Raw genomic sequence first — 144,179 nt, 5'->3', positions numbered from 1 at the left:
ATCTCTGGATTGCTCCCTGTGGCACGTGTTAGTGAGGCTGGGAACAGGGAGTTAGTGCAGCTGAACACATGGCTAAAGAACTGGTGCAGGAGGGAGGGTTTCAGATTCATGGATAACTGGAAAGTCTTCCAGAGAGGAGGGGACCTCTACAAGAAGGACGGGTTACACCTGAACTGGAGGGGCACCAACATCCTGGCTGGAAGGTTTGCTAGTATGGTTCAGGTGTAAACTAATGTGTCAGGGGGGTGGGAATCAGAACAATAGGTCAGCAAGTGTAGAGACTGGGGTCAAGCATGGGGCCAAGGCAAGGCTACCTAAGAGGAAGAGCAATCTCAGGGAGGTTGAACTCAGTGGGCCTGGAGGTCTGGAGTGCATCTGCTTCAATGCAAGGAGCGTAACGAGCAAGACAGATGAACTTAGAGCCTTAATACATGCGTAGAACTTGGATGTGGTTGCAGTGACGGAGACGTGGTTAAAAAAGTAACAAGACTGGCAGCTGAATATTCTGGGGTATAAGTGTTCTAGGTGAGACATAGGAGGGGCTAGAAGAGGTGGGGTAGTAGCAGTACTGGTTAGGGAGCATATTACAACGGACAGAGGGTGGACAGTTTGGAAGGATCATGTAACAAGACACAGTGGGTAGCGCTGAGAAATAGGAAGGGCGCAGTCACTTTGCTGGAGATATACTACGGGCCTCCTAACAGCCCACGGGAAGTTGAAGAATGGATATGTAAGGAGATCCTGGACAGGTGTAGAAAAAATAGGGTTGTTATAGTGGGAGACTTTAATTTCCCTCATATAGACTGGAAATCCCTTAGGGCTAGGGGTCCAGATGGGGAGGAATTTGTAAAATGTGTCCAGGAAGGTTTTTTGGAACAATATGTTGCTAGCCCTACTGGAAAGGGAGCTATACTGGACCTAGTACTGGGAAATGAGCCCGGGTAGATCATCGAAGTTTCAGTGGGGAACATGTGGCAAACAGTGACCCCACTTCTGTAAATTTTCAGATAGTCATGGAAAAGGATAAGTGTTGTCCTATGGGTAAGGTGCTGAATTGGGGAAAGGCTAACTACAGCCAAATTAAGCAGGATTTGGTGACCGTTGACTGGGAGAGGCTGTTCGAGGGTAAATCCACATCTGGCACGTGGGAGTCTTTTAAGGAGCAGTTGATAGGAGTGCGCGGCAGGCATGTGCCTGTAAAAAGGATGGATTGGAAAGGTAGGATTCGAGAGCCATGGATAACCAGAGAAACTGTGAGGCTAATCAAAAATAAAGAGGTATACGTAAGATCCAGGTAGCTAAAAACAGATGAAGCACTGGAGGAACACAGAGAAAGTAGAAAAGAACTCAAACAGGGAGTTAGAAGGGCAAAAAGGGGTTATGAAATGTCCTTGGCAGACAGGATTAAGGAGAATGTCAAGCATTTTATACATACGTTAGGAACAAGAGGGTTGTCCGAGAAAGAATTGGACCTCTCAAGAACAAAGAAAGGGAATTATGCTTAGAACCCAAGGAAGTAGGTGAGATCCTGAATGAATACTTTGTATCAGTATTCACAAAGGAGAGGGACATGTTGATTGGAAGTCTCTCAGAGGGATGTGTAGACCCGTTAGAACAAATCACAATTGCAAGGAAAGCAGTGTTAGGTGTTTTAGGAAGCATTAAGGTAGACAAATCCCCAGGACCAGATGGCATCTGCCCTAGATTACTGAGAGAGTCAAGAGATGAAATTGCTGGGCCTCTAACAGAAATCTTTGTTTCTTCATTGGACACAGGTAAGGTCCCAGAGGATTGGAGGATAGCAAATGTGGTCCCATTATTTAAGAAGGGTAGCAAGGATAACCTGGGTAATTATAGGCCAGTGAGCTTGACAGGTGTGGTAGGGAAATTGTTGGAGAAGATTCTTAGAAATAGGATCTATACGCATTTAGAACAGAATAGTCTCATTAGCGATAGACAACATAGTTTTGTAAGAGGGAGGTCATGCCTCACAAATTTGGTTGAGTTTTTTGAGGAGGTGACAAAAATGATTGGCAAGGGAAAGGCCGTGGATGTCGTCTGCATGGATTTTAGTAAAGCGTTTGATAAAGTCCCTCATGAGGGGCTAGTGCAAAAGGTTAAATTACACGCGATCAAGGGTGAATTAGCTAGATGGATTCAGAACAGGCTTGGCCATAGAAGACAGAGGGTAGCAGTGAAGGGGTCTTTTTCTGATTGGAGGTCTGTGACTAGTGGTGTTCCACAGGGCTCTGTACTGAGACCTCTGCTGTTTGTGATATACATAAATGATTTGGAAGATGATGTAGCTGGTCTGATTAGTAAGTTTGCGGACGATACAAAGATTGCTGGAGTTGCGGATAGATCGGAGAATACAGCAGGATATAGATAGGCTGGAAAATTGGGTGGAGAATTGGCAGACGGAATTTAATCCGGATAAATGCAAAGTAATGCATTTTGGTAGACCTAATATAGGGGGAGCTATACAATAAATGGCAGAACCATCAGGAGTATAGACACTGAGGGACCTGGGTGTGCAGCACAGGTGGAGAGGGTGGTGAAGCATATGGCATGCTTGCCTTTATTGGATGGGGCGTAGAATATAAAAACTGGCATATGATGTTGCAGTTATATAGAACGTTGGTTAGGCCACATTTGGAATACTGCGTCCAGTTCTGGTTGCCACACTACCAGAAGGATGTGGAGGCTTTGGAGAGAGTGCAGAAAAGGTTTACCAGGAAGTTGCCTGGTATGGAGGGTCTTAGCAATGAGGTGAGATTGAGTAAACTAGGATTGTTCTCCCTGGAAAGACGGACGTTGAGGGACAACCTGATAGAAGTTTATAAAACTTTAAAGGGCATAGATAGGGTGAATAGTTGGAAGCTTTTCCCCGGGTCGGAAATGACAAACACAAGGGGTCACAAGTTCAAAGTAAGGGAGGGGGGGCGGCGAGGTTCAGTGCTGATATGTGGGGGACGTATTTTACACAAAGCGTGGTGGGGGCCTGGAATGCACTACCAAGCAAAGTGGTTGAGGCAGACATGCTAGGATCATTTAAGACTTATCTAGATAGCCACATGAACAGACTGGGAATAGAGGGATACAAGCAGATGGTCCCGTTAGGAACACATGATCGGTGCAGGCTTGGAGGGCCGAAGGGCCTGTTCTGTTCCTGTGCTGTATTGTTCTTTGTGTTTGATGGCCAGTGCAGACACGATGAGCCAAAGGGACTCTTCTTGTGCTGCACACACTGTGGCTCTAACTAGTTGTATCCTCTGGACTCAAAGGCCTGAATAAGTGTTTCAACAGCAGCAGAGCTGAAACAGGGCAAAGTCACTCAATTAGAGAGGTGAAAATAGGCAGATATGAGTTTGGAAGCTCTTCTTGGGATCAAATCAGATACCAAGATTGCAAATAGACTGATGCTGGCAGGGAGTGGGATCGAGCTGGTAGTTAGGGAACAGAGTTTGGAGCAGGTTCTGAAAACAATAGTTTCAGTCTGACCTGTAATATAACTGGAGGAAATTTCTGCTCATCCAGTACTTGATGTCAGAGAAACAGTCCAATAATTTAATAACAATGGATGATTTGAGAGAGGTGATAGTGAGGTCAAGGTAGATGTTGTCAGTGTACACGTGGAAATAATGCTGTGTCTTCAGATGATGTTGCCAATAGATGAGAAATAGAGGGCCAGATCCTTAGGGAGCACCAGAGCTGACGATGCAAGAGCAGTGAGAGAAGTCATTGAAAGTGATACTCCTGTTCTGATTAGACAGATAGGAATGGGAGTATATGAGCATCAGTCCATCCAGCTGGATGGCAGTGGAGGATGGTGAGGCCACCCTTGTCAAAAGCTGCAGACAGGCTGAGAAAGACAAGTTTACCCAAGTCACAAGTCACTTAGGACGTCATTTGTTACTTTGATGTGAGCTGTTTCAATAGTGTGGCAGGGATGGAAAACAGGTTGGAGGGATAGAGGCTGGGACTTTCTGGCTGTTCATGCTGGCAGGAATTTCTGGTCCCACCAACACTGCATCGCCATCACGGAACGGGGAAGTGTCAGTGGAAAATCCCATTGACAGTGGATGGACTAGAAGATCCTGCCATGAGCAGACCGCATGCTGCTTCCTGTCATGGAAAAGGTGCCACAGAGGGCCAGAAAATCCCTGCCAGAATTCTGGGGAAAATGGATATGGATTTGAGAGACAAAAGCATGTTCAAGGATGGTTAGAGTTGAGACAATAGTTTGCAAGGACATTGGGATCAAGGGTGTTTTTTTTTTGAGGAGAGGATGATGTTGGCAGATTTAAACAACACCTAAAGATCGAGAACTATTTCCACATATGGCGAATGATAATGGGAGCCAGGAGGGGATTATAGAATCCTTTACAGTGCAGAAAGAGGCCATTCGGCCCATTGAGCCTACGCCAACAACAAACCCATCCAGGCCCTACCCCGATAACTCCACGTATTTACCCAGCTAAACCCCCTGAGGAAGGGACAGTTTAGTGTGGCCAATCCACATATTGTGTACATCTTTGGAGCGTGAGAGGAAACCAGAGCAAACCCACACAGACGCAGGAAGAGTGTGCGAAGTCCATACAGTGACCCAAAACTGGAATTGAACCCGAGTCCTTGGCATTGTGAGGCAGCAGTGCTAACCCAATGCCACTGTGCCACCACCTAGGATGGTGGATGATCATTGGTTTATTGGGAATTAGATAGAGGGAGCAGGAAGTGGGGTCGCATGGACAGGATTATATGTATTCACAATTATGGAAAGAAATAAGACAACTGATAAAAAAGGAACACAAATGTGATTAACCCAGGAAGTCCCAAGACCATCTTATGGATTTCCATCGGTCAAGACTTCAGTTTATACTTAAGGTTGATGTACTTGAGGAAATCAGCTGTGTGCCATAAAATTGCTGGGAAAATGGCCAAACTACAGGAAGATCAAGCTAAATCCAGCAATCTTACACAAGTTGTGGTTTTTCTGTGTTACTTTCCAGTTAAGAGTTCTGACAGATTGTGATAAAATTGGTATTTGACTCAGAATCACAGAATGGTCACAGCATAACCAGAGGCCATTTGGTCTACTGTGTTTGTGCCAACTCTGCTAAGGAGCAATTTACCTAATGCCACTTCCCCGCCTTTTCCCCATAGCCCGTCAGTTCCACATTTTCAAATGATAATCCAATCCGCTTTTGAATGCCTCGATTGAACCTGCCTCCATCACACTCTCGAGAGCAGCGCATTTCAGAATTTTAACCACCCTCTGTGTGAAAATGATTTTCCTCACGTTTCCACTGCTTCTTTTGCTGGTGACTTTAAATCTGGACCCTTTTTGTTTATGATCCTTCCACCAATGGTAACAGGTTTCGCCCATCCCCTCCCTCACCCTGTCTACTTTGTCGAGACTCCTTGGCCAGATCTTACCATTTCACCCTGCCGGTTAATGGGCGGGGTGAGCTAGTGAGATCGCACAAGAGCTGAAAAATCAGGTTCGCATCCGATTTCCTGCCCCTCACGAGCTTACCGGCACCAGATACCAGCAGGAGCAGCCTGATTGTAAGATTTAAATTCAATTCAAATTTAAATAATAATACAAGACAGTCCAGGACACAATATTCCTGGCTCACTTGCCCCTGTGGCCTCACCGGTGAAAGTCCTCACCAGCCAGGATCATATATGGTTCCCATCAAAGGGTACCATACGTGAAGGCCTCACTGGTGGGATCAGAGGCCATTGAGGCTCCTCCCAGGAGATCGGGGACAGGAGGTGCCCTTTGGCTAATGACAGTGCCAGCCTGGCACCCTGGCAATGCCAGTCTGTCCCACTGTCAGTGCCCTCAGGGATGGGCCAGTCGGGGGGAGGGGGGGGGGGGCTGCGGCTGGAATATTGTGCGCTGTGCAACCACAATCAGGGAGGGAATGCTGCACACTCTGCAACCGGCAATCAGCCGATCCATATGCCGGGGGAGGGGATTAGCTGCGGAGCCCTCCCCCAGTAGAGAGATGGGGGGATGATCCATGTGGAGATAGGTAGATGGGGAGCGGGGGGGAGGGCATCGGTTGTGGAGGGCAACAATAGCGGGGAGTGGGGGGAGGCGATCGGCCGCGATGGTCAGCAGTAGCTGGGGGAGGCAGTGGCTGACAGATCTGTGTTCACAGAACACAGAGATCTGAGCATACACAATGGCACCCTCTGCTACAACCTGCTGGCTTTCGGTGTGCATAGGCCCCGCCCCTTCCCTACTAGTAGGAACCAGATCTTGCATTATTTTTTCACAGTGAGGTAAGATTCAATTTTTTATTCTTCCAAAAAACAGCATAATTCTCTCCCATTTTCATGCTTGTTCAGCACTTAGAATTTTTTTGGTAAGATCTCAACCCACTTTTCCCCCTCCTTACGATTTTGTGTACCCCTATAAAGTCTCTTCTTTCTCTTCTCCAAGGACAATAATCTCAAACTTTCCAATCTATCTACATACCTGAGGTATCCTTACTTACTGGGAGATGGTGGCAAAGTGATAATACCACTGGACTAATAATCCAAAAGTGCATGTCAATGCACTGGGGATAACGGATCAAATCCCACCATGGCAGCTGGTAGCGTTTAAATTTGTTGAAAAATAATCTGGCAATCAAAAGCTAGACTCAATAATGGTAATCATGATCCTATTTTCGATTGTTGTAAAAACCCAAGTGGTTCACTTTTGGGAAGTAAATCTGCCATTCTTACCTAGCCTGGTTTATCTGTGACAGTGTGGTTGACTCTTAACTCAGTTGAAGGCACTTAATGATAGGCAGCAAATGCGGGCCTTGCCAGTGATACCCACAGCCCATCAAAGAAATTTTAAAATCCACATACTTATCCCTGGTCTCATCAACTTGGATTGGAAGGAGAACATATACTGAATTTTAACAGCAGGAGTCATGCAGGTGGGGAACAGGAAGCCATCAGACCATGTTGTAGTGTGAAGCCCCTGAGAGTTTAACTCTGGTCTTATCTGCATGGGTCTCGTTGGTTTCCTAGTGGGAATCATCAGCAGTGCATCAGTATATCAATGGTGTAATAGATGTTACTTTTTATCAGATGTTAGTACCTACATCCCGTTCCCTTTACATCATCAGTGACAAAGACAAATGCTTTCCCTTTCCAAAAAAATGACATTTTTCATGGTGAAGGATGTGAGGGGAGGAGGAGGGAGAGGTGCACATTCTCAAGCATTTGGGATTGGGGCAGAGGGGCACTGAAGGATGCTATATAATCAGAGAGTACTGGGAAAGCAGTCATGGAATTGGGGACTCCAGAAATGGTAAGGTGATGAGAAAGATCCTGGAGTGCACCAGGACTTAGAAAGGGCTTTCGCGAAATCACGAGTTGTTGGGAATTTAGTGGGTGGGGAGGTGAGGGAGGGGCTGGAACCTGGTCTAGAACCTTGTAATGGAGACCAGGCCTCAATCTCTTTCTGACCTCTTTTGAGCTATCTGGTCCCAACCTGCCGTATGTTTCCAGATGCTTCCAATTACAATTACAGAAATAAAACGTACATTGGGACAATGAAATAGAAAAGCATGTCCAGATCCAAATCTTTCACCCTGCAACTCAACCTTGGACTTGGCTGCCAATAACTCTCTTGTCCACAGATGTTGCATCAGCTTTCAGAGAGTTTTTGCCCATTTGTGCAAGCCTATTACCCTCCCTGTCACCGCCCAGCTGCCTTGTAAATAGACCTTTTGATTTCTGCACATTTTGAAATAATGATTTCTGATATTATGCAGGTACGATGCAACATTTGAAAATGTGTAACAAACAGAATCAGAAACACAGTCAAGGAACAGACAACCCCGAATCTGAGGACTGCATCAGCGGCCGCTATCATTTAGGCAGCACTTCCCCACTAGACATTTATTCAGTCTGCAACAAGAAAGATGAGCTGTGCTTAGAAACTGAAACCATCAGCTCAGCTTCAGAAACATCACAGGTACGCAATGTCAGGGCTTAATGCAATGATAACTTCTTCAATATCAAAAGTTGATATATTTTCTGAAGCTCTTGTTTATTTTTTATCTCACATTACTAATTCATCTGTCAGCAACTTACAGAAAAGAATGGTGCTATATTATTATAAAACAAAATTCAGAGTACAACTGCTGCTTAGTACATATGATGGACTCAGTTATTATGGGGTGGGGGGGTGGTGGGGGAGGGGAGGAGATGAGAAAGGCGTGAGTGAGCTTGGTAATAGATGGTGAACCGAGTCAGGTGGGAAACATGGATGCCTAGGTGATCTTAATGTCTAGATTGAATTCTGTTAATCTGAGAGTCGTCCCCTTCCTGCTCTGGCCATTTCTTTAAACATCACAAAATCAGAGCCACTCCAACAGCCTCATATAATCTCCAATCCCTTTTACAGATCAAAGCCAAAAACCTCTTTCACCCTTTCTATGAGTTATCAGGAGACTGGTCCCTTTGAGAAGCTGATGGTTAAACATTATGTTGAAGTGGAAATTTTCCTGCTCCTTGACTGTGATAGTAAGACTCAACAATAGTAATTCCGACAAAATAACTAATCTTTATTTACGAAAGACTGCACGCAGTATTGGCAAAAATTTGAGTTTGGAGAGCAGTCGTTACAACTTGCTAATTCCTTCTCAAGTCCACGCTTACATAAAGAATCAGTTCAGTATTTATACATAATCATTATCAGTTTGCGTGACCAGAGCTTATTCAGGAATTTGATCAATGGTAACATCATAAGCGATGTCATAAATAATGGTACAACTTGCTGACCTCCTAGAATTCTTTGCTGACCTTGTAGAACTCTTCGTCTCATTATTCATACCTTTACCTTGTCCTTTTGATAGAACAAAAGAAGGCCGATGACTTCGTCATCTCTGACCTTAGTTTGTCTCACTCATACAGCCCTAGATCATGTGAAGTCAGCCTTATCAGGCCTTACAGAGGTTAGGCACAGCTTGACTTTCTCTGGTCTTATTCATGTCTTAAGTTATGTGGAGTCAGTCTTATCAAGTCTTACAGGAGTCTGGCATTTTGGAATAACTTGGTCAGCTTTCCTTATTTTGTACCAAATACTTGACCAATTTTCCCATCATACGACTACTTCATTCGTACAACTTCACAATCAGTCCAGTCTTGCATGGGAAGTGAAGGGGTGTTCACAATGCACACCACTATTAACATGCAAATCCACAGGCAAATTCTAGGAGGGGTGGGAAAGTGACTTGTGTGAGTAGCAAACCTCCGGAGTTTGTTGGTTAATTTCTGCACAACTCAAATTACATCTCGCCCTTAACCGTCCCTTCATTCTTAAGAATGTCAGTTGTCCATTAAGCTCACCATAATGTTAAGTATCTTTCTAATGATGTGATCATTGTTAATGACTGACAGTCACTCTCTCTGGTCAGATATTGAACACTTAAGTTGTGGAGTCTCGTTCACTCAGGCTCTGAATTGTTCTTAGAGATCTTAGAAATATTACATTTAATTGTTTTAATTCTTTTCCTCATTTCCTTTCTGTTTCTCTGCTTTCTCTCTCGCTTCAATCTTTCATTACCTCTATTCCACTTTGGGTACCTGATCTGACTCTAATTCTTCTTCAATTCCTTTCTCAATTCTAAAATCTCATCAAAGGGAGACATCATGGGTCCTGCCATTTATCAAGGCTCCCGCAGGCATGCTTCCCTTGCCATGCCATTATCAACTCACATTTTCAGCAAGTCACAAGACTGAGCTGAAGATTGAGAAGAAAAGTTTAACTAACGGGGACACCATGAGATGTTCTCTTGCTTTCAGTAGGATGTAGTGCAATATATCCTTCCTACATATCATTCAACCTGTTGGCCACAATTTTATACGCCTCCCTCAGCCCCAACCAGGGATTATAAAATAGCATGACCAGATTCCCTGTGGGATCTCACCCTACCCAATAGATCCCAGAGGTGATTTTACAATTGGGTAGACAGGATTTTGGACAGAAAACCCATCCATGCCCCAAATAAGGCCTTTAAGTGGCCAAGGTCCTTTTCCCAAGCAGCATCAATTTTTAGGCTGGTGGTTGCTTGATGATTGGGGTGGGTAACAGCACAGGTTCTCACCTTCAGTTTTGAGTGGGAAGGGGGGAAGTCCCCTTCAAACTGGGGACACCCTCCCCTCATGGACCAGAGAGCTCCAACCCTCTCTTCCAAACCCCTCCCCCCCACCTTTCAAGGATCCTGAACTTGCCAACTCACAGACTACAATCAGTAAGAATAGGCAACAACACATCCTCCACGATCATCCTCAACACTGGTGCCCCATAAGGCTGTGTTCTCAGCCCCTACTGTACTTCGTATACACCTATGACTGTGGCCGAATTCCCCTCCACTTCAATTTTCAAGTTTGCTGATGACACCACCATCGTGGGTCGGATCTGAAACAATGATAAGACAGAGTACAGGAATGAGGTGGTGAACTGGTGCAACAACAAGAGTCTCTTCGTCAATGTCATCAAAATGAAGGAGATTGTCATCAACTTCAGGAAACGTAAAGGAGAACATGCCCCTGTCTACATCAACGGGGAAGGACCCCACACACCCCAGACATTCTCTCTTCCATCTTCTTCCTTCGGGAAAAAGATATAAAAGTCTGAGGTCTGAGTACCAACTGACTCAAAAACAGTTTCTTCCCTGCTGTTGTCAGACTTTTAAATGGACTTATCTTGCTTTCTCTACACCTTAGCTATAACTGTAACACTACATTGTGCACTCTCTTGTTTCCTTCTCTATGAATGGTATGTTTTGTCTATATAGCACGCAAGAAACAATACTTTTCACTGCATGTTAATACATGTGACAGTAATAAATCAAATCAAATCAAAACCCGGCCAATGCAAGATCATCTCTCCCACACAATCCACCAGGGCGGACCCTTCCCTCCCCTTCTGAGACTCCTGGTACTTACCAGAACTGCGGTTCCTGGGGCTTGGTCTTGGCATGGCAATGCAGTGCTGTATCCAGATGGACTGGAGAAGTGTCGGCAATCTGATAGAAGTCCTGCCTGCTGCCAATCAATGCTCATTTAAACCTGAAATGGCAGTGGGTTTGACAAGTACTTGCCATCCTGAAACTCCAGGCACTGAAACATTCTTCTTTTTGTTTCATACAATATTTGAGTTGGGTTTTGTCTGCAATTATAAATGACTTAAAACTCGTGCAAATCCTCCCAGAAATGTCAAGTGCTAATGATACTCAGTTCTGTAGGATTGCTAGTTTGAATGATTTTCACAGTATTGTACAGATTTAGACAGCTCTTAGGCTGAGTGTAAAATTAGGTGTAACTTAGTCAGAGAAACAAATCGAAAACAGAATCCTCCCAAAAAAACAATACATTCCATTCTGTGTCCTTCTAAATGAACTTCTATTCGATGTGCCAACCCCTCGCAACCTAGTTTGGTGGAGAAAGTTTTCTGTTAAAGACCTAACATCCGCACAATGGGAAACTTGTACGTAGGACATCTCAGCCCCACATTTCAATACAGAATCACAGAATGCTACAGTTCAGAAGAGGCCATTCAACCCATTAAGTCTGCATCGACGCATGAAAGGCTCTGACCTACCTACCTAATGATGTGGAGATGACGGCATTGGACTGGGGTAAAAACAGAAAGAAGTCTCACAACACCAACTTAAAGTCCAACAGGTTTGTTTGTAGCAAATGCCACAAGCTTTCGGAACACGCTGTCCCTTTGTCAGGTGGGTGGGAGTTCTGATCACAAACAGGGCACAAAGACATACAAATTCAATTTACAATAATAATGATTGGAATGTGAATCTTTACAGCTAATCAATTTTAAAGGTACAGACAATGTGAGCGGAGAGAGCATGAAGTACAAGTTAAAAGGATGTGTATTGTTTCCAGACAGGAAAGTTAGTGAGATTTGACATGAACCCAAGATCCCAGTTGAGGTCATCCTCGTGTGCGGAACTTGGGTATCAGTCTCTGCTCAGCGACTCTGCGCAGCCATGTGTCGTGAAGACCACCTTGGAAAATACTTACCCGAAGATCAGAGGCTGAATGCCCGTGACCGCTGAAGTGTTCCCCAGCAGGAAGGGAACAGTCTTGTGTGGTGATTGTCAAGCGGTGTTCATTCATCCATTGTCGTAGGGTATGCATGGTCTCCCCAATGTACCAAGCTTTCCCGCAGCGTATCAGGCAGACAACGTTAGCCGAGTTGCAAGAGTATGTACCGTGGATGGTGTTCTCACATGAGATGATGGCATCCGTGTCGATGATCGGGCACGTCTTACAGAGGTTGCTGTAGCAGGGTTGTGTGGTGTCGTGGTCACTATTCTCCAAGGCGGTCTTCACGACACGCGACAGCGCAGAGTCACTGAGCAGATAGCCAAGTTCCGCAAACATGAGGTCGGCCTCAACAGGGATCTTGGGTTCATGTCACACTATTTGTAACCCGCACAACTTACCTGAACGTGCAAAATCTCACTCATTGTCCTGTCTGTAAACAATACACATCCTTTTAACCTGTGCTTAATGCTCTCTCCACTCACGTTGTCTGTACCTTGAAGATTTGATTAGCTGTAAAGACTCACATTCCAATATTATTCATATAAATTCAATTTGTGTCTTTGTGCCCTGTTTGTGAACAGAACAACCACCCACCTGACAAAGGGACAGCCTGTTCTGAAAACTAGTGGTATTTGCTACAAATAAACCTATTGGGCTTCAAGCTGGTGTTGTGAGACTTCTTTCTGTTTCTACCTACCTAATCCCAACACTTGACCTTGAATGTTATAGCTTTTGATACATTAATGAATCTCCTCCTTTTGATCTGGAACATCTTCAGTGCTGACTGAAACCATACATGGTGAATAATCGGTCCATTCAGATTATATTTTGTATTCTGCGTCAGTCTTGGGAAGTGAAAAATTGTTCTCATTTGTGTGGCAAGTTTATTTCTGGGATTTTGACTGCAGTGGAATTCATTAGGTACTCCAAAGTCTTACTTAATTATCTTTTTGAGGTTAATCTCTTTCTGTTTAACTTTCAATTCAGAACAATGTGAATGATACCAACGATGCTGAAAGGGATGAAACAATTTGCAACGCCAGTTACTGTGGTAAGGACAGATTAACGGACTTTAAGAAAATTAACTTACTGCAATCCCAGCAGAGATTATTTTTAAATTGAGGTATTTTAGATTATTAAATGATTTTATGGAATGGACGTGAGTAACTAGACGAACATGTAGGTCTTTAGCAGGTTAGTAACAGGACTTTGTAGAAATTTATTCACACCTGAGTATGTACATGTGGAGTGTTTGGGACAAATTGCATTGATGCAGATATTCAAAATGTTATTTTGTTATGAGAAATATAACTTGGTTTTTGATTGAAAAATTTTTATTACAGGAGGCTAGAGTTGTGATGAGTTGTTTGAGGATATTACAGAGGACCAAAAGTCTGTGGGGTTGGGCATGTGTGGTTCAGAACAGGCCAGAAATATGGGTTACCCAGAAGTTCTACTGAATTGAACATGGAACCTTGGTTTGAACTTCATTTCTCCATTTCCTATCCAGCAGCCAACCGGATTGAAAAGTGGAACACCGGTTGGGTGGAAAGGCAAATGTTGGAAGGCCAGAGCTGGATGGTGGGGCTGTGTGAGAAGGAAGTTGGGAAAAGTGGTTTGAAGAGATTGCAGATCACGGTGGAGGGGGAAGTTATTTAGTTGGGGAGGAGCTTCAGGATGCAAGTAAATTGGATTGTAGTTAGGGAAGAGAGAAGCAGGTTTGCATGGAGAGCTGAAGTGGGAAGCCCTCCTGCTCCTCCTGGCCATAAGCAGTGCTGGAAACCCATATAGCTAGGGCATCCAGCTGTCCCCATCACCGCTCAACTGCTAGGTTTCCCAAACTCTGGGAAACTGGGTCCAGCTGCTAATTTGAAACAGTTGAGACATGCAGCCTTATTAATATTCTTAAATAACAGATTTGCCCCTCAAGAGTTAGTTGTCCAGCCCTAACTTGCCTTCGCTAAAACTGAACATGAACACATTTGAGTTGGATTTCGGGTTTTTGAAATTTTAACCTACACCTGCCTCCCTTCTGCATGTTGAGGAGCTGAAACTTTCTTTGCTTCCACCAGCCCCCATCCAAGTGTAGTTTACATTCCAAAACAAAAACTCAATACAAAATATGGACAATATTTATAGGAAGGATATGGCAGCTTTGGAGAGAATGCAGAAGAGGTTTACCAGGATGCTGCCTGGATTAGAGGCTATGAACTATAAGGAGAAGCTGGATAAACTAGGGTTGTTTTCTCTGGAGCAGTGGAGGCTGAGGGGAGACCTGATAGAAGTCCATAAAATTAGGAGAAATAGATAAGGTTGACAGCCAGAAAGTTGAAATGTCTAATACTAGGGGGCACACATTTAAGGTGAGAGGGGGAAAGTTCAAAGGAAATGTGACGGGCCAGTTTTTTTATGATGTGGAGATGGACTAGGGAAAACACAATAAGAAGTCTCACAACATCAGGTTAAAGTCCAACAGGTTTATTTGGTAGCAAAAGCTACTAGCTTTCGGAGCGCTGCTCCTTCCAACCATTATTTTGTAAATTGAGTTTGTGTCTTTATATGTTTGTATGTTTGTATATTTGTCTTTATATGTTTGTGAACAGAACTCCCACTTTCCTAACGTAGGATCAGCGCTCCAAAAGCTAGTGGTTTTTACTACCAAATAAACCTGTTGGACTTTAACCTGGTGTTGTGAGACTTCTTACAGAGTGGTAATTGTCTGGAAAGAGCTGCAATGAGTGGTGGTGCAGGCAGATTCGATAGTGGCATTTAAGGAGCTTTTAGATAAGCACATAAAAATGCAAGGAATAGAGAGATATCCACGAAGGGCAGGCAGAGGAGATTAGTTTAATTTGGTGTTATGTTCAGCATAACCTCATGGACCAAAGGATCTGTGCCTGTGCTGTACTATTCTATGTTCTAGGAAATATACAAAATCATTCTTTCTGTCCTGATCCTTAGATACCAGTATTGACAAATCTGTCCCTAAGGAAGATACCTTGAATAAGAAGACAGCTATTAAGTGTGAAGATGAGGTTAGATGAAAGTACTTTGTTACTAATAAGTACAAGTTGTTCTTTCCTCCCCAAAGGTTTGCTTTATAACAAATTGTTTATTTTAATGATGAGGATGTCATTCTGATTTATCAATCAAAGGAGCTGTTAATAAAGTATACAGTGATAGTTCTATCAGTTTGCATCAAGCTTCTTGTCCGCCATGTAAAATGAATCTGCTCCTTTCTTTAGTGACTGATCCGTCAAGTAACTCAATATATAATTTAAAATTTTTCTAGTGTTGTTTACAACCAGTGCAGATTTTCCATGACTTCTGTGGGGCTGTTATTTGGCTTTTGTGTCCAGTAAGGTTAACACCCCTGTCTAGCCTTCCTGGATCAGGTCTGTTCTCCAACTACCAACTCCTGGAGGTCATGATTGACCAGAAACTTAACTGGATCAGCCATATTACATACTGTGACTACAACAGTAAGTCAGATGGTGGGGATTGTACAGCAAGTAACTCACCTCCTGACCCACCAAAGCCAGACCCATTGTTCACAGGGCAAAAGTCAGAAGTGTGATAGAGTACTCTCCACGTGCTTGATAAGTGCAGCAACACTCAAGAAGATGGACACCATCCAGGACAAAGAAACCTGATAATTGACACCCATCAACCAGGTTAAATATTAACTCCCTCCACCATTGATGCACAGTGCAGCAGTTTATATCATCTATAAGATGTATTAAAGAAACTCAGCAAGTCTTCTCTGATAGCACTTCTGAAAGCCACAACTCTACCACCTAGAAGGACAAGGGTAATAGGTACAAAAGAACACAACCACCTTCAAGTTCCTTTCCAAGCATCCTAATCTGGAACTATATCATCGCGCCTTCACTTACACTGAGTCAAAATCCCGGAACTCCCTTCTTAATGAACCTCCATCACACGGGCTACAGCAGTTCAAGAAAACAGCTCATCTCACCTTTCCAAGGGCAATAAATGCTGGCCCAACCAGCAAAGCCAATTCCCATGCAAGGATAAATAAAGTACTAAACTCAGCAAGCTCCCAGCGTATCATATGTCCTACAGCAGAAGTTTAGACAGAAGGCATTTCTTAGTGGTAAATTAATTACATCACAAATTATTGTCACAAATGAAACAGCAGTATTGTTGAAACTCCAATTTATGGATGCATCATTGGTCAAAGTATTTTTGGAAGAATGAGGAGTGCCCTACATAGTGAGTTAACAAAATATTGGTGTTATTGAATGTAAGGTTTTATAAGATGGTTATGTTTTAAACAGTCTCCTTTAATACAAGGTTAAATTGAATAATGGAGAGAGGGATGTGACTTCCTACTAGTTCAGCCCAGAGATAAGCAGGAATTTGCAGCAGTGAGTGGCCGTGGGGTGCACGACAAGTGCAAATCTGGAAGCACCTGCTGGATCAAGGTCCCCACGCTGGTTGCCAAACTTCCCGTGTTGGCTTCAGTGCACTTGCACGTTAGAATCAAGACATCAGGCAGAACATGGAGGGACACCTTCATCAAGTGATCTACTCTTGATAAGTGACTATCGAATCTTTCTGCCTGATGCCTGCCACTGCATCACCACCAGGGAGCTGGCAACTGCTTCCAGAGGCTCATTAGCCAGCTGAGGCTGAGGAGGTGGCTGGTCTCCAGCGGCCTTCTGAGTGCTGAAGACCTGGGCTGTCCCTGCCCCAACTGTTGTGGTGACATGTCTATTAGGTATCCTTCAGAAAGTGACCCAGAATCTAACCTTGAACTACACCTCACTGAGGTGTGTGTCTCTGCACTGGTGAGTACTATTACTGTTTCTCCTGAGCCCCTCATTCTCAAATGTACTCTGGGGACTTGCAGAGCTGCTGGGCTGGCTGGCTAGCTGCTTGCGGTCTGCTGGTACCTGCAAAACAAACAAAGGAACAGTATTAATGGAGGAGCTAAAGGTAATTCAGAGTATATTGCACTGAATTGCAGAATTGGGTGAAGTGATGGGATGGTGCAGAAGCCAAGCACTGCGTCACCAGAGGAATGATCATGGTCCTCACCAGCGAGCTCTGCAGCAGTCTCCACAAACTCAGTGAAGCTGACCCCCAGTCCGGGCTCAAAGAAAGAGATTTGATCAGAGGGAATGGAGCAGAGATGTGTGGTGAGCCTGACCCAGAAGGAACAGAGGTTGGAGTGTGGGCATCAAAACAGATGCGATGGTGGTGATGTCAAAGTCTTGTTAAGAGAGTGATACGTGTCCCCCACTAATGGATGTGTGAGATCTGCGAAGAGAGTTACTGTCTATCATGCTGAGAGTTTGGTAGTTGGGGTAGCTGAGAGATGACTGAACCACTTGCTGCATTGGATGGTGCTTTGTGGGTGGGTGACAGCCACGCTGATCTCCTGATCTACAATCTCCCAGGCTGGAGAGTAAGGTTGGTGTGTTTCTTTGAGCCATCCCTGGGGTAGAAGACATGTTGATGGCCTCAGATTCCCCAAATGATGGTCTGGCAGGGAAAGCCAGTGCTGACTTTTCTGGTGGCTGCAAACCTTTTCCCTCTGGGTTTTGGATACCCTGCATGGTCTGCTGAAGACAGATGGGCCGGAGAGAGTGGTATGAGTGTGCTGGACTGGAGTTTAAATATGATGCTGGGACCTTTGAACCTATCATCTTCTGGCTCTGAGGGCAACTTGCCTGTGCATAATTAATGAGATTCCAAGTGCTGAATCCCATTATTATAATGTGCTGGACAAGCACTGGATCTAATTATCACCATAGTCTCAAAATGGTGAGACTATATTAAATTGCCTCCTCAAATGTGCCATGTTAAAAATCCGTTAAATCATGTGCTGTGGCTGTACCTTTATTTATTTCCTTGATTCATTCATGGGGACGTGGGTGTCACTGGCAAGGCCAGAATCTGTTGACCATCTAATTGCATTTGAACTGAGCATAGAAACATAGAAAATAGGAACAGCAGGAGCCTGCTGTGCCATTCATCACGATCATGGCTGATTGTCCAACTCAATAGCCTAATCTTGCTTTCTCCCAATAACCTTTGACCCCACTCACCCCAAGTGTCATATCTAGCCCCCTTCTGAATACATTCAATGTTTTGACACCAACTGCTTCCTGTGGTAATGAATTCCACAGACTCACCACTCTTTGGGTGAAGAAGCCTTTCAGCTTCTGAAGCAGCATCCTAAATGATGTACCCTGAACCCTCAGACTGTGGCTCCGAATCCTCAGACTGAATGGCTTACTAGGTTATTTCAGAGGGTATTTAAAAATCAGCCACATTGCTAAATCCTGCTGTAAAGACAGCAGATTTCCTTCCCTAAAGGACATAAAAAACCCCAGAGTGGTTTTGTTGATGATTAAGTTTCATGGTCACTATTACTGAGACTATGCATTAGTGGAAGGAGTGAATGTTTAAACTGGTGGATATGGTGCCAATCAAATGGGTTGCTTTGTCCTGGACTGTGCAGAGCTTCTTGAGTATTGTGGAAGCTGCACTTATTCAAGGAAGTGCAGAGTATTCTATTGTACTCCTGACTGGTGCCTTGTAGATAGATGGTGGGCAGCTTTGAAGAGTCAGGAGGTGAGTTCCTTTCAGCAGAATTCCCAGCCTATAACCTGCTCTTGTAGCCATAGTATTTATATGACTGTTCCAGGTCAGTTTCTGGTCAATGGTAACCCTAGGATGTTGATAGTGGGGAATTCAGCGATGACAATGCCATTGAATGTCAAGGGGAGTTGGTTAGATTCCCTCTTGTTGGTGATGGTCATTGCCTAAATATTTGTGGCACAAATGTTGCTTGCCAATTATCTGAATGTTGTTCAGGTCTTGCTGCGTATAGACCTAGACTATTTCAGTGTCTGAGGAGTTGTGGATGGTACTGAACAGCCCCACAGTTGACCTTATAACAGAGCTGGGAAAGGGCATTGATGAAGCAGCTGAAGATGATACGACCTAGGACACTCTCCTGAGGAAATCACCAGTGCATGTATGTGAGATGCTTCTGTCAATTCTGGAGGATAAAGAATAATTCAACATTTACCTTCAGTGGGTCCCTAGTTCCAGTATTATACTAATTGAGACAATCCTATACAGTCCTGGCCTTTCGTTCCAATCATCAGAGAACCCCAAATCCTATATTAAAAGGGACTTATCACAGGATATGGCAAACACTTCAGACACTCAACAGTATAGGCCCCTTTCAAAATCGAGCCAGGCCCAGGACAGAACCATTTTGAGGTTGTTACTGTCTGTTAAACCCCAGACAGCTGATTGTAAGATTTCTCCTTTTCCAGTGAAAGAACTCCTGATCGGGATAACAGGTTAGTGATCTATTCCCTGGTTCCTATCTATACTTCTGAAAGGCCAAAAGACTGAAGGGTGACCTGATAAAGATCCTTAAGGTTATGGAAGTGTTTACAGGATAGACATGGAGATGGTTTTTGCACTTTGGGTAAAGAATTCCCTCTTTGATGTTACCCACGATTGTGGGTATTTTCTCCTAGTTAAGACCAATAGCATTGGGGCATTTAAGGGGGAGCTAGATGAGAATGTGAGGATGAAAGGAATAGAAGGATATGTTATGGAAATGACGATGAGGGTGGGGAGTCTCACATGAGGCATTAACACTGGCTAGGAAGCTTAGCAACACAGAATGCAAATGCTTTACAATTTTTTCATACAAGATCACCTCAGTGCTTCAGTTTTCCCATCGTTGCTGTGGGACATAACTGGGTTCCGCCAGACAACTGCACATTGACAGAGTTGAGGGATTGCTGGCCCCTTGCAAACACTTACCAGCTTTTTCAAAAAAAATGAAGCTTCAATGCAGTCTCAGCACACCACCTTCAAAATATTTATTGGAGAATGGCTTATATTATGTTGGAGGGCCTGCTAAAATGAAAAGCAGCAGCAAAAATAGTAAAAGGATCTTCCAGCAATAATTACTTTGTTTAGTATCACCACGTGAATCCATATGCCTCTGTTTCTGTTTAGCTCATAAACACGAATAGTTGGCACAGATTGATCCAATTCCTCTTCTTGTCTTATACCAAATTCACTTCACAAAGTCAAGTTCTCCTACCTACTGTCACCATCTACTAAAGAAATATCGGGCTAAAAGTCAATACCTAGGGAAAATGGGCATGGCAATTGTGATGTCTGATTAGCCTTGTCTTGTTGTTCCACTATACTCCAGCTTTGTCCCGCCTACACATTTTCATGATTTCTGCATAGACGGTGCTGAATGTGCTGTTGAACGGCTGCATACCTTAGCACGGGGGCTAAGTTTGTGTGAGGCTAGCACCACTTAAAGTTAGTCTACATTATTAAAAGCCAGCCTGCATCTCGAGGAGGGACGGTGCAATTTGGTTAAAGCATGTTTTGGAACAGTGTGCAATAGAGAGACTTTGCAGGAAGAAGGGTGAATCATGGCCCTAACAGGTGAGAGAGAAATCCCCAAGCTATCTAACACCTGACTGGAGACTTTGGTAATGGAGTTGGAGAGGAGAGAGTCTGATCTCTCCACAGGGGACCAGGATATTCTTCAGGCAAACTTTACAGAAGTAATGGGACTAGATAGCCAGGAGTCAAGCCCTAAGGACCATGATGCAGTTCCACAAAATGGTTAGTGACCTCACACGTGTAATCAAGATTAGTGAATGCATCTTCAAACACCACATCTTAGCAACTGCATCACTAGCCCCAGTCACTGCTTGCACCCATGTCACTCACTTACCAACAATCTCTGTCAATCATGACATATCTCACATTAATAACAGATCTCACACCCACACTTCTTAGCTCATGCAGTGCCAGCTATTCAATTATGGCAGCCAAAGCGACCACACTCACTGACACATTTTTACTTCTCTTGCAGAACAAGTTGGTGTCTTATAAGAACATAAGAAATAGGAGCAGGAGTAGGCCATCTAGCCCTTCGAGCCTGCCCCGCCATTCAATAAGATCATGGCTGATCTGTCGTGGCTCAGTTCCACCTTCCCGCCCTCTCCCCATAACCCTTAATCCCCTCTCTTATCAAATCAGACACAGAAACAACTAATTAGCAGATGACTGATGGTATCTTCATGCAACATCCTCTTTCTCATAAACCACTTTCTCCTTAAACTTGGGACCCTGAGAGAAGGAGACTTTCTATCCCAGAAATCTAGTAACACTTTGCAGAGCAATCTACATCCCAGCTCCAAGGTTCTCAGTTCATAGAATGGTAGAATTCCTACATTCAGAAGAGGCCATTCAGCCCATCAGGTCTGCACCAATTCTCTGACAGCATATCTTACCCAGATCCTCTTCACTGCCCTATCCTTGTAACCCCACACGTTTACTATTGTTAATCCATCTAACCTACACATCCTGGGACACCAAGGGGCAATTCAGCATGGCCAAACCATCTAACCAGCACATCTTTGGACTGTGGGAGGAAACTGGAGCACCCAGAGGAAACCCATGCATGGGGAGAATGTGCAAGCTCCACATAGACAGTCACGCAAGCCCAGAATCAAACCCAGGTCCTTGGAGCTGTGAGGCAGCAGTGCTAACCATTATGCCACTAAGCCACCTATTGGTAAATGGAAATGTTAAAATCAAGCAATGAGTTATGGACAGAAACGGGATGAATTTAAACAGCCCTTATTTCTCCTCTCACTACCTGCTTGTAAACAGAAAAGTGTTTGTGATTTCCTTCTTTATAAGAGATGGTTGTTTAAATATGGATATAAAATTAAAGTGTTTTAATTAAAAAAAAGAGGTGGTGTATTTTCCCCGATCCATAACTTTGGAGTGTTGTAATCGAGTATGAGTCAATTGCACAGCAAAGATCAAATAAAAGGCTTGATTACACACACACACACAATTTACGGGAAAGGGGTTTTGCAAAGTCCACCCTTCTTGCACTCCCGCAATATAGGAAGGATAAGGGAAAGAAAGAGGTACAGGGTCCGACCAGAATAAAAATACAAGTTATGGTTTTACAAAAGTACAGAATCAAAACTCTAATGGAGTTTTTCTTCAAAGGATACATTGGTTGACTGTCACAGGACAATATGTTTTTCCCAATGTGAGACTTCCAAAAGAGAAGAAGGAACGTAAAGTTGAATTAGGCTTGAAAGCACCAGTTGCAATGTTTCCAGACGGGGTGGGAAGGGTGGGCAGGCAAAAGAGGGCCTGAGAGAAGCTAGAGCCTCGAGTCTCAGAGGATGGTGAGTGAGGGTGTGGGTGAGCGAATGGGTGAGGGCAAAGGCATGAGTGAGGGTATGGGTGAAGGAGTGTTTGTGAGAGTGGATGCTCCTACTAAAAACGACAAAAAGGTAAGACTTGGAAGTATTTATTGAATAACAGAACTTTATTAGAATAAGTATATACTTAAAAGACGTAAAAACATCTTTTAAGTTTATTTTTATATGTTTGTATATTGCACAATAATCTTTTTTTTGGTTCCTTCAGTATTCTTCAGAAGGCAAAAGAGTTCCATGGCTGGAAACGTTTAGGGAACCTTGTTCAAGTAGTTCACAATATAGATGAGGGCCGGGCAAATGTATCTGGACAGAGTAACTTTTGCTGCTGACCTGTTTGATGGTAAAATGGTAGACAAACAGTAACTCCAGGCTGTTTGCCTGGAGTTACTGTTTGGAGGTCATACTGAAGTTGAAGATAAAGTCCAACAAGTTTATTAATTAAAGGAATTTAGACAGTTCACGTTTCAGTCCTGTGTCTGTGTGCTGTCAGATTAACTAACGAGGCCCCTGATTGAAACCCATTGTGTTTGGGAGCAGGTATTAATGAGGCCATTAACATCACATTAGATATTAGAAGTAACAAAGTTGCCTTTGTCCTTAGAGTCACAATGTCTCTGGTAGCCAGAACTCTTCTTTAGAAAAAGCAAAGCAGCTTTGAGCACCTCCAGAAAGAGACATTGGAGCTTACTTTTTTAAAGATAATGAGACTCTGCTAGTTTGCCTAAAGGTTAGAAATTTCTTTAGCATGAGTCGAATTATAATTTGTACAGGGTTGACATAGGTATGTATTTATTTTCCTTCCTGTCTTAACTGGGACAAATGTGTAAAGCTTGTGTATTCTCTGGGTATGACTGGTGACAAAACAATATTATTTTGTAAACAGTTGCAATATATTACTGGACTATTTCATACAAGGACTGATCAGTGAGTTCCTGCAGAAGAGTTATTTGAATTGAAACATTAATTCTGTTTTCTGCTTTGCAGATACTGCGAGATCTGCAAAATTTGTCCACACTTTGTTTTTATTAAGGACTATTTAATGTTTGGCTCTCGTATTGGGATGTGAGATTTAGAATTAGGATGTGGTGGGTAACTGCAAAAAAAGAATTTTACTGAAGACCAATGAAAGGGTAGTGAGAAGAGACATCTTTGAACTAAGAGTTCCAAATATACTGGTGAATTTATTAATAAAGATATTGTTATGAAGATACATAAATATTAATGTCATTGACTGGACATACTATATTTTTCTGAAAATAACACACATTGCTCAGCCAAGGACACTGGCCTACAGTAGCTACTATGCTTTTGTGAAGGACAAACTATTTTATAAGCCCCGATTGAAACCAGAGAAGTCACATGATCCAGCTCTTGGATGAAACAACAGCCTTTCCCTTTCACTTTCTTCTGAAACCTCTCTCAAAGCAGAACTGTTTCTGGTTGGGGGGGCGGTGGGGGGGGGAAACCCACCAGAAGGCCTGATTGCTACAGACCAAGAGCGCTTCAAGACAAATTCCGAATCAACAAGCCACAACTGCAGACTGACTGCTCAGATGTGGAAAACAATCCTTTATCTGTAAACAAGCCTCTGGATAATCCGTAGATTTATTTTTCCCAACCTGATACTTGGCCAAGTTTTTTGAGATCTGGTATTCAGCAGATTTTTTTTTGTTGTTGCATTCTTGTGAGGGGAATTTTTTTTATCATTAGTGGGTGGTTGACATATTGTTCATTTTAAACCTTTGGTTGATTTCTGCATCTTAACCAGAGTGAGTTTCAATAATAAAACTAACTCTACTTGTTGAAGTAAGGAATCTGGTGAGCTTATTTCTTGCACCAAGCTATACACAGTTGGATGTCTAATGAATCGTCAATATCACCTCCCCTTTAAACTCAAACCATTATAATCAACTTAGAGGTGGGATAAAGAGAGAAGTCAAGTCTTCCCCTGCTAACCTGGTCAGAACAATAAGCTAAGTGAGCCCGTCTCTCAGTTGTCCAGAAACTTACAAAGTAAATCAGGTCCATTATTGACATTTTACAGGTTGTGAATGCACACAAGCATATCCTGGGAGAGAGCAATGACTATTCAGAAGATTACCTTCAAACGCAAGCTACTACAACATGTAAACAGGACCAGGTGAGATTGCACACTTCCTTTGTTCGAAAGGAAGATATTTTATACTAAAAGTAGTTTATGCTTTACAGGAAAATTGTGATAAATTTGAAGATGTTAACGGCTGTAATATGTATTAAAATAATCTCACTTTCACATCTATACTTTTAATATATTTATATACAGTGTCTATTGTAAAATCCAGGATGTAAAGCACCCTGGTGTATAACCATCTTTTAATTGTAAGTTTAGATAAAATATTTTTGCCACATGCGCAAGTCAACTTAATAAAAATTTTCTGTTTATAATAAAATGCCTGCGGTGTAGCATACTTTATTCTCAGCTTCACTTGCCACATGGCACTAGTTGTTCTATCTTCGTCTTTGTTTCTTTTCTGACTTTCTATCCTTTCTACTCTGGTTGCTCTCTGACCTTTCCTTCTGCTTCTGAGATTGTTTTGTGCACAGATAATACTGCAGGAACAAACGTCCACAGGAACAAATTTGCCCAATGCCAGATAAGGATTTGGTCCACTACTTTGTTTCATTCATATCCAGGCTGTTTCCCAGATTGAACTGAAATAGCTCTAAACTATGACACAACCCCATTGTTAATTTCAAAAATATAGCAATCAAAAAACATTACAGCACAGGAGCAGGCCCTCCAAGCCTGCACCGATCATGCTGCCTGTGTGAACTAAAACCCCTTACCCTCCCGGGGACCATATCCTTCTATTCCCATCCTATTAATGTATTTGTCCAGATGCCCCTTCAAAGACATTATCGTATCTGCTTCTATTACCTCCCCCGGCAGAGAGTTCTAGGCACCCAACACCCTCTGTAAAAAAAAACTTGCCTCTGTAAAACTCTGTTTAAAAAAAAATCTTCTTTGAACCTTGCCCCTTGAACTTTAAAGCTATGCCCCCTAGGAATTGACTCTTCCACCCTGGGAAAAAGCTTCTGTATCCACTTTGTCCATGCCCCTCATAATCTTGTGGACTGCTATCAGGTCACTCCTCAACCCCCGTCAGTCCAGTGAGAACAAACCAAATTTCTTCAACATCTCCTCATAGCTAATGCCCTCCATACCAGGCAACATCCTGGTAAATCTTTTCTGTACCCTCTACAAAGCCTCCACATCCTTCTGGTAGTCTGGTGACCAGAATTGAATACTTATTCCAAGTGGGGCCTAACTAAGGTTCTATAAAGCGGCAACATGACTTGCCGATTTTTAAACTCGGTGCCCCAGCCGATGAAGACCACTTTCAGTGAGCTGTGTACCTGTACACCCAGATCTCTCTGCTTACCAATACTCTTAAAGGGTTTTGCCATTTACTGTATATTTCCCATCTGTATTACACCTTCCAAGTCACAGCCCTCCATTCAGAAACGCACCCTTCCATTGCTACCCTCTGTCTTCTGTGGCCGAGCCAGCTCTGTATAGAGGGGCATATTTTCTCATCGTTATTAATGTTGTCAGAACAAGGATAAAGTTAAGGTTACATCATTTTACTCATCTTTGTTTTTATTTTGTTGAAATAAATAGTAGCCCAAGCTTTTATCATCTTTCCTGTAACACTGAAAATAATGCAGTTTAATTCTGCAACAAAATTTTGTGGACTGTTGAGCTTTTCCTAATTCTTTGAATGATATTCTGAAACATTGCATCAATTATTAGTAATACTAAATGACCATAATACATCTTCCACTGTACAGTTAATTTTCAGAAAAATATATAACTGGAATCCATTGCATTAAATTTTCAGGCAATGAAATCAAAGTATAAACGAGGGAAATCGCCTGAGGATTTTAAATTGCTTGCATCAGAAAATACAAGGCTCCACACATGTGTGAATGAACTCCAATACAAGGTACTCAGTATTGTAAGGATTATATTAATATTTAATTCTACATTCTCATTTTTTCCTTCAGCACTAACGTGTGCCAATCTTAGATTTATTTGAGCTTGTATCAAAATGCACCTCCTAGAGAACCGAAGTGTTGGATTACAATTTCTTTGTATTCTTCCTTGGGGTTAATTATTCTCCTCCTCTCTGTTGCAAGTTTCTACTTTTAGCATCCTGACAAAGTTTCACGTGTTGAGGACATGTTAGAAATTTAGACAGACACTTAGACTTAATAGAAACTTGAACAAGGCATTTCCCAATATTGTTTTAAAATAGGATACTGGAATGCATGCAAAGAACCTATGCTGATTTTTCCTGTGATTTTGTGTCTACTGTGAAGAAACACCTTGCCCCTTCTATGCAAAGCTGTAGTGGAAATTTCTATTGTTTCAGAATGAGGAAATAGCAGGTGCAACATATTGGCATAAGTCACAATCTGCAAATTCATGGCCAGAGTTTTATGGTCCCCTGGCACATTAAACTCCTGGGAGTCCTCCTGTGCCAACCCACCTGTCCTCCTCTGCAGTTTTATGGAAGTGGCTCAAGTGGAGAAGCTCCAGTTGAAGTACATACATAACAAATTATTGGCCACTAAGGGCCACTTCCTGCCCAGCCAAAATTTTGACGTCATCCAGAGGGGTTCAGGGATAGGATGAGGATGCTCAACAGAGAAGCCTACTTGTGCCTCAGATGCAAAAGTGGGGCTAGGCCTACAGAACCTTCTGTAATCAGTCCCTTTTTAAAGGTAAGACATCTTCCTGAGTAAGGAGTGAAACTCCCACCTCTCTAACCAATTAATGTTCCTGAATGGTGGAGCGGGGGTGGGGGGGGGCATGTACGGTTTTATGGGGAATTAGTAGCTCTATTCACTTGTCCCTCTAGTTTGATACTAAGGCAGTTTCCAGGAAGATCAGTTTTAATACTAGAAAACTGGCCTGAATGCAAACAAATTGCTGTAGCAAACAATAAATAAAAATATATAGTTCCCCATCTCCCCATAAAAAGAATCAGAAATTATTTTCTTTACCCTGCACTAGTGTTTTCAAACCGCTTGTAGAATCTGTGGTAATTGTAACCCAGGGCCAAAATTTTCCAGCTGTTCACACTGATGGGATCTTTTGGTTTGATTGGCAGCGTGGGGTGCAGTTATTGACAGTGGTGGAACCAGAAGATCCCACCGCTGGTGAATGCGTGCCACTTCCTGCCATGAGAAACATGCTGCAGAGAGGCCAGAAAATCCCCCACCAGATTTCATTCCAAGAGATCAGCTTCCATAACTTGAAACTGTACAGTAGTTGTGGGCTTAGTATAAAATTGTTTCATGTACAAATGAGAGTTCACAAAGGGCTTGCAGGAAAAGAAATTGCATTTTATGTGTTTGTTCCCAAGAGCTTTGCAATTGTAATTACATTTGAAGGGTAGAATTTTCGTGGACCTATAAGCAGGAGTTGTAGGAAAATAGCAGGGAGGCCCATTGGGACAGCTCTGTGACACAATCCTGCCATCAGGGAGGTTTTCCTAGGAAGAACCAGGAATGCAGATCAACTGTCTGGTGCCTTGCAACGGGCAGCCAATCTGCAGACTTACAGGCCCACTGCGGAGCCATATATAGAGCAGTCTCCAGCATTTTGGGAGTGGCAGATTGGCCCCTGCAACTCTTTCCTTCCCCACCTTCCCTCTGCTCTGTGTGGAGGTCACCAGCTTAATGGTGGCAGCCTCCTCACAGGATTTTGAGGGGAGTCATCATAGCCAAAGGCTCCAGCTGCGCCCCCCCCCCCCCCCCCCCCCCCCCAGTTAGTAAAGGCTTGATCTGGGAACATGAGGCAGTTTCCTAAATGTTGGCACAGGTTCCTACATTTCAGGGAGGAAGACTTAGCTGTGTTGACTCAGCTGGTTGTGCATTTATCATAAAAAAACAAAATACAGCAGATGCTGGAAATCTGAAATAGAAAATGCTAGAAAAACACAGCAGGATGGCAGCATCTGTAGAGAGAGTGTCAGCATTTTGACTTTTTCAGAGCCAAAGAGAGAGAGAAGTGTGATGGATTTTATGCTGTTTGAGTATTATAGTGCCTTCTGGCTTCAACAGCTTTAGATAATGAATACTCATGGTCCCACATTGCCCCTTTTTTTTTAATCCAATATTTTCCAGAATTTCCCACCCATCCAGGGCCATCAGTTCTTAAGTTTGCTTTCACAAGTGCTGACCCTTGTTCTGTTATTAACAAATTCAGCCATCTTGCCTTTAAGCCACTATTAGCACCTTCTTTAGTCTTTAACACTGTGTGTAACAGTTGTCAAAGTACAGTACTCATCGTATATACTTGGAGATAATTGTGGTGGTGACCTTCTTGAAAGTCATTTTCTATACTATTTACAATGATTCACCTGAACAATGCCTGGGGCTGGCTCTGAATTCAGGATGGAGGCTCCAGCAACGTTGAACCCTGGAGCACCACAGCTGTGGGAAGGAGGAAGGGGGCCTTCTGCATGTGGACTTTGAAGATTTGGTGCCCTGGAAGGGGTCCATCTTTCATCTTCAATGTTCCTGGAGATTTACTTTCTTTCTCAGGAGGTCCACCTTCCAGATTCAGAGTACTCTGTGTTCCATCTTCATTTTCAGGAAGTCCACCTTTTTCCATCGCGGATCAGTAATGTTGGGCATCTTTTCAATGTGGTGCCTGGATAGGATGGTGGACTGTGCTTCGTCAGGCCTGTCTCACCATGAAGCACCCGGTTGCATAATTAATGAGGTCAGCGCCAGAAGATTTAGTGTGTTTTTTTCTGCTCTCCTCTCCAGCGGGCAACACAGAAAATGATAAAGTGCAACATGCATAAACACAGATTAGAAATTAGAAGTAAGTCTAAGAGTATGAATTGGTCTTTGATTTGTCCATGAGACGTAGATGGTAAAACATTGCAGCTGTTAAGTTGGATGATTCCAGTAGCACTGACTTTGGCAGCTGAGCAATTGGTTTGGAGATTCTTGATTCTGCAGATCAGCTGAAAAGAGTTGTCCTTCCTTCTTTTGAAGTGTGGATGGCTTTGCTGACTGACTTGCTTCCAGAATTAGAGAGCGCAAGGCACCTATGAGCAACAGGGGTACCTGGTAAATGTTTTTCAGCAGTGACCCACACAGCACACACTAGCACAGTGAAACTATCACAGAGATCAGAATTTCATTTGGTTTTCATTCTTTTTTTCCCCTCATGTAATCATGGAAGAGGAAAATCACAAACATGTCTAGGATATAATTCACAGAATGGTAGTAGTTTCTGCTGATACAGGAATCAGCTTCCATTATCTCCACAGGAAATTGTAATTCAGTTTCTGCATTGTCTATTCTGTTGAAATGCATCTGTCTGAAAAAGGTTGCAACATTCCATTGTTTTCCTCGGGACTGAGTATGATCCCCTTAGGAAAGCCAGCAAATGGTTACTCTGCAGTCTCAGCCAGTTACGTCTTGTATGTCCTTTTTTTATTAAAAACACATCTTATTTGAAAGTTCAATATGTATGTACGTAACTCAGGAAAACGACTGTCGTGACAGTCCAACTTAAAACAAAATGCTGCCTGCGGGTCTCGCTTGCCCCGAGGAGCTCCTCAAAATTTGTCAGACAGCCAATGGCAAAAAATTTGAGAGGCAATCCTCCTACGGTGCCCCATCAGCGGACTGGAAGAGTTAGCCAGTAAGATCATGAGAGAAACAAGAAATCAGGTTCGCACCCAATTTCTCACCTCTCGCAATCTTACCAGAAGTGGATATCGTTATGATCAGCCTCGTCTATTTCCAGCATAAGGCTGAATAGATTATTTCAATTGAATTTCCTTAATTTAAATGAAATTAGTGAGCCTGGGACTCAACTGTTTGGGCTCACTTCCCCCTGTGGCCTCATTAGGAGAAGTTCACTATGGCAAGAATCACAGCTGGTCCCCAGATGTGATGGTCTCGCCAATAGAACTGGAAGTCATCAAAGCCCCTCCTGCTCCCCTCCCCCAGAGGTTCAGGGCAGGAGGTACCCCTTGGACAGTGCCAACTGGGAGCAGGCCAATCAGGGATTGATCAGTCAGGCTGGGAGTGGGGGTTCGTGATTGGCTGCAGGGTCCCATGATAGTGTGAGGGATTTGCTGGGTTTAAGCATTGAGACTGGCTGAAAACAGCAGAGGCTGTGTGGCAGATTTCTGCTGCTCAAAGGAGACAGACCTGCAGATGTGCAATTGTGCTTTCTGCTGCTTTCAGCCAGCTTTCTGGTGATTTAAGCCCTGCTCACTCCCCCTCTAGGCAGAAATCAGATTTCAGGATTTTTTATGCAATAGGTGCCATATGGTGCCAGATTTGAACTTGTTGAAAAAAATTCTCCTGTTTTCACACTAGTTCTGGACTTAGAATTTTTTTCATAATGTCTTCCTCAAAGAGTCAGTTTTGGGCTGTTCAATGTCATGACCAAGCCAGGCCCCAAATTGAACACTGCAGAAACCTGGGTATCAGTTTCTTCCTGACATCCACATCATTGGCTGCAGGGGAGTGAAAACCGCACAAAATTTGGCAGTGGAAGCAATTTTTAGGGTATGTGGGAGATATCACCCAAACAATCCCAAGATATGCTTATTGGATCCCTTCTTGGGAGTACAACCAACATTTGCATGTCCCATCCAATTTTCTCCCATTCCTGACTTCCCTCAGCTGTTTTCAGTCACTGTTCAAGTGCAACTTGAAAGTGCAAGCTAATTCTATCCCACTAGGAAGCTAGCATTATTTGAAGATTTAGGGCCCAACAAAGTCAACAACCTATATATTTATTTAATGGTAATTTTAGTTTTGCATTGGTTAACATTTAAGTGTTTCATTGTTTTCCAATATATCCTCAATTCTGTGCATTTTTAATAGGTTGATGGATTGAACAAAATAGTGCAGTTTGCTGACCAGAGACTCCGGATGTTTAATTTGCAGATTCTGAGGTAACACTGATTTCATATATACTTTATAACAGAACTGGACACAAAGTTTAAAAAAATGCAGTCTCATGAGAGCACTTTGATCATGGTTTCTTCTGACTTGCATGCTATTATTTCAGATATGTGGTTCAGCATTCAATTAGCTTTCTTGATTCTGGTCTGCGCTAATTATTTAGTGTTGAAAATATGAAAGCTCCAGGGTCTCTTTAAACTTCATCTTTATACTTCAACACCATCTATGGAATATGGATGCATTATTCCTTCCCATTTGGGATGCTTTACACTTGTCTGAATGAAATATTACCAGCTATTTTCCTGTCCACGTATGTATTTTGTCTAATTCTAAAAATTGTGCTTCACCCTTTCATTCCAGTGTCCCTCCCAGTTTGGCTGTGGTTACTATATTACTCTAGTTTATTTATTAGTGTCACAAGTAGGCTCATGTTAACACTGCAACGAAGTTACTGTGAAAATCCCTAGTCGCCACACTCTGGTGCCTGTTCAGATACACCGAGGAGCAATTTAGCATGGCCAGTGTACCTAACCAGCGTGTATTTTAGACTATGGGAGGAAAACTGAGCGCCCTGAGAAAAGTGACGCAGAGACTGGGAGAATGTGCAGACTCTGCACCAACAGTGGCCCAAGCTGGGAATTGAACCGGATCTGAGGTGCTGTGAGGCAGCAGTGCTAACCACAGCCAAACCACGCCAACCCAAATGGCTTAAACCCAGCAAACGCCCACATCACCCATAAATAAATTTTAATTCCTTCTTATTAGTCTCACTTCTTTTAAAAAAAAGAGTCTGTGGCCAGAATTCTCCACTGCTGCTAGTGAGAACGGAGAATTTAGCACTCAGCCAAAAACTCCATTCACTGCAGTGGGACCAGAGAATTCCAGCTGCCAGTAAGGTCGGAAAATTCCGGCCACTGTTTTCTGAACCTGAAATGTAAGTGAAATTGGATGATGCAAATTATAGCTGAAACAAAATTCTGATTAATTACATTAATTAATTAATTTTTAGCTTTGGTTACCATATAAATGTGGTGGATTTATTAATGGGAAGGGGAAACTATATGATTGGCCAAATCAAATTCAAGTTTCAATTCCAGCCTCGGGTGTCTGTATGGAATTTGCATGTTCTCCTCAAGTCTGCATGGGTTTCCATGATGTGCGAAGTTAGGTTGATTGGCCATGCTAAATTGCCCCTTGGTGTCAGTGGGGACTAGCTAGCATAAATACATGGGGTTATGGGGATAGGGTCTGGATGAGATTGTGTTCGGTGCAAACTCAATGGGGCAAATGGCCTCCTTCTGCACTGTAGGGTTCTATGGTAACAAATCACATTCAAAAATCCTATTTATTTTAAATCCAAGGTTAGAGAAGAAGAACTCTGCTTTACTAGCTGCTTTAAACAAGAAATCCAAAAAGAATATTGAGTCATAGAGGTACAATGTAATTTCTTTTATTTAAATTTTAAATATGTTGTTAAACTATTTTATTGTTATTTTTGATGACAAATGGCTGCTTTTACAATGGAATATTGTGTTTAAGACGATCTTATTTCATAAATTCCATAAACAGTGAAATCTATTTTTATCGGGAGAGGCAACAAGCCAGGGTTTCTGTCCCATCTATTTTCAGTCCACCTTTTATGTAATTAATGACCTTCATTGATATTCAAGCTGATTAGTATCTTAGAAGCATGATTATTGCCTGTGCATGGATTTAGGGGTCTTAAGTAATGCCCTGATAAAGCATTGACAATTAAGATCTGTCCCACTGGAAAGAACTCCAGCAGTTTAACAGAGAAGAATATAAATTTGAAGAAAACATAATTTGTAAGAAGATTATGGGTAGATTTAAATTGTAATTAACAATGCTCATTAATCATTAAAATGCAAGTGCGTGCCAGATACCAGCAGCCCTCCATAATTAGTATGAAATGTCCACATGATTCATGTTATTGTACATGAAAATTAATATCTGACACATGAGACTTGGGTCTAGTACATGCATTTAAAGTAAAACCTCTGATTACCTGATTGAAGATGAGTGAGCAGAAAAATCTCAAATTCACTTGACCCTTGGGCAGATTCTCCAAAGCCCCCGCTGGCACAAAACACATTTGAAACAACGTAGCGTGCAGATGTCAGGACTTACCTGAACAATGCCTGGGGCTGCCTCAGGAGCTCACGATGGAAGCTGCCTGCAAACCTGGACTGTGGAACACCACAGCAGTGGTTGGGGAACATCTGCACGTGGACTGGAAGGGCGTCTACCAGCCTCAGAATGTTCCTGGAACTCCATCTTCTTTCTCAGGAAGCCCATGTTCTTGCCTCAGAGTGCTCCCAGAAATCCATTTTCAATTTTAGTAAGTCCAACTTCTTTACTCAGTAATGGGCCAGTGATATTGGGTCCCTTATCTATATGGTGGCCAGATACAATGGTGGACTCTGCACCACCAAGCCTGCCTCACCACAGAATATGGCCCAAAACACCCAATTGTATAATTAATGAGGCCAGAAGATTCAGCATGCTTTCCCACTGGCATTCATGGGAAACAGTATGTTCACGTCCTGCCATGGCACTTAGTCCCAGGATAGGAGAATTCTACCACTATTTTAACTCCAAAGCTGATTCTAACAGCAAAAACATCTACCAAAGGAGACTAACTTCAAATTGGGAGTCATATTGCAACATAAGATTTCTCATGTGATTTTAACTTAATGGGTGAGATGTTGTCCAGCAGAAAACTGACAGTAAAACCACACTGGACTAGCTTCACAAACTGACTAATATGACTGAAGGGTCACTGATCCACACATGGTGCATTAGAAGCTGTATGCTGCTGTGAAGGCAGTTTTGTGCTTCCAGATGGTTTTCTTCTGATTTGTTTCCCCTCATTCAATGCTTATCATGGGTGTAGCTTTTTTTCACTCCCTTGAATGCGTAAACAGTTGTGAAATGTGCTAGTTTTCACCTAAAGTGACGTAACATACAAGGCTACAGACCAAATGAAAGATTAGGCTGGGTGGCTCGTTTTTTGTTTAGCACAAAACCAAATGAGCCAGATGGCCTCTTTTTGTACTGCAAACTTTCTGTGATTCTAAGGAGGGCCAGCTGAGCTTCAACAATTACCACTAGCAGCAAGTAGGCCTGTTGCTTCAAGGTGTTTTTTATAGTTTCTTGGACCTTTCTGAGGAGCAGTACATGAGGATGCTATGCTTCACCAGACTGTTGCTGATTTAAACGGCTTGTTGTTATAGAATCTGCTGTCTGTTACACCCGGAGATCATGCTTTGCCAGTGACTGTCAAAGTTACTACCATCCTTTTTAGTCACAGGATCCTTCTGAGTTGCTACAGGGGACCAACCCTATCTCTCATTTCACTGCAGTGCAGAGCTGCATCAATCAGGTCACCAATGCCCTTCTTACAAGAGCAAGCCAGCACATTACCTTCCCAATGAATACTAACATCAAGATTGAGGCAGTTCTGGATTTGCAGCTGAGGCTGACTTCTTGCATAGAAGTCATATTAAACTGCATTCATTTAACTGTTGAAGCAGCAGAAGACAAGCCTGCAGTTTTTGTTAACAAGGAGGACTTTCACTGCCTCAATGTTCATCTTGTGTGTGATCACCACAGAAGGGTACTACAAGTCAGTGCTTGTTTTGCTGGTCTATGGTGTCATCATTCTGCTACACTCATCCAAGGTTAATTTAATTCCAAAAACAACAGTAGTGAATTATTTTGTCAGCCAAATAATCAACCCAATGTTTTTCTAAAAAAAAAGTCTACTCCCAAAAGATGCTTCCCCAGTGGCCTCAGCTGCTGCTTGTTTTGGGAACCCTTATAGTTAATGATTTATTGAAACTCGAGTCTCTGAGGACATGAATATGGACTTCAGTTGTTGATGTGTCCTCTGGCTTTGCTATCTGGGACGATGGCTGGTGTTGGTTGAAAGATTAGCAAGAGGACAGAAATGATATGCTGAGATCCTGAGGGCAGCGCATGCTTTTCCTGTTGTTCCATTGCTACTTTCATGGAACTGAGATTTAACATTTCCTCTGATCTTTGAAAAAGCCAGTTGCAGGAAGCTATCAAAGCACTAGTTTGAGTTCCAAGCTTGTCGGGCAGTCATTTGTAGTTCCACCAATGAAGTTTTGGTGGAACCATAACGCGAATTAAGAGGACAGTCCTTCAAAGCAAATTGCAAAGTAGTGATGTCCTATAAAATGACATCACATTAGCAGGGAGCGGACTTTTCCATTCTGTCACCCATAATGGTGAAACTCCTTGGCAAGCCTTCAAATATCTAACATAACTGTGCAAAAGAGACAACTTTCTTTTCATAGTTGGGCCCTTAAAGTTGTCTTTTTGTTCTCTGCAGAGCTGGGAGAGGTGCTCATCCACCAGAGAGCTGTCTTTTGTTTTGCCTCTTTCCTGCTGCTCCTCATTAGAGCTGTATGTGTTAACATGGACTTCAACCTGGTGTTGTGAGACTTCTTATTGTGTTAACTAACTTACCCAGCCAGAGAGCTAGTCTCTGCTGGTGCTTGGGAATGACACAGCTTATGACAATGTCACTTCTGGATCCTGTGACCCAGAGAAATGTTTGCAGCTGCTGCAAAGACCCTGAGAGAAAGAGATAAAAATTAGCATGGTGCTGAGAGGCTGGGGATTATTAATACAGTTGTTGCAGTGTCATTTTGAGTCCAAAGAGTTCTTAAAAGCCTTTTCACCCATGTAATTGTTCAGCTGGAGTCTGTTGGTGGTTCTGAGCATGTGCAGTTTTTGGAGGACATTTCAGCATGCATGAGCGTTCTGCAAGCAAGATTTGTTTTACTAATGCTCCTGTTTTCATAGTTATTCCAGTTATTGCTATTCTGCTGAATTACTGTTACACTTTGTTATTTTATTATGAAAAGATCCTTCTTTTAAACAATGCATTTGACTACCTTAATTGTGGTTTAAAGTTACCATAACATTGAAGGTAGTGGAGACATTACCTTCTAATGTCTCCACTACCTTTTTTGGAGCTTGAATCACTCAAGGTATTACACATACATAGTAATTTCAAATACATTCACATTTTGTGAACTGTACTTTTTATTTTGTAACTACTGAGGTAACTATACATTCTTTTTGCAGATAAGACAAATACTACAAGACTACAGATGACAGTTAATGCACTTTGCATGAGTGGAACAAGAAAAGCTGTTGTTGATCATAATTCAGCATAAAATTATTTATAGAACTGCTTAGATAAATACTTTTTACAAGAATGGAATGTATCAGTGTACACTTTAAAATATATTAATGTAGTGAGTGATATATTCTAGCAATAAAATTGTAAACGGAGTTTAAATGTAGTGCATATCGTTTTAATGACAGAAGGTCAAGAAAATCTTTTGTATCAAACTGCAGAATTTCCTTTAAAATGTGTTCTCCAAGATGAAGGACTCTATGAATAATCAAATTTACATATATAATTTGCTTAATGGACATTGGTCCAAGGTACAAATGTAATATTACAGAGTGGCTAGAAGCAAAAGAAAGACATTTCTGTTTTGAAATATGAACTTAAGCTTGTTTTTGTAATCTAATGAAACATATTTAGTTTGCTCTTCTAATTTTATTTCTTAATAAACATGATTCACAATTTGTAGAGTGAGATACATAGTAATTTGTTTGACAGTTAGAGTTACCAGGAGAGTTTTGACAATTGCTGCAAATATAACAGTTGCAAAAGTGACAACAGTTTATTGTCAGATATACTGCAAACTAATATTATGCTTAGTTCAAGCTATAAGAAAAAAGGGATGAAAATACTGGGCTCAGCTGGTGTACTCTAACAATATATGTAGCTTTGGCAGAGCAGCAAGTCCAAGGCAAACACCGTTCCAGCATGATAAGTAGGACACTTTCTTTCAAAAATAAATTGACCTCAATCCATTATTTAAAATAAACAGATTGGTATCTGCAGTAGCGAATGGGTTAATGAACTTTGTAATACTTGGAGATTGGTAAAAAAGTTTTGTAAGATTTATTTTTGTGTGTCTCAGACAGAGACTGCAGCTGTCCTTGCTGTTGTACGTAAGTTTATGATAGTCCATTCAGAAATGTAGCTGACGCAGCTCATATCTACATTTGTGTCTTTAATTTCGTGGACTTTTGCCTAACATAGTGAAGCTTGTATGTCCTAAATATATATTCATATATATATATATTCGTTATGTACTGCTTATGTGTCATGTACCAACATATTATACATATTATATGCTATACAACTTATGAATTAGATTGTTACACCAGTCCCATTAATTTTAACTTGTCGGCCAGTATGTTAGCTAAGGGCTAATCACGCATGTCAATTGCGGCCTTGAGATAACCATGAAGAAATGCCGAGGCACCCATGTTCCCATGATGGAGGACAACCCACAGCCTGGGAACCTGCTGAGAATGAGAAGATGAGTACATGACAGGGGCGGGGAATAAATATGTTCTCTTAACTTGGGTTCGGAGAGAAGCCTGGGGAACCGCTGTTAGGTACCAGGTGTATCTCCCAAAAGCTTTTGAATAAATTTGCTGTACTTTGACTCACAATTGGTCTCAGAGGTATTTTTACCTACAACAATTGGTGCCGAAACCCGGGATCTGTTTACGGGTCCGGTTCAATGGCCACGATTGGAGTTCCGGAATAGATTACCAAACTTAAGGGAGTGAGTCAAAGTACAGTAGGTGCTCATCTGTGATGAAAGAGTGTGAGAGTGTGTGAGAAGTCTGAACTGAACACGTACAGACAAGGAGGCATCTGTCTTTACACCCAGCCTTAGACCGGTTGTTAAGAGGGGTAGCCCCCCCACACAAAGGTCAGGATTTTGAAATGGGTGTGAAGGCTGGAGAAAGATGCCTGGGATGTGATGTTCAGATGTGAGTAAGAAAGAATCTGTCTGAGTTATCGCCGGAATAGAAGGAAAAGCCGGCTTAATAGTATGAGCCGAAGGTTGTAAGCGATGGTACAGAGGGCACTGATCACCCCTGACAGGTATCACTGGACTCTGATAAGAGCGACCTAGGAGTGGGAGAGCGAGAAAGGAGAATAGAGGACTCCAGGTGGTGAGTATAAACTTGTCAGTGTTATGGTGGGACAAGGACAGTGGGGACCCCGGGATCCCTGATAAACGAGTATACGATGGAGAGGGACAAATTCGTTAAACAGATGAGGAAAGAGGGGTGGGATCCATCTCACCCGCTAGACCAACAATGGAAATGGTTGAAAATAAAAAAAGGACAGAACTAAAAAAACTGGAGTTCTCTTAGTTCAAAATTGACCGGATTAATTGAACTGGCCTCAGTCTTGGGTAAAAAATGGGCTGACGACAAGGAGAGAATTAAAACATTGGAATCACAGATTAGGGAATTAGAATTCAGAGTAAGGGAACTGGAGAAACAAAACAAGTGTTAGAAGACTACTGCAGGGGGACATTACCTCCCTACCCTGACAGTATGACTGTGAAACTCGCAGCACCTGGGGGCAACTTTGATAGTGAGGAAGAGGTCTGCGACCTTGCTCCAGTGATGAGGGGAGGAACAGTAAATAATCCCATTGGCCGATTTAAATCCTTCACACCAGGGGAAAGACATCAGATCCTAGTGTCGCTGGGAAAACTCCAGCCCTGGAGTGCAAATGCCAAATTTTGGTATTATCATTGTCCCACAAGATATTTACGGTATTAGATATAGCTAACAAATTCTGGTCCATCCCCTTAAAGTTTAACTTGCAGGATAAATTTGTCTTCATAGTAGGCGATATGCAGTACACATGGACTAGACTCCCACAGGATTCCATGATAGCCTGGTCATATTTCACCAAGCAATGAGCAATTTCTAGAACAGTTGGAACTCCTGAAAGGGAGCACAATCTTATAGTATGTAGATGATATTTTGATAGCCTTTGAAACTAAAGTGAACTTCAGACAGCATTATACTCGATCTTGAAGCACTTAGAAGATCAAGGGTTAAAGACAAATCTGGAAAAGGTCCAAATAGGAAAGACATAGGTGTTATATCTGGGACATTTAATATCCCAAGGGATCAAGGAGATGCCTGTGGACAGGAAAGCCTCCATATAGCAAATGCGTAGGCTGGTGACTGTCCAAGGGGTAAGGAAGGTTTTGGATTTATTTAATTATAGCTGCAACTTTATGTCAGAATTTGCTAAATTGGCTGAGCCAATGAGAAGAGTGAAGTGGGAAGCACTCTCCTCCCCTTCAGCATGAGAGAGAACCCTGCCGAAGGAAGGTTAGGTGACGGAAGACCACATACATGTGGGAATGTAGATGAGGGAGCAGAGGAAAGTAGAATAAGGGAGGTGCCCATAGAGGCACCGGAGGAGACCCTGTTTGCGGATGGGTCACAGAAGTATATAGATGGGTCACCATGAATGGGATGGACCTACAAGTGGTCCAAGCAGGAAGAGTAGAGGGAGGTATGTTAGCACAAGTGGCAGAACTGGTAGCCCTGATGTAGGCTTTTACTGAGGTGCGGGGAGAACATTTACACCGATAGCGGATATGTATTTGGAATTGTGCATGACTATATAACTGTTTAGGGGAGAAGGGGATTTATCACAACAGGAGGCACCCGAATCAAACATGGCCAGATTTATTAGAGGCCAGTGAGCTCCCATCAGTAAAGGGTTAAAAAGAAACAAGCAGGCTGACTCTGTATGGTACAGAGAGAGAGAGAGCGTAATTGTGCAATCGAGAGCCTCGTGGTGTAATAGGGTATAGCCAATCAAAGTGAATTGCTTCAAGTTTAATAAATTACGTAGGGATCGGACAGAGATTTGAGCTCTGCCATGTGGGAAAGGTGGCATTACATTACGTTTGAAAAGTTGTAAGGAGAGTTAATCATTTAGGCACACATTTGATTTTGTACTTGCCTGTGTTGGTTACAAAGGCAGAGCGGTAGAAATAATTAATCATGTAGATTGCTGCACATTAGAATGCTTTCAGTATTTCTTTGTGTATCCATGCTCCAAGTGATAAGATCCAGTTGTGTGGTCTTGTAAAATGTTTTGTTTTACTGTGCCAGAATTGTAAGAATGTGCGAGGGTCTTAATTTAGTAGGGATATTTAAAGGTGATAAAAATAAATCTTATTTTGGATTTTCTGAATCAGGCTTTTGTTAAATTTAAAAACGTGTTCTTGATAGAACTGACAATGAAATAATTATTCCAAGTGTTTGAAGAGTCCATCTGAGTGAACTTACTCCCCCTGCTCTTCTGCTGAAACAAGCAGAGAATTAAGCCATTCTGTCCCAGACAGGATGGATCTTAGTGTTATAAGACTTGCAGTAATTTTAGGACATAAAGTCAAAAAAAAACTAACAGAAAAGGGAGTTACATAAGGTAGAATAAGAGCGCGTGTTTAAACGTGTGCAAGTAGTGAATCAACTACAAACCTGGAGTGAAGCTGATCACAAAGCACATCCAGTTATAATCTTAGTTTTTGTATTTCAGTGTGTTTGTGTAGTCTGGTCACTTGTCTTTTTGTGGAGTATTTATTGCAGGCAATAAATGCAATGCTTTACATTTCAGTTTAACTTCAACAGGACTGAGAAATTGTTAAAACTGTTAAAGTACAAGATTTCTTGAATTTACTTCTGTTTTGAGTTTAATTAAGTTTGGAAGAAAGACGAATGAAGGCAACTTTATTCATTTTGGAATGCATGTTGGAAGCTTCCATGTGTGTCTGTGTGTTTAATAAATTGGTTGTGTGGATATTTCCTTATTATTTGCTTTAATGTTCTTCCCCTAATTGTGATTTTACAACAGTGGGTTTGATACAGAGTTTAAATAAAAATTGTGAAGTAAATTTGAAGTTTAAGAAAGGATGTAAACCTTGGAGGGAACCATGCGCTCTTTTCTTTGTCTTGAAGTAGAAATTACACGAGAGTTAATTGAGAAGTTAAGAGAACAGAATAAGTAACTTTGTGGAAAGGTAGAAAAGTAGGAACAAAAGGAATGATTTTGTAATAATAATGAAATAATAAATATACTGTCTTTGAGTCAGTTTAAAATATATCAAGTCAGTGAAGTCCGCAGCGTATCGCGATTTACAAATGTCTGACAATTATGTACTGCCATTGGAATTTCATGTGCCATCTAGGTTTGCCTTGAACTGCAAAACTTAACTCAGTTTAAAAATAGAAACAACTTAAGTTAAAAGGGTTTGGATATCATGGTTTTGATATGTAAAGTGGTATGATACAACTGTCACGTGATTATTTTTATTATACAGTATCACACTGCCATATAGACCCAAGAATAAAATCAAATCCTGAAAAGCCTTAACCAATTTCATTTAACATGACAGGAAGTGAAATCAGATTACTTATGAGAGATAGAGAAAGAGTTGGAGACTGACTATGCAGCCAGGCTCAAAAATCTTGCAGCATTCGGCTGAACACAACGGATAGCTCATTACAACCTTTCGGTTATCTGTGCTTTTAAAGAGCTGGGTACAAACTGTGTCTGGCTGCATAAACAATTGGCATCTGTGACTACGAAACACTGCTATTTACCTCATGAGAAAATCTTCTATAGAAGGATCATTTCTGTTTAAACATCGCACTTTCAAATGTGGTCAAACAAATGATCAAATTAGATGTAATGTAAGAGTATATCGTATAAAGTTTGGAGCTGTATGGTATGTGATTTTAATGGGAAAAGCGATGTCTTTTGATGGGATTGCATACAAATAAATGGATGTCCAGCTGCAGCCAGTGCAAAGTATTATTTGATTCACACTAAACTTTTTATGGAAGGGGGGGTATGTAATCAAACGTATAATGCATTGGCTAAAGCCATACAGACATGGAAAAAAATGTGAACAGAGATATCGCCCACTATACGAGTGAGGCTAAGAGCTATCACAAACCGGAATAACCCTTATGAGTTAATGACCAGAAGGGCTATGCAATCGCACAAATCCATAATTACCAGGGGGACAGATGTAGGCTCTCTACAAGATAGAATTAGACAATATATTTTAGAGTTAAGCACCCAACTGAAGGGTATGCAAAAGACAGTAAGGGAAAACCAATTAACCAGTGATGAGCAAATTGAACTAGAACAGACCCCTGAGGGTACCCCCTGTGGTCAGCAAGGTTATGGTAAAGACATTATCCAGAAAGCCCGGGTTTGCCCCCAGATGGAATGCCCATACGAGGTTAGCATCAGTGGTGACACCTGTGCCTGCATAGTTATACAAGGCAGAGGTGTCTGGAAACACTGGATTCAATTGAAAGAGTATGCCAGTCCCAATTAAAAATATGTAACGTGCTCAATTCACAGAGATGGCTGACCTCCAAGCAAGCTGATCAGACTCGCGGGAAGTTGCACGCGAACGATTGGGTTTGTGCGAAGTTGCACGCTAGCACGGGTGACTGGGTTCACGGGAAGTTGTGCGTGGATCTTTGGATCATTGTATAACGGTCATGCGGATTATAATTAAGTAATATGATGATTCTCCTGCTGTTTCTCACGACCTTGGCCCTGTTACCAGCCTAGCTATAACAGATCAGACTCTCCACCCCACTTTGTTGTGAAAAATCAACAGAGAGATTCTATCTGCCTGGTTGGCCGCTGCTACTATATTCAGCAGATTAACGTTACCAGTAGCACCTGGACTCTGGTACAACAGGTCGCAATCACTGCCCCACAGCCAACGTCTCAGTTAGTCTCTCCTCTGCTTATCTGAGTTGCATGACTGCCTAAAATGGCACCTATTTTGTTTGCAGAAACAATGCCTATCCTTGGCTTCCGTGCGACTGGTTGGGGTCATGTTTTCTAGCATATGTGGTACCCTATATTCACCATTACACCAACTTACGGAACCAGCCCAAGATACACCTGCTCAAGACCAAGTGAGCCATTAGTGGAACAGAGCAATTCCTCATGCTAACATACCCAACTCTTACTCCTCCCCAAGTCACAATCCTGTGGATTCAATCTCCCACAATAGCCTTGGCCCTTAGAGATGATGTCTTGGAGACCTACAAAACAGTTGAAAAAATTCTTGCACTTTTAAAGATTTTGAAAAAGGAAACTTACGGACCAGAAGATAATAAAGAACAGTATCAGTGAAATGCAACGCTGGTTGCTTCTAAGTTGAAGTCTGAGTTTTATAAGCACTCAAACACACTCATTTTATAATGAGGAGCAAAGATTTTCTTCCAAACTAAAACAGCCACAATCAAATTCTAAGTTCACTGCACTGCAGGACAAAAAAACACTGCATGCATTGAATGTTTGTAAAACACGACACCCTGTGGAGTTTTTCTTTGCAAAGATCTGCCTGGAAGCAAAAATTCAAAAATGAGAGAAGCCAACTGTGTCCAAACAACTGCAGTCAAAGTCAAAAAGGTTACTGTCTTAAAGCAGCAATACATTTAAATCGGTAAATAAAATAAATAAGCATTTGCTGTTGGGGATTTGAAATAAGCTGATACAAGTGCAGAGCAAGAGTCGATTAACATTTTATTCTGTTTGCTCAAATTACAATTCCAGTGCAGTAAATAAATAATTTAAGGTGGGGCAGCTCAAGTGCATAAGTTCTATCACGTGGGGACTCCAGGATGCTATCCATGCCCTAGACAACTACATGTGCAGAAAGTCCCACCTAATGGAAAAACTCGAGCTCCGTATCTTGGTGTCACTGAGGTGCACGCATGAGGATGAATGCTACATGGATATCACATTTTAGAAGGTGATCACCCCACACATTCTTTCTTAAAGAGCAGTCAGAGAGGGACTGAGTGACCGAATGTCTGATAGACAAAAAAGACAAAGTTTGTAGTACAGCAAACCCCTAAGGACATTACCCTGTCCGTCAGTAATGGGCAACCTAAGTTAGTGAACGTGAGTTCATGAGTATACTTTCATCAAGCCGCAAGATTGAAATCAGGCTTGTTCACTAATCATGACCCTGTGAATAAGATTGAATACATTTAATGCACAGCAAATATTTCATAATGAGTCATGGAAAATGCTTTATTATTTACATATTAATAAAACTACCACCAACTTCAAATGGTAAAAACAAAAATATTTTCACTTTGGATGCAGAAGGAGCGCACGGTTCATAGTCATTGTTGTGTGCAATCAGCATGCACCTCATTTAACTTGCCCTTGCTTTACATACTTATCGCTTCAGCCATATCAGTATGAAAAAACTACAAGGATGGAAATCAGTGGAATGTGGTAACGCTGCACATCAACAACATGTCTCATGGGCCACATTCAGAGCAGAGATGGGCTGCATGTAACTCCTGGGCCACAGGTTGTTGACCACTGTTCTAACAGATGATCTGTTCTGAGTACCAACTGGGGAGATGGTTCCTCTGGAGGGAGCAATGACAGCCATGACCAGAGCACAATGAGTAGCTCAGCTGTGCAGGAGTTGGGTGGGGTGAGGAGAAAAGACAGGAGAGCAATAGTGGTAGGGGATTCTATAATTAGGAAAATAGGAACTTATGTGGTCAAAGACATGATTCCAAGATGTTATGTTGCCTCCCGGGTACAAGGGTTATCTATATTACTTAGAGGGGGAACCTTAATAGGTGAGTAAGATTTTTTAAACATTTCACATTAAGGCACTGAAAGAATTACCAGTATTGAGTTAAATGACTTTTAAAACAAGCATATGAGATAACAAGAAAACAGTTTACACATGAGATGTAGAATGAGATTTAAACAAGTGATTATGATTTTAAAACACATGCTGATATTTTGAATGTGTTAATGCATTGTTTAAGATATAGTGTTCATTTTAGCCAACAGCAATTTGCTGCAAAGCATCATGGTAAAAAAGCATTAGGGCAAGTCATGTTCCAAGACAATGTTTAGACTTTGGGGATATGCAAGATTTATCAATAAAGTTTTGGTCAGGAAGAACATCTTGGACACTTAACTATGTATAGGGTTTATTCACTGTTCAGACGAGATGGATGCATGTCCAGATGCAGGGTCATATATTAATCTGGTTGGCTGTGACATTTAAGGGAATCCATGGGAAAATTCATTTGAACTTTGGGCTGGCGTCAGAGGTTACTAGCAATACAGGAAGTGGGGTCAGTCAAAACAGGAGTTAGCATCTGAATTCTATGGACTAATAAAATGGCATTATGCCAGAGTGTAAGATACAGTTGAATAAGATTTATGACAGGTACTATTGTTGATTTGTGTGTATCGAAGATGATTGATTTTAAGCTAATGTAAGATGGGAATAATTGATAAGAAAACATATAATCTGTTTTGAATTATATACAGCAGATTTCATTGGCGAGGTCTGGCTGTTCTAACTCAGACCAGCCCTGCTGATCAAATAAAGTTATGTATTTAAACAGAGACACTGGTTTTGTGAGGCTGGTATTGTCTAACATTAAGGCAGTACTGGTCATCTTGGATACCCCACCAACAATCACCAAGTGGCTAAAGAGTATTCTGGAGGGTGAGGGTGTACAGCCAGAGGTCACAGTTCACACTTGTACCGACAATATAGGTAGAAAAGGGAATGATGTCCTGCTGGAAGAGTTCAAGAAGATAGGAAAGGGATTTGCAAGCAAGACCTCAAAGGTTGTAATCTCTGGATAATGTCCAAGCCTATGTGCTAAGGAGTATGGAAATAGGGAAATACACCAGATGAACCTGTGGCAGGAGGAGGGGGTCCAGATTTCTGGAGAATTGGAACTGTTTCTGAGAAAGGTGGGATCTATACAAGCCAGATTAAATAGGGCTGGGGATGGATGTCCTTGCTGGAAGATTTGCTCTTGAGATGGGGTTAAATTACATTCGTAAGAAGATGGGGACCTGAGGGCAGATTTAAATAGGACAAATTCAGAGCAGGAGCCAAAAATTAGCAAGTGACTCTAAAAGACATAGGTTATAATGTTTATAGCATAGGGATTTGGCAAAATTAAAAGGTATATAAATGCAAGGACTATAGCAAACAGGGCTGAGGGCACAGATAGACATGTGGCAGCATGATATCATTGCTATAACAGAAAGAGTGGCAATTTCTATTTTCAGGTGGAAGAGAGAGGAGGTTAAAAAGGTGGGGGTGTAACATTATTGGTCAAATAATCAATTACAGCTGTGCAGTGGGATGATATACGCAGTGAAGCATTGAATCAGGCTATATGCACTGATCTCAGAAATAAAAAGTGGGCAGCCACACTACTAGCAGTGTTCTATGGACCTCCAACTACTGAGAGGGAGATATAAAGAGCAAATATGTGGGCAAATTTTTAGTGCAAAAACAATAAGGCTATAATAGTTGGGGACTTATCTACCCTAACATCAATTGGGTTATGAACAGTGTAATAGGCACAGAGGGCATAAGTTTTTTGAGCTTTTTAAGCTGGTATGTAATAAATCCAACAAGAGGAACTGCAATTTTAATCTTAGGAAATGAAACTGGGCAAGTGGATGAAATAGCAATGGGTAACCATTTTGTAGATAGTGATCATAATACAGTTAGATTTATATAATCATACAAAAGCATGAATGGAAGTTTAAGCTCTAAATTGGGGAAAGACAGATATTACAAAACTGAAATGATCTGTGAAAGTGGGCTGGTTACAACTGCTTGAAGGGAAATCAATGACAGACCATTAGGAAGCACTCACAAGAGTGATTCGACAAGCACCATGTATAATTATCTCCACAAAAGGAAAGATGGTACTGCCAAATCTAGAGCCCCCGGTTATCTAGAAACATACAAGGTAAAATAAAGCAGAAAAAGAAAACTTATGATCATTACAAAAAGCTTAATACTAAAACCTAGCACGAACAGAAAGTTCAGCGATGAAGCAAAAAAAAATTAGGAAAGCACAATGTAGATATGAAAAAGTATTGACAGGTAAAATCAAAGAAAACCCTAAGATGTTTTACCAGTAGATTAAGAGCAAGGGAATAACTAAAGAGAGGGTAGGGCCTACCAGAGATATCTCTGGTAACTTGTGCACTGATGCAGAAGATGTTGGCAGGATTCTCAATGAGTACTTTGTCTCTGCCTTCACTAAAGGGATGATGCAGATATGCTAGTTAAAGAGCAGTGTAAAATATTAGATGCGGTAAGTATTGTGAGACAGGAGCTAATAGAGAGACTGACATCCATGAAGGTGGATAAGTCACCGAGACGAAATGGATTGTAACTCAGGTTGTTAAGGGAAGCCAGGATGGAGGCAACAGATGCTTTGTGGGTCATTTTCCAGTCCTCACTAGATACAAGTGAGGTACCAAAGGATTGGAGGCCTGTGAACTGATAATTAAGAAGGGAGTGACGGATGGACCATATAATTATAGGCTGGTCAGTCTGACTTCTGTGGTGGACAAATTATTAGGATCTATTCTGAGAGGCAAGGTAAATTGTCATTTAGAGAGGAATGGATTAATCAGGGATAGTCAGCATGGTTTTATTAGGGGAAGGTCAAGTCTTACTAATATAATCAAACTGTTTGAGGAAGTATGTCAGGAAAACAAAGATAGTTTCGAGGGATTTATATTTGTATTGTTAAATATTAGAAATAAGGCATCGTTTTAAATGGGTGTAATTTACTGCTTCTGTTTAGAACGGAGTTGAGGAGGAACTTCTTCACTCAAAGGGTGGTGAATCTCTGGAATTCTCTGCGCGTTGAAGTGGTGGAGGCTGCCTCGCTAAATATTTTTAAGACGCGGGTTGATGGGTTTTTGATAGGAGAGGGGAGTAAGGGTTATGGGGAGAGGGCGGGAAAGTGGAACTGAGCAGCGACAGATCAGCCATGATCTTATTGAATGGCGGGGCAGGCTCGAAGGGCTGGATGGCCTACTCCTGCTCCTATTTCTTATGTTCTTATGTAAGGAAGGGTAAACCTATAATTAGATTTGTGCTAGACAAAGATGTTTGCTTGTGTGGGGGTTTGCACAATTAAATCTGTGCTTCTGTTGTGCTTAGAGAGGGTTATGGCATGAGAAGTAAATAGCTGGCAGAAGCATAAAGTCTTTGCTCAACAATTGAGGGCACCTTTAGGGTAGGTACACTTTTTGAGTTTTAGTTTTAGTAGGATGTATAGCAGCTGGAGATAAGTAGTGAGAGACAAGGCTCACAGCTCTGCTAAAACTTTAGAAGCAGTTGGTTTTAGAAGGCTAAACAGCAAATATATCTCTCAGCCTTGCTAGAAAAAAAGCCACTTGAAAATTAAAGAACAGCTAGTTAACAAAAGTAGAAAAATGAAGATAAGTTTCCAAGAAGTCTGAGGTTTAAGGTACTAGGACAGAGTGCTGTTCAGTAAAGACAGAGAGCTGAGAAGTTGATCAGTGAAAAGTTTGAAAGATGTCTGAAGTGATTTCAAGGTTTGTGAGATTTTACTACAGCAGTGTAATATGAGTTGAAATAATTGTGGTAATTGGGGCTTGATCCTGGAATTTGTGTAAAAGCACTTAAAACAAAGGAAACCAAAAAGGAGAGATGGAAAACCTGGAGGTGTGGGTTCCTTGCTAAAAATGAAGAAGAGATTTTGAGTAAGAGGCAAAGTGGAAAAAGCCTGAATGGATTCTTAATGCAAACAGCTGATGGAAAGCATCGTGTTACAGAAGATTTTAAAGTGTTTCTTTTTGGAGGTTTGGAAACACTCATTTGGCAATCATCTGGTGGATTGCAGGAGAAATTTGTAGAAAATCAGTTGAGTTGGCATCAGCGGTTTGGTTTCAGAGTGGAGCGTGTCTGACCGCAGCCAAGCTGTGTGTTTAAAGGGACTGTGTGTTACTGATGCCATTGTAGACTAAGATATATTTTGTAACCCATGTTAACGTTAAAATCTGTGCATATTGTGAAGATAAGTGGAAGTAAGGGGGTATTGTATCATAATGAAATTTTTTATGTTTAATAAATGTTCCTCCACATTACTAAACAATAAAACATTACAATCTTTTGATCATGGTCATTTTGGGATCTTCCCATCCAATTATAATATTAACTAGGGTAGTAACAAATAACACGGAGGATTGATGAGGTTATCTCACATTTGTTGACGTTATACTCCATCTGCCAGGTCCTCGCCCACTCACTCAGCCTATCCAGATCTCTCTGCAGACTTTCCGCGCCTTCCACACAATTTGCTTTTCCACTCATCTTCATGTCATCAGGAAATTTCGTTACCCTACACTCAACCCCCTCCTCCAGATCGTCTATGTAAATGGTAAACAGTTGAGGCCCCAGCACTGATCCCTGCAGCACTCCACTAGTCACCAACTGCCAACCAGAAAAGCACCCATTGATTCCAACTCTCTGCTTCCTCTTAGACAGCCAATCCTCTATCGACGCTAACACCTTACCCCCAACTCCGTGCACCCTAACCTTTTGCAGCAACCTTTTGTGAGGCACCTTATCAAACGCCTTTTGGAAAACTAAAAACACCACATCCACCAGTTCCCCTCTGTCTACCGCACTAGTCACATCCTCATAGAAATCCAATAAATTTGTTAAACAAGACTTCCCCTTCACGAATCCGTGCTGCGTCTGCCTGATCAAACCGTTCTTTTCTCAGTGTCTCGCTATTTCTTCTTTGATGACGGATTCTAGCATTTTTCCAACTACGGATGTTAAACTAACCGGCCTATAATTCCCTGCCTTTTGTCTGCTACCTTTTTTAAACAGCGGCGTAACATTAGCCGTTTTCCAATCTTCCAGTACTTCCCCAGAGTCCAGCAAATTTTGATAAATAATTACTAAGGCATCCGCTATCACCTCTGCCATTTATTTCAGAACCCTGGATGCATTCCATCCGGTCCCGGGGATTTGTCTACCTTCAGTCCCATTAGTCTATCAAGCACTACCTCTCTAGTGACAGTAATTGCATTAAGGGCCTCATGTCCTACCATCCTTCTATCTTTAATATTCGGCAAGCTATTTGTGTCCTCCTCCGTGAAGACTGACACAAAAAACTTGTTTAAAGCCTCAGCCATTTCCTCATCACCCACCGCTAAATCCCCCCTCTCGTCCTCCAAGGGTCCAACATTCACTCTTAGCAGTCTCTTCTTTGTATATTTGTAAAAACTTTTACTATCACTTCTTTATATTTAGAGCTAGTTTAGCTTCATACTCTATCTTTTCTTTCTTTATCGCTTTCTTAGTCATTCTTTGTTGTTTTTTAAAATCTTTCCCAATCTTGTAATCACCCACTATTTTTAACCTCACTGAACTCATCAGCTTTTAATTTAGTACTCTACTTTATTTCCTTCGATAACCATTCAGCTGATTCAGCTACTCAATTTGTTGATCCATCGCATAATTTTTCATTTGCTTTATTCATTGACAATTTTGTAACTGAATGAGCGTGCTGAGTAATTGGTAAAAAACAGGTCCTTAATCATGTTTGGTATATTCTGCATTGCGTTCAAGATGATATAATTACAATGCTATGGGGTTTTTATGCCAATACAAGCACACTATGTGTCTGAATCTAAACTGTAACAATGTGTATTATGAGATTACTTAATTAAAATCAATCACAAAATATAGTTAATATCAATTGACAATTAATAATCCATCAGATGAATGGTGTTGTTGCTTTCAACAGGCAGCCTGTCACTATTTTTATGCCAGTTTACATGGTCCATTGACCAATAGAACAGTAACTTTAAAATACCTAATATAATCATCCAGGGACATCCTTGGCTATAAAATCTTGAAACTTTCTACCATCAGGGGAACAGCATCAGTGCAAATTATGCTATAATTTCACAAAAGGTCCACCACCATCACATTTTAGACAACTAGTGATGGACAATGCAAATAGCCTTGCCAGCACCACCCACGTTTGAAAACAAGTAAAATAAGTTTGCTGGAGTGCAGGGGACCAGCAGAAATTATGGGCATAATGAGGCTAAAATTTATTGATAATAGCAAAATAGAAAGCAATCAGGAGCTAAGATAGGGGACATGAGGATGTAAGCAAAGGTAGAGTTAGCTGCAAATCCCTCAAGTACAAAATACCAATTGAAAGAAATAAAACTTTAACAAAAAGCAGCAAAATGCCAGGCATGATTGCATCAAAATGCAACAGAAAATTTTAAAGAAGGGAAGCAGAGATTATGAAATTTCTCACCAGCTGGAATACATCACTGCAACATCAAAACGGTTAGAACAGTAAAAATAATAGTGGAGCAGGAAAAAGCAGAAAATAGCTTTCCAAATCCAGTGAACTGATTTCAAAGTAGCAAAACTCTCAAGATGGAACTAATCAATAAAGAATGATTTTTAACTTCCTCTACTCAGTATGAATAGGGTGGTAGTAAAGATAAAATCAAAACCTGTGTTTTACCTTTCTGTTCCTTCTTTGATACAATTATCTCCTCAGCCCCTCAGGACAATTGAGCAGAACACTCAATCACCTGAATCAAGTGGCAGCCTCGTTCATCCATGAAAATTGAGATATCTCGACAAGGATGAAATTTTAGCAGCCTCCGGGCAAGAATAAGCACTGTGGACAATCTTCTCAATGGAATTCAGGAAGAAAAAGTGTTCCCCCAATATTGTTCTCCGGAGCAGTGTACCTGGTGGCTGTGATGAGTGTTTGATTTTGCTTTGGAAGCTTTTGACTGCATTTCTGGTTCATGGGGTTTTTGTGAGCACTTTTTATTTCCGTAGCGGAAGTCAGGCGAGGGGCTAGTTGGGAAGGGAGAGCGGGGGGTATAAATCAGGTACTCACCCGTGGATCCACCTCATTGTTCTCTGGAGTAGTGTACCTGGTGGCTGTGGTGAGTGTTTGATTTTACTTTGGAAGCTTTTGACTGCATTTCCGGTTTGCGGGGTTTTTGTGAGTACTTTTTATTTCCGTAGCAGAAGTCAGGCGAGGGGCTAGTCGGGAAGGGAGAGCGGGGGTATAAAAAGAAGGCCGTAATAGACAGCGGGCAGGGTCAGGAGCGGGCAGCGGAGTGAGTGGGAGCTGAGTGAGAGCTATAAGGGCTTTGGCTCGCTGGGCTTAGGCGAGAGCAGGCTTAGGCAAGGTGAGTTGCTGGTTCCACCTTTCCTGTGTTCCATTTCGGTATATATAATTCCAAGGGAGGTCAGGATATGCAAGGGCTATGGGGAGATGCTTTAGCTGTGTTAGGTGCCACATGTGGGAGTTCTTGGGGGCATCACGTCTCCCGAAGGCCCACGTCTGCGTCAAGTGTTTAGAGCTGCAGCGTTTGAGGGCCCGGGTCAGGCAACTAGAGCTGCGCTTAGAGGATGCATTTCTAGTCAGGGAGAATGAGGAGATAATGGCTATGAACCATGGACAAGTGGAGGTCCCAGGGCCTAGGGGACAGGATGGGTGGGTAACTGTTAGGAGGGGGAAGAAGAAGAAGAATAGTCCTGGTCTAAAGACCACCCCAGTGGCCCCCCAAAAGGCATCGACAGGGGTACAAAAGGAAAGACAGGAGGGCCAGAATGACTCAGAGGGAAGGAGGGGGGCTGGCAATGAGATAGTGGTGGGGGATGGGAGGGTCAAAGGAATTGATAGGCGGTTCTGTGGGCATAAGCGTGACTCCAGGATGGTAGTCTGCCTCCCTGGAGCAGGGGTACAGGACGTATCAGAGAGGATAGAGGGAATTTTGAAGGGTGAAGGGACCCAGGCTGAAGTAATTATACACATAGGAGAGAAGGATGTAGGAAGGCAGAGTAGGGGGGATGTACGTAGGCAATTCAGGGAGTTGGGGACCAAGCTGAACAGCAGGGCCTCCAGGGTGGCATTCTCTGGGCTGCTGCCTAGTAACAGCAGGGCTAGGAATGAGATCATGCAGCTGAATGCGTGGCTGAGGGATTGGTGCAAGGTAGAGGACTTTACTTTTGTCGATCACTGGGAAGTATTTGTGAGAGAAGGGCACCTGTACAGGAGGGATGGGGAACATTTGAATGGGAGGGGGACAAATATCTTAGCTGGGAGGTTAGCTGGAGTGTTTCGGCAGGGTTTAAACTAATAGGGAGGGGGGGTGGGGATGAGACTGATAGCTATTAGGCACTGGGATCGGGAGCGAGTTGGGTGACAGGGTAGGTTTGGTTGAAAGGAAAATTATCAGGGGGAAGGAGGATCCGAGTGGGCCTGGAGGGTTGGATTGCGTCTGTTTTAATGCGAGGAGTGTAACGGGTAAAACGGATGAGTTTAGGGCCTTGTTGTTCGTGAGGAATTTAGATGTGGTGGCAGTGAAGATATGTGGTTAAAGGAAGGGCAGGACTGGCAGCTGAATATTCCTGGGAATGAGTGTTTTAGGTGTGACAGAGGGGGGGTTGAAGAGAGGTGGAGGGGTGGCACTGTTAGTTAAGGAGCACATCACAGCAGTGCAGAGGGAGGACAAAATGGAGGAGTTAGGGATTGAGTCGCTGTGGGTGGAGTTGAGGGATAGGAAGGGAGCGATTACTATGCTAGGGGTGTACTATAGGCCACCCAACAGCCCAAGGGCAGTGGAGGAAGACATTTGTAAAGATATTTTAGATAGGTGCAGAAAGAATAGGGTGGTTGTAGTGAGTGACTTTAATCTTCCTGGGGTGGATTGGAAGGTGCCTAGAGCTGGGGGTACGGATGGGGAGGAATTTGTAAAATGTGTGCTGAAAGGGTCCTTGGAGCAGTACGTAACTAGCCTGACTAGGGAGGGGCTATACTGGATTTAGTTTTGGGTAATGAGCCAGGGCAGGTGGTTGAGGTTGCAGTAAGCGAACATGTGGCTAACAGTGACCACAAGTCTGTCTACTTTAGGATAAAAATGGAAAAGGATGAGTGCCGTCCGAAGGGGAGGGTGCTGAACTGGCGGAAGGCAAGCTATAGCCGGATTAGGAGGGAGCTGAAGGACACTGATTGGGAGGGACTGTTAGCGGGCAAGTCCATGGTTGGCAAGTGGGAGGCTTTCAAGGGCAAACTGAAAATGTTGCAGGAAAGACATGTGCTGGTAAAGAGGAAGGATGGGAAAGGCAGGATTAGAGAGCCATGGATTACAGGGGATATTGAGGACTTGGAAGAAGAGACAGGCATATGTTAGGTCTAAACAACTGGGAACAGAGAGAGCGCTGGAGGAATATAGAGAGAGCAGGAGGGAGCTTAAAAGGGGAGTTAGAAGGGCGAAAAGGGGGCATGAAATGGCTTTGGCTGATATGATTAAGGATAATCCAAAGGCATTTTACTCTTATATTAGGAACAAGAGGGTGGTTAGAGGGAAAATAGGTCCTCTTAGGGACAAAGGAGGGGAACTGTGCATTGAGTCTGAGGGAATGGGGGAGATCCTGAATGAATACTTTGCGTCGGCATTCACGAAGGAGAGGGGCTTGGTGTCTTGTAATGTCTTGGAGGGAGCTGTAGATCAGTGGAAGGAAATATCCATTATGAGGGAGGAAGTGTTAGGGTTTTTAGGTAGCATAAAAAATGATAAAGCTCCAGGGCCTGATGGCATTTATCCCAGGCTGCTTAGGGAGGTGAAAGATGAAATTGCTGGGCCTCTGACGCAAATCTTTGCCTCTTCTTTGGACACAGGTGAGGTCCCAGAGGACTGGAGGATAGCTAATGTGGTACCGTTGTTTAAAAAGGGCAGTAGGGATAACCCTGGTAATTATAGGCCAGTGAGCTTGACATCGGTGGTAGGAAAATTGTTGGCGAAAATTGTTAGGGATAGGATGTATAAGTATTTGGAGCGTTGCGATCTGATTAGGGATACGCAACATGGCTTTGTTCAGGGGACATCTTGCCTTACAAATCTGGTAGAATTCTTTGAGGTGGTGACAAAAACAGTTGACGATGGGCGAGCCGTTGATGTCATCTATATGGATTTCAGTAAGACAAAGTCCCTCATGGTAGGCTGGTAGAAAAGGTTAAGGCACATGGGATACAGGGACAGGTGTCTAGATGGATTGAAAACTGGCTAGGCAACAGGAGACAGAGAGTAATAGTGGAAGGGTCCTTTTCCAGCTGGAGGTCTGTCACCAGTGGTGTGCCACAGGGCTCAGTACTGGGACCTCTTCTCTTCGTAATATATATAAATGACTTGGAAGAGGGCGTACGTGGTGTGATCAGCAAGTTTGCAGATGACACCAAGATGGCAGGATTGGCAGATACTGAGGAAGACTGTCAGGTGACACAGCAGGATATAGATAGGCTGGTATACTGGGCAGATAGATGGCAGATGGAATTTAATCCTGACAAATGCGCGGTGATGCATTTTGGAAGGAATAATACAGGGAGGAGTTACATGATAAAAGGAAGACCAATTAAGAGTATAGAAATGCAGAGGGACCTGGGAGTGCAAGTGCACAAGTCTCTGAAGATGGAAACCCAGGTGGAGAAGGTTGCGAAGAAAGCTTATGGTATGCTAGCCTTTATAAGAAGGAGTATAGAGTATAAGAGCTGGCGTCTAATGCTTCAGTTGTACAGAACGTTGGTTAGGCTGCATTTGGAGTACCGCGTCCAGTTCTGGTCACCTTACTACCGGAAGGACGTGGAGACCCTGGAGAGAATGCAGAGGAGGTTTACCAGGATGCTGCCTGGTATGGAAGGACTGGTTATGAGGAAAGATTGGGTAAACTGGGGCTCTTCTCCTTAGAAAGACGGAGATTAAGGGGGAATCTGATAGACGTGTATAAAATAGTGAAGGTTATAGATACAGTAAACAGTGGCAGGCTTTTTCCTAGATTGGAGATAAATATCACGAGGGGTCACGAGCTAAGGGTGAGGGGGGAGAAGTATAATTTGGATACTAGAGGGAGGTTTTTCACACAGAGGGTCGTGGGGGTATGGAATGCGCTACCGAGTAAGGTGGTGGAGGCAGGCACGCTGGACTTGTTTAAGGTTTACTTAGATAGGCACATGAGTGAAACAGGGATGGAAGGTTATAGGAGACGGTTTTAAAAAGGGTCAGAGCCTCAAGACGATACTGGAAATGTAATACTACATGTTAATGTTTTGCCTCTTTTAATCCACAGGTGTGTCGGTCCACCTTGTTGTCAAACGAGGGGCATGCACAAGGTGGGTCGTGCTGCTCTTGGATGTTTCGAGAGTGGCCTAGTACTTCGCGTTGTGGTGTGTGCTTAAACCTGGACCAGCAGATGGGCACCACAACAGTTCAGTGACTATCACTGCTAGCTGTGCAGATACATGGATTTGGGCCAGTGTCTGTGGGAGTTTGCGCATTCTCCCTGTGGTTGCGTGGGTTTCCTCTGGGTGCTCCGGTTTCCTCCCACACCCCAAAGAGGTGCTCTTAGGCTGATTGGTGTTCCAAATTGACCCTACACTATTCTCCCCTAAATCTGGTTACAATAGGGGTACCATTCGCATATACACGGGGCAAGGTAGGTGTAGGAAAATGCTTTGTTAAGATGGCGGTGCGGGCTTGTTGGGCCAAAGGGCCTGTTTCCCGTACTGGGATGTTCTTTGTTCTAACACCAACCCCCCCCACCCCCTCCAACCCATTTCCCCCCCCCCCCCCCAAAACCGCATCCCCCCCCCCCCCCCCCCCCCCCCCCAAAAGAGCAAAAGGCTCCCATGCTCCCACAGAATAATGTGACATGTTCATTTAGGCTCCCCCTACTTGGAAATCATAATATCAACCTCCAGCACACCCTCCAGCACCCCCCCCACCACCCACACCCTCCACCCCCAACCAGCCCATAACTTCCATCTCACCACACACCCACCTACACTCTGCACCCCCGCAGCCCTGCCACCATCCCCTCCACCCCCAACCTGCACCCTATCCCCACAACTCCACCACTCACACCCTGCAAAAAAAGTCAAAAGCTTTTTAAGACATTGGTTTGGACTTTGCTGTGAGTGACAAAGGAACAGCACTCACTCTTCGCCTTGCTGAAAATTGCCCAGAGTTTCTGCAGGCTACTTATCATAGAATTTCTCAAATATCTTGTATTCTCCAGTGCAGTACTCACTAAAACTCATCAATGGCACCTGGGACCAGGACAAGAAACAGTGAGTTCTTCAAACGATCAGGCTGAAGAAAATTCACTTTACTCATTCCTGAGACATGGGCGTTGCTGGCTGGCCAGCATTTATTGCCTATCCCTAGTTGCTCTTGGAGAGTAGTTGAGAGTCAAGTGCATTGCCACGGATCTGAAGTCACAAGTAGGTCAGACCAGATAAGGATGACAGAGTTCTTTACCTAAAGGACATTAGTGAACCAGATAGGTTTTTCGGACAATCGACAATGGCTTTATCATCAGTAGATTCTTACTTCCAGATAATTTTTATTGAATTCAAATTCCACCAACTGCCATGGCGGGATTCAAACCTGGGTCCCCAGTACATTAGCTGAGTTTCTGGATTGGTAGTCTAGCGACAATACCACAAGAACATCACCTCCCCATAAGCCTCCTGAGCCATAATATTTATACCAGACTTAGGTCATAGAATCCTAGAACCTCTACATTGCAAAAATGGCCATTCAACCCATCAAGTCTGCACTGACAGTTGCCCTAGGCCAGAATTGAACCCAGGTCCCTAGAGCCATGAGACAGCAGTGTTAACCACTGCGCCACCATGCCAATTTATAGAAAGCAAAATAAATGTTGAGAAATACAGATAGGAATAAGGGAGAGAGGTAAAAGAAAAAAAAAACTTGCATTTATAAAGGACCTTTCACAACCATGGGATATCCTAAAGTCCTTTACAGACAGTGGAGCAGTTTTGAAATGTAGTCATTGCTGTAGTGTAGGAAATGCAGAAATAAATTTGTACTCCCACAAACAGCAGTGAGATAATAACCAAGTAGTGAGGTGATAGCCTAGTGGTATTATCATTTCACTATTACTTCTGAAACCCACATAATGTTCTAGGGACCTGAGTTCGAATGCTGCCGTAGCAGATGATGAAATTTGAATTCAATTAAAAATATCTGGAATTAAGAGTCTACTGATAACTATGAAACCATTGTCGATCTTCAGTAAAACCCATCTGGTTCACTAATGTCCTTCAGGGAAGGAAATCTGCTGTCCTTACTTGGTCTGGCCTACATGTGATTCTAGAACTACAGCAATGTGGTTGACTCTTAACTGCTCTCTGAAATGGCCTAGCCTATCATTCGCTCCAAAGTCTCTACAAAGAAATGAAACCAGACAGAACATCTGGCATTGAACCTAGGCAGCGGAAAAGACAAAGGCAAAACAAACAGCCCTGTTGACCCTGTAAAGCCCTTCTTACTAACATCTGGGGGGCTAGTGCCAAAATTGGGAGAGCTGTCTCATCGATTAGTCGATCAACAGCCTGACATAGTCATTTCCATGGAATCATACCTTACAGGTAGCCAACCTGGCTGCCTAAAATGGCGATTTGTAAAACACTTTGGGACAATTGGGCAAGAACTAAAACAGCAAGCTGCAGCCTAAAAGACAGAGATAAACAGGTTGCAACTCAGACATAAGAACATTAGAACATAAGAAATAGGAGCAGGAGTAGGCCATCCAGCCCTTTGAACCTGCCCCGCCATTCAATAAGATCATGGCTGATCTGAAGTGGGTCAGTTCCACTTTCTCCTCATAACCCTTAATTCCCCTGTCTATCAGAAATCTATCTACCCGTTACTTAAATATATTCTGCGAGGTAGCCTCCACCACTTCAATGGGCAGAGAATTCCAGAGATTCACCACCCTTTGAGTGAAGAAGTTCCTCCTCAACTCTGATCTAAACTGCACCCCCCCCCCCCCACTTATCTTGACGCTGTGCCCTCTAGTCCTGCTATCCTTTCTAAGCAGGAAGAACCTCTCTACCTCTATTCTATCTAGCCCCTTCATTATCTTATATGTCTCTAAAAGATCCCCCCTCAGCCTTCTAAACTGTAACGAGTACAGACCCAGTCTATTCAATCTCTCTTCATAAGCTAACCCCCTCATCTCCGGTATCAGCCTGCTGAACCTTCTCTGTACTCCCTCCAAGGCCAATATATCCTTTCTCAAATAAGGGGACCAAAACTGCACACAGTACTCCAGTTGCGGCCTCACCAGTGCCCTGTACAGTTGCAGCAAGACCTCCCTGCTTTTATATTCTATCCCCCTCGCTATAAAGGCCAACATTCCATTCACCTTCTTGATCACCTGCTGCACCTGCAGATTGGGTTTTTGCGATTCATGCACGAGGACCCCTAGGTCCCTCTGCAGTGTATCATGTTGCAGCTTTTCACCCTTTAAATAATAATCCCTCCTATTATTATTTCTACCAAAGTGGATAACCTCACATTTGCTGACGTTATATTCCATCTGCCAGGTCCTTGCCCACTCACTCAGCCTATCCAGATCTCTGCAGACTTTCTGCACCCTCCATGCAATTCGCTTTCCCACTCATCTTCGTGTCATCAGCAAATTTTGTTACCCTACACTCGGCCCCCTCCTCCAGATCATCTATGGAAATGGTAAACAGTTGAGGCCCCAGCACCGATGCCTGCGGCACTCCACTAGTCACCAAATGCCAACCAGAAAAGCACCCATTGATTCTGGGCCATCTCCAGGCTGTTTCAAACATGACCCCATTAACAGTGGCACAATTGGCTGAGATTGCAAATAAAATCACAACCTTTGAGCCATCGGTTGATCCACAGTTCCTTTGAGGATGTTAGGCAGCAGAAGATAATGCTTGGGCTAGATGAAAGGGAAGAAGTGAAGCTGATAGTCATGTGCTTAAGCAAGTCTGTATGGTCTGCCCTGCCAGCCCCTCAAAATGTTGGGGAAGGAACCTTAAACGAAATTAAGGAAGTGATATTGACCACAGTAGGGTTTAATAAAGAGGATCCTGTAGATGGTTAAATAAATGTAGACAGAGGAAAGGGGAACATCCAAATGTCTTTGCCAGTTGTTTACAGATCCACTTCACGGGAGTATATGGGGAATTAGATCGGGCTAGATTAAATGAGGCTGACTCACCCAAAAGAGCTAGGACATTAGTCTCACACACCACAGAGGAAGGCAAGAAAACCTGTGCTAATTTTGACCCCGCTGAGACCACACACAATGAAGCATGGGTTCTCCAACAGTTAGGTTGAGTCTGGGAGCAGGAAGCCCCAGTGTCATGGTCAGAAAGGGAAGCGAGAATGCTTCTGGTGTGGGCTAGCCTGGGTCCAGTATGGAGAAACGAGGGTAGAGGACATCTCCAACACCAGAGAGGTAGGTCTCCACCTTACACAGCAGCCCCGGGGAGAGATAGAAGGACATGTTTTAATTGTGGGCAGCCAGGATACTTCGCCCAAGATTGTAGGAGACCCTGCCGCCATATACACGGTCCCTGAGACTACCAGGGCAACCAGCTCCACCAGTTAGGCCAAGTCCTAGGTACAAGTGAGAGCACCACCTACCACCAATAGAAGGTCTCGGTCACCCCATGCATGCCGTAAGCACTTAGCCCACCACTGTATCCAACTGTCCCCGCCTATGGAACCCTAGATTGATAGTGTCCAGCCTTCCTAAACTGGGCCTGTAGCACAAGGTGGGATAGCACAGGGAGACCTCTAGTTAACGGTGAGGCAAGAGGCAACTTCATAGAATTCCTTTGGGACACTGGAGGCTCCTGAACTACCCTGAATGTATCAAAACATGGTTTTGTAAGAGGGAGGTCGTGCCTTACAAATTTGGTGGAGTTTTTTGAGGAGGTGACAAGAACGGTTGATGAAGGAAGGGCTGTGGATGTCGCCTATATGGATTTCAGTAAGGCGTTTGACAAAGTCCCTCATGGCAGGTTGGTGAAAAAGGTTAAGGCTCATGGGATACAAGGAAGTGTGGCTAAATGGGTTGAGAACTGGCTTGGCCACAGGAGACAGAGGGTAGCAGTCGAAGGGTCTTTTTCCAACTGGAGGTCTGTGACCAGTGGTGTTCCGCAGGGTTCTATACTGGGACCACTGCTATTTGTGATATATATAAATGATTTGAAGAAAGAGTAACTGGCGTGATCAGCAAGTTTGCGGATGACACGAAGATGGCTGGACTTGCTGATAGCAATGAATATTGTCGGACAATACAGCAGGATATAGATAGGCTGGAAAATTGGGCGGAGTAATGGCAGATGGAATTTAATCCAGATAAATGCGAAGTGATGCATTTTAGAAGAACTAATGTAGGGGGAGTTACACAATAAATGGCAGAACCATCAAGAGTATAGAAACACAGAGGGATCTAGATGTGCAAGTCCACAAATCCTTGAAGGTGGCAGCACAGGTGGAGAAGGTGGTGAAGAAGGCATATGGCATGCTTGCCTTTATAGGACGGGGTATAGAGAATGAAAGCTGGAGTCTGATGTTGCAGCTGTATAGAATGTTGGTTAGGCCACACTTGGAGTACTGCGTCCAGTTCTGGTCGCCACACTACCAGAAGGACATGGAGGCTTTGGAGAGAGTGCAGAGGAGGTTTACCAGGATGTTGCCTGGTATGGAGATCTGGTTGCCTGGTCTTAGCTATGAGGAGAGATTGGGTAGACTGGGGTTGTTCTCCCTGGAAAGTCAGAGAATGAGGGGAGACCTAACTGAAGTGTACAAAATTATGAAGGTTAAGATAGGGTGAACAGTGGGAAGCTTTTTCCCAGGTCGGAGGTGACGATCACGAGGGGTCACGGGCTCAAGGTGAGAGGGGCAAGGTATAACTCAGATATCGGAGGGATGTTTTTTACACAGAAGGTGGTGGGGTCCTGGAATGCACTGCCAAGTAGGGTGGTAGAGACAGACATGCTGGGATCATTTAAGACTTACCTGGAAAGTCACATGAGCATACTGGGAATGGAAGGATACAAATGAATGGTCTAGTTGGACCAATGAGCGGCACAGGCTTGGAGGGCCGAAGGGCCTATTTCCTGTGCTGTACTGTTCTTTGTTCTAAAATTAAAAACAGACATCCCTTGGCAAACTATGGGCACAATTACACTCAGTGGATTTACAGGACACATGCAGAAGGGACGCATTACGGTCCCCATACAGGTCCACCTAGGTAACATGGCGTGTGACTATCTGGTGGTGTTAGTTGACCTTCCCGCAAATGCTGGACACATCCTTGGGTCTGATTATATGAATAAATGTAATCTTTCATTTGATCCAGCTAATTGATGCATTTGGCAGATAGCTACGATTAGCAGAGCACCATCAATCATCCCAGTCAGGACATATGCTAATAGGGTTAGCACAGTAGGGGATTCTGGTTTGATCCTTTAACGATTAGCAGTGACCCAGCCATTAGGAAGGTGCTTCAAAAGAACAATGGGGTGTTTGCGCAGCATAAATATGATCATGGCCATACGCCTGGGGAGGTGTTAATTGAAGGGCCGGACCCGAAACCACAGAGACAATATGGTTTCCCTACTCAGGCAGAGGGGAAGGTGGCTAAAGTAATTGATATCTATTACAGCAGGAGGTTTTGAGACAAGTGGCATCCACAAATAATGTGCCGATATGGCCCGTGAACAAGATGGATCATTGAGGTTAACAGTCAATTATCGGGAATTAAATAAGGTTACCCAACTCACGGCCTCCACAGTAGCCACAAGCCCCATCAGCTTGGTGAGACAGGGAGCCCAGGCAAAGTTTTTCATGGTACAGATATCAGTAACAGCTTCTGATCTGTCCCTTTAAATCAGTTCTGCCAGTACAAGTTTGCCTTTATCTTCCAGGGACAGCAATACGCTTGGACTCGCCTACCACAGGGTTTCCATAATTCCCCATCCATCTTCCATACGCAACTAGCTACCAGGCTAGAAAAGTTTTCCCGAGTGCTTGGTCCAATATGTAGACGATTTATTGTTACAGACTAACACCAGAGAGGAGTATGTAACATTTTGCTGGATGAATTACTCGCACTGCTCCACTCATTAGGCTGCAAAGTCAAACCAAAAAAGACTCAAATTCAGCAACCCAAGGTTATATACCAAGGCACAGTGATTACCCATGGGAAGGGGGAGATCAAACAGAAAAGGATAAACTCCATAGTGCACCTCCCACTGTCCTGGGATGTGAGTGCCCTCCAATCTTTCCTAGGATACTGTAGGATACTGTCGGAACCATATAGATGGCTTTGCCACCAAGGCAGCCCCACTTTTCAATTTGTTAAAGAAAAACGCGACCTGGAAGTGGACTGCGCAACACACAGTTGTAGTAACCGATTTAAAGCGCGCCCTCGCCACAGTGCCAACCTTATTAGTCCCCCACCCAGATCTACCATATGCCTTAGAAGTTGCAGCCACCGACCACATACTTACAGCAGTATTATTACAAGAAAGACATGGAAGGCCAGGCCCGTAGCCTATGTCTCACGAGTATTGTTCCTTGGAGCAATTGGAGCGGAGGAGCGCTTGTGGCTGGCGGTAAGAAACTCAACCTCTTTTTTTTTGCGCGTTTTTTTTCCTTTTTCCAGTTCGTGGGGACTTTAAAAAATAACGGAAGTTAGGCGCAGGGTAAGACGGGAAGGGATTTTTTAGTATAAGTTAGGTACTCACCTACAAATCCCCCTCATTGTTCCTTGGAGCAATTGGAGCGGAGGAGCTCTTGTGGCTGGCGGTAAGACACTGAATCTCTTTTTATCTTTCTGCAGGGTTTTTTTTCCTTTTTCCGGTTCGCGGGGACTTTAAAAAATAGTGGAAGTTAGGTGCGGGGTAAGTCAGGAAGCGTGCGCAAAACATAAAAAGAAGGCCGCAGTAGACAGTGGGCAGTGTCGGGAGCGGGCAGCGCAATGAGCAGGGAGCAGAGTGTGAGCTGTAAGGGCTTTGGCTCACTGGGCTTAGGCGGAAGCAGGCGGAGGCGAGGTAGGTTGTTGTTGTTGTTATTGTTTTTTTCTCTCTCTTGTTTGATCTCCCAAAACAATACAGTAAATGGCAGGTATGAGTGAGAGACCATTTTGTTGCATTCAGTGTCAGATGTGGGAGTTCCTGGAGGAAATTTGCCTCCCGGAAGTCCACATCTGTGCCAGGTGTGTGGAACTGCAGCTTCTGAGGGACTGTGCCAGGGAGCTGGTGCTGTGGCTCGATGATCTAATTTTAGTCAGGGAGAACGAGAAAATAATAGATAGAAGTTATAGGCAGGTGGTCACACTGGGGCTTCAGGAGGATGACACGTGAGTCACAGTTAGGAAGGGCAAAAGTCAGAAGGGTGATGTCCCAGAGAGGACCCCAGTGGCAGTCTCCCAAAATAGTAAGAGATGGGTGACAGATAGGGGATGGGAGGGGAGTGATCAATCAGTGGAGGAATCCCCTGTGGGTATCCCCCTCCAAAATAGGTATATTGTTTTGGATTCTGTGGAGGGAGATGACCTTCCAGGAGTAAGTCATAAGGACCAGATTGCCTGCACGGAGACAGGCTCCGTGGTCCAGAAGGGAAAGAAGGGGACTAGGAGAGAAATAGTGGTGGGGGATGCGATAGTTAGGGGCACAGGCAGGTGGTTCTGTGGAAGCAAATGAGACTCCAGGATGGCAGTCTGCCTCCCTGGTGCCGGGGTCCTGGATGTCTCATAGAGGGTAGGAAGTATATTAAAGAGTGAAGGTAATCAAACAGATGTGATTGTACATATTGGTGAGAAGGACGTAGGTAGAAAGAGCAGGGGGGGGTAATACGAGAGCAATTCAGGGAGATGTGTGCTAGGCTAAAGGATTGCAATCTCTGGACTGCTCCCAGTACCCAGTGCTAGTGAGGCCAGGAACAGCGAGATCCTACAATTGAATGCATGGCTAAAACATTGGTGCAAGAAGGAGGGTTTCATATTTGTAGATCACTGGGAAGTCTTAATGAGAGGAAGGCACCTGTATAGGAAGGATGGGGTACACCTAAATGGGAAGGGTACAAATATCCTGGCTGGGAGTTTAGCTGGAGTGTTTTGGCAGGGTTTAAACTAATGTGGCGGTGGGGTGGGGATCAAAACAATAGCTCAGTAGGCACTGAAGCTGGGGACGAACTGGTTGCCGGGGTAAGATTAGATAAGAAGAGGAGCATTCTGGAGAAGGAGGGCCTGAGTGGGCCTGGAGGTCTGGAGTGCATCTGCTTCAATGTGAGGAGCATAACAGGCAAGACAGACAAACTTAAGGCTTTAATGCTTACATTGGTTAAAAGAAGGACAGGACTGGCAGCTGAATATTCTGGAGTATAAGTGTTTTAGTTGAGACAGAGGAGGGGCTAAAAGAGGTGGGGGAGTAGCGATATTAGTTAGAGAACATATTACAGCGGTGCAGAGGGTGGACAATTTAGAGGAGTCATGTAATGAGTCGCTGTGGGTGGCACTCAGGAACAGGAAGGGTGCAATCACTATGCTGGGGGTATACTGTAGGCCGCCCAATAGCCCACGGGAAGTGGAAGAACAGATATGTAAGGAAATTCTGGATAAGTGCAGAAAAAATAGGGTTGTTGTAGTGGGAGACTTTAATTTCCCTGGTGTGGATTGGTAGGTGCTTAGGGCTGGGCATCTGGACAGGGAGGAATTTGTAAAATGCATACTGGAAGGTTCTTTGGCGCAGTATGTAATTAGCCCAACTAGAGAGGGGGCTATACTGGACCTAGTTCTGGGAAATGAGCCTGGTCAGGTGGTCAAGGTTTCAGTAGGGGAATATGTGGCAAATAGTGACCACAATTCTGTTTACTTTAGGATACTAATGGAAAAGGATGAGTGTTGTCTTAAGGGTAGGGTACTAAATTGGGGGAAGGCTAGCTATAGCTGGATTAAGCAGGAATTGGTAGCCATAGATTGGAAGAGGATGTTCGAGGGTAAGTCCATGTCTGGTATGTGGGAGTCTTTTAAGGGACATCTGATAAGGCTGCAGGACAGACATGTGCCTATAAAAAGGAAGGATGGGAAAGGCAGGATTTGAGAGTTGAGGATAACCAGGGATATTGAGGACTTGATCAGAAAGAAAAGAGAGGCGTACGTTAGGTCCAGGCAACTGAAAACGGAGAGAGCTCTGGGGGAATACAGAGAGTAGGAGAGAATTCAAACAGGAAGTTAGAAGGATGAAAAGAGGTCATGAAATGGTCTTGGCAGACAAGATCAAGGTTAATCCAAAGGCATTTTATTCATATGTTAGGAACAAAAGTGTTGTTAGAGAAAAAATTGGACCTCTCAAGGGCAAAGGAGGCAAATTATGTTTCGAGCCCAAGGGAATAGGGGAGATCCTGAATGAACACTTTGCGTCAGTATTCACAAAGGAGAGGGACTTGTTGGTTGGAAGTGTCTTAGAGGGAGTTGTTGACCGGTTGGAGAAAATCTCCATTACAAGGGAGGAAGTGTTAGGTTTTTTAGGGAACATTAAAACTGACAAATCCCTGGGGCCTGATGGCATTTACCCTAGACTACTCAGGGAGACAAGAGATGAAATTGCTGGGCCTTTGGCGACAATCTTTGCCTCTTCTTTGGACACAGGTGAGGTCCCAGAGGATTGGAGGGTAGCGAATGAGGCACCGTTGTTTAAAAAGGGAAGCAGGGATAACCCAGGTAATTATAGGCCGGTGAGCTTGACATCCACGGTAGGGAAGTTGTTGGAGAGGGTTCTTAGAGACAGGATGTATACGCATCTAGAATGGAACAATCTCATTAGTGACAGACAGCATGGTTTTGTAAGAGGGAGGTCGTGCCTTACAAATCTAGTGGAATTTTTTGAGGAGGTGACAAAAACGGTTGACGAAGGAAGGGCCGTGGATGTCGTCAGTATGGATTTCAGTAAGGCGTTTGACAAAGTCCCTCCTGGCAGGTTGGTGAAAAAGGTTAAGGCTCTTGGGATACAAGGGCAGGTGGCTAGATGGGTTGAGAACTGGCTCGGTCACTGGAGACAGAGGTTTGCAGTGAAAGGGTCTTTCTCTAGCTGGAGGTCTGTGACTAGTGGTGTTCTGCAGGGCTCCATACTGGGACCTCTGCTATTTGTGATGTATATAAATGATTTGGAAGAAGGAGTAACTGGTGTGATCAGCAAGTTTGTGAATGACACGAAGATGGCTGGACTTGCTGATAGTGATGAACAGTGTCAGACAATACAGCATGATATAGATAGGCTGGTAAATTGAGTGGAGAAATGGCAGATGGAATTTAATCCAGATAAATGTGAAGTGATGCACTTTGGAAGAATTAATGTAGGGGGGAGTTATACAATAAATGGTAGGTCCATTAAGAGTATAGAAACACATAGGGACCTAGATGTGCAAGTTCACAAGCCCTTGAAGGTGGCAGCACAGGTGGAGAAGGTGGTGAAGAAGGCATATGGTATGCTTGCCTTTATAGGAAGGGGTATAGAGTATAAAAGCTGGAATCTGATGTTGCAGTTGTATAGAACGTTGGTTAGACCACATTTAGAGTACTGCTTCCAGTTCTGGTCACCGCACTACCAGAAGGACGTGGAGGCTTTGGAGAGACTGCAGAGGAGGTTTACCAGAATGCTGCCTGGTATGGAGGGTCTTAGCTTTGAGAGATTGGGCAAACTGGGGTTGTTCTCCCTGGAAAGACGGACAATGAGAGGAAATCTAATAGAGGTGTATATGATTATGAAGGGTATAGATAGAGTGAACAGCGGGAAGCTTTTTCCCAGGTTGGAAGCGAAGATCATGAGGGGTCATGGGCTCAAGGTGAGAGGGGCGAGGTATAACTCAGATGTCAGAGGGACATTTTTACACAGAGTGTTGTGGGGGCCTGGAATGCCCTGCCAAGTAGGGTGGTGGAGGCAGACACGCTAGGGTTGTTTAAGACTTACCTGGATAGGCACATGAGCAGACTAGAGATGGAGGGATACAAAAGAATGTTCTAGTTGAAGATCAAGAGCCTCAGGACGTTCCTGGGAATTAATAGATTCCTATCAGTCGTCCAACAAATTTTAAGGCTCACCTTTTCACTTACGTTGGAGCTATTGGGGATCTTCCATTAATGTCTGTATAGCCTGTTGTATGTCTATTTATGTTTATTGATGTCTCCTTTTACATCCACAGGTGATTCGGTCCACCTTGTTGGCCAACAAGGGGCTTACACGTGGTGGGTCATGCCAGGGTTGCTCTTGGATGTTGCTTCGAGAGTTGCCTACTGCTTCACATCCATTAGTATACGCTTAAACTGGACAAATTGACAGACAACACATCAGCTCAGTGACTATCAGTGTCAGCTGTGCAGCTACAGGGACCCGGGTCAGATCTCCGGCTTGGGTCAGTGTCTGTGGGAGTTTGCACATTCTACCCGTCCTTGCGTGGGTTTTCTCCGGGTGCTCCAGTTTCCTCCCACATCCCAAAAACGTGCTTTTTAGGCTGATTGGTGTCACTAAATTGTCCCTGAATTAGATCTCCCTTAGTCTGGCACACATATAATTCCCTAAATTCGCACCCCCTTTATTGTGGAGTTCCACTAGAGGTAGACAAAAACATCGACGATGGACGAAAGACTTGAATAAGGCACTCATTGAGTGTTAAAATGGGTGGCGCGGGCTTGTAGGGCCGAAGGGCCTGTTTCCTGTGCTGTGCTGTTCTTTGTTGTTCTTTGTATTAGACCAGTCGAACAGAGCTTCTCCAGGTGCAAACGACACCTGTTTGTGGTATTTTGGGCCATGCAGCATTTTGCCTATATCACCAGATTGAACCCAATAACCATTCTACTGAACACACCCCAACCCAGCTTCTGCTGGATGGCTGCCTTAAAGATGGCTCAGTGAACCAGAATCACAGGATGTGGTATTTATGTGGAAAATCAACAGGGACAGCCACTAATAGAACTTGCCCTCAAACTACCCAGCCATTTGAGTGCTCAAGCTGCCGGACTAACAGCAGTAGTGCGTCACCCAGACCTATTTCCAACCCCCGCCAACATACACTCCGATAGCATGTACGTGTGCAACTGTCTGACTGAGTTCCTACCATTATGGGAAGCTAGAGGCTTCGTTTTTGCAGATGGAAAGCCCCTACCATCAGCCCCATTATTAACATACGCCCTGCAAGCCAACAAAGGGCGCATATATGGAATTATTAAGGTTAGAAGCCACCACAGGATCTCCCCATCTGGTAACAGTAAGGCTGATGCACTAGCCAAGGCTAGTGCCCATATGGGACAGTTTTGGCAGCTACCTGTAGGAGAGCAAGTAACTGCTGTGGCATTCTGCCAAACTAATATAGCTGACCTGATCTAGGTGCAGCACACTGACAGTTCCCTAAAACAAATTTTAAAAGGACTCTACCCCCAGCCTCATATGAGAAATGGAAGGACAAAATACAGTTTCAGGATGGTTTGATATTAAAGGCAGGCACATAGGTAGTCCCTACTCAGGACAGAAATCAGTTCACCTACCAGTACCATGACCAATTTGGATATCAGGGCATAAAGGCAACAATCAAGCGATTAAAAGAATTCTGTTGGAGACCTGAACTACATGATGACGTTGGCCATTATATCGACAATTGTTTAATTTGTGCCCAGAACAACCCCGATAGGTATGCCAGAAAAGTGGAGACAAGGCACACATGCCCAGTAGAAGGCCCCTGGACAAATCGCCAAATTGATTATATCGACCTATTGTCGCCATATAGAAAAGGATTTGAATACGTCCTGGTAATAATAGACACTTCCACCAAATTAGTCGAGGCATTCTTCACTAGATTCAACATAGCTAAGGCCACCACAAAGATATTAGCCCAGCAGGTGTTTACACAATGGGGTCTTCCCTGCAGCATAGAGTCTGACCAAGGGACACATTTCACCAGTGGGTGATGCAGAACGTTATGGCTATGTTTGGCATCAAGCAGAAATGCCACATCATCTACCATCCACAATCCAGTCGAATTGTAGAGTGCATGAACTGAATGCTAAAAGGGATTATTAATAAGACAGTGTAGCAAAACAACACATGGGATACAGAAATTCCCTTTACCCTCATGATGGTACGCAACACCGTTTCCAGTTCTACTGGATTCACCCCCCACATATTAATGACTGGCCGACATATGAGGGGAGCTGAATATTTATTGGGGTTTGACTTAGCTGAGCCTGCTATCACAGCACTCACCCACAGGAAGTGTCCAGCAGATAACAAAAACATTAAAGCAGCCCAGTAAGCTGCGGCTGTCTGATTAGGAGTTAAAAGGATGTGGCAAGGCATATTTTGATAAAAGAGCACACCCGGTAGAATATATGGTTGGCCAGCAGGTAATGATTTCCCTCTACAACCCCAGTAATTTCTTGTCCCCAAGATATACAGGTCCATATACCATCACCAACATAATAAGCCCCTCAGTGTATAACGCCATGATCGCCAAAGGACAAAGCTAGCAGATGCCTGGAAACACCACCACATTCAAATTCTTCTGCAAGCCACACGTCATTTTGACTTGGAACTATATCGCCATTCCTTCACTGTCAAAATCCTGGACCTACACCACAGGGGCTGCAGTGATTCAAGAAAGCTACCACCATTACTTTCTCAAGCGCAATTAAGGTTGAGCAATAAATGCTGGCCCAGCAAGTGACACCTACAGCCCATGAAAGAATAATATCATTATCAATGTAATATGCATAAATATACCAGCTTTCACAACATAAATTTACAATCATATTTACACATAGCAAAAATACAATACAAAACACTTTATTATTGTATAATTCCATAAATAACTTTTACCTACACATTAAAATATTTAGTTCTCCACAAGATGAAGTAATTCTCCCCATCACTATTGATATTGGGAAGCACACTATTTGTGTAGTCATATGTTGCCCACTTAGACTTTGCAAACTCAATAACTGAAGGCGGAGTTCTCCAATGTCATACGCCACACCAGAGCTGCCAGCAAGAACAGAGAATTTGGTGCTCAGCCAAATCTCCATTCACAGCAGCAGGACTGGGAATCCTAGCCACAAGGAAGGTCAGAGAATCCCAGCCCTAGTTAAATGGATGATGGTGGAATACAGGTGCCCAAATATATAACCTCTTCTGGAAAACACTGCTATTTTTAAAATGGATCATATGGAAACTATATTTTCTCACAGATCAACTCTTACTGACACTTGGAAAAATATAACTATGGGAACTACACCTTTAATAATTAAATGATAACATTGAGAAAAGAAATCAGATTGAATCTTATCCCTTTCTTTACATCATACTTTATGATGCTGCTCCTCTTCATGGGTGGATCTAAATATAAATGCACAAATGTATAAGTAAGAAAGTTAATGAAAATGAGCAATTGTACAATATTGTATGATGTACTACATTCATCACTGCCTTTGTGGCTCTGTTACTAAGTTGCAGACTACTGTGTTGCCTTTTACAAAGAAGCTCGAAAATGGTACTGTTGCAATCAATACGTGCTCAGTAGCTCTAAGTTGCACAGCTAGCTTTATATAACACTCTGGTCAAGAAAGTGGAGCTTAGTTGAAATAAAAAGGTCAGTTACAAATGTAATAGTTTGCCAACTATCATGGTGTAAAATGGTGAGCAAGCATTCTCACACTACTTGCCAAAATTTGATGTACCACCTAATCAATAATTCACTCAGTTGTACTTCAGTTTTGTGTCAGTGCAGCATGGAATTTCATTACATTGACACAAAAGATAATCCAATTTGTGGAGTCTTCTTCACTCTTGCAAGAAGCCATCTACCACATAACAAGGAATTAATGAATAAGAAATTATGGTCTCTGGAACTCAAGTCACAGAAACAATGTGGATTGTGCAGTATATTAATTTATTTGTTCAAGCAAATTTAGAGAAAAATTCTTAATGTTGTGTTTATATTCTAAGTAACTAAGTGTCACGTACCTAAGAGGCCAATTCCTCTTTATTGACTTCAATAATGGTGTTGTTTGATCTTCAGCTACATTGCGAACAGAAATACATTTTGATTCCACTTAGTATTTTTGCAGCATTTATCATCCACCTAGTGCATTATTCTTTCGTATTTGGTTCACTAGAGCATGTGCCATTTCCTGCTTGCTCCTTCACTCTGTGCTTTCCATTAATATTGCTCTGCAGAAACTTATAGGAGATAAGTGAGAAAGGACTGGGCAAGCTCCCTTTCTGCTTTCACTTCCTCACTTTCAGAAAGTGCCCCCAGCATATGTTCTTCAAGGTATAGTTGAGAGTAGAATCTCAGTTTGAGGAGTGTTATTAGTGTGAATAAGCAGTCCAAAAAAGCAATTTCATAATTCTTGAAATTCACGTGCCAAATTTTATGAATTTTCATTCATACCCATCGGGATTTCATATCATGATCCAGTACATCCATCAGCCAGCCATGTGTCTTAGCGAGAACAAAATCATGGTCAAATGGATCATAATTTTGCACCTTTAGTTTTAATTTTATTGGACAGAAGAAAAATGCCTGTGTTCCCTATTGTATGCGCTGGTTGATAGGAATTGGATTCACACTTCCATGATTTTCCAACATTTCCCATAAGCATACCTGGCAGATAAATTGCATGCTAGGTTCCTGGATTCATAAAACTATCTCTTGTCTAATATATGAAAACAACAGTTCCACAAATTTAAATCATTAAAAGGAGAAAGCATGAATGATAAGCTATTTAATTTACCTTTTTGAGATGTCTCTTTTAATTCAATTTCAAATAGTTTACACAGCTCCTCAATTTTAGGCTTGAGGTGAGCATAATTTTCATCTTGTTGTTTGTGGAGCACCATGACAGCTTTCTGCAAATTTGTTACATTTTTCAGGATCACTTCCGCCCTTTCCTCACTGACAGAAAAGAATATAAAATAATACATTTAATTTTTAATTATTCACAGATTAATGTCCTACATCCAACAGTAAGAAAATTCTGTTAAAACTGTTGGCTTGCTCACCTGCATGACTAAATGTGCATAACTAAGTATCTAATCTTTACTGTCATCTATTATCAAAACCATTGATGATTATTATGATATATCAAACAAATAAATTAAATTTCTTGACTATGTAACTGCTCAATATTAACTCTTACACAATCCCAAGAAGCTATTTGCATATGATAGTATTCTGTAATCAGTGGGAACAATGTCTCACCAGCATCTCTTCAAAGACAATTACAGATGTTGGTCTTGCCAATGACGCTTACATTTCATAAACAAATTATTTCTAAAAATTTCCTGGGCAAAAATAATACTTTAGTCATTGGAATAACATCTTAAGCAGTACTGTTATTTAATGTACAAGAATGTATTAATGTTTATTACCCAATTATGAAAAACTCTATTTGCAATGAGCCCATTTCTGAATATTAATTATATTTTTACTCGTTGTTTACTTACTACCAAGTCAGACATTACTTCACTTCATTGATACATTTGTAATTGATAGAGCTTAAGTTATTCAATTGCACTGTACATAAGTTTAGTGATGAAAAGCCTTGTATGTACTAATGAAATGTTGTTAAGGAACCTTTAAGTTCAGTGTAAAATACTGTAATGAGCTTTAAGGAGAACAAAAACTCAGGAGAGAACTGAGTTTCTAGTTGGGACATGTTGCATTTGGGTTCCAGATGATCTAGCATTAGCAGTAAACAGAAGTCAAAACTGAGATACTGATTGGTTAATAGGATGGCCGGAGGGCGAGAATTTTAAGAAGAGTACTAGTTAAAATTAGCTCGAAGTAGGGAAGGCATAAGTATTTCCCCCATTGGTATACTGTAAATATGGAGTGCAAGTTGAGGTTAGGTTGTTGTAGGGGGTCCATGAATTCACTTCCCATTGGTCAGTAGTTACAAATATTTGAGAAAAATTATTTGTTTTATTTAAATACTCAGACTTGAGTTGAATGTTGCAAAAGCCACCTGAATAAAGAATATAACAATACGGGAGCAGCACTGGGATCTTTGCATTTGTCAGAAGGAGCATTTGTTACAGGAGATTTGTTAAAGGGTGATTTTTACCAGGAGAGAGTTAGCAATTAGTCATGTCATTTGACAGGCAATGTTTGGGGTTGACAGCAAGAAACCCAGAATTAAATATAAGTTTAAGGTTTGCTGCAAGAAACCAAAAGGTAAATATGAGCTAAGTCGCCATAACAATCCAGAAGTATAGGTGAGAGATTGCCATAACCACCCAGAAATATTGGAATTTGTCGACAGAAGTCCGAAGTATTGGTGTTAGATCAGTTTTAGAATTTAGTATTAGAATACAAGGTAAGCTTTACGAAGTCAGGGAGAGTCAAAGTTGCCTTCAATACTCAGCAACAGTTGTAGACTGGGAGAATGAGAGAGAGAGAGAGAGAGACAAAACAGAGAGAGGAAATTCAGCAACTGAAATAAATAGGTTGGGAAATTTGGAGTCTTAGGTTCCAAAGGGGGTTTGAATGTATATTACAAATAAATTAACTAAGACAGAATCTTCAAGATTTTAACAGTGAAGAGACTAACTCTGAGGGACCAGGAAGTTCCCAAAAGTCCCAGGAACCAACAAGAAAATAACCCAGAAGTCCTGGAATCTACTGGAAAGATATTATATCATGCCATACCTCAACTAGTGAAATGCTAAATATTAATTGTTATTGTACAATAAACCTTATTTGTAGGCATTCCAAATTTGTGATTATTCTTTTTACCAATAAAGTTATTCCCTGACAAGAATTTTCTTACTCTGGGATTTAGGACAGAATCCAAATCTCAGCAACTGACAAATTCAATTATTTTTCATTATTGAAAACACTTATTTATTAAACATGGTGGAAACCCAGTTGGACTTCCTGAGTCATTACTTTGGTAACAAAGAACAAGAAAAATTTTGGACAGCCTTGCCTTTCAACAAACCCAGCAGGATAGTGACGGGGAGATATTGAAAATGTCGCTGCTTTGGCAACTGGAAACATTGACGCATGTGTGGAGGATTGGCCCTAAAAATGAGATATTTCTTCCTGGTAAATGAGATAGAAGGGGACAACCAGCAAAAAGGCATCCTCCTGACCACCTGTGGGTCAAAATCCTTTGACAAATTGGTAGATATAGGGTGAAATTCTCTGGCCATGAATGGCTGTGTTTAGGGTGGAGGCTGGAGAAGTGGAGCATCGTGAGATTGCCCACAGGCTTGCGGTACAGTGAAGTGTTGAGGTGATCGTCCTTGCTGGAGATGCAACTGATTCTGGAGAGTAGTCCATGGTAAGTCTGATGGTGGGATGGAACTTGTTGATATCATCATATAGTTGTTTCAGTGATTGTTCACCATGAGTCCAAAGAAAGTAAATATTATTGATGTATCTAGTGTATAGCATCAGTTGAAGGTCCTGTGCAGTGAAGACATCTTGTTTGAACCTTTGCATGAAGATGTTGACGTGCTGAGGTGCGAATTTGGTCCCCATGGGTGTTCTATGTGTCTGGATGAAGAACTGGTTGTTGAAAGTGAAGACATCGTAGTCCAGGATCTAAAGTTGGTTTAGCCACAAGTTCCTTTGGATCACAATATTAATTCCATATGTCAAACGATCCCTTAACAATCCCGAAGTGCTAGCATGTACTCATAGTATTCCACCAATTTCCACAGTACTGTCAAGAATTCAGTAACTAGTTCCCCAGGCTTCTAGTTGCTGAGTTAAGCCTGAAGCATTGCAATATGACAGACAGTTACATCGTAGTAGTCAAATATCACAGCCGGAATTCTCTGGCCAGTCATGCCAGCGGGATTTTCCGGTCCCACCAGCAATGCATCCCACTCGAGCATTTCCCACCGGCGTGGAGTGACGTCAGTGGGAATTCCCATTGACAGCAGCAGGACCAATGAATCCTGCTAATAGCAAACAATGCTTCATCTCCCGCTGGTGGGATACACACAGTTAGGACGCCAGAGAATTTCACCCGGAGAGGTTCTCGCACAGAGTCCCATTGCCTGATACGATGGGATGGCTGGGTGTGTTGGCCTTGTGTTTCTACATCATGGCTTTTCATAGGGCTCAGAAACATGGGGTGTACAGCATTTGCTATTACAGATCTCACATCCAGGGTCTGTTCACACCCATCTTACAGCCAAGGTGTGCAGCCTGTTAACACCTCAATGTGGAGATGCCGGCATTGAACAAGGGGTGGGCACAGTAAGAAGTCTCACAACATCACGTTAAAATCGAACAGGTTTATTTGGAATCACGAGCCCTCGGAACACTGCTCCTTCATCAGATGAGTGACCTGGAGGCCCGTGATTCCAAATAAACCTGTTGGACTTTAACTTGGTGTTCTGAGACTTCTTACTGTGTTAGAACCTCAACAGCCCTCGGCCTCATGATCACTACACAACACTGTTAGACATGAGGGGGGGGGTACTTTGATGGCGGGGGGGGGGCAGGGGGGGCAGGTGCAGGTGTTGTTTACCTTACCATGGGTGGGGATGGGGGATGGGCTCAGGTGGGAGGCTGACTGCCGGTAGCAGCGCCTCCTTACTGCATTGGAGTAGTACCAGTATGGGAGGGACATAGCGCTGCCATTCTCACACTCCACAGGGATGGTGTGCTGCGTGAGCACAGTTGTTCCCCAAGCTTGGTAGCTTTAACAGAACTGTGAATTTTAATACCAAACTTTCAATACATTGGTGACCTATCTACTTTAGTGCTTGTATTCATCCGTGCCCACTAAATGCCTACAGTTTCTTAATCTTCCTGAACCTCATACTACATTTAGACATATCCCCAGGATCCACAGCTGTCCTTGAGACATCCCGTTGACTTCAATATCCTGTTGCCTGAGATGACCTTGGTGGGCATACCCTGGGGGAGCAGGACTTTGAACATTTAGGCCTGCTTTGGGACAGCATGGATCTTTGACTACTGTTTTCTTCGGTGTTCCAAGCTGGAGATGTGTCACTCACCGGGAGGGAGGTGTCAGACAGACTGGAGATGCGTAGGGTCTGCTGGCTAGAGGACGCCAGGATATACTCCTGCTGATCCTTTTCCCTTTGGGCAGCTGGGGGCCCCTGTGCTCCTCCTTGGGCCAGAGGGGCAGGTGAAAGGAAATTCAGAAGCCACACCATCCTCTGGCACAGACACTCGTGAATTCCCACCTGTGTCTGCATCTTGCAGTCAATGTTCTGCACCGTGGAGTTCATGCCCTCAGATATGGAAGTCATGAGCTGAACCATGGTACAGACATCTCCTGCCATGGAGTGCATGTACCACACTGAGGTCTCCACTGTGGGCACTATCCTCGCAGTGTTGGCCTCGTTGTGCTGAAGTGATGGCACCACCTCAAAGAACAAAGAAAATTCTACCTCATTGGATAGAAGTTGATGGAACAGCTTTGCAGTCTGAGGAGAAATGCTGGTATTCTTTCCTGATGCTTATGACTCTACTTCTGAAGCTCTAGCAGCTGTGGGATGACCAGACTTAGGGACACATCATCAGCCAGAGACTCAGCAGAGGTCTGGGCTACAGCATCCCTCCAAGTGCTGCAGTCCTAGGATATCCTTGCCTCTACCTTTGTGGATCTTCAGCTGTGAGGTGTTTACCAGTGAGTCACCCTGAAGCCTGCTACTTAGTGATCCCACTGAGTTGTGAGTATCTGTACTGGTGCCCAGATGTAGGTGACAGCTGAGATGCCTCTTCCATTGTGGAGTTGGATAAGACTCCCATGAAGTCACTTGTGTTTGATGTGTCCAGAGGGCATGAGGATGGTCCAGCCTATAAGAGAAGGGAGATGGCATCAATGCACTACAGGGAGATGGAAGGAACATTGTTTATTCCGTTGAGACTTGGGAAATGACAGCATATCTTCGGGTTCTCACATTTGTCTGCTGACCCCACTTCACCAGCAGCAAAGGTGCAGTGTTCCTCCTCCTCAGCCAGCTCAAGGGCTCACTCCTCAAAATACATGAAAGTTCAGAGCTTGGGCATGACTCCTGCAGGCTGCCCCAACTCATGCTTGTTGTGGATGAGTTTGCCCTGCAATGACACAGATAGAGAGAGTTTAGGTGTGAGATTAAAAGATGGTGATGAGCTGTGGCATGTGTGCAGCTTGAATAGGAGGCTTGAATAGTATGAGAAGCATAGCAGCTTCTGGGAGGAACATTATGATTGTCGAAGGGGAGAGAAGGGCCTTGTGCCTGCTGCTGAAAACCCTCAAGATGGCTGAATAAGAGATAGCATTGGAGCTGCAAGGGGCGTGTGAAGGGATCCAGACAGAGAGTTGGGTGATTCACTTACCCTGGCTGAGGAAGAAGATCATTCATTTCTTCCCCATCAGACGTGCCTGTACATTGGGAGCCAACAAACAATAAACCATTCCTGTACTATATATTACCTAAATCTTGTTGATATATTTCCTATTACTTCTTCCTCTCCATACATTTTTAACAATTGCTGCAGAAAGATATTGTGTTCATCCGTTTCAATTTTTTGTGTAAGTTCTTCTAAACCTGTCTGCAATGGAAAACACAATAAAATTTATCACTAGAGTTCACAAGAAACATATATATTCTCCATGTATATTAAATTTATTGATACAAAGATCTAATCCTGTACTCAATAATTTTGTTTAGATGCATAAAAAACTGTCAACCATTTTTCAATCACATTCAAGTGGGAGCTAATCCAATTTGCTTCTGAGAAACTCACAAGAATAAAGATCCTTAAAGATATGTTTGATGCCAAGACAATAGTGTTTGATCATCTTGTACTTTTTATATGTAACATAATTTGACAAAATTGGGTGGTGGAAATTTGTGTTGTGCCATGGCTGAAAGGATGCAGTATTGGATCAATTGACTGTTATACGCAACACCTGATATTCTGTTACGTTGCAATCAATGGGAATTTGATCATGCATTTCCATGATTTTTCCATTCGTTGAGTTCTGCTGCTGAGAAACACAAATTCTTAAACATTATTCTTTAGTTCTTTTTCCACAAGTTCTAATTTAACAGAATTGAAAGTTAAAAATATTTATACAGTTGCCTAGAAAATCCATGGGGTAATCATAGCTGCTGCTATGACCACTGTGGAAATGAACAAATTACAAAAAACAAATTTGCTGAATGGTCCAGCAAAATAAGTAGACAAGAGTTTACTTTTTATAACTTTTATTTAACAATCAAACCAAAATCAACATATATTAAACATGATGTAGCTGGTAAATTGTGGTCAGTATAAACTACGTATGATACTTAAAATAGCCGACATAACAGCTAGATCTCATGGATTAACTATGCAGCCCACTCAGCATACGTGGTGCTGGATACAAACATGATGTTCTTCAAGGCACTGGAATTTCTCTGGTATAATTTCAGCTTCTTTTCTTCAAGGATTTAATCTAATCCCCAGTTGACAGCAAGACCAAATCAACCAGAGTTCCATGGGTCTTCACAAAAATGGCAAAAGTCTGTGGAGACTCTTCAGCTCTGCTCACAATGGTCCTGATGGCATGAAAACTGCTGTGGCAACTTTGTATTTGCTCATTCTTAGCTCCTGGATCCATACTCAATAGAGACTTAGTATCACTTTCAGTTGGCTGAAGTTTCCACTCCAGTTGCAGTTTATGTCTGTAAAATTTTGATAACACCACTAAATTTTAAAGTCCTATGTTGGCTTGAAATAACAGGCAGGATCTTGAGACCAGACTCAGTCACAGGAGGAGCTCCAATTATTCTCACATCAGCAGTATTCTTGACAGGTTCGCCCCCAAATTCAAACCTTTTGAGGGATCCCTCCGCGGGTGCAAAGGTCAGTATAATGCCAGAGGAGGGGGACAAGAGCAGGCAGTGTGGACATGGATGGAATGGCGATGCCAGTGATGATGAAGGGGGCAAATGCAGTTTCGAGGGATGACTGGGGGTCTGCCAGGGATGATTGGCAGGGGAAGTTATCAGGCTGATTGCAGGGAGCAGGATAGCTGTGGTGGTAAACCTGGGGATGATCAGGAGTGGCGGAAAGGGATGGTGGGATGATTGGGAGCAGGGAGATAGGGATGCTGGCAATGATTGTCAGGGGAGGAGGAAGGGGAAGAGGACTGGAGGCCCCAGATATTGCCATTTGGATGGAAGGGTGGGGAGCTATTTCTCAGTTGTGATAGTGGCAGCCTAAAAATGATGCCCTGATCTTTGTGGAGTTGGTTCCCGGCTCTTTCCTGCCCCAGAAGATCTGGCGAGAAAACGGACCAATGAAGCTAGAAAGTTTCACATCAATTTTGTCACCAAAGCAGACACTTTTCCAAATTCTGATAAGAGCACCCACAATATCTATCGATTTTATCTTAACTATCTTTCAAACAGTTCAGCTTGGATTTCAGCTAGTGAGGCAATTAATGGAAGAGGAACTGTTCTTGATAAAATAAGTTACTTTAAAGAGGTCAAAAAACTCTGGATTCAAGGAACTGTGTCTGTTTTAATTACACTGTAATCAATTAAGGACATCTTTGTGAGCTTTACAGAAAGAATCAAAATGTAGAAACAATAGATATGAGATTTTACTGATCAATCATTTTGAGTGAAATGCTAGAAAAGCTTGTTCATTGAATGTTATTGAATAACCATTCTCTATATGATAATTTACATTCAACAGAAAATGTGACCAAGAAAAGTTTAAGGAGTGACCTTGCAAGTATAAAATAAATGTTAGAGCAAAAAAAAGTTCTCTAAGATAAACTGGATCAATGCAAGTGATCAATTATCAGACTGCCTTACACAAAGAAGTAGAAACATAGAAACATAGAAAAATTACAGCACAAACAGGCCCTTCAGTCCACAAGTTGCGCCGAACATGTCCCTACTTACCAGGCATACCTATAACCCTCTATCTTACTAAGTTCCAAGTACTTATCCAAAAATCTCTTAAAAGACCCTAACGCATCCATCTCCACCACCACTGCCGGCAGCCAATTCCACACACCCACCACCCTCTGAGTGAAAAACTTACCCCTGACATCTCCTCTGTACCTACTCCCCAGCACCGTAAACCTGTGTCCTCTTGTGGCAACCATTTCAGCCCTGGGAAAAAGCCTCTGAGAATCCACTCGATCAATACCTCTCATCATCTTATACACCTCTATCAGGTCACCTCTCATCCTTCGTCTCTCCAAGGAGAAAAGACCGAGTTCTCTCAACCTATCCTCATAAGGCATGCCACCCAATCCAGGCAACATCCTTGTAAATCTCCTGTGCACCCTTTCTATGGCTTCCACATCCTTTCTGTAATGAGGTGACCAGGATTGAGCACAGTACTCTAAGTGGGGTCTGACCAGGGTCTTATACAGCAGCAGCATTATCTCCTGACTCCTAAACTCAATTCCTCGATTGATGAATGCCAGTACACCATATGCCTTCTTAACCATAGCCTCTACCTGCAAAGCTGCTTTGAGCATCCTATGAACCTGGACCCCAAGATCCTTCTGAACTTCCACACTGCCAAGAGTCTGACCCTTAATATTATAATCTGTCATCCTATTTGACCTGTCAAAATGAATCACCACACACTTATCTGGGTTGAAGTCCATCTGCTACTTCTCCACCCAGTCTTGCATCCTATCAATGTCTCACTGCAACTTCTGACATCCCTCCACACTATCCACAACACCTCCAACCTTTGTGTCATCAGCAAACTTACCAACCCATCCCTCCACCCCCTCACCCAGGTCATTTATAAAAATCACACAGAGCAAGGGTCCAAGAACAAATCCCTGGGGCATTCCACTGGTGACCGACCTCCATGCAGAAAAAGACCCAACTACAACCACTCTTTGCCTTCTGTGGGCAAGCCAGTTCTGAATCCACAGAGCAATGTCCCCTTGGAACCCATGCCCCCTCACTTTCTCAATAAGACTTGCATGGGGCACCTTATCAAACGCCTTGCTAAAGTCCATATAAACTACATCTACTGCTCTTCCTTCGTCAATATGTTTAGACACATTCTTAAAAAATCAATCAGGCTCATAAGGCATGATCTGCCTTTGACAAAGCCATGCTGACTATTCTTGATCGTACTAAGCCTCTCCAAAAGTTCATAAATCCTGTCTCTCAGGATCTTCTCCATCAACTTACCAACCACTGAGGTTAGACTCACTGATCTATAATTTCCTGGGCTATCTCTTCTCCCTTTCTTGAATAAAGGAACCATATCCGCAATCTTCCAATCCACCGTAACCACTCCCATTGATGATGCAAAGGTCATCGCCAGAGGCTCAACAATCTCTTCCCTTGCCTCCCACAGTAACCTGGGGTACATCCCATCCGGTCCCAGTGACTTATCTAACTTGATGCTTTTCAAAAGCTCTGACACATCCTCTTTCTTAATGTCTACATACTCAAGCTTTTCAGTCCGCTGCAAGTCTGCATTACAACCACCAAGATCCTTTTCCACTGTGAATGCTGAAGTAAAGTATTCATTGAGTACGTCTGCAATTTCTACCAGTTCTATACAAACTTTCCCACCATCACACTTGATAGGTCCTATTCCTTCACGTCTTATCCTCTTGCTCTTCACATACTTGTAGAAAACCTTGGGGTTTTCCTTAATCCTACCTGCCAAGGCCTTCTCATGACCCCTTCTGGTTCTCACTAATTTCCTTCTTAAGTTCCTTCCTACTAGCCGTATACTTTTCTAGATCTCTAGTATTACCTAGCTCCCTGAACCTTTTGTAAGCTTTTCTTTTCTTCTTGACTAAATTCATTGCAGCTTTCGTGCACCATGGTTCCTTTAGCCTACCATAACGTCCCTGTCTCATTGGAACATTGCTGTACAGAACTCCAGACAAGTATTCCTTGAAAATTTGTCACATTTCTTCTGTACATTTCCCTGAGAAAACCTCTTTCCAGTTTATGCCTCCAATTTCCTGCCTGATATCCTCATAATTCCCCTTACTCCAATTAAACACTTTGCTAGTTTGTCTGATCCTATCTCTCTCCAATGCCAATGCAAAGGAGATAGAGTTATGATCACTATCCCCAAAATGCTCTCCCACTGAGAGATCAGACACCTGCGCAGGTTCATTTCCCAATACCAAATCAAGTACAGCCTCTCCTCTTAGAGGCTTATCTACATATTGTGTCAGGAAACCTTCCTGAACACACCTAACAAACTCCTCCTCATCTAAACCCCTTGCCTTAGGGAGATTCCAATCGATATTTGGGAAAGTAAAATCTCCCATCACGACAACTCTGTTATTATTACATCTTTCCCGGATCTGCTTCCCTATCTGCTCCTCAACTTCCCTGTTACTAGAGAAAACACCTAGTAAAGTTAATGACCCATTCCTGTTCCGAACCTCCACCCACAGAGATTCCATAGACAATCCTTCCATGGCGTCCAGCTTTTCTACAGCCGTGACATCTCTGATCAACAGTGCCACTCCCCCACCTCTTTTACTTCCCTCCCTGTCCCTTCTGAAACATTTGAAACCCGGCACTTGAAGTGTCCAGTCTTGTCCCTGAGTCATCTAAGTCTTTGTAATGGCCACTACATCACATTTCCAAGTAGCGATCCACACTCTAAGCTCATCCACTTTGTTCACAACACTTCTTGCGTCAAAATAGACACATTTCAAACCTTCGGTCTGAGTGCTTCCCTCCTCCAGCACCTGCCTATCCTCTCTCTCACACTGTTGACAAGCTCTCTCTATTTGTGAGCTAAACTCCTTTCTCCCAGTCACTTCACTTTGATTCCCACCAATTTTAAAAAAATTATTGGTAATCCTACAAGGATGTGTTGTATTATGATGCACCATCCAAAATGTGGAAAATTTTTTTTTTGATTTGTTTTGAAATTATTTGATTGTGCTATTAAGCTATTGTTTAAAGAAAGGGGAATCTGTCAATGGTATGGTAATTGCAAGGGTGATTCACCGAGACCGCTGCACAATTCTAGCAACCGTTTAGCGGGCTCCCCTCTGGGCACCATGAACTTCGTGCGTCTCCAGGGCCCAGCGTCGTCAGCTCTGTGCCAGAAATCAGCGCAGAGCTGATTTAAATATTTAAATTTGTATTTGAATCCAATTAACAGGCTCGGGACTGAAGTCTCTGGACTTGCTAGCCTCTCCCACTCTCACCAGGAATAGTTCACTCCAGCAGATTCTACAACAACTCCCCACTAATGGGGAGCTGGCGGCCAACTCCACTGGAGAGAATGGAGGTCACAGAGCCTCTCTAGATGTTTGGGATAAGGGGAGTGACCCCTGGGCATTGCCAGCTTGGCATTACCTGCCTGGCCCCCAGTACTGCCCAAGGGGCACCTTGGCATTGCCCACCGGGCATTGGGCAGTGTCAAAGGATGGGGCCAAAGCGGGGAGAGAGCCTATTTTTGGGGGGAGACTGGTAGGAATCTGAGGACACACTACCACTGTGCAGTCAGGATCAGTGGCAGGGAGAGAGAGAAGGGGCTGATCAGGGCTGGCCATTGGAGTTGGGGGGACTGCCGGATGTTTGGGAGAAGGGCTGAGTTTGCCGGAGGGAAAGTTAGGGAGATCGGGACTGCCAGGGGAGGGGGTGGGGGAGACTGGGGCAGGTGGATTGGGGAAGGGTTACATTGGCATTGGCCTGGAGACATCCAGTAGGCCAGTAGAGGGGTGGTTGTTCAACAAAGGCAGCTTTATGGGGTTACAGGGCTGGCCAGTGATTGAGCTACCAGCCATCGGGAGACTAGCAGTGCAGGGCTCTTGAGCATGTGTCGATCTTGGCATTGACAAATCAGCGTATGCACAGTGGCATGCTCAGCGCTATGCTACCTGCCTCTCCAACAGGAATAGGCCCCACCCCAGGTTTCCAGTGTAAATCTAGCTGAGACACTGCAGTGCACAGAGTGTGGGAGATTCATTTTGAAAATTCCGCTAAACAAATCGGCAGGAGTTATTTCAGTTTTTATCAAATTTGGCACTTAGAATATTTTGGGGGGAATCCTGGCCTATATTGCTAAAATACACAGATAAAGGGCATTTTTAAATTAAGTACTTTCAGCATATTTAAGGAGAGGACCGACGCCACATTCAGATGGGATTCCACATTGGTCCTGTATCCCAAAACCTCCCTAAGAGCTGCAACTGCACAATTTGAGCCACCTTGCAGAAAATCCCCCTGTTCCTTTCCATTTAGCATAGAGGGGTTTCCTGCATGGCCTGCTAGTGCACAACCTCCACCCTCTGATCTTCTTCCACCTTTAGGACTCGTTTGGCATTCTGATCCACTGTCATGGCAGTTGGAGAAGTCCCCAGTGGCAGAATGCCTCTGTCGGAGTCCTGTGTTTTCCCATTTGAGACTTGGCGTGCTGGGTGTTGTATGCTGCAGGACTCCACATTTATGTAGATTGCCTGAGGTTGCAACTCCTTTTTACCTACTTGAGGAACTGCTCCTCAAGTTTGATTGAATTTAAAGTCCGTGCTCCTCATCTTTAATCACCCAGTGCAGAGGGAGGGGGGGAGGTGGTGTGTGGTTGGTGTGTGGGTTAGAAGGAGGCTTACCTCGTAAGTCATCCCCTAGGCCTGGCCAAGGTTGTCATTAAAAGATCCAGGCAACATACGGTTAAGGGGGTCATCCAGTCCAACTGTCTCCCCCTCTACCACTGATATGTTTGTGGGCAGGTGACCTTGGAGAGGAAGCATGCAATGACACTTTGATTTAATTAGTTAAGTTTCATTGTGACGTGTTAATTCACTTTTCTTTTAATATCTGTGATTTTTGTCTAATTTATTGATTATTGTTTTACTGAAAGAGTCTACAGAGGACAGGTGTGTGAGGAGTGCTGAGACTGAATAAAGCTAATAAACTCTCTCAGTAAAAAAAGTTCTGTGTCTTAATTTTGACATCACCAACCAGGCAAGCATTTCGAAAAGGCCATTCCAGAAATATTGTCCCATGGCTAATTCCTTTGGACCAACAAAGACATTTTCAGCCTGTATATATTTTGTAAGTTCTTTTGTAAGTTGCAGGATGAAATTGGGAAATTGTATGAAGAAGAAAAGAAGTTATATGGAATTTTCTCATTCAAAAGATACCTGGGAATGAATTACACTAGAAGACCACTGGAGCAGACGGCATAGGCAGCTGCAGTAGACAAGTACATTTGGTTTCAGAAAGAAAATAGATTATGGAATATGATAACAATACAGGTAGGTTAGATTTGTTTAGAATTAATTTTTTTCAGTTGTGGGATGCAATAACTATTATGAAGTATAATGCAAGGGGTAAATAAGATTAATGTGTAATACCATTTGCTATAAACTACTTACCTTTATTTCTAATACAACAGTCTTTAAGTACTGCTCTTCAGTATATCTGTTCTCCTCCATGTAAAAAGGTTCTACAATTGGGTCAGCGATGGCATAGATATAATGGTGCACTTCATCATTCTTTGCAGAAAAATATGGATACTTCTCTAAGTAAAGCAGGATACTTGCCCTTTCCATGTACAGTTTTTCTTGCAAATGATCTTTATCACTGCATAAACAAAAAGAAAATCAAACTTGCATCAAACATTGCAATAAATTATTTAAGGGTATAATTATATTACTATATATCTTACATGATGAATTTACTGTTAAACAGCTTTGTTAATTTTGAAATGAATATTATGTTTATTTCTGTAAAACTAAATTAAAGTAGAATTCAGCTATTGATTTTTCAAATTTTCTTTGGACTAAAGTAAACGTGTTCCTAAATTGAATGAACAATTTTTAAAAGATATTTTTGGACTATTTTAATCCCATTAATGAAATCTCTATCAAGAGATTCATTAAACAAATGAGCTAATGATCTTTATGACACACTGTAATAAGTTTCTTCCTTCTCCACATGGATTCAAAAGAATATAAATTATAGCAATTTGCAAAATGGGAAGGTGATCCAGATTGTAACCCAAGATATTGAAGATGAAAATTTACCTTAAATCAGTCTAGACTAATGTTCTAATCGCATCAAATACAGTAAACCATCCAACATTAACACTACAGTTCTAGGATCAAGTACCAAACCAAACCAATCTATGTCTCAATGCATGATGACATAAGCTTCTTGAATTGTTAATCTTATTTCATTAATGAGACATTATAAACAAGGACACCACTAAGGTAAAATAGTTCAAAGTGAATCAGTTTCTATTTAAAATACATATATGTTCATATCAATTTTACATCTGTGATCCAAAATTTCTGTCGCTATGAAGGTTTAGCTGGCTTTCTGGTGGGATGGGAGTGGCAGGGGAGGTGCAGGCCATACCACCGGCTGCGGCCTGTGAGGTCCTAGCTGTGATCTCTAATGATATGGACACATGCAGTCATAGTCCCTGTGTGTGCTCAGCCATTGAATTAAAACTATCCTGATGTCACACAGCTCTACTGACTGATAAGCCAGGTTCCCAAATTTGGACAATGCAGGTCTTAGCAACACCTGTGTTGTTCACTGTTGAAAAAAAACCAAATCAACACACTGTAAGATTGACCCTGTAGTTGACTTGATTGAAAGGCCTGACATCAAAACTGAAGTTCAGATAATTTTTTAGTACTTTATATTGCAACATATCTGAAAGTACTCTGAAGTACTTTTTGAGGTGTTTTAATGAGCTGCTGAATTTGTCTGAGAGTGTTATCTCATTCTCACAGGAATGACAGAAAAATGGGCGAGCTAGGCACACAAAGGCTTAAACAGATATGAGCACATTAGTGCCAATGCCTCTGATGTAGCACAGCAAGGCAATGGAACAGAGATTGCAGAGAGGACAAGCCTTATGATATACCTTTTGCCAAGCTGGACACCTCCTTTCAGCACTCTCCTCTATGCCACCCCATTAATGTTTTCATTTGAGTCTCCTGCAGCAGTACTTAGGAACTAAACATAGAAACTGAGAAATAGTTATGGCATAGAGAAGACCATCTGGGGTGTGTCCATGCTTGCTGTTATAAAGTTGTCCAATTAAATTCCACATACCACTCTTGGTCCAAGGCCGTGTGGGTTACAAACTTCAAATGCATATCTAAGTGTTTTTAAATGCAATGACAGCTTTTGCATCTACTACACTTTTAGTCACTGAGTTCTAGGCCCCCTCCAACCTTTCAGTGAAAATAAAACACTTCTCAACTTCTTTCTAATCCTTCCACCAATTAAATTTATCCCCAAGGCCTCTCTGCTAACATAAAAGGTACTTCCTATCCACTCTAGCGTTCAATCAAGGCTCCTTATAATTTTGTGTAACTGAATTAAATTTCCCCTTAACCCTCTCTGTTCGAACAAAACCCATCCCAGCTCATCCAATGTTTCCCCTTAACTAAAATTCTTCATTCAAAACACATCTTTAGCGCGATCACATCCTCCCTGTATGATTAGAACTGTAGGCAGTAGCCCAGTTGATTAACTAGTGTCATATACATAGCATAACCTCCCTGCTTTCATACACTCTGGGCCTTGGCCAATAAAGGAAAGGTAACTCTTACGCCTTGAACACCTTGTCATGCACCCTGCTACCTTTGGGAACCTATAGTCATACCCTCCAAGGTTTGCAGTCCCTGTATATTTCCAAAATTCAGGTAGTATTCATAACCAAGCAAACAAATTGATAGCAACAAGTTGAAATAAATAAATATGAACAAATGACCATTACAGAAGCCAGGCTGCAGGAGGGCAAGGAATGGGTCCTGAGTATTAAATGGCATATGAAATTCAAGAAGAGTAGGAAGCTAGGGAAAGATGGAGGGGTAGCACTGTTGATTAAGGATGACTTTGGTGCAATAGTTTGAGGTCTCCTTGGTTCAGGAGATTCGGATGTGGAATCGGTTATAAGTGGGAATGAGGAATAGTAAGGAAAAGAAGTCATTAGTGGGAGAGGTCTATAGGCCTCCTAACCACAATGCAGCGCAAAATATACAAGAAGAAATATTGGGTGCTTGTGATAAAGAAACGGCAGTGAACATGGGTGACTTTAAATCTACATATAAACTGAATAAATCAGATTGGCAGTAGTATCCTAGATGAGGAATTCTGAGAAGTGGGGTATACATTTTTGGACAACACGGTGGCCCTATGGTTAGCATTGCTCTCTCACAGCACCAGGAAACCCAGTTCAATTCCAACCTCAGGACATTGTGCAAACTCCATGCAGACAGTGTCCCTGTGTCTGTGTGCGTTTCCTCTGGGTGCTCCGGTTTCCTCCTACATTTGAAAGATCTGTGGGTTAGATTTATTGGCCATTCTAAATTGCCCCTTAGTGTTAGAGGATTTGCAGGGTAAATACATGCGGTTACAGGTTGGGATTGTTGTCAGAGCAGAATGGTCTTCTTTTGCACTGTAGGGTTTCTATGATTCTTTTATTCTTAAGGCCATTTGAAACTGTTTTAAAGTATTGTTAATTGTTCGAAGCTATTCTTGGGTTTACATGTATTTGTTTTATTTTCTTTAATTTTTAATAAATGTTTAAGATAAAATCCTTAGAATTTGGCAATGTTGTCTCCTGACTTCAGAATAAATTAAACCACACTTAACCTTCTCTTTTCTGCTTGGCAGCAGTTCTTACAGAGTTTTAAATCTATAGAATTCCAGTAGTTTGACCATGCAAAGCCATTTTTCTCTTGAGGTGTCCTCTGTGGTTGACAGCAACTGGTTCTGCAGGTCTCGCCTTATCCTCATTGTCTTCTAGGAGATCTGACCAGCTACCATGCTGCATTCTGGGAGAACCAGGTGGCAGCCCCGCATATAGGCTTCAGTGTTTTCTTAAATGCATTTCTTTCTGATGATCTCTCTATCCTTTATGGTTCCAGCCAATCTTTAAGAAGCTCCCTTTTTCCAGAACTGATCAAATTCCTTCCTTTATTTTAACTCATATATTTTAAGAAGTAAACTTATGCTATCTTTGCCTTACTTACTTATAATTTTTATAACTTGTATATGTCCTCTATCGAACTAAACAACCTACTTCAAGACTACTTATTTTGTTACTTTATGTAAATTATTATTGAAGGTTAAGAACACTTCTTATATTTAGATGCTTGCTTAGTTTCTTAGTCCAATTACAGCAACCACACCCCCACCAGCATCTTTTCCAGTACATGAGAAATATGACAGTGATATTACCAAAAGAAAGACATTATAATTCCTCATTTTTCAATGAGGATGGGCAGCCAAATGCCAGATGCTGCCCCTAAGAATGACTTTCCTACTGTCAGTGGCCCTTAAATCTTGGATCTTCTGTTTCAGAACTTGGTTCTGCCAAAGTAGGATGCCCCTCCCTAGGCTACCAATTTGCCACTAGCTTGGCTGGCCAGTTGCTAATTGGTTGGCAGTGCCACTGCTCAGCCACTAATTGGCTGCATTTAATCACAGTCGAGAAACTAAAATGGATAGAAACAGCATACATTCACTTCCTTTGATCTGACCCCACCATGCACTATAAAATGCAAACCATAATGTATTGCTTACCAAGTTTGATGATTTAAACAGAACTTGAAATATTCACTGCAAAGTTTGAGTGATGGCATACTGAGCAGCCTGAATGAGGGGAAATGATTCACTGAAGTTTGGCTAGGGTTACAAATGTGAATAGTTTATTCCCCAATGCAGCCATCGATAGGAAGTGTTTTGTTTGTAATATAAGATGCATTTAATGGAAAACTGCAGAGTTATTGAAACCTAGAATCCAGATTCCAGAATCTCTGGAATTCTCTGCCCGTTGAAGTGGTGGAGGCTACCTCGCTAAATATTTTTAAGACGCGGGTTGATGGGTTTTTGATAAGAGAGGGGATTAAGGGTTATGGGGAGAGGGCGGGAATGTGGAACTGAGCCACGACAGATCAGCCATGATCTTATTGAATGGCGGGGCAGGCTCGAAGGGCCAGATGGCCTACTCCTGCTCCTATGTTCTTATGTTCTACATAATTCCACAGAAAATGAAAGGGGAAGATTATCATAATACTTTTCTTTGACGGCCAGTGTTCTCAGGTTTTTTTTTCACAAACTTTCAAGTAAATATAAAACACGTAAAAAATAGTAATCATTATACGCTACTGCAAATGAATTGCAAGGTTAATATTAATTACCTGCGAAGTGCTTGACTTAACATGGCTATAAGAAGATTCACAGCTAGAATTGCTTCGAGTGCAATGAATGATCCTACAAGTATAAATGTCATCACTGGATCTTTCTCATGCATTGGCTCGTAATTGTAATTGTCAACAACACTAATACGAAACATAGTGAATATACATTTTGAGACATTACTGAATTCAGGTATGTAATCGAAACCTTCAAAGTAATCAAAAAACAAAATTAAATAAGGATTTTTACTTACGAAAGTATAAACTGTATTAAAATCTAGAAATGTAATGCAATGAAAAAGGTTAATAAGGCAATGACTACTTTAGAATGAAACTAAAATTTAGTTTGGAAATGCAATAAATGGCTAAACTCTACAGCCTACATCATAACTCACACCAAATCCATTCATCTGTCATCATAGTGCTTACTGGCATACATTGGCTTCTGGTTAAGCAGTTAGTGGGATTTGTTTCAAGTCAAGCAAGGTTTTGATTTTAAAATTCTCTTCCCTATTTTGAAACTCCTCCATGGACTCATCCCTTCCTATCTCTAGCCCTGAAACTCATGAAGTTCATGAATTCTGAGTTCTTTGACATGCCCAAATTTAATTACTCCATGACTGGTGCCAATGCCTTCAATTATGTACACCCCAAATGCTGTCATTCCCTCTTTAAACCCCTCTGCCTCACTACATCTCTTTCTCCCTATGAGATTCTTCTTAAAACCCATTTCTTTAGCTAAAGCTTTTGTTACCTGCCCTCATATCTCCTGATGCTGCTTTGTTTTAATTATTTCACTTATGAGGTATCCTGAGACATTTTACTGTTATTATTCACACTAGAGGGCGATCTTGAGCCCATTCCTACCATCTGCAGAATTGCCAACCCGAGTTCAAGATCTGGAAGTCGCAGTTCTCGTCGACAAGATTGCAACTTTGATAATGGGCGTGAACGAGGTTTACATACTTATCAATATACATTTGAATGATTAATCTACCTCATCGCCAGATATTGAATCCCCGCTGCATTTTCAGGCCACACTGACATGATGTGAAGATGTCATGGGGACCTCCTGGGGGCACAAAGTTGAATATAACCCGTGGGGGCAAGAGACATGGCCAGGCACTGGCCTGACACTGCCCCCTAGCACTGCCCCTTGGCACAGGTTTGTACTGCCATGTTGACACCATGCCCATGCCATCATGGCAATGCCAACCTGTGCCAAGGGGTGGACCCCAGTGGGTCCCTCATGAGGGACGGGCAGATTCATTTATATGTGCTGGTAAGTGGGAGTCGATAGGGGATGAAGGGACGCTGGCAATGGCTGTTTGGTGGTGGAGCAGGAAGGTACCATGAGAGTGGAGGAGAAAGAGGGCTATAGTTGGTGGGACAAAGGGATCGATGATCACGGGGGAGGGGCTGATGTTTGGGTGTGGGTCATTAATCAGGGGTGAGGGGCCAATGATTGGAAGGGACGGGCTGGTGATCTGTGGGGAGGGACCAATGATCACAGGGATGGGGGAAGGGACCGATGATCGGAGGGCAGAATGGGGTTGAATGCTAGCTCCAATTGGAAGGATGGTGGAGCCCTCAGTGGTGTGGTGTGGTGTGGGAAAGGTTTATTGCTATTTCACTTGGGATTTCCTTTAAACATGGTACCCTAATCTCAGTGCAGCCAGGCTTGTCCGTCATGTTGAGTTCCGCCTCCCTGCAGACAGTGTGAGATATGTTCCCATGGTTTTTTTTGAGTGTCGTAAGATCTGCAGAGACACTGACCTGTTTCCCTGGAGAGAAACATGCCAATTTTCTTGTTGGAAACAAAACTCTGCAATATTTTGGGAAGATTTAATTTGTTTTGATTTATTATTGTCACATGTATTAGTACACAGTGAAAAGTATTGTTTCTTGCATGCTATACTGATAAAGCATAGTGTTCATAGAGAAGGAAAGGAGAGAGTGCAGAATGTAGTGTCACAGTAATAGCTAGGTTGTAGAGAAAGATCAACTTAATGCGACGTAGGTCCATTCAAAAGTCTGTTGGCAAAAGGGAAGAAGCTGTTCTTGAGTTGGTTGATACATGTCCTCAGACTTCTGTACCTTTTTCCCAACAGAAGAAGGTGGAAGAGAGAATGTTCGAGTGCTTGGGATCCTTAATTATGCTGGCTGCTTTTCAGAGGCAGCAGGAAATGTAGACAGTGTCAATGGCTGCGATTCTCCCACAAGTGCTGAATTGGTGGGAGAACTGTTCTAAATCCCAACTGTTCGGTCACTTCAGCTTCTCACCTGAATCCCCACACTCTGTGCACTGCAGAGGTCCCAGTTGGGAATCTCATTAAAAACTCAGGGGGGCGGGGCCTATTTGCACTGGAGTTTGACAGTTCTGGAGCTCTGAGCGTGTGCAGTGGCCCCAAACTGTCAGCTTCCCACTTGCTGGCGAGCTTGCTCTCTGGCCAGCCCAGGGCCACTGCAGTGCTGCCCCTCCAGCCCTCTTCACAGCTCGATCACGCCCTCAGAGCAATTCCCATGCCAGCCCTAATTCCCCCCTCTCTCTGTACACCCTGATATCCAGGCCCCACCACCCAGCACTGACGATCCCCCCCCCCCCCCTTCTCTGTACACCCTGATGTCCAGGACCCACCACCCATCAGTGGCGATCCCCCCACCCTCCCCTCACTCTGGCAGATCTCCCCCTCCCCAGCATGCCCCCTGGGATCAGGCCCCTCCCCTCCCCAGAGACAACGCCTCTGGCAGACCAACCCCCCCCCAGCCCACACCAATTGCTGCCCTCCCTCCATCCCAGACCAATTCTGTCTGCAGTATGGCAGCAGGATCCCTCACCCTCACTGATTGCCCCAGGCCCTGCCCCTTTGGCAGAACAATGCCTGATGGGCAGAGCCAAGATGCCCCCTGGACATGGATGCTTTGCCCCTTGGACAGTGCCAGGGCAACAGGCTGGCACTGCCAGAGTGCCCATGCCCAGGGGACACCCCCCCACCTTCCGACCCTCTGGAGAGCCTTGATTTCCCCCCTTCACTCTGGTGGGTTCTCCTGCTAGTTCCCTGAATGTAGGGAGCTAGCCTGAACCCCGCCAGAATGAAGTATCCCTGGCGAGGTGAGAGATTCAAATGAAACCTGAAAGGTCCCTATAATTAAATAATATGCATTTTTAAAACAGGTTAAAAACAGATTTAAATGACTTACCTGCCTTCCTGTTGGTTTCCATCATAGTCTGACCAGCAACTGTGCGCTGGCTCTGGGAGATGCGCACGCGTTCCTAACACACGCGCAAATCCCTGTTCAAGGTCACTGATATAAGTGACCCGACAGAAAAGTTGTGTGTCGCAATGGGAGAATCGCAGCCAATGGGTGGAAGGCTGGTTTGAGTAATGGATTGAGTTTCGTTCATGACCATTTGTAATTTCTTGTGGTCTTGGACAAAGCTGGAACCATACCAAGCTGTAATACAACCGGAAAGGATGCTTTCTATGGTGCATCTGTAAAGGTTGGTGAGAGTCGTACCTGACATGCCAAATTTCCTTAGTCTTATGAGAAAGTAGAGGTGTTGTGGGCTTTCTTAACTATAGAGTCAGCATGGAGGAGCCAGAACAGGTTGTTGGTGATCTGGACACCTAAAAACTTGAAGCTTTTTGCTCCATCGGTGCAATTCACGAATTAAGATTAAGTGCTGATGCCAATGGAGAAACCAAAATGTTTCCGCACCTGAAAGATGCAAATCAGCCCATCTTGCAAATCTCGCTGGCCAGCATTCTGTCCAGAGATTGGGGGATTAAATTTAAAGAGCACTCCACATTTGGAAACAGTACTCCCTTCCCCAAAAATGGAAATGGCAACTGCCCCTTCACCCCACTGGCACCATCCCCCACCCACTGACCACTAATCTCTCATCACAGAGAGGCATCTTCCCTGCCTCTACTCAAGTAACAAGTCAACCTGCCCCGCCACAGTCCGTAGACATGGAAGTGACCTAAGCTGACTCCCCCAACTGATTTCCCACCTCAGACCCCCTCAGCCGCACCCGCCCCCCTTCCCCCTCCCCCCACCCCCCTACCCCCCACCCCCCTACCCCCCAACGCCCCACCCCCCTACCTCCCCACCCCCAGACCTCCCCACCCCCAGACCTCCCCACCCCCAGACACTCACCACAGACCTTCCTCAAAGAAAAAGGGAAATCCCTGCTACAGAATGAATGCTTCTGTGATTTAAAAGTCTGAAAAGTCTGACAACACCTGCCAGGTGACCGGGAGCATGAGAGTTCAAGTGACCAAGCCACTTCACAGCAGACACACAGGAATGAAGATGTTGATCATAGAGCTGCAAAATGTCCTTGCTGGGCTGATCTTTATGTCTGCCAAGGCTAGAAGGGGCAGTTCAGCCATGAGAGCCCATCCTAGAGAAGAGTGGCAAAGTAAACCCCTTGCCACCTATCCAAGCCCACCCAACCTCCAGGACCCTTGAGGAAACCCTTCTTCATCAGCCTGGCAGTGACAGAGGGCATATGAGCTTACCTCCTTGACCCCTCCATGGGCCCATGGCAGTAGGCCAGGGTGTCAATGGTATGGTGGCAGTGTTAAAATATAACCAGTGACAGCTTTGTATTGGTTGTAATGTGACCAATGGGAACAAGATGTAAGGGTCAGCTGACCCAGTAAACCATGGAACCAATTACAGAGTGATGAAAAACCAGCTGATTCGCTATAAATAAGGAACTATGTAGAATTGAGGAGAGCTTGGAATGGCCCAGAGCGAGACCCCAAGTTTGGAGTAACGATGTTTCTTTATTAAACCCTTTCTTTGATTTATAAGTTGGAGTAAGTTTTGTTGTATTTCCATTAGCTGCATTTTGAACAGTTCCTTCTGAAGAAACAGCCAGGAGGCAATGCACTATTAGCATTGCCAAGGCACTTTACCTTAAGATGGGCCTGAGTGGGGGGTCTGAAGGGGGAAGAGTACTAAGGGGGAAACTGAGGGGGGGGGAGCTGAGGGGAGGAGAATGAGTGGGGCTCTGAGGGGGTAGTAGACTGAGTGGGGGTCTGGGGATAGGGGAGGGCTGAGGGAGGCCTGAGGTAGGAGGAAGGTTGGATCAGGTCACCCTCATGCACAGTTTTCATGGATGTGACCCATTATTTTTGTGGGGTGTGGGTGTGTGGGGAGTGGGGGGAGTGGGGGGAGTGGGGGGGGTGGGGGGTGGGTGTGAGAATGCTCCTCTCTGCTGTGGGGGTTGGTGGTTCTCTCCTGGAACGTCAGGGTCTAGCACACCAGGGGCCCGATTTTATTAAAAATTCGCGTCCATTTTCAGATGCAAAATCGCAGTAAATTCGGGCATCAGACCTTTAACACGATCTGCACCCGAATCTGAGCAGATTGTGGCTTTACTGACATCCAATTCGGAATTGGGCGGCCACCTAACTCTTCCAAAAAATCCCACTTTACCTTCTTCTGGTCCGTTCCGGATCCGCACTATAAGCAACCTGCAAAATAAAAATCTGAAGCCGATTTTTATTTTGCAGGGGAACCTCTGAAGCGGCTTCAGACCTGCAATGGTTCTTTGACCCAGATCATCCTCTGGGGGGTGAGGGGGGAGCAGGAGGAGGAAGTGGGTCAGAACATCCTCTGGGGTGGGTTGGGGGGGGGTGACGAGAGGACTAATCGTTGTCTGGTGGTGGGGACAGGGGTGGGGACAGGGGTGGGGGTGGGTGGGGGGGACACCGCCCCCACCAGAGATCCATCCCCCCACCCTCCCCCTCCCCCAATCAGTGAGCGATTGGGCCTCCCCCCACCACCAGACAGCAATCAGCCTTCTCGTACCCCAGAGGATGCTCTGACCTGCCTCCACCCCCACAGAGGATGATCTGTGTCAGAGAGCTGCTCTCTCTGCTTTTCTTACTTTCCCGCCCGGGCATGCTACTTCAGATCTTTTTCAAACTGCGCATGTGCAGTTCAGAGTTCCGATCGTTCTGGCAGCGCTAAGTCCCGCCCACAGCATGGATCAGACCAGAACCGGCAAAAAAGCATATGGGCGCACTGCAAAGAGGATTCCAGGCTAGGATCTGTATTACGCCCGGATCTGACCCTTAGACTCCAAATGGTAAAATCAGGCTCCAGGTCCACATTGGTGATGACCGACACCAAAGCCCGCCCGGTGCATTTTCTATTGGAGAGGCAGATAAATGGTGGTGGGGGGCAGTGAAGGGGCCATCAAGTCTGCTAATTCTATTACAATTAGTGGGTTTGCATATTAATGGGATTCCTGCCCTCTCTGGGCAGGAACTGATTGGGGCCAGTGGAGTTAGTCAGGTGAATCCCAATAGCCTTTGCTCCCAGCAGGAATCCCATTTTAAGCTCCAATACCTCATTCAGTGAGTAATCTGGATTTCCAGAATCAGTGAACAGAGCTGGAAAATCCCCCCCACCCCCACCATATAAACACAAATATATATAAATACTGTTGCTGCTGTGTTTTAATTATAAATAGAGAGGAATGTGTTTATAACAAGTTGTTGGTATACTACTGGGACTTGAATGATGGAGCTGTAGGTTCATCAGTTGGATAATAGTATATACGGAAAGATCTTGTGTACAATTCAGCAGTGCTTCAAGAAGAATGCTCACCACCACCTTTCCAAAGGCAACTAGGGATAGGCAATAAATACAGGTCTAGCCAGCGATGCCTACATCCCATAAATGAATCATAAAAACAAATTGGTCACTTGGTCATAACCTCCTAGACAAAGAATGAAGAATAAAGAAAAGTACAGCACAGGAACAGGCCCTTCAGCCCTCCAAGCCTGTGCTGATCATGATGCCCTGACTAAAAAAATCTTCTGCCCTTACTTGGTCCATATGCTTCCATTTCCTTCCTATTCATGTACCCATCCAGATACCTCTTAAATGTTGCTAATGTGTCTGCTTCCATCACATTCTCTGACAAGGTGTTCCAGGAACCCACCACTCCCTGTATGAAAAACTTTTTCTGCACATCTTCCTTAAATTTTCCCCCTCTCACTTTGAAACTGTGCCCCCTTGCAATTGACACTTTCACCCTTGGACAAAGTCTCAGACTATCCACCCTGTCTATGCATCTCATAATTTTGTAGACCTCTATCAGGTCTCCCCTCAGCCTTTGTCGTTCCAATGAAAACAATCCTTGTTTATTCAATCTCTCCTCATAGCCAATACTCTCAAGATCAGGCAACATCCTGGTGAACTTTCTTTGCATTCTCTCTCCAAAGCTTCCACATCAGTCTAATAGTTTGGTGACTAGAACTGCACGCAATACTCCAAATGGACATCCTTGCCTCCTTTACTAAGGCACCTGCAAGTCAGCTATGAAGATGATAGCTGTTGATATCTAGAGACTGACTGCTTGGGAAGGCATTGGGAAAGATGAGCAGAAACGTAAAGCTCAGCTGGCCGAAAAGAGGGCCCAGAGAAAACAGGGGCCAGTGAATTGTCTTCCTCTACAGCAAAAGTAGCAGAGATTGCCATTCCAAAATAGGGTTCTTGAGTCACACCAGGCAATGCTTAACATAGAACTGGCTACCATTGCACAAACCATCTTCTTATGAGTTGGAAAGCTTCCACAAATAAAAATGTAAGATCAGAATTAGGAGCAAAAGTAAGCTATTCTGTCCCTTAAACCTGCTTCACCATTCAATAAGATCACAGCTGTTGTTCTACTTCAATTCCGTCTTCCAGCTTCATTCCCAAATCCCCTGGTTTTGTTAGATTCCAAAGAATTATTTTAATTTAGATAGATACTGTACAGATTGGTTCAGCCTGTAGAGTCAGGAAGAAATATTACAGAACTTTCTCCCAATGATAAAACCAGTGTCCTACAATCTGTGCCAAAGAAGGATTTCTTCAGCCAATTGGCTTTTATTTTCAAAGCAATAAAGTTGCAAGAACATCTCAAAGATTCTAGAGGCTATGCACTCCAAAGAGCGAATAATGGAGGTGTCCATCTAGGACATGAGTGCAACTGTGACTCTGGCATGTGCACACATGGCATCCTCCATCAAAAGATTATAAAGGTATTTCCAACATACCACCTTGTAACTTATGGAGATATACAATGACCTGCATGCTTATGTCTCCTCTTTGAAATCTCTGAAGCAATGGTGAGGCAGGATGTGGGAAGGGAAGTCTGGATCCATCATCAGATCCTTGGGACCCCTCAGGGAAGCTTGGAAAGAACAGTGTACATTAGAAAAGTGGAGGAGTGGCTGTCCACAGCATTGGTGAGCACCTCTCTGGATGCTAATCGAGAGGGGAATGATTCCTTAGTCCCTCTGATGGTGACATCAGTGCTTCACAAAATAGTGGAGACAGAACAGTATCCTGTACCTCTGGAGGAGGCCTTTGATATGCCTACAGAGGCCTCAGACAACCAGAAAATGGCTGCCATGGCCACTGGAGCCTTGGAACAGAAAGGTTAACAGCCTGTCTCCACACCAGTTGACAATGCAGGTGGAACATCATAGAAGAGCATCCACAAACACATGAGAAAATCCAAATAGCTGCATTTGGATTTGTACGGTTAGATTCTGATGTTAGATGTTACTTTGATGTGTAATTGTCTGAAATAAATAATGCATTGTGCACAACTGAAAGAATCTTTTATCTCTGGACCATTCATAATTTGCATGTTGCCACAAATTGTGCAATGAGAAGGAATACATTGAATGGCCTCATGTGATGAACAGTGCAGGATATTGCTAATGGCAATCAAAGAGAAAGTTTATTTACTGTGTGTTACAAGTAGGCTTACATTAACACTGCAATGAAGTTACTGTGAAAATCCCTTGCTCGCCACACTCTGGCGCCTGTTTGGGTATAAAGAGGGAGAATTTACGTTGGCCAAACTAGCACGTCTTTTGGGCTGGGGGAGGAAACCAGAACTGCCAGAGGAAACCCTTGCAGACACAGGGAAAATATGCAGACTCCACATAGACAGTGACCCAAGCTGGGAATCATACCTGGGTCCCTGGCATTGTGAGGCAGTAATGCTAACTACTGTGCCACTCAGGCAACAGGGGCAACAGAAAACTTTATTGCATGTCCAAAGCTTTATTGGATTGAATGGATCAGTTGTAAAGTTCATGCAAAATGTGCCTGTATTAGCAATGCTCAAGACTCCCTTGTGCATCTGTCATTGTACCTTGCCTGCTGCCCCTTGTAGTCTTTATCCTGGTGTGCCTGGTTGTTATCCCCTTCCATTATTGCCAGAGATGATTCAAGATGTTCAAAACTTCTTCCCTATGTAGTGCCTGGTTGTGCAGATCACAACAGGCCACAATATGTGAGATCCTGGCTGGGATATACTGAAGGGCCCATGAGACCTATCCAGACATCTCACCTTGAGAAGACCAGGGCCTGCTCTATGTCATTCATATTGTCCAATTGCAGGTGTGGGCCCAATTCTCCTGTTTTCAGGCTAATTGCTCCTGCTGGTGGGAAAACAGGAGTGAATCGTGCTGACACCGGGAGCATCTGTTAGGTGGGATTCACCCACCTGAGGAATGCAAATTTATGATCCTGCAATTTGTGCACGGCAGCCCAGCTGTCAATGATCAGGACAATGATCAGGAAAATCCTGGATTTTCTGCATTTGTGGACAGGTGACCCTCCCCAAAAAAACAGAAGTTGTTCCCTTGCTGACCAGAAGAGCACCACCAGCCCCTCAGCAAAAAGGAACATCTCTCCCACCATCACACATTTATGAGAGTGATCAACACCACTCTCAGCCCTCCACTTAGTCCCCTTCCCCTCAGGCCCCTATTCAGGTCCACTTTTAGGCCACACACAATGATGCACTGTCCCCAGCCCCCGGTACTGGAACCTTGGGCTGGCATCTTGGGCCAAGAGGGGTCAACACTGCCCTACAGAAATCACAGGATGCATAAATTTGCATTGTTTAGGTGGGTGAATCCACTAACAGATGCTCCCAGCATCAGCACTATTCACTCCTGTTGCACATTTCTTCCTGCGACCATGTGGGTTTCCTCCAGGTGTTTCAGTTTCCTGACACAGTCCAAAGATGTGCAGATTAGGTACATTGGCAATGTTAAATTGCCCCTTATTGTCCCAAACTATGTATGCTAGGGGGATTAGTGGGATAAATACGTGGGGTTTTGGGTATAGGGCCTGGGTGGGATGCTCTACCGAAGAGTGGGTACAGATTCACTGGACCAAATACCCTACTTCTGCACTGCAGGTATTCTACGATTCTGTCAGTCAGCACTCACCCTGAACTGTTTGTTTCACTTCTCCTCTCATCTGCAGCCAACTTAGAACATAGAACATAGAACATTATAGTGCAGAACAGGCCCTTCGGCCCATGATGTTGCGCCGACCAGTTAAAAAACAATGACCCACTAACCTAAACCAATCCCTTTTCGTCCATAAACCTATCCACGGATCTCTTAAACGCCCCCAAACTAGGCGCATTTACAACCGCAGCAGGCAGGGCATTCCAATCCCTCACCACCCGCTGGGTAAAGAACCTACCCCTGACATCCGTCCTATAACTACCCCCCCCTTAATTTAAAGCCATGCCCCCTCGTGCTAGCTTTCTCCATCCGAGGAAAAAGGCTATCACTGTCCACCCTATCTAAACCTCTAATCATCTTATATGTTTCAATAAGATCCCCTCTTAGCCGCCTTCTTTCCAGCGAAAACAACCCCAAATCCCTCAGTCTCTCCTCATAGGACCTCCCCTCCATACCAGGCAACATCCTGGTAAACCTCCTCTGCACCCTCTCCAAAGCCTCCACATCCTTCCTGTAATGTGGGGACCAGAACTGCACACAGTACTCCAAGTGCGGCTGCACCAGAGTTGTGTACAGTTGCAACATGACGCTGCGACTCCTAAATTCAATCCCCCTACCAATAAACGCCAAGACACCGTATGCCTTCTTAACAACCCTATCTACTTGATTCCCAACTTTCAGGGATCTATGTACACATACACCTAGATCCCTCTGTTCATCCACACTATTCAAAGTCCTCCCGTTAGCCCTATACTCAACACATCTGTTATTCCTACCAAAGTGAATTACCTCACACTTCTCCGCATTAAACTCCATCCGCCACCTCTCGGCCCAGCTCTGCAACCTGTCTAAGTCTCCCTACAAACTATGACACCCTTCCTCACAATCTACCACACCTCCGACTTTGGTGTCATCAGCAAATTTACTAATCCACCCAACTATACCCTCATCCAGATCATTTATAAAAATTACAAACAGCAGTGGCCCCAAAACAGATCCCTGAGGCACACCACTCGTAACCAAACTCCATGACTCCATATTTACCATCAACCACCACCCTCTGTCTCCTATCTGCTAGCCAATTCCTGATCCAATTTCCTAGATTACCCTCAATCCCATACATCTGCATTTTCTGCAGAAGCCTACCATGGTGAACCTTATCAAACGACTTACTAAAATCCATATATACCACGTCAACTGCCTTACCCCCATCCACCTCTTTGGTCAGTTTCTCAAAAAACTCAATAAGGTTAGTAAGGCACGACCTACTCGCTACAAAACCATGCTGACTATCTCCAATCAATTCATTACTCTCCAAATAACTATAAATCCTATCCCTAATAATTTTTTCTAAAACCTTGCCCACAACAGAAGTGAGACTCACCGGTCTATAATTCCCGGGGAAGTCTCTGTTCCCCTTCTTAAACAATGGGACAACATTCGCTAACCTCCAATCTTCCGGTACTATACCAGAGGCCAACGACGACCTGAAGATCAGAGCCAGAGGCTCTGCAATCACTTCTCTTGCCTCCCAGAGAATCCTAGGGTAAATCCCATCCGGACCAGGGGACTTATCTATTTTCAAACCCTCAAGAATATCCAGCACATCCTTCTTATCAACTGTAATACTGTCTATTCTACTCCCCTGCAACCCAGTGTCCTCCTCAGCTATATTCTTGTCCCCCTGTGTGAACACCGAAGAGAAATATTGGTTCAATACCTCTCCAATCTCTTCCAGTTCCACACATAACTTCCCTCTGCTGTCTATAACTGGCCTTAATCTTGCCCTAACCAACCTTCTGTTCTTGACATACCTATAGAACGCCTTAGGATTCTCCTTAATCCTATCAGCCAAAGTCTTCTCATGTCCTCTTTTAGCCCTTCTTAACTCACTCTTCAACACCCTCCTAGCCAATCTAAAGTTTTCTAGTGCACTACCCGAGCCCTCAAGTCTCATCCGAACATAAGCCTCCTTTTTCTTTTTAACCAACGAATCAACTTTTTTAGTGCACCACGGTTCCCTAGCCCTACCAATTCCTCCTTGCCTGACAGGGACATACCTATCACGGACTCGCAGTAGCTGCTCCTTGAAAAAACTCCACATTTCGGACATTCCCAGTCCCTGTAATCTCCTAGTCCAACCTATGCTTCCTAATTCTCTCCTAATGGCCTCATAATTACCCTTCCCCCAGCTAAAACTACTGGCCCGAGGTTCATGCCAATTTTTCTAATCCACTGCATCAAAGTTTTTGTGGCCTGTTGCAATCAGTGCGCATGATTCATACCCATTTAATGGAATGTTAACCAATTTCTCCAGTCTTATATCTGGTATTATTTAAATTTTGGCACTATTTGCAAAATATACCAGGCTTAAGTATATTTTGTGGTAAAAGCTGCAACAAATCACAATGCAACAGACTGCCAGCCTTGAATTAAGAACATAAGAACATAAGAAATAGGAGCAGGGGTAGGCCATCTAGCCCTTCGAGCCTGCCCCACCGTTCATTAAGATCATGGCTGATCTGAAGTGGATCAATTCCACTTGGAATGCTGCCAGGATAGTTTCCTTGAACAGTGTGTGTTGGAGCCGATGAGGGAGCGAGCTGTCTTGGATCTGGTGTTATGTAATGAGGCGGGTAGAATCAGGGACCTTGCGGTGAAGGATCCTCTTGGGGACAGTGATCATTGTATGGTGGAGTTTCTGGTGCAGATGGAGGACGACAAAGTGGGTTCCCGGACACGTGTCCTTTGTTTGAACAGAGGGGAGTACGGTAGGATGAGAGAGGAATTGGCGAATGTGGACTGGGGGAGTGCATTGGAGGGAGGGTCTGCTGAGGAGCAGTGGAGGATCTTTAAAGAGATCTTTTTTGGTGCTCAGCAGAAATTTATTCCAATGGTCAAAAAGGGCCGTAGGAGGAGAGGTAATCAGCCGTGGATAACGAAGGAGGTGAAGGAAAGTGTTAAATTAAAAGCGGAGGCGTTTAGAGTAGCTAAGAGTAATGGGCGAGAAGAGGATTGGGAGAGGTTTAAATGTCAACAAAGATTGACAAAGAAATTGATAAAGAAGGGTAGGAGAAACTATGAAGCTGGGCTAGCGCTTAATATAAAAAAGGATAGCAAGAGTTTTTATAAGTATGTAAAAAGGAAGAGGCTGGCTAGGGTGAATGTTGGACCCTTAGAGGATGAGAAGGGGGACTGAGTGGTAGGGGATGGGGAAATGGCTGAGGTCTTGAATAACTTTTTTGTTTCAGTCTTCACAGAGGAGGACGTGAATAATTTGCCAGGTGTTAGAGATGGAAAGGTGGTAGGACTGGAGGGTCTCGATGACATTACTGCTACTAGAGAGGTGGTGCTCGACAGACTGGAGGGGCTGATTGTGGACAAGTCCCCAGGACCGGATGGAATGCATCCGAGGGTTCTGAAAGAAATGGCGGAGGTGATAGCGGATGCCTTGGTGGTTATTTTCCAGACGTCGCTGGATTCCGGGGAAGTGCCGGAAGATTGGAAAGCGGCTAATGTTACGCCGTTGTTTAAGAAGGGTGCCAGGCAAAAGGCGGGGAATTATAGGCCGGTTAGTTTAACGTCTGTTGTAGGTAAAATGTTAGAATCCGTCATCAAGGAGGAAATAGCGAGGCATCTTGAGGGCAATTGCTTGATAGAGCAGACGCAGCACGGTTTCGTTAAGGGGACGTCGTATCTGACAAATTTACTTGAGTTCTATGAGGATGTGTCTAGGGCGGTGGATAGAGGAGAGCCGGTGGATGTGGTCTTTCTTGATTTTCAGAAGGCGTTTGACAAGGTACCTCACAAGAGGTTATTGCAGAAGGTCAGGGGACATGGAGTTGGGGGTAGGGTGTTAGCGTGGATAGAGAATTGGTTGTCAAATAGGAGGCAGAGAGTGGGGGGTCAATGGGTGCTATTCGGATTGGCGGATGGTGACTAGTGGAGTGCCTCAGGGGTCGGTGCTGGGGCCTCAGCTATTTACCATTTATATAGATGATCTGGAGGAGGGAACCGAGTGTATGGTGTCGAAATTTGCTGATGACACCAAGATTGGTGGAAAGGCAAATTGTGCTGAGGGTGTGGAGAGTCTGCAGAAGGATCTAGATAGGCTGGGCGAATGGGCCAGGAACTGGCAAATGGAATTTAATGTTGGCAAGTGCGAGGTGGTCCACTTTGGTAGGAATAATGGTAGGAAGGATTATTACTTACGTGGAGAAAAACTGCAGCAGGCGACGGTGCAGAGGGACCTCGGGGTCCTTGTGCATGAGTCGCAAAAACCCAGCTTGCAGGTGCAGCAGGTGGTCAGGAAGGCGAATGGGATGCTGGCCTTCATAGCGAGGGGGATTGAATATAAAAGTAGGAAGGTCTTGCTGCGGCTGTATAGGGCATTGGTGAGGCCGCAGCTGGAGTACTGTGTGCAGTTTTGGGCGCCGTACTTACGCAAGGATATTTTGGCCTTGGAGGGAGTGCAGAGGAGGTTTACTAGGCTGATGCCGGAGTTGAAGGGGTTGAGCTATGAGGAGAGGCTGAATAAACTAGGCTTGTACTCGTTAGAGTTTAGAAGAATGAGGGGAGATCTCATTGAGACGTATAAGACGATGAATGGGATGGATAGGATAGAGGTGGAGAGACTCTTCCTGCTCAGAAAGGACAGTAGGACTAGGGGGCACAGCCTCAAAATAAAGGGGGGGCGGTTTAGAACGGAGTTGAGGAAGAACTTCTTCACTCAAAGGGTGGTGAATCTCTGGAATTCTCTGCCCATTGAAGTGGTGGAGGCTACCTCGCTAAACATTTTTAAGAAGCGGGTTGATGGGTTTTTGATAAGAGAGGGGATTAGGGGTTATGGGGAGAGGGCGGGAATGTGGAACTGAGCCACAACAGATCAGCCATGATCTTATTGAATGGCAGGGCAGGCTCGAAGGGCCAGATGGCCTACTCTTGCTCCTATTTCTTATGTTCTTATGTTCACTTACCCACCTGCTCCCCATAACCCTTAATTCCCTTATCGATCAGAATTCTATCTACCTATAACTTAAACATATTCAATGAAGTAGCCTCCACCACTTCAATGGGCAGAGAATTCCAGAGATTCACTACCCTCTGAGAGAAGAAGTTCTTCCTCAACTCTGTTCTCAACTGCCCTCCCCCCCTTTTTGAGGCTGTGCCCTCTAGTTCTGGTTTCCTTTCTGAGAGGAAAGAATCTCTCTACGTCTACCCTATCTAGCCCCTTCATTATCTTATATATCTCTATAAGATTCCCCGTCAGCTTTCTAAACCCCAACGAGTACAAGCCCAATCTACTCAATCTCTCCTCATAAGCTAAACCCCTCATCTCCGGTATCAACTCCTGGTGAACTTTCTCTGTACTCCCTCCAAGGCCAATATATCCTTTCGCAAATAAGGGCATGAGAATTGCACACAGTAATCTAGTTGCAGCCTCACCAGGGCCTTGTACAGTTGTAGCAAGACCTCCCTGCTTTTATATTCTATCCCCTTCGCGATAAAGACCAACATTCCATTCGCCTTCTTGATCACCTGCTGCACCTGCAGACTGGGTTTTTGTGATTCGTGCACAAGGACCCCCAGGTCCTCTGCACAGTAGCATGCTGCAACTTTTCACCATTTAAATAATATTCCATCCTACTATTATTTCTTCCAAAGTGGATAACCTCACATTTGCCAACGTTATACTCCATCTGCCAGGTCCTCGCCCACTCACTCAGCCTATCCAGATCTCTCTGCAGACTCTCCGCATCCTCTACACAATTCGCTTTTACACTCATCTTCGTGTCATCAGCAAACTTTGTTACCCTACACTCAGCCCCCTCCTCCAGATCATCTATGTATATGGTAAATAGAGAATTATTATTCTCTATTTCTGCAATAAACTCAACTGTTCTCAATTGATTTAAAGCATGCTGCCATTATATGTCATTGTGTTATTAAAATTATATAGGATGGAATATTTACTAAAATAATACTAATCATTTAAGTAGATCGGATATTTGTCTTACCTCCAAAGATTAGGTAGAAGGCAAATCCAAATGGTATAAAAAATTGTATATAGATGAAAACGAATTTAAAGATGATAGGGATAGTGCTGATAACCATAGCTAGAAATGGTCCAACAAACCTTTGGGAGAAAATATGTATACCATTCCTAAAATCATTTGTCATTAAATATCATGGTACCATCGCTAACACTATTTGCACAATTTTTGCAATTTGTTTTGTTCATCAACAAAGATTTTAAGGTATATTGAATGTGTCAAATTGCATTGAAGTATATTCTGTACATGATGTAGTGATGATCTAAACAGAATTTAGTCTAAAACACTAACATTAACTTATACTTAATCTGCTCTTCCAGTTTTTCAGGAGGCCACAATCCATTCATTCTTCACTAAATTACAGAACGATGATAGAATGGATTTAACTGCATACAACTTCAGACTGTCTTGAATATGAATCAATTGGCTTGACCTTTTATACCAAGGCAATGGTTTTATAAAAGCACAGCAATTTCCTTGCTTGCATTCTACAGAATACTGAAGAAACTAGATTCTGCACCATTTCTGGATCTCCCCTCTACATGGAGATTCAACCAACTCCCATGCAGAATTTCAGGCTTATTTTTTCAATTTACTCACTATTAGGCCCAGATTTTCATCCCCAGGTCAGATTCAGCAAGTTGGGAGATCTCACAGTTCGGCAAACCAAACCTCTAAAATGTCCACCCACAGGTGGGATTTTGATCTGGGGGGTGGAGTGGGGAAGGCTCAAAAGTGCTTTGGAGTGGAACCCTAGAACAAATCTGCAAGGTGACAACTATGAAGACATGCTGGGCACAAGGATTGCTTCTATATTGTGCCACTATGTTGAAATAAAAGAAATAACAAAACAAAAACATCCCTTCAGACCTCACCCCCTGCTCTCTCTATACCCCATCTATGCCCGCTTATGCCAAACCTTGCCTCCTCCCACACACGCTATTATCCACAACCTTTGCTAACTTAGTTAACCTCTACGCACCCCATGCACCCACTCACCACCTTTTTACTTACCTCCTCTGTGCCAAGTCATCTACTATCTATGGATAGTTCCTTGACAGCTTTGACACTTCCTGGATAGCTTTGACACTTTCTGGATAGTTTTGATAGCTTTTGTACTTTCTTGAAAACTTTCACTGCTGGATAGCCCCTTAACATTTCCTTAACAGCTAGATAGACAGGTAGGCAGTTCCTTGACAGCTGGATAGTTCCTGGACAGCTTCTTGACAGTGGGTTAGTTTCTGGACATTTCCTTAACACCTGAACAGCTCTTTTATAGCTTCAAATTCCAATGCATTTTTGCATGAAGAATGTATAATCATATGATTTTTGAATCTCAAAGGATGCCTTACCTCTCCAAAAGGGGTAGAGACCCTATCCAAATGAATACCATACCTGTCTAAAGGATTATCCTGGCTATCCATAAAAATCCACTATATTCCAGATTCCAGTTTTTTCAAAATCCTATTGAAGTGAAGGCAGCTGGTTATTTAAATGGCCATTAGTGAATTTTTGTGTTAATATTGGTCTTATACTCTGGGCAGAATCTTCCCGTCCTTGACAGCTGGAAGAGGAAAATGTGGTGGGAGGCCAAAATTCAGGTTCATGATATTGGATAATCAGGTGGGAATCTTCCCCACCAGACCTGCAAGGCACATTAATGACAGGATATCTTTCTTGCTGGTGAAAGTTGGGAATACATTTTATGAGATGTGCATGAACAGGAAAACAGACCAGAATTCTGTGCGATCAGCAGGTCTATTGCACTGCCAATCTATACTTATGTCTTTTAGTTACCCAACTTGATAAACGTGGCATGTACCCAGGAAGGGAGACTGATGGGACTTACCAGTTAATCGATGCTACATGCACCATTGCTGAGAACCTTGGGAGACAGTAAGCAAAGATATGGCAGGGGGTGGGGATCGTTTGAAGGCAAAAAGAAGAACAGTTGATAAAAGGAGATTGTTTGAAGGCATGAAGAAAGGGGAGTTTGAAGGCACAAAGATGGAGAGGTTGAAGGCACAAGAAGGGGGGATTGAAAGTATGAGAAGGGGAGGTTGAACACATGAGGAGAAGGTGGTTGAACACATTCATTGGTAAGGTGGGTTTGTGAATGGGGAAGTGGGGGTAGAGTCTTAAAAGGAGGGGTCAATAGCAGAGTCCTAGGAGAAGGATTAACAGTATTGATGGAACAAAGGGGTGATGAAAGTGGGAGGGAGGAGTGGGCTGTGGTAGGGTTGAAAGGTTTGGGTGTGATAAGTGCAGTACTCATTGAGCAGGGCAAGAATAATGGCATGGAAAGTGGGAATGGGCAGGATCTGGGTGGGAATGGGCACTGTGATTGGTGTGAGCTCATCGGGATGGGAAGGCATATGCAGGTTAATCATTATAGGATCCAGGGTGACGGAGGGGAGGTGTAAGGTTTACAGAGAATGGAGTGAAGATGATATTTGTGGAGTCAATAGTGATGGGGACACAGAGAAGTTGGTAGGTGACAGACGAAGGTAAAGGCTGGTGAAGACATTTTGAAAAGTCTTGGAAACAATCATGGCAGAATGGTAGCTCAGCAGCAAGGTAATAGTCTCAATGTCCAAATGTAAATATCAAAAAGGGAGGAGGTTGTTCTTTGCTAGATTAAGTTGAAAGTCATGTGGAAACTATCACATCACAATGGGTGCATCTCCAACATCTGTAACAGAGGTAGAGGCAATCTGCTCACTGCAATGCTCTGTTGTCTGAGATGACATTGACAGGGATCCTCTGGAGGTTCGACACTTAATGACCCTAGCCTGCTAAGGGTCCCTGGTGTGGAGCAGATGTACCCTCCTTGCACTGACCAGCTGGAGTTGATTTGGTGCAAATAAAGACCCTTGGTGCATCCTGAGTAGATGATGATGGGATGTCTGGCTGACGCTCCTCCTTCATCTTTCATGCTACTCCATTGAAGGCTTTGATGGATGCTTCCATGTGTCTCTCTGAATCTCCAGCATTTTTCTATGGCTGCTTCCAGAGACTTATTCTCAGACTTTGACTTATCAAGGTCTGCTCTCTAGCAGTCCTCTGAATACCAGAGACCTTGGCTGTCACTGCCTCTACCAGCTGGTGACACACGTGTCTGAGGTGACTACAAGAGTATAATCCTGGGCGTAATCTATAACCATGATTCTCTGAGTGTCTCTGGGCTAGTGGAGGGTGCAAGTGAATGCTGTTATGCCTCTATAGATATGAAGTAATCATTTTCTTGTACCAAGGTGGCCTGGGGTTGTCTTAGAAGGCATCATTGGTCTCCTCTTGTTCCTGTTGGCACCTAGAATGGAGAAAGCAGAAATTAAGTGACTGCCTGGGCTGGCTCAAACATTAAACTCACCAATGACCTTAATTTCCAAAGGTTCTCAGAATAATGCATGCTTCCTGTCTGAATTTTTGGAAGAGGCTGACTTCACTTTCAGAACAGGCATGAACCTTGGCCTCCCTTGCCAGCTCTGCAGTCTGCTGCTCAAATGGGGTCTTAACTGACCCCTTAACTGGTTTACCACTTGAAATCTTTTCTTTCTTCCTCCTATTGTGGGCTGTATTCTCCTGCATGGATAGATTGTGAGCAAGTTTGATGGAAGAGCACGTTGTAATTCTGTATCTCTTGACTCCCCAAAGCCTGACTACTATGTACAAGGCACAAGTCAGGAATGTGGTGCAGTACCCTCTACTTGCATGATTGTAACTGCAGAAAGACTGAACAAGCTAAATAGCATTCAGGGAAAAATAATCCATTTGATTGGCACTCCATTCACCACCTTCAACATTCAGCCCCTCCACCAACATGGTAGCAATGTGTACCATGTACAAGATGCATTGTACAACTCACCAAGCTTTCTTTGATATCAGTTTCCAAACCCATGAACTCTACCAGATAAATGGGCAAGGGCAACAGGTGCATGGGAACAACAGCACTTGCAGCTTGCCTTCCACTCCACCCCCATGGTTCTCCCCACACTGCGGCTGGGACAAAATTTTGCAGATTTTATACCATCACAAATCATTTGATGGCAAATTAACATGGACCTCAGCAGGTTATCCTCACTATTACTGGTAAGAACTATCTTCATGATTTTCTTTTCGAGCTCTCTAATACCCAAATAAACAGGGAGTCATGTACAAGTGTAAGTGAAAATACTGAAGAAGTATTCAAATGTGTTATATAGAATGTGAAAAGTGTAATAGCAACTGCTGTGCCAACAGTGCAACTGTCCTGCTAAAGGTATGCAACACGCCAGTGCTCATAGTCTGAGCACCTTCCTCCAGGCTGTTCAGGGAAGCTTGCATCCTTTCTTAGCTGAGAAGTTATTGTTGCATCCACTCTGAGTGCTGTTGCATGCATCTCTCTGTGAGATTGGCTAATCTGTCATGATTAGAGTTTGTGCAGTTGAGCCCCTGGGCCAATGTGGAGCTCGTGGTTGGGATGGACAACTCCATTTACAGTCACAGAGATCCCATTGCCTCAAGCAACTCCACCAGATGTCCACATATATTTTGTGAATTATCAAAATACTGAGCCAATCTGCATTAGTGATGGAGGGACTGAAGATTGAAAGTGATAGATGGGGTGCCAGACAAATGGATTGTTTAGTCCTAGATGTTTTGTGGAGTCCTGAGGCTCCCATGTTGCTGCTCACTGGAGCATCATTCTGAATTTCATCCCTTGGGGTTCTGTGCACAGATGTCTCTGATTCTGGTATCTCCTCATGCACTCTGGTGAGTTGACTTTCATTCTCTGCCACTAACCCTACACGTGAACTACATCTCTCCCAAATGTTTTTATCAAAGTTGATGGTGTGTGGGCTGGTATGATGTGATGTCACTTCCTTGGGCGTCTCTTCTTCCTCTTGATGCCTAAAGAATGACCTAGTCCACAGTGTGAGGGAGCAGGGCTAGAAACTTTGACAGACACATCAGGAGGTATTTAGACATAGCCCTTCTCATTGTGAAAGCACTGTCTGTTTTATATCATTGCATTAACTATGCTCACACTGCTTTTATGGTGCAACACCATTGTTGCATTCCCTTCATGCTTTGTGCCAATGTCCGATAGTGCTCAGTGAACTCTCATCATGACCTCCACCATTACCAGCATGTGCCAACGTCATTTCAAAGCTGCCTTTATCACCTACTAATGGTAATTTATCATCACAACAAGCAGCTGTTCAGGCACCTGAGCAATCTCCATGACCATTTGGTCAACAGAACATATGCCTCTCAGGAAAGCTGACCCATCTGGGCCATCTCTGTGACTTTTTTCACCTTTTGGTCAGATGAAAACACAAATTTATGTTAGCCCATATATATTGTGCACAGAAGTTATTGCTCAGCGTTGTGTATGTGTGCATCACAATGCTCATTCACTTAGGTTCTGTACACATTGTAAAGACTCAAGCCAGGAACTCCAAGAAGTTTCATGAAGTTAGCCTAGATCCAAAGTTTTTACATTTGAACTTGGCAAGGGTGGGCATAAGGTCTATCACTCCAGGTGTGATTCAAGGACCCACTGAGAAGATTTTATCAAATAAAGTTTATTTAAGAACATAGTTAAAATATAACCAAAAGGAATTAGCATAACTTTTACCAATTACAAAACTTAACATGTCACAGTATAAACCTTATAAACCTTAAACCTATTGTTCCAAGTCAAACACCATCCCTCAGACATACATCCCTCTTTAGATTTGGCACAGAAATAAGTATGCTCACATGATGCTGGGTTTTGTGGATGTTCATCAGTTTTCTGAAGTTCCCCAGTCTTGAATTATTCAAAAAGCCTCTGGAGAGAGAGTGTGAGAGAGAGAGTGACAGAAACACTGTCTTCTTCCACCAGCATCATACAGCAACAGAGAAAATGAAACTAAAACTTGGACTTGTCTGTGGTAAAAACCGCCTCCAGGCGTTTCTCCTGACCTGAGAATCACCCCCAAATCAAGCTCCACTCGACAATCCCCAGGAGGACCATAAAGCCCCAGAACATCACATAAATCCAAATTAAAATCAACATGATTTATCAATTACATTGTTTTAGCAGCAATGAAGGAAACTGGTCATAAACATCACAGTGCCAGGAACTTCCAGGGTCTGATAGAAACATCCTGCAAAGGAACATGATTAAAATAGGTTTCTTAAAGGCACTGTATCATCACACCTCTCTTTAAGAAACACATAAACCAACAATATTGAAAGATGGCTTCATTTTTCAAAACCTTTTAGTTTCACAATAGTAGTACTCTACAATAGATATACATATATTTTATAGAATAAAAACATGCAAACATAACAGTATGGAGCTTTTCAGTCTTTGTCTTCCATCATTGAACATCCCTTCTTCTTTTATCTACACACTGCTTTCTCATTCCTCTCTAATACTTAATCCTGTTTTGATTCCAAGTCTGAATTCAATTTTGTCGTTACAATGATAAATTAGCTCTGGTGATGTCTTCAGAGAGCTAGGCAGGATCAGGAGGATAAAACTTTACATGTGTGTAGTCATGGCCAGTCAGAAAGGCCATTTTATCTCTGTTCTCTCTCCTCAATTGGCCTTAGCTCTTCTATCAGGCAGTTTGACTTCTTTGTTTGCTCTGGATTTTCATCATCACTTTTTACACACTGTTTGGCAAAAATGTACAGCAGATTGTCTTCCTTGGTGTAAGAGCCCATTGCAACCATGGTTCTAGAGATCATTGTGGCAGTTATGCTGCTGCAAAGACCACCATAAGTTACTCAAACACCAGCTATGTACTTTACTGTTTCACTGAGTATTCAGTCTGTGCAAGCTGTACAGATTTGCTATTCCAGCAGTTCATTTCAAATGATGGTAAAGTTTCAGCAGTCTCATTGTTATTGTCCTTTTCTTCTCTCTGCAGTAGTACAATACTTCTGCTCCTCAATCTCCTTTTTGAGATGATGCATGATCAATGCACTTTTCTTTGCATAGATGATGTGCTGTTCTTGACAATCCTGAAATTTATGTTCAAGTAATTCCAACAATTCAGGAACAGGTTTCAAAACAATCAACTGCTCTTGTATCTGTGTCCACACCTGCTCACTTTATTCACATTAATGTCCAGTAACTGGTTCTCTTTTCCCACCTTCACCAGTTTTACATGATTGATTGAGACTTTCGACTACTGCATCTTAGACCGAGTAAACATCAACTTCTCCTTCTGAACTTGTGCCGACTTGAGAGGATTATGTCTATGAGGATGCTGCACAACTGGAACAACATTTTCTACGACTGGCTCATTAACAATTATTTTAGTATTTCCCAGCTTATTCCCACATATTTCTCCATGTGATTTTAACAACCCTTTCAGGTCATTTTGATTTTCCTCTGGAAGGTAACTCAATAATATATTCTTGATAATAAGCCCTCAATTATGTTTTTAAAGTTTGATGCCACCGCTCTAATGCTCCTTGCAATTTTGGATGGCAGATAGTTTATTTAAATTGTTGTATTCCTAAACAATCCATAATCTCCTTGAGTTACTTCAGTGTAAAATTTGGTCCTTGATCTGATTATATTTCTGTGGTAGACCATGGATGGGATTTTACGGCCTCACTCAAGTGAGACCACAAATTCCTGTGCCAGGTCAATGGACTTTCTGCTGTCAGCCCTTTGCCTGCCCTGATTCCATGGCGGGCAGGGTGATAGAATTCCAGCATATATCTAGTGAAGAATTCGAACAACTTCTTTATAATCCTTTTAGCTGTAATATTGAGTAATGGAATGGCCCCTGGAAATCTAGCAGGCACATTTATTATAGTCAACAGATATTCCCACTTTTCATTTTAGGGAGGGTCTTAAGCAACCAGTTAAGACCCTTGAAAATGATTTCTCAAAAGCTGACATGGATATTAAGGGTACTGGTTTTATCATTGCTTGAGGTTTCCCCATCGCCTGGCTTGTGTGACATGACCGGCAAAAGTCATGCACATCTTTATGCAGTCCGGGGCAATAAAAATGTTTTTTTGTATTTTAGCTCAAGTTTTTCTTACTCCCAAATGACCTTCTACTGGCATCCTATGTTCTATCCACAATATCTCCTTTCTATCCCTGTTCAGTAATACCACTTGATGAACTTCTGTCCATTTTTCACCTGCCTGAAAAGTGAAGGTCTTTATTTCCTCATTAAGACATCATATTTTAGGAAATTACATTCTACTATTGTTGGGGAGAAAATCTTAGTAGGTTAAAGAAATTTCAAATAATTAGGGATTTAAGTCACTAATAAATAATAGTAATAAGTGAGATGGCCTTGAATCAGACTAACAATTTAACAGGGGAACTATGTGTATATAGGCATATCAGAATGAGATTTGAACAAGTATTTCTGATTTTGGTATGTTAAATGTGGAAACTGTATTTTATAAAAGTAATTATGTACCTTAGCCAAGAGCAGGCTGCTACGAGGGATAATGGAATGAAGCCTTAGCAGACAGAACCACATTCTTTAGAAACAATGAGACCTCAGATGTTCTTATCAGTGAAAGTTGCGAGCTGTAGGGTTCTCAGGGCTACTTATGGATAGAGTTTTTCACATTATCCAGATAATAATACAGGTCCCGTCTCAGATATGAGAATGTACATCTGTCTCGTTAAGCTAGTGACGTAGCAAGAGTTAGTGGGAACCTTAACTTTGACCTTTTAGCTAAGCATCAGGGTTACTAGGCAATAGAGGAAGAAGCATCAGCAATAGAGGGAGGAAGCATCCAGATTCTATGGACCAATGAAATCCCATGATGTCAGAGGGTGGAATACAATCAGTTAAAGTATGTAAAGTATTATTAATGATTGATTTATATTGATGATTTGATCATAACTAATGAAAGGCAAGAAAATCTGATATGAAAAATGTATAATTGATCAATCCATGCATTGTAACCTCAGAGTTATATTGGAAAGCTCAGAGCCTTCTCTGTAGAGAGACATTGGACTGACCAAAGTTATCTTTCCCTTTGATCATTGGTTAATAAAGATATGTTTTTAAACCAAGACACTGGCTTTCATGAGTTTTTGTATTAGCTGAAGTTTTGGCAATACCTAGCGTCCATAACAGATACACATTCAGAATCTTTTTATGTGCATGCTTTCTAATACAACTGTTTTATCTCTATGTCTTTCCATGGTAATTCTGCCAGCTTTCCTCCACCTGTTCTTTTTCTTTTCCAATGATCAAAATTCATTTCTGATAATTGAACCTCAACTTCTTTATCTTCACTCTTTGATTTCTTGTCTTGTCCTAACCTGTGGCTTTGTGACCTTGTTGCCACACAATCAAGAAAAATCATAGGATATGCATCCTTTAACAACTCAACTGATTTTCCAGTAGCTTTTCAACCATAGTAGACATCATTTCCATCTGTGATCCAGCTATATCATTACTCAAGATAAACAGAAATACATCTCTTAAAGGCACAATATCATCACAATATCTACATGAGCAGTGTACAGGTATAAGTCTCAATGCTGAAACAGAGGTATGTACCATGTACATAAGAACATAAGAAATAGGAGCAGGAGTAGGCCATCTAGCCCTTCGAGCCTGCCCCGCCATTCAATAAGATCATGGCTGATCTGAAGTGGATCAGTTCCACTTTCCCGCTTTCTCCCCATAACCCTTAATTCCCTTGTCTATCAAAAACCTATCTACCCGTGACTTAAATATATTCAGCGAGGTAGCCTCCACCACTTCAATGGGCAGAGAATTCCAGAGATTCGCCACCCTTTGAGTGAAGAAGTTCCTCCTCAACTCTGATGTAAACTGCCCCCCCACCCCCCCTTATCTTGAGGCTCTGTCCTCTAGTCCTGCTATCTTTTCTCAGTGAGAAGAATCTCTCTACCGCTTCCCTATCCTATCCCCTTCATTATCTTATACGTCTCTACAAGATCCCCCTTCATCCTTCTAAACTCCAATGAGTACAAGCCCAGTCTGTTTAGTCTCTCTTCTTAGTCCAACCCCCTCATCTCCGGTATCAGCCTAGTGAACATCCTCTGCACTCCCTCCAAGGCCAATATATCCTTCCGCAAGTGTGGCGACCAAAACTGCACACAGTACTCCAGCTGTGGTCTCACCAGTACCCTGTACAGTTGCAGCAAGACCTCCCTACTTTTACATTCTATCCCCCTCGCTAAAAAAGGCCAATATTCCATTAGCCTTCTTGATCACCTGCTGCACCTGCAGATTGGGTTTTTGCGACTCGTGCACAAGGACCCCCAGGTCCCTCTGCACCGTAGCATGCTGCAGCTTTTCGTCTTTTAAATAATAATCTCTCCTACTATTATTTCTGCCAAAGTGGATAACCTCACACTTGCTAACATTATACTCCATCTGCCAGGTCCTCGCCCATTCGCTTAGCTTATCCAGATCCCTCTGCAGACTTTCCACACCCTCCACACAATTTGCTTTACCACTCATCTTCATGTCATCAGCAAATTTCGTCAGCCTACACTCAGCCCTCTCCTCCAGATCATCTATATAAATGGTAAATAGTTGAGGCCCCAGCACCGATCCCTGCGGCACTCCACTAGTCACCAACCGCCAACCAGAATAGCATCCATTGATATCAACTCTCTGCTTCCGATAAGACAGCCAATCCTCTATCCACGCTAACACCTTACCCCCAACTCTATGCACCCTAACCTTCTGAAGCAACCTTTTATGAGGCACCCTATCAAACGCCTTTTGTGTTGTGAGACATCAAATGTCTCACAACTAAGGTGCAGAATGCAGTTACGGCCCTTCCCTTGGAACTGTGGGTGGATGAGCGAAGCTATTCACCTTGCCACTTCATAGTAAATTATTGAACCTTTTCCTGCAGTGAATCCATGAGCACTGACGGTCTCTTGCTGTGCCCATCGCAGCCATAATTTGAATCCAGACCTCCTTGGTTGCTTGGTCTTGTGAATCCATTCCATGCTTTCAGTGGTTCAGTAAAATCCAGCCAATACGAAAACTCATGAAAGCCAGTGTCTCGGTTTAAAGACATATCTTTATTAACCAATGATCAAAGGGAGAGATAACTTTGGTCAGTAAACAGGGTAGATGAATGGTTTCCCCCTCTGACCCCACTAAAAGCCCCTGTTCAAAAAAGATGTGGGGCAGCTGGACATCCCTTTGCAAATCTCCTCTGTGTGAAATTCAGTGAATAAAAATATACAGTGACAAAGGTTGAGAGCCATTCAGACCATAAGGCTCTCATTCACTTTTGTGTGCTTATATGCACTAACCATTGCCACTTTATGATCAATGACTACAGGCAAGGTTTAGTAGAGGAAATGGCTCTGCACAAATGTTTGGTGCCATGTGTGTTGCATTTATTAACTCCAAGGTAATATGCTGTATTTCATGGCCATTGGCAGCCCTACTGGTTTCCTTCATATTAGTTACATGTGATTACATTGTGCAGCTATGATGGATCTGGTCAAGGATTAACAATGTGGGCACACCCTGATAGATAAGTTGCAAGAGGACATTGCATGTGTCAGTGAATATGGCATCATTCATCCACCCAAGAAGCTAATTCCATGATTGTATAATATCTGTATCAGGTATTGGTGGCAAGGTGATTCCACCTCCATAGCTATGTCTTGTGAATCCATTCCATGCTTTCAGTGGTTCAGTAAGATACACTTTGATTGAGCAGCAACAATGATAATTCTCCCATCGGAAAAAACCATTATGGAGCATCTATTCCAGAATCAATTAACAGCTGGATAACATTTACAGTTCTGACACTCACCTGACAGGGCAATGATATCTCCTCTGAGGCACAGAGACTTAGCTACTGATGACTTACCTCTTAAATGCGTCTTTCTGAAGGTCCACTTTTTATTTGCACCCTACCCGCCCAACCTGTGCTAGACCTACCTCTGATTCCTCACTACTTGTGGGATCATCCACCTCGACTCTTATTCTAGCCCATCTATGCACAAGCCCGCCCCCACTTGTCCCTGGACCAAAAGGTTCGGGGAGCAATTTTAAAAGTTGGGTTCATTAAGGTAGGAATTGCCATCTCTGTGCACAAGACCTGGAGCAAAATCTGGGCATAGGCTTAACCAAATCTAACTCAACTTTTATATTAAATGCTGTAAAACAAAATCAATAAATTGATGTTACTATACTCAACTATATTGGATTTGAATATTAAAAATGACTCACTTGAAAGGCTGGAAGTGTTTCATATTCCAAAGCCACAAAAATGGAAGTGTAACTGCTACAAACTGCACATGAAGCCATGATAACGTGGTGTGGAAAAGTAAGTCGACATCTGCTATATGTGTGGATATGACAATCAGAAGCAAAACAATTACCAGCCCGTCGTAAAGGCATCTAAACAAAATAGAAATTGAAATATAAGCACTTACAAAAGTCATTCTATTTTAAATTGTTTAATTATTTAATTCCCCCTAATATTCTCTATCTGTTGGAAGTTGAGGTTCTAGAGGTTAGTCCGCTATTTCAAGTGACAGACACAATATATGAAGTCTGTTGTTTTTTTAACAAGTCAGCCATGTTTTTTGAAGCTGAGCAGCATTTAGGTCTTTATTTCACTGAACCTACCAATGTAATGCCAATATATCACTGGTTAATCATGAAGAATCTTCCAGGGAGAACAACATGCTTGATTCCAGCTTGAATCCATAGAAGATCATACGGCTAGAGAGTTGAGAGGTTACACAACACCAGATTATAGTCCAACAGATTTATTTGCAATCACAAGCTTTTGGAGCACTTCTCCTTTGCCCCGCTAGATTCTCTGGCATTCTGTGAGCAGAGAATCTGGGGGTGTGTTTTTTGCGGTCTCTCTGGTGGGGTGGGACCTTGACAGAGCTGAGATTTGGGGCACCATCTTTAAAAGGTTGCAACCCTCCCATCCCCCTCGAGTATGTGGGACTATTCCACAAGCATCAGGGAATCCAGCTCTCCCTCTCATAAGCATTGGGCCATCTCCCCCAACCCCACAGGCGTTAAGCTCTCCCACTCCTTACAAGCATTACTCCCCAAAAGCATCTTGGCTACCTCCTCTACAAGCATTGGGGTGACCTCCAGCCCCACAAGCAATGGTAACCTCCCCAACAGGTCACTCAGAGGGCTCGCACCGGCACTGCCACACTGACAGTTCCAGGTTGGCACTGCTAGGGGTCAGTGCCAGGAGCAATTCAATGGGTGAAGTTGAGCAATAGTTTATAAGTCTAGTAAACTGGATAGGTTTGCATTAATCATGAGAAAAGTTAAGTCCTGCCAAAGCCATATTGCCTGCTTATTTTGAAATTAAAAGCGTAATTTGATGTAAATTTTTGCACAAGAAACAATACTTTTCACTGTATACCAATACACGTGACAATAATAAATCAAATCTAACTGGAAAATAGTTTATCTATTTGGCAGGTCTCTCTTGCCCTGAGGACTGTACTTACTCTTTCACCTCAGTGGTTTCCCCTCAACTGCTCGAAGTTTTAAAAGACTTTCGCCAACATTTTGTCACACCAGCGAACAATGAATATTCAGTGAAGGGGGAATATATTCTGTGGAAGCCTTATAATGATATTGATATTATTGAAATAAGTCTCCCGCCTTAGGGAACATTGTTACGTCATTGGCGAGGGGCATGGAAAAAAACAGGAAATGGGATCTCGCTAGGAAGAAACCTGTTTCCCAACTCTCACGGGATTTTAGGCCCGCATCACCGTTTAAGTCAACAGCTAACATGGACTCAAAATTACCCCCATGCATATAAAAATGGCAGAACCATCCTAAGTTAGCGATTTAAATCGCTTTGTTAGATGGTTCCCAGCCAGCACAGTTGTCCAAGTGAAGGCAATGCTTCTGGACAATTGTCAGATAACCCATAACAGGGATCTTCCAGGAAGGATTCCCCAGTGCTTCTTTAGACTCCCTCCCCAAATCCGATGCTGGGGGGCCAGGAAATTACAGGCCAGTTAACACTTCTTCAAATCTATGTGACTCTCCTACAGAGCTGACGAGAGGTAGGAATGTGATGGGTTTTATACTATTGAAGAGAGAGGTGGAGCAAATCAGTCAGGGATATGTGGGAGCTGTGGGGAGATTTAACCAAAATGTCACGCCCATGAGATAAAGGGAGTTGTAACGATAGCGTGAAAATCTGAGGCATGTGCTAATAGCAAAGGTAGATAGCAGAAAATGTTAATGGTGCCACAAGGGTCAGCACTCTCTGAAAGCAAAACCTAAGAAGTTACTGGCCCCATGGTGGGAGGAGGCTGGGTAAAAAAAAACATCAAATTGAAAGACAGTATTCATAGTCTGAAGTTGTTGAACTCAATGTTAAGACCAGAAGTAAATATCTAATTGGAAGATGAGGTGCTGGTCCTTGAGATTACATTGCGTTTCACTGGAACATTCTATCAGGCTGAGGACAGAAAAACGGGCATGTGAGCAAAATGGTGAATTGAAATGGTAAGCAACTGGAAGGTCTGGAAAGCAGTCAGCTACTCCGTGTTTAGTTTCCCCAGTGTAAAATAGATCACACTGTAAGCACTGAATGCAGTAAAGTAAATTGAACAAAGTAAGTTATGGTGCTTGGGCGGTGAGGAGAGAAGAGGTAAAGGGTGTTACACCTCGTACAATTGCATGGGAAGGTGCCATGGCAAGCAAATGAGGCATTGAGGATCAGGAGGAGTAGATCAGGTTGTCATGGAGGAAACTGTCCATATGGAATGTTGACAAGAGAAGTGAGGGGAAGATGTGTTTGGTGGTGGCATCATCCCGGAGTTGGCAGAAAAGGCACCGAATGATCCTTTGAATAAGGAGGCTGGTGGGGTTTAACATAAGGACATGGGGAACTCTATCATGGTTCTGAGGAGAAAGGATAAAGGCAGAAATTAGGTCAAACATGGACACAGGCCCTATCAGTCACAGAGGGTTGGGGAACCTTGGCTCAGGAAAAACAAAGACATCTCAGAAGTGTCATTTTGGAAGGTAGCAACAGGGGCAAATACAGTCCTTACAGGAAGCAGAATGTAAGGAATATAGAAACATAGGAACATAAGAATTAGGAGTAAGAATAGGCAATTCAGCCTTTCGAGCCTGCTCCGCCATTCTATATGATCATAGCTGATCTCCATTTCATCCTAACTCCACTTCCCTGTCTTTTCCCCAATCGTCTTTTATCCCTCTTTTGATAAATATTTATCTATCTCTTTCTTGAATCTATTGATTGATTCTGCATTTACTGCACTTTGGGACAGCAAGTTCCATAAATTCTCAACCCTCTTTGAGAAGTAGCTTCTCCTTATCTCTGTCTTATCTTCTCCTCTTACTCTACAACTACGACCTCTTGTCCTAGACTGTTCTAGAAGGGAAATATTTGGTTAACATTTACTTTATCAATCCCATTGAGTATTTTACATACCTCAATCAAATCTCACTTCATTCTCCGATACTCCGGTGAGTACAAGCCCAAGCTACTCAATCGCTCCTCATACAACAGCCGCTTTAAACCTGGATCAATCTAGTGAACCTCTTTTGAATCACCTCCAGTGTCACCATATCCTTCCTTAAAGAAGATGACCAAAACTGAACACAATACTCCAAGCGTGGTCTCACCAACTGTAACAACAGTTCTCTACTTTTCTACTCTAGATCCTTGGCAAAAAATGCCAATGTTATGGTGAAATTAAAGTGATGGACACAAAATGGTTACCTGGCACTCAAAGTGGACTCTGGGAAGGGACATTAAAAGGCACTGACTGGGCACATACAATTACAGAGTTAAAACCTGCAGTATCTGAATTGCTGCAGGAAACTGGTCAGACTTTAAGATTTGAGATAAGAGCAGATCCAGAACAATGAGTTTGGTAATAAGATCAGCCACTGATGGGGACATAAATGTAACGAGACCAGCCACTGATGGTGATATAAATACATAAATGTATACATCAAAACCAGTCATTGATAGAGGACATAACTGCATAAATGTATCCATTCTGTGTATATCGATGTGTTAACTGTCTATGTCCATATCTGCTTACTCAACTTGCAATGATATGTTAACAGCTAATGTCTGTACAATCTACTGTCTAGAAGGTATAAAGATGCTCAACAACCATTGCGTAATTGAGAAGGTAGCTGCCAAGTACTGCGGACTACCAGTGCTTTCTCCCAAAGCTTTATCAGAAATAAAACTGTTTTGTTGAACCTCCAAGTCTGACTCCGAAGTGGTAAATTTCCCACAACTGGCATAGTCGGCAAGGATCTCTTTGCTGGTAAGCTTGATTGATTGGCCACGATCAGAAAGTCAGGGTAGAGATCACTGAATCTGTGGGAGTCAGATGAGGTCAATAATACAGTTTAAAAGGGGTTAAAATTAAGGTGTATTTTATGGTATTATAGAGGTAAGTACTAACTGCTGATGGTATAGTAATAAGTAACTGTTACTTGTGCTGACTGAATAGAGGACAAAGAAGTGCCTGTCTCAAATGTGCAGCCTTAGGCCAGTTGTTAAGGGGGGAAATCCCCCACGTGAAGGTCAGGACCCTGAAGTGGGTGTAGAGGCAACAAGGGCACTTAGGATTGTGAAGCACAAGTGGCAAAGGTCGATTAACATTCTGTAGTGGCGAACAAATGCAGAGTTGTTACCTGTTTGCATGAAAGTTTGTATAGTTGGGTACTGGACTGTCAATGTTGTAAAGTGGTGCGGAAAAGGAGATGATCAACTCTCACCTAGAGCCGGACTGCAGTGGAGAAATACATTGCCAAGGCTTTAATAGTGGAGCCGTGAGTATAAATTGAAACCCTGAGATGGTAGTGAAACACAGTGCTAGAGTAGTGAAGTCCCTACAGTAGAGAGCACACATTACTAGGAAGTAATCGTGGCCGTATGGTGCCTAAAACACATTACCAAAGAGGTAATAGTGACCATGGGTAGTGAAGTCTGCGAGATATCAGATAAAGAAGATAAGAGAGGACCTGCAAGATATCTTACTGAAGTGTACATAACAGGCAGATGAACTTTAATAAAGAGGATGCAAAGGGATGGCTGGCATGCTTCACTGACTTTAGAACAGCAGAGAAAGTGGATAAATGGGAAAAAGAGAAACAAGACAAAGAAGACTTATTATTAGTACATCAATTAGCGGGACTAATTGAACAAGTAGTCGCCTCTACTAAAAAGTGAAGTGAAGATAAAGAGAAGATTAGAGACTTAGAAGCCAGAGTAAGGGAATTGGAGAAACAAAACCAAGCATTAGAAGAGAATCGATGGGGAGGGGAAACCATTCCTCTACCTCTTTGGTCCACGACAGGGACCAACCACTCCTCCAGAGGAGTGGGAAACACTAGAACACAAATTAGCGCCAGTAACCTGAGGGGGAACAGATGCTCAGCCAAAAGCAAATCATAAACCATTCACCCCAGGCGAAAGATAACAGATAATGGCTTCCCTGGGTAAATTACAACCTAGAAGCGCAAACACTAAATTCTGGAAAGAATTAGATACAATTAGATAAAAGTAGGACACCAACTACACCTGAGAGACATACATCAACTGGTCAGGGCAGCCTGTCCAGTGGATAAATGGAGGTAGGTGATTGGTGGACCAGCCATTCCTCCAGCATAAGATTATAGTGGGAATGTTGGACACATGGAATCACCCTAATAGCAGAAATAGGATGCCAAACAGGCGCCCTTCACCCAGTTTAAAAGAGAAATTCAGAAAGTTTTCGGAAATGCTCCTACTAACTGGAGCAGAACCAAGCAGCTAAAAGGGGAGGGAGCTTCTGAGTGTGGGAAACGGTTGTTCCAAGTATACCAGGAATGCTCAGGCCAAGGAAACCCAGGCCGTGGGGATCGAGCATTCATCCAGGCTTTCAAGGATGGGCTCTCTAGTGCTCACCAAGCCATCCTAAAAATGTCAGTAATTATGTCCCAAGGTTACGGTGAACTGGTAGAATGAGCTAGTGATGTAACCGGAGGCAGAGAAAAGAAATCCCAGACAAGAGTAAGGCTAGAAAGAGTAGCCACTTACAGTAACGGGAACAGAATGAAGTCCAAACTGACTTGCCACAAACTGATTTACTACAATGTTTCCCACTGCTTCCAAATTTGTTTTCTCTCCTTGGGACCCCGACAAGGGCACCTTGTGAGGGATTGCGGGGTTCCAAAGAGAGAAAACAATTTTGGAAGCAGTGGGAAACATTGTAGTCACTATAATAAAAATGGACACACAGAAGCAGTGCGTTGGGACAAACATGGGAGACCCCCGACCGATCCATGACCACAGCAGAATCAGAGGAACCAAGGAACCTCCAACATCAGCAAGATTGACGGTCTGCAGGCCCCATTCGTAAGGGTAAGAAGGAGGGAAGGTTTTATGTGTCTACACTAGTAGGGGGTAGGCAATGTGAGATGCTGGTGGACACAGGAACATCCATATCTGTCATCGGCCTACCCTTACCCACTACAAGTAAAATGATTTACCTAACCGAGATAGGAGGGAACAAAACACCTGCCTACCTGAGCGAGACCACGTTAATAGAAATAAATAATTTGTATATACCAATGATGTTTTATGTGTATAAAAATAACGAGGGTACAATAATGGGAAATGATTTAATGAAAGAATATGAGATTTTGATAGACTGTGGAAAGGGAGAATTAATCTGGCCAAAATGGGACGGTTGGAAAACTAGAGTAGGAAAACTCACAAGTCATCTCAAAACTATCAAGGTGGCCACAGCCACAGCCAGAAATTGGGAATTAGAGACAGGAGGGTTCAGAGCCATCTCTGTCTCCGTCCCCAGAGTATGGGCTAAAACAAAGCTAGGTACCAGTTTCACTAAAACGGACTCAATAAAGGTACCTGGACTGGAGCATAAGCCCCACAGACGATACCCAATAAAACCAGAAGCAGAGAAAGCTGTGGTGGGGATAATTAAAGGGTTAATGGAAAAGGGAATTCTGTGGGAAACCACGAGTACCACTAACTCCCCAACCTGGCCCGTGAGCAAACCTGACGAAGCTATTGGCTCACGATAGATTATACCGGACTCAATAAAGGTACGTCCAAGTTGCAACCCATTGTAGCAAGCAGTATATGAATTGCTGCAGGAAACTGGTCAGACTTTAAGACTTGAGGTAAGAGCAGACCCAGAACAATGAGTTTGGTAATAAGATCAGCCACTGATGGGGACATAAATGCATAAATGTAACGAGATCAGCCACTGATGGGGACATAAATACATAAATGTATATATTGAAACCAGTCATTGATAGAGGATATAACTGCAGAAATGTATCCATTTTATGTACAATGACGTGTTAACTGTCCATGTCCGTACCTATCTGCTTGCAATGATGAGTTAACTGACGATGTCCGTATCTGCCTACTCAACTTGTAATAATGTGTTAACAGCTAATGTCCATACTATCTATTTTCTAAAAGCTATAGAGATGCTCAACTACCATTGTGTAGTTGAGAAGGTAGCTGCCAAGTACTGCAGACTACCAATGCTTTCTCCTAAAGCTTTGCCTGAAATAAAACTGTTCTGTTGAACATCCAAGTCTGGCTCTGAAGCGGTAGATTTCCCACAACACCAAGATTCCATTTGCCTTCCTTATAATATTCTGCACCTGCATGCCCCTTTTCTCAGACTCATGCACAAGGACAGCCAGATCCCTTTGCACAGATGCCTCTTGAATCTGTTTCCTTTTAAATAATAATTTGCCCTCTTGTTTTTCCAGCCAAAATAGGTAACCTCGCATTTATCCACACTAAATTCCATCTGCCAGATTCTGGCCCATTCCCCTGGCCAGTCAATGTCCATTTGTAAACTTTTTATCTCCCCATCACAGCCTGATTTCCCACCTATTTTCATGCTGCCAGCAACTTTCACTATGTTACACTCTGTCCCTGCTTGCAGGTCATTGATATAAATTGTAAAAGTTGTAGTCTGAGAACTGAATCCTGCAGGGCCCCACCAGTTACAGATTGTCAACTGGAGAAGGAGCCATTTATCCCAACTCTCTGCTTTCTATCAGTCAACCAATTCTCAATCCAAGCCACTTCTCTATCCCCTACCCAAATGGATCGAACCTTCTGGATAGTCTGTCATATGGCACCCTATCAAATGCCTTCTGGAAGTCCAGATAAATCACATCACAGGTTCCCATTATCTACTTTGTTGGTTACATACTCAAAGAACTCGAGTAGGTTTGTCAAACAAGACTTACCCTTCACAAAACCATGCTGACATTTGTGAATTCAGCTTTGGTTTTCCAGATGCTCAGTCACTTCCTCCTTAATGATTGGCTCCAGCAACTTTCCCACCATGGAGGCCAAGCTAACTGGTCTAAGTTTCTCACTTTTTGTCCCTTTCCTTTTTTGAATAAGGGTGTCACATTAGCATGTTTCCATCCACTGGTTCCTTTCCAGCATCCAGGGAATTTTGGAATATCATAACTAATGCATCCACTATCTCTGCTGTCACCTCCTTCAACACATTAGAAAGTAGGCCATCAGGTCCCAGGGACTTATCTACTTCTAAGCCCTTCAGTTTACTGAGTACATTCTAACTGGTTAAAATAATTTCACCAAGTTCCACTATATTAGCTGTAGTTTTTGGGACAGAATTATTATGGCTACTGTGAAGACAGAAACAAAATATTTGTGCCTCTGCCATCTCTGAGTTTCCCATTAATACCCCATCATTTCTATCCTTTAAAGGGTCAATATCTATTTTCACTATTCTCTTCCCCTTTGTATACTTGCAGAAACTTTTGGTGTCAGTGTTTATGTTTTCAGCTAGCTTCCTTTCATAGTTCATTTTAGGATTTTTGATATTGTTTTTAGTCACCTTTTGATGATATTTGAAGTTGTCCCAATCATCCACACTAACTTTTACAGTATTATATGCCCTCATTTTTGCCTTTTTGTTATCCTTGGTTTACTTATTATGCCTTGGATGATTTTTCACCCTGTTGCAATTCTTCTCCCTCTTAACAATGTATCTTAGTTGAGATATCTCTAATATCTCCCTAATCAACTGCTACTGTCCTTCTATCGTCCTCCCCTTTAATGCTCTTGCCCAGTTCACTTGAGCTAACTCTTTCCCTAGGACTGCATAATTACCCTTGCCCAATGCTAAAATGCGAGTATGTAATTCTGTCCTTTCACTTTCAATCTGAATTTGAATTCTATCATGCTGTGATGATTCCTTCCAAGTTGATCCTTCGCTACAAGGCCATTAATCAATCCTTCCTTATTAGATTATATCAGATCTAAAGTAGCCAGTTCTCTGGTTGGCTCCATTACATGCTGCTCTGAGAAATAGTTCTTCATACACTCTATGAACCCTTCCTTAAGGCTACCATTGCCAAGATGGTCAATCCAGTCAATATGCACGTTAAAGTCACCCATAATTACTGTTGTGCCCTTTTCACAAGCCCTCCTCATTTTCTGATTTGTACTATGCCCTGCTTTTAAAGTACCATTTGGGAGTCTGTCAATTTCTCCTAGCAATGTGTACCTTTCCTTGTTTCTTATTTCTATCCAGACAAACTCAACATTTTGATCTCCAATGCCAATATCATTTCTAAATATAGCCTTGATGTCATCCTTAACCAATGGAGCAACTCTACCTCCTATTCCTTGTCATCTGTCCTTCCAGAATACTGACTATCCTTGGAAATTCAACTCCAAGTCTTGATTCTCTTGTCACCACGTTTTAGTAATCCCTATCAGATCATATCTGTTTGCCACTATTTGTGCCGTCAGCTCATCAACTTTGTTTCAAATACCACGTGCATTTGGGTATAAGATCTTTAAATAAATCTTATTGATTTGTTTTTCTCTCTGTCCTTATTTGTTGATCCCTGATAATATTGAGCCTTATCTCTAATACTTACTCTAGATTTCAGTATACATTTTGTCTTTTTACATTTCCGCCCTCCTGCAACCAATTATTTTTCGACTGACTGTTTAATCTGTTGACTTCCATCTTCTGCTCACTTGCTGTCCTGCTGCTTTGGATCCCATCCTCCTGCCTTATTAGTGAGGAGGTATAGTCATGGTAGCTGTGGGGGACGGTGGACTTATTATGAACATTGGTAGTCAGTCTGTCACCAGAAATGGAGACAGAGAAGTCAGGGAGGGATCTTTTGGATATGGACCACATGAGAGTGAAAGAGGGTGGAAATTAAAAGTAAAGTTGATAAGTTTTTCCAGGTCCAGATGAGGACATGAAGTGACACCAATGCAGTCATCAATGTACTGGAGAAAGGGTTGTGGGAGGGGGCCCAAATAGGACTGAAACAAAGAAAGTTCCACATTTCCATAAAAAGACAGACTTCACTGGGGCTATCTGGGTATCCATAGCCACCTGTTTTAGTTGGAGGAAGTGTGATAAGTTAAAGGAGAAATTGTTCAATAAGATAATAAGTTCAGGCAAAGGAGGATAGTGGTAGATGGGAATTGCTCAGATCTCTGTTGAAAGAAGAAGCAGAGAGCCCTCAGACTGTCTAGGTGGGGAAAAGAGGTGTAGTGTGATTGGATGTCCATGGTGAAGAGGAGGCAGTTAGGGCCTGAAAATTGCAAATTGTTAGAATGACAAAAGGCATTAGAAGAATCACAAATGTACATATTAAAAGGCCAAAAATGGGGAAAGATAAAAGAATCAAAATTGGATGAAAGCCTACCCAGTTCACTGGGTAGGATCAGGCTGAAATGATGAGTCTGCCTGGGTAGTCCTCTTTGTGGAAGGAGGTAGAAGTAGGCTGTATGGAGTTGGAGAGTGTGAAGCTAGAAGATGTGGAAGGCAGATTGCCAGGGGAGATCTCAGTGACAGTCCTGGAAACAATGGCTTGATGTTCGGTGGTGGGATCGTGATTTAGGGGAGGTAGAAAGTGTCTGAGAGTTGGCATTCAGCCTCTTCAAGATAGAGGGAGGTATGGCAGACAACAACAACATCAGTCTTGTCAGCAGATTTGATAGAGTCAGGGGCAGATTTGAGAGAATGGAGTGCAACAAATTCAGAAGGAAACAGATTGGAGTAGTTAGAGGAGCAGAGAATTTTAGCTGATAACACACCTAATTAAAAGATCTAGAACAAGTAAAAAGCTAGAGGGAGGGGCAGGCAGAGGCGGACAGAGGCACTGTAGGTGAATAAAAGGATCTGTTGAATGAGAGAAGGACTCCTGCCGAAAGAAGTGAGCTCAGTAAGAAGTCTCATAACACCAGGTTCTTCTTCTGTGCTTACCCCAATCCAATGCTAGCATCTCCACATCATGGCTACGAAAGAAGTGAGCACAGAGACGAAGGCAACATAAGAAGTGTTCAATGTTATACAGAGCCAAAAATAAATTGAGGAGAGAATGTAAGGGGTTATACTTAGCAGAGGTCAAGGCATAGTGCCTCATCATTTGTCAGTGATGTATGAATTTGTAAATCCTAGGTCTGTGGTGTCCAAATTTGAAATCCTGACCTCAAAGCAGTTGGTTAACAATTCAAAGCTGTCCAGCACAAGTAGTGGATGTGTCAGCATGGGTCTTCTCCTACTCCAATTCCAGGAAGGAGGATCATGCACAAATGGTCAGTGGCACAGCGTACACTATAAAAGGTGGCACTAGGCCTTCGTAGTGCCATGGGGGGGATATTCCACGCTCATTAACTCTTACTCAAGTATAGTTTCACAGATATACTCTACTCTTTAGTACTTCATCCAAAAGACCATTCTTCGCGTCCTAGCCAAAGCAGTGAGGATAGCAGACAATCTGGTTGTGGAAAATATCAAGCAAGTTTAATCTTGTTCTTATTTGTCATATACATACATACAATAGTCATTGAATCATAGTCAGGAGTAAGAACGCCAGCTGATTTCCCCTTGCTAGCACATGCATATTAATGCCAACTGTAGCATTCTATTGTAGCTGGTACTGAGTATGATTAATCTGACATGTACTAGTGATCTAAAAAGGAACCTTTTGGCTTTTTGTTGCACCCAGAATTGTTTTCAATAACTATGCTATCAGGCCTGAATTGATATGGTTGGAAAATTTCAAGCATTATAAATTGGATGCATTAACCACTGTGCCAGGAACTGAGGAGTCTTTTAACATCAGGGCTTACATTTCTGTATGTTTCATATATAGCAATGATTTGAAAAAAGTACAATTAAATCCATCAAACTCACCCAAAGTCAAAGTTATATAATTTTGTTGCTGCAAGATTATTCAGTTCATTCTGTACAAAAGCTGCCTCCTAATGTAGGAATAGAAGTAATTATTTATGTGCAAATCAATTTTGCTAACTTTTCATACTCATAAGATACTTTCTGAAATACAAACAGAAAAGACTATAAAAATTCAGCAGGTCGGGCAGCATGGAGAGGGACACAGGCTGGAATGTTCCGGCTGTTCTTGCCAAGCAAGATCTTCTGAGAGGAGGTCAAAAAATCCCCCTCCCACCACAGAGGTAATGTTTCAAGTGCGCATGACTCTTCTTCAGAGTGCCCTCCACAGCTGCTGCCAGACCAGATGAGTTTTTCCAGCATGTTTTGCTTTTAATTTAGATTTCCAGCATTCACAGTATTTTGCTTTTGCATTATATTTTTTAGTTTGGTGAAGTGTTTGTTATTCACAACAAAACCATGAGCATGCTTAAGACTTTTCAAATCCAACCAATAGAGAAATCCGCATAAATTTGGAGCCACTGTGGCACAGGCCAAAGTATCTCTGCTTTTGAACCAGGACGTTCTCCTTTCATGTCCCACTATTGGACTTATTGGTCAAAGAAGGATCCAGCCACTAGTGCAGGCAATCCAGTATTTATTGGTTGCAGTTCTGAGCCTGGATAAATGGGGAAGTTAGAGCAGGGAGGGCATTCGGTTGATGTGATGGGTGATCAGTCATCATTGTGGCACCCCATGTAACATGGGAAAATAAGGCAGAAGAGAGAGATGAGAAGTTTCTCTTTGTCTGATACAGAGTGAACTCTCCCCCCCCCAGTAGAGGTATACATCACATATCTGAGCCTAAAGAGTTTGGAAATTTAATTAGCTAAAATATTTCAAATTGCAAGTACAGTACACTATGAACTTCCTGCTGTTTATGATTTCTAAATATGAGCATTGGTTTAAAGACTTGTCGAGTAAGTGTTCAGCCCCAAAGTAACAGAAGTAATATTTCAGGTGAATCACCTGAGCAATGACCAACTGTACCCAGAAACATAATGAATGGGATTAAGTAATAGATTATCTCGGGAGATTAACTCAGTCACAATTTCAGGTGAAAGATGTTATTTGCAACCAAGGGCACAACTGCCATCTCAAAAAGGAGATAGTTACAAGTTGATTATTAAATTTCTTGCAGACAAAATTATGAGTCCTTGCTTTTTCACTTCCGTATGGCACGATTAATCATAAACTGTGTGGGTGAATTGACAATACTCTCCAGATAACAGCATAGACACATTTAATCAAATAAAAGTTGCATCAGTTGGAAGTTTGAAACTCCAGGTTGCCTTTCCGCAACTTGATGAAGGTCAGCATTGAAACCTAGATGCATAATCAGATATTTTGAATATCAGGGGCTGAATTTTCATGTTGGCTTGGGAAAACTCAACCTGCGTATTTTTATGTTTTCTGAATTGTATCTGATAATATATGACTTTGCCCAAGATTTTTATCTTTTCAGCCAGGGGCCAGGTTTGCAATGCATTTTGTGAGCTGCAATGGAATGTGTGAGAGTGTGGTACAGAGGCTGACCGGACAACAAAGAAGCCCACCGGACAACACAGAAGCCCAGTTCTCAATATCAGTCAGAGGTGTCCTAAAGCTCACCCACTACCCATGCAGATTGTTCATATACCCACATGCTCCCTGACCACCACCCAACCCCTATTCCCCTTTATGCCTTACATACCCTCACATCTTTTACCCATGCCGACCCTTCCTCTGATATATCCTCCATAGCCACTCACCCAATATGAACAATGTGCAGTGCTCAGGAGCCATGCAATAGCAATGGGAATTATTTTGGAATAATTGCAAAATATATTAAATTCTAAAGATCTAAAACAACCCTAGATTCCAACATTATCATTGATACTGCCAAAAAGATAAGTATTCCACTGCCAAAACAAGCATAATTCTTTGAGAGTATGCACATTTGTATGTATGTATGTGTATATGTGCGTGGGAAATCAATACTTGGTCTACAGTTGCTACTTTCTGCTGTGCCAAACTGAAGCCATGCTGATTTTTCAGGCTTTGTAGTCTAATATTGTACAGCAAACGTTGTCACTAACTGCTTTATTCAGTTTCTCACAATAAAACCTTTGGCACACTGTTAGGCTCAACATATAGCTGGCTTCCCTCCAAAGTACTGAGCAACTGACCAATAACTTCCTTCTTGCAAGTGCTTTGTCTTTAAATCAATAGCATAATATAATATTCATAGCTTAATCTAGTATCAAACACATGGGCCAATGGAAGCCATTCTATTGTATGTCTTGATCCAATAAGTAAGAGTGAACAGATCACAAGCTCAATATGTTTTGAAACTTCACTTTATTGAAGAATTATTCATTAACTTTATTGAATCTGAAGTTAGACTCTACTCTGTTATGAACCAATAATGGAGAACAGTCTTCCATTCAGAATAGTCCGTTCATGGTTATCCAGCAAAACTGGAATAGATGGAAATCAGAGAGAAAACTCTCTGTAGGTTGGACTGATATCTAGCACAAAAGAAGATGGAGTAGTTGTTGGAGGTCAGTCACCTCAATACCAGGACATCATTGCAGGAACTCCTCAGGCAATGTTTAGGTCCAACCATCTTCATCAATGAACTGCTTCATCAATGACTTTCGTTCTATCAGAAGATCAGAAATGGGGATGTTCGCTGATGACTGCACACTGTTCAGCATCATTTGTGACTCCTCAGATACTGAAGCAGTCCATCACCAAATGCAACATTATCTGGACAATATCCTGGCTTGGATTGACAAGTGACAAGTAATACTCACATCACAAAAGTGCCAGGCAATGACCATTTCCAACATTAGAGAATCTAACCACTGCGCCTTGACATTCAATGGCATTACCATCGGTGAATCCCGTACAATCAATATCCTGGTGGTAACCATTGACTCAAAACTCAACACGCTAGCTACATAAACACAATGGCTTACAAAAGCAGGTCAGAGGCTGTAGATCCTGGTGAGTAACTCACCTCCCACCTCCCTAAGCTTTTCCACAATCTACAAACCACAAGTTAGAAGTGTGATGGAATATCCTTTCCTTGTCTGGATAAGTGTAGCTCCAATAATATCAACCAGAACAAAGTAACTTGTTTAATTGGCATGACTCCCACAAGCATTCAATTCCTTCACCACTGCCACATAGTAGCAGCAGTGTGAACCATCTACAAGACTCATTGCAGGAACACATCAAGGCTTCTTAGACAGCACTTTCCAAATCCACAACTGCTGCCATCTAAAAAGGACAAGGGCAGCAGACGCACGAGCACACCACCACCTGGAAATTCCCTCTAAGCCACTCACCATACTGATTTGGATATATGTCACTGGGTCAAAATCCTGGAACTTCTGCCCTAACAGCACTGTGGGTGTACTTTTACAATGTGGACTGCTGCAGTTCAAGAAGTCAGCTCACCACCACCTTCTCAAGGGCAATTAGGAAGGGACAACAAATGCTGGCCTATCCAGCGAAGACCGCACTCCTTGAAGAAATAGGATCTAATAAAATTAATGTATTAGAAAAGTTGTCCTTAGTCCCCAAGAACATATTGTCCATCAAGAAAAAATTCCTCATTCTTCCTCTTTCAGGAACAATGAAAAAAATCTCTGAAATTATTGTGCAAAATGCCTTGACCACGTAAGCTCCAATTTTAATGTAAGTCCTGTGCAGGGAATGGGAATATGTCATAGACTGACAAGACACTTTCAAATAAAATAACGGGGTACCCATGCATTGTAACACTGGGCAGCCTACCAAACTCTGAACGCCACTTCTAGGTCCAGAGTTTGAAGAATGCCGAAAGCAGGGATGCACCTTCTTAAGTGAATTGGCAACCCTGCTTTCAATTTAGCCACTGCAGCATAATTAGAATGTCATTTAAGAAAGGCTAGCCTAATCATAGCACATGATAAAGAATTCTGAATGTGAGGCCACTTCCTGGAATGTACTGCCTATATGCCACTTACAGTTATCAACCCTCACTTAAATTGCTTGAATTGATACCATAATTTAATAAGAGATGATACAGTTCCTTTTAGAACTCAGGGCTTCAGTCTTGGCGCCCATATTGCCTGCAGAATCAAGATTATTGGTACTATTTTGGTATCAAAATGTTGTTTGTACTGTGCATGCTCACCTCTGGCATGACGTGTCAAACACCACTTTGTAAGGGTGTTAGCATGGGCATTAGGAGTGGGCCTCAGCTTTTTACCATTTATATAGATGATCTGGAGGAGGGAACCGAGTGTAGAGTGTCGAAATTTGCTGATGACACCAAGATTGGGGGAACGGCAAATTGTGTGGAGGGTGTGGAGAGTCTGCAGAAGGATCTAGATAGGCTGGGCGAATGGGCCAGGAAATGGCAAATGGAATTTAATGTTGGCAAGTGTGAGGTAGTCCACTTTGGTAGGAAGAATGGTAGGAAGGACTATTACTTACGGGGCGTAAAACTGCAGCAGGCGACGGTGCAGAGGGACCTCGGGGTCCTTGTGCATGAGTCGCAAAAACCCAGCTTGCAGGTGCAGCAGGTGGTCAGGAAGGCGAATGGGATGCTGGCCTTCATAGCGAGGGGGATTGAATATAAAAGTAGGGAGGTCTTGCTGCAGCTGTATAGGGCATTGGTGAGGCCGCAACTGGAGTACTGTGTGCATTTTTGGGCGCCGCACCTGCGCAAAGATATTTTGGCCTTGGAGGGAGTGCAGAGGAGGTTTACTAGGCTGATACCGGAGTTGAGGGGGTTGAGCTATGAGGAGAGGCTGAATAAACTGGGCTTGTACTCGTTAGAGTTTAGAAGAATGAGAGGAGATCTCATTGAGACGTATAAGATGATGAATGGGATGGATAGGATAGAGGTGGAAAGACTCTTCCCGCTCAAAAAAGACAATAGGACTAGGGGGCACAGCCTCAAAATAAAAGGGGGGCGGTTTAGAACGGAGTTGAGGAGGAACTTCTTCACTCAAAGGGTGGTGAATCTCTGGAATTCTCTGCCCGTTGAAGTGGTGGAGGCTGCCTCGCTAAATATTTTTAAGACGCGGGTTGATGGGTTTTTGATAGGAGAGGGGATTAAGGGTTATGGGGAGAGGGCGGGAAAGTGGAACTGAGCAGCGACAGATCAGCCATGATCTTATTGAATGGCGGGGCAGGCTCGAAGGGCTGGATGGCCTACTCCTGCTCCTATTTCTTATGTTCTTATGTACCAAAAGAATGCAGAGTAGGAAAATCATGACTTCAGTCAGCATGTGATGCTGTTCTAGGTAAAGGTCTCTCTTAATCACGCAGAGTTGAAAATGCATTCAACAGCAGGAAAGAACCAACATCAATACTATTTAAAAGGAGTCATTAACAATGTGCAGGTTAGTAACCGATTACTTTCTACCAGCTCAGTTTGAGTTTGTGGAAATTCTGCATATTTTGAGGAGTTGGATACAATTGGTGAAGTCTTAAGTGGATGGTGTTGCATGTTGTTGCAATCCGATTCAGGGTCAGTAGCTTTCTGTTGAAAGTGGATGAAATTAGAAATCGCATGTATTTATTAGGAGAATAAAGACACATATTTTCATGATTTTAAACAAACAGAATTATTTTTACTGTACAAGAATCAAAACAATCAATACTATCTTACTCTCTAACATCCAAAATTGACATGTGATAAACATGAATTAAGAAGCAAACTGTGGTCAAACACTCCACAAGCTACACATTAAATGGCAGGCACAATAAAGACAGAGCCCATGAACTTCCTCAGCAAGCTATTCAGATATCAATGAGTGATTATTGTGGGGCACAAGAAATTCCTTTAAACTTTGCCTTCCTCACAAGGAACTTCAACTCCTCTCTTTTGAGGATGTGGCACCTGATTTCCCTCAACAGCAGCTACAGGCTGGAAGCCCTCTTGCTTCTTCTGCATGGAATGAGTTGTCAGCCAGCTGGACTCCAGCTCAGACTTCCCGAACAACTGCTCACCTCCCTGCCGCTCAAAATCATCTCATCTGAGACCATATCCATGGTTTTTGTCAGGCTGCACTATGGGACTTATACTGAGGCATAGTTCAGAGTTTGATAGGCTGTCCAATGTTACAATGCATGGGTACCCCGTTATTTTATTTGGAAGTGTCTTGTCAGTCTATGACATATTCCCATTCCCTGCACAGGACTTACATTAAAATTGGGGCTTATGTAGTCAAAGTATTTTGCACAATAGTTTCAGAGTTTTTTTCATTGTTCCTGAAAGAGAAAGAATGAGGAATTTTTTCTTGATGGACAATATGTTCTTGGGGACTAAGGACAACTTTTCTAATACATTAATTTTAATAGATCCTATTTCTTCAAGGAGCGCGGTCTTCGCTGGATAGGCCAGCATTTGTTGTCCCTTCCTAATTGCCTTTGAGAAGGTGGTGGTGAGCTGACTTCTTGAACTGCAGCAGTCCACATTGTAAAAGTACACCCACAGTGGTGTCACATCCTCAAAAGAGAGGAGTTGAAGTTCCTTGTGAGGAAGGCAAAGTTTAAAGGAATTTCTTGTGCCCCACAATAATCACTCATTGATATCTGAATAGCTTGCTGAGGAAGTTCATGGGCTCTGTCTTTATTGTGCCTGCCATTTAATGTGTAGCTTGTGGAGTGTTTGACCACAGTTTACTAGGATGTTGCCTGGTATGGTGGGGAGGTCCTATGAGGAGAGACTGAGGGATTTAGGGTTGTTTTCGTTGGAAAGAAGGCGGCTAAGAGGGGATCTTATTGAAACATATAAGATGATTAGAGGTTTAGATAGGGTGGATAGTGATAGCCTTTTTCCTCGGATGGAGAAAGCTAGCACGAGGGGGCATGGCTTTAAATTAAGGGGGGGTAGCTACAGGACGGATGTCAGGGGTAGGTTCTTTACCCAGCGGGTGGTGAGGGATTGGAATGCCCTGCCTGCTGCAGTTGTAAATGCGTCTAGTTTAAGAGATCTCTGGATAGGTTTATGGACGAAAAGGGATTGGTATAGGCTAGTGGGTCATTGTTTTTGTAACTGGTCGGCGCAACATCGTGGGCCGAAGGGCCTGTTCTGCGCTGAAATGTTCTATGTTCTATGTACAGTTTGCTTCTTAATTCATGTTTATCACATGTCAATTTTGGATGTTAGAGAGTAAGATAGTATTGATTGTTTTGATTCTTGTACAGTAAAAATAATTCTGTTTGTTTAAAATCATGAAAATATGTGTCTTTATTCTCCTAATAAATACATGCGATTTCTAATTTCATCCACTTTCAACAGAAAGCTACTGACCCTGAATCGGATTGCAACAACATGCAACACCATCCACTTAAGACTTCACCAGTTGTATCCAACTCCTCAAAATATGCAGAATTTCCACAAACTCAAACTGAGCTGGTAGAAAGTAATCGGTTACTAACCTGCACATTGTTAATGACTCCTTTTAAATAGTATTGATGTTGGTTCTTTCCTGCTGTTGAATGCATTTTCAACTCTGCGTGATTAAGAGAGACCTTTACCTAGAACAGCATCACATGCTGACTGAAGTCATGATTTTCCTACTCTGCATTCTTTTGGTACACACTCCTAATGCCCATGCTAACACCCTTACAAAGTGGTGTTTGACACGTCATGCCAGAGGTGAGCATGCACAGTACAAACAACATTTTGATACCAAAATAGTACCAATAATCTTGATTCTGCAGGCAATATGGGTGCCAAGACTGAAGCCCTGAGTTCTAAAAGGAACTGTATCATCTCTTATTAAATTATGGTATCAATTCAAGCAATTTAAGTGAGGGTTGATAACTGTAAGTGGCATATAGGCAGTACATTCCAGGAAGTGGCCTCACATTCAGAATTCTTTATCATGTGCTATGATTAGGCTAGCCTTTCTTAAATGACATTCTAATTATGCTGCAGTGGCTAAATTGAAAGCAGGGTTGCCAATTCACTTAAGAAGGTGCATCCCTGTTTTCGGCATTCTTCAAACTCTGGACCTAGAAGTGGCGTTCAGAGTTTGGTAGGCTGCCCAGTGTTACAATGCATGGGTACCCCGTTATTTTATTTGAAAGTGTCTTGTCAGTCTATGACATATTCCCATTCCCTGCACAGGACTTACATTAAAATTGGAGCTTACGTGGTCAAGGCATTTTGCACAATAATTTCAGAGATTTTTTCATTGTTCCTGAAAGAGGAAGAATGAGGAATTTTTTCTTGATGGACAATATGTTCTTGGGGACTAAGGACAACTTTTCTAATACATTAATTTTATTAGATCCTATTTCTTCAAGGAGTGTGGTCTTCGCTGGATAGGCCAGCATTTGTTGTCCCTTCCTAATTGCCCTTGAGAACATAGAACATAGAACACTACAGCACAAACAGGCCCTTCGGCCCACAAGTTGCGCCGATCACATCACCTACCAACCTACAGACCTATCTATAACCCTCAATCTCATTAAACCCCATATACTCATCCAGAAGTCTTTTAAAAGACCCCAGCGAGTTCGCCTCCACCACCACTGACGGCAGCCGATTCCATTCACTCACCACCCTCTGAGTGAAAAACTTACCCCTAACATCACTTCTGAACCTCCCTCCCCGCACCTTAAATCTGTGTCCTCTCGTAGCGACCATTTCAAACCGGGGAAATAGCCTCTGAGAGTCCACCCTATCTATTCCTCTCAACATTTTGTAAACTTCTATCAGGTCGCCTCTCAACCTTCGTCTCTCCAGGGAAAAGAGTCCCAGCTCCCTCAACCTAACTTCATAAGGCATGCCTCCCAGTCCAGGCAACATCCTTGTAAATCTCCTCTGCACCCTTTCAATAGCTTCTACATCTTTCCTATAGTGAGGCGACCAGAACTGCGCACAATACTCCAAATGAGGCCTGACAAGGGTCTTATAAAGTTCCAGCATTACCTCCCGACTCCTAAACTCAATCCCTCGATTAATGAAGGCCAGTACACCATATGCCTTCTTGACCACCTCCTCCACCTGCGAGGCCGATTTAAGAGTCCTGTGGACCCGGACCCCAAGATCCTTCTGCTCCTCAACACTACTCAGACTTCTGCCCTTGATAGTGTACTCGTTCATCCCGTTGCTTCTGCCAAAATGGACGACTACACATTTATCCGCATTGAAGTCCATCTGCCACTTCTCCGCCCAGTCCTGCATCCTATCTATGTCCTGCTGCAACTTTTGCCATCCTTCCAGATCATCCACAACACCACCGACCTTCGTGTCATCAGCGAACTTACTTACCCATCCCTCCACTTCCTCATCCAGGTCATTTATGAAAATGACAAACAACAAGGGTCCCAGAACAGATCCTTGAGGCACTCCGCTGGTGACTGACCTCCATTCAGAAAAAGCCCCATCCACAACCACTCTCTGCCTTCTGCAGGCAAGCCAGTTCTGGATCCACAAGGCCAAAGGCCCTTGGATCCCATGCCCTCTCACCTTCTCAAGAAGTCTTGCATGGGGGACCTTATCAAACGCCTTGCTGAAGTCCATGTACACTACGTCCACGGCACGGAAGGTGGTGGTGAGCTGACTTCTTGAACTGCAGCAGTCCACATTGTAAAAGTACACCCACAGTGCTGTTAGGGCAGAAGTTCCAGGATTTTGACCCAGTGACATATATCCAAATCAGTATGGTGAGTGGCTTAGAGGGAATTTCCAGGTGGTGGTGTGCTCGTGCGTCTGCTGCCCTTGTCCTTTTTAGATGGCAGCAGTTGTGGATTTGGAAAGTGCTGTCTAAGAAGCCTTGATGTGTTCCTGCAATGAGTCTTGTAGATGGTTCACACTGCTGCTACTATGTGGCAGTGGTGAAGGAATTGAATGCTTGTGGGAGTCATGCCAATTAAACAAGTTACTTTGTTCTGGTTGATATTATTGGAGCTACACTTATCCAGACAAGGAAAGGATATTCCATCACACTTCTAACTTGTGGTTTGTAGATTGTGGAAAAGCTTAGGGAGGTGGGAGGTGGCAGCAGTGTGCTGCTGCCAATCTTTCCAGCTGCAACAAATAACAGCTGCTTCTGGATTTCTCTGAGCCCAACTCACAGCTGCAGTGAGCAACCACTGTTCCAGAGCTTTTCTGAGCCCCAATTCCCCAGCATGCATCTATCAACTGGTTCTGAGTTCTTCCTATGCCCCAGCTGCACAAAGCTAATGACAGAACTTCAGCTACACAGAACCGCACTCTTCTTTTGATGCTCTTCATGTCAGCTTATTGGTTTACACTAGACACAGGTCTCAGGATTGGGTTTTCACACTGCACACGACTACGCCAGTGCATTTCTCAATTGCTGCAGCTGTGAAAACCTGGAGAGTCACCCATTCAATGCAGCATTGCCTCCCCAAAATGGACATTCATCTGTTCAACTAATCATGGGGGATTTGACTACATGTGGAAAACGCAAAAAATAGTACAGCATACATTGTCAGAGAGTCTCAAGCCCAATGACCACATTACCATTTCCTCGCCACATGAAGGGGGCCTTAGTTTTTACACAAAAGGGTTCTGGTCAGACCCCAAGAACCTACCTATGGGCTAGCTTGATGTTAGACTCATCCAGAATTCAGCAGACCTCAACTGTACACAGCTTCATTGAGTTGCTTGATAACAAGCCCAAAGTGCATACGTTTTATTCAACTGGAGCCTAAAGCCAAATATGCTTCAGGGTCTCTCAACAACTTTGTCAGATGAATGCTCCCATTTCATGTTGGAAACAGGTGTGATTTTTGGAAAAAGTATTAAGATAATGTAAGCATGCATATTCTTGAAACTAACTTTTCCTTTGTCATTGGATGGAGATGAAAGACAGTAGGGTCTGTAAAGGAAAAGTAGGAATTTGGGAAAATTACTCACCAGAAAATGAAATGCCTTTATAAAGACTAATTAAGAGTAATGCTCATAAACTCTTCAGTTATTCTAAATGTAGTAGAATATATTAAAATTAAATAGTCTTTACCAATGGCCAACAAGGATGACAAAATCTTTTGTCTTGAAGAATTATCTGTTTTTCTGAAGTTTTCCATTCCATGAACCTTCTTTTACAGATTATGTGATTCCCCAATTTAAATCCAATAAATACCAAGAGTTCAATAATACATATCATGTTGAAAAAAATTCTCCACCAATCCTAAAAATCAAACAAGAAACAAATATTAAATTTAACTGGAATTGAAAACAGTTCTATTCCAAAGGTGTTATGTAAAAGACATTTCTAAGACTTATGTAAAGCTCACCTGGCTTGCACAAAGATTTTCTTCATCACCAGTTGATGAATATAAAAATAGACAAAAAAAAGAGTCTACTTTCAAATACTAGAGAAAACTGAAGAGATTTATCAGTTCTTTTAGAATTATGAAGTATTAATAGACTGAACAAGGAAAGGTTATGGATGAACTTTGGCCACAAAAGTGGGAACTCTGGAGTCAGGTCAATTTTTGGGCCATAAACCCATTTGTGATGAGAAGCTGATTAAAGTTCAAACTTTTGTGGGAGTGAATGCATAACTGGTATGGAGAGAGGTTTCCTGTCCACTTGAGGGGGTGGGATGGAGGTAGGCCACATGAAATATGGAAGTCATTTAGCTATTACCAAGTTTCTGATATTCCCAAGGAATAAATCTGCTGATTTATGTCACTATACCAGAGGTAAGTGAGATATCACAGGAGAACTGGGGGCATGGCACCTAGAGCAGGGCTGATCCTCACTTCATTGATGCCAACCTGAATCTAATGTTGGAGACTGTGAGGGATATCTTCTTCACAGGATGTTAATGATAGGAAGCAACCAAAGCCCAACCAACCACTGTCATGCAAATAGACTTGATGGCGGAGTAAGAGCTACCCACAACTTCACCAACAAACCACAGATATTTGAACTATTTAAAGAATATATATAAAAAAAACAAATAAAGATATGCGTTAAGGCCCATTTCAAACAGAGATGTTTAAAAGAAAAGCATCAAATGCTGGACTTTTAATCCGCTGTAAGACAATAGAAACTTTCACCCACCAGCTCATCTTACATTCAAAACTCCTGCAGGTCCAGGAAACCCCATCTTCTGTTGATCGATATTTCAAATTGTGTCAAAAGCTTTTTGAGATGAAAGATCAAAGTGTAATTGGGTGCAAGACATGTCAACTGATTTCCCTTCTAAAAATATACAGGGACAAATTTAAAAACTAGCTCTGAGAAACAGGAAGCAAGTAGGAAGAAAGAAAATGACAATCATTTCTGCAGAGACAATCAAGCTAGCTCACTCCCTCTCTCTCTTTGATAACCATAGTACCTTCACCAACAGAGTGCAACTTTGGCCAAAGGTAACTCCAGATTTTTACCAAAATCAAAT

Source organism: Carcharhinus amblyrhynchos, chromosome 8, assembly GCF_965287045.1.
Source record: "Carcharhinus amblyrhynchos chromosome 8, sCarAmb.v2.hapA, whole genome shotgun sequence".
NCBI classification, from domain to species: Eukaryota; Metazoa; Chordata; class Chondrichthyes; order Carcharhiniformes; family Carcharhinidae; genus Carcharhinus; species Carcharhinus amblyrhynchos.
Note: the sequence above shows the minus strand (reverse complement) of the source record.